The 144,179-nt window shown below is 42.3% G+C and overlaps 1 long non-coding RNA gene and 1 pseudogene across 1 annotated transcript; one reads left to right on the top strand and one right to left on the bottom strand.

Moving 5' to 3' along the window:
- Window positions 1-42,775: 42,775 nt before the first annotated feature.
- LOC113882822 lies at window positions 42,776-47,911 on the bottom strand (annotated as a pseudogene).
- A 5,700-nt stretch (window positions 47,912-53,611) lies between these two features.
- LOC113882951 lies at window positions 53,612-95,552 on the top strand. The gene is made up of 3 exons (XR_003508498.1): window positions 53,612-53,757; window positions 83,507-83,617; window positions 94,901-95,552. It is a non-coding gene; the product is annotated as an uncharacterized LOC113882951 (long non-coding RNA).
- Window positions 95,553-144,179: the final 48,627 nt, after the last annotated feature.

Raw genomic sequence — 144,179 nt, 5'->3', positions numbered from 1 at the left:
TTTCCTGATTTGGAACCAGTCTGCTATTTCATGTCCAGTTCTAACTGTTGTTTCCTGACCAGTATACAGATTTCTCAGGAGGCAGGTCAGGTGGACTGGTATTCCCGTCTCTTGAAGAATTTTCCATAGTTTGTTGTGATCCACACAAAGACTTTGGTATATTCAATAAAGCAGATGTAGATGTTTTTCTGGAACTCTTTCTTTTTCAATGACCCAATGGATGTTGGCAATTTTATCTCTGGTTCCTCAACCTTTTCTAAATCCAGCTTGAACATCTGGAAGTTCACAGTTCACGTACTGTTGAAGCCTGGCTTGGAGCATTTTGAGCATAACTTTGCTACCATGTGAGATGAGAGAAATTGTGTGGTAGTTTGAGCATTCTTCGGCATTGCCTTTCTTTGGGATTGGAATGAAAACTGACCTTTTCCAGTCCTGTGGCCACTGCTGAGTTTTCCAAATTTGCTGGCATATTAAGTGCAGCACTTTCACAGCATCATCTTCCAGGATTTGAAATAGCTCCACTGGAATTCCATCACCTCCACGAGCTTTGCTCGTAGTGATGTTTCCTAAAGCCCACTTGACTTCGCATTTTCCCATTCTATCGTTCTCCTATATTTCTTTGCATTGATCCCTGAGGAAGGCTTTCTTATCTCTCCTTACTATTCTTTGGAACTCTGCATTCAAATAGATATATCTTTCCTTTTCTCCTTTGCCTTTCACGTCTCTTCTTTTCTCAGGTATTTGTAAGGCCTCCTCAGACAACCATTTTGCCTTTTTGCATTTCTTTCTCTTGGGGATGGTCTTGATCACTGCCTCCTGTGCAATGTCACAAACCTCCGTCCATAGTTCTTCAGGCACTCTATCAGATCTAATCCCTTAAATCTGTTCGTTACTTCCATTCTATAATCATAAGGGATTTGATTTAGGTCATACTTGAATGGTCTAGTGGTTTTCCCTACTTTCTTCAATTTAAGTCTGAATTTGGCAATAAGGAATTCATGATCTGAGCCACAGTCAGCTCCCAGTCTTGCTTTTGCTGACTGTATAGAGCTTCTTCACCTTTGGCTACAAAGAATATAATCAATCTGAGTTCGGTATTGACTTTCCGGTGATGTCCATGTGTAGAGTCTTCTCTTATGCTGTTGGAAGAGGGTGTTTGCTATGACCAGTACCTTCTCTTGGCAAAACTGTCAGCCTTTGCCCTGCTTCATTCTGTACTCCAAGGCCAAATTTGCCTATTACTCCAGGTATTTCTTGACTTCCCACTTTTGCATTCCAGTCCTGTGGCTCAGCTGGTAAAGAATCCACCTGCAATGTGGGATACCTGGGTTTGATCCCTGGGTTGGGAGGATCCTCTGGAGAAGGGAAAGGCTACCCACTCCAGTATTTTGGCCTAGAGAATTCCATGGACTGTATAGTCCATGAGATCATAAAGAGTCAGACATGACTGAGCAACTTTCACTTTCAGCTATACCCCTATAACTATAACCCCTATAGCTATACCCCTATAACTAACACCTATGGGGGTGTTAGTTCTAGAAGGTCTTGTAGGTCTTCATAGAACCTACAAGTTCAACTTCAACTTCTTCAGCATTACTGGTCAGAGCATAGACTTGGATTACTGTGATGGTGTCCATTTCGGTTCACTGATTCCTATAATGTCAATGTTCACTCTTGCCATCTCCTATTTACCACTTTCAATTTGCTTTGATTCATGGGCGTAACATTCCAGGTTCCTATGCATATGGCTCTTTACAGCATTGGACTTTACTTTCATCACCAGTCACATCCACAACTGGATGTTGTTTTTGCTTTGGCTCCGTCTCTTCATTCTTTCTGGAGTTATTTCTCCACTGATCTCCAGTAGCATATTGGGCACCTACTGACCTGGGAGCTCATCTTTCAGAGTCCCATCTTTTTGCCTTTTCATACTGTTTATCAGATTTTCAAGGCAAGAACACTGAAGTGGTTTGCCATTCCCTTCTCCAGTGGGCCACATTTTGTCAGAACTCTCCACCATGACCCATCCGTCTTGGGTGGCCGTACATGACATGGTTCATAGATTCATTGAGTTAGACAAGGCTGCGGTCTATGTGATCAGATTGATTAGTCTTCTGTGATTGTGGCTTTCAGTCTGTCTGCCTTCTGATGGAGAAGGATAAGAGGCTCATGGAAGCTTCCTGATGGGAGAGACTGACTGAGGGGGAAACTGGGTCTTGCTCTGATGGGCGGGGCCATGCTCAGTAAATCTTTAGTCCTATTTTCTGTTGATGGGCAGGGCTGTGTTCCCTCCCTGTTATTTGACTGGGGCCAAACTATGGTGGAGGTAATGAAGATAATGGCGACCTCCTTCTAAAGGTCCCATGCAGGCACCGCTACACTCAGTGCCCCCGACCCTGCAGCAGGCCACTGCCAACCCACGCCTCTGCCAGAGACTCCTGGACACTCCTGGGCAAGTCTGGGTCAGTCTGCTGTGGGGTCACTGCTCCTTTCTCCTGGGTCCTGGTGCACAAGGTTCTGTTGTGCCCTCCAAGGGTCTGTTTCCCAGTCCTCTGCAAGTTCTGGCGGCTCTATGGTGGGTTAATGGCGACCTCCTCCAAGAGGGCTTGTGCCAGGCCCAGGTCTGCTGCACCCAGAGCCCCTGCCCCTGCGGGAGTCCACTGCCGACCCGGACCTCCGCAGGAGACACTCAGACACAGTTCTGTCTCAGTCTCTGTGGGTCCCTGGGTCCTGGTGCCCTTGTTTGAGGGCTCTGAGCGTCTCTGGCAGGAATGGGGTTTGATTCTAAAAGTGAATTCACCCCCCTACCATCTTGCAGGGGTTTCTCCTTTGCCCTTCGACATGGGGTATCTTCTCACAGTTGCTCCAGCGCTATGTAGCTGCCATATAAATGCCCAAGACAGTAAGAAATCATTAAATCTCCAGTATAGGCAGCACAGCAGAAACTGGAATTACTACTTGGCTAAGTTTGTTGTAATCCATTACCAGCCACCACAGTTCATCTGGTTTTTCAGAGGCAATACAAGTGAATTGAATGAAGATATGAAGTAAGCATCACTCAGCTATCCCAAGTCAAATAAAATGACAATATCAGCACCTTTGCCCCAGTTTGAAAAAGCAAGATAAGAGTTCCACTTTAAAAATGATATTTCCCATAATGCTATTTTGCAACATTTATTTTTTCTTACAAATCATGATATTGACTTGTAAATTTAAATATCATGCTTTACCAAAAAGGTTATCAACTCTTTGACAAAGATTACATCTCATTATGAATTCTGTGTACATACAAATGCTGTAAAATTGTTACAGAATCTCTGAGATATTCTAAATATATTTTGGAAACTGGGATTGCCTCTTCAAGTGGAATCTCTAAAAGGCATCCAAGCTAGAGACATTCTGGGCATTTCAAAACTAATAAATATTAATTGGGTATCTGGGTATTGTATACTGCTGCTGCTGCTGCTAAGTCACTTCAGTCGTGTCCAACTCTGTGCGACCCCATAGACGGCAGCCCACCAGGCTCCCCCGTCCCTGGGATTCTCCAGGCAAGAACACTGGAGTGGGCTGCCATTTCCTTCTCCAATGCATGAAAGTGAAAAGGGAAAGTGAAGTTGCTCAGTCATGTCCGACCCTCAGCAACCCCATGGACTGCAGCCTACCAGGTTCCTCCATCCATGGGATTCTCCAGGCAAGAGTACTGGAGTGGGCTGCCATCGCCTTCTCCAACTGTATACTAAGCAGCTCTTAAGAATCCAGTCCCTAAGGTAGCAGAGTTGGGAAGCAAAACTAATAGCCCTTGAAGAAAAAAAACAAAACAAAACACTGCTAAGAAAAGAGGCACCAGTTACTGATTTACAGTTAACTAAATTTTCCCTTTACTCCAAAGGAGGCCACAAGAGTAACAGAGACAGAGAATGACTCTGTTCCCAGAATCATGCTGGAGAAACCATCCAAGAAACAATGTGATTAGACCTGAAGTCCAGCGTTTAGAAAGGCTGACAGCTTTGACACTGAGGAAGTGCTGTGTATTATGACCTGAAGGTGCAAGGTTACACAGGAGCAAGTTCCAGGGAGCTTAACAGAAAAGCGGCTGGAACCTCTAAGGGCAACACCCTGGTCCCAAGAAATACCTGTCAACTGAAATAGCGTGAATTGAGGAAACGACACAGGTTTGGCACTTAATGGCTTTTTACTCTAGTTTTGCCTTACGGGGAAAGGTCCCTTCTTCTTCCTTCTGATCTCTGCTCCTTTTCTTTGCTTCTCTGTGGTTTCCTGCCTCTCCCATTCTGCCTTCTCTCTCTCCCTTGTCTGTCACTTGCCATCTCCTTTCCAATCGCCATCCTCTTATCTGAACAATCACAATACACAACTTTAAAGATTTTTAAATACAATAAATTAGTAGTTAAATTAAAAAGTTATACATAAATAAAACAGAGCTGTAATTGAATGAAGAATTGCAAATAACCAAAGTTGCACTCATTTAAGTTTTTTAACTTTTTATATAAAGAGCAGGTGAAATTAATATATATTAATTATTAATATATTTTCTACCACTGTAAAAAAATCTACAGCAATTTTCAAGTAAAGAATAATCCTTGTCTACTTCAATTTAGGTATGAAAGCTCTATTTTTCTTTGACAGATCTAAGAAAATTGATTTTTCTGCTTGCAGACTTCAGGGGAAATTGCTGTGACTTATTCTGTGTTTTAGTACATCTTGTATAACAAAGATGACCATTAATCAACACTGTTTCTGTCTTTCTTTGCTCTTTATTTCCAACATGATTGTCCTGTTTTCAGTTTGCATTTTCTCCTTCAATAGAGGGAATTAAGTCTTGAGTTATTAATCAATCAAAATTTTTAATTTATTTAAAATATATTAAGTTGAGCTGTTAGAGAGTTGATTCAAATTCAACTTAGGCGTTAACTAAACTGGAAAAGCAGCCAAAAAATTGCATAAAATATATGGGACGGTTGGCCTAACTTTCTCGTGCAGTACGTGAAGTTCAAAACCTAACTGTCATTCTTCATATACTTGTGTTCGTCAATGAGCTGGCCCATTTTAGAGTTACTATTTGCTGAACTGTTTAATAGGCACAAACACGAGCTTTCTGCTCCTTACTGCTGCTCCTAGTCTGTAAGGTATTCTGATGTGATGGCAATCCTGAAAATACACAATTCCATCCCCAAACTGGGAGAAAAGAAAATTGTACACTTTCTCTATCTATTTTTCCCCTTCCGCCTGGGGAATAGTGTAAATGGTGGTGAGAGAGGAAAGTAAGAATGTCAGAAAGTAAAAAATGAGGTGACCTCCTTCTCTGAAGGAAACAACAGCTCAGGTCATCTATGCTGTATGTGTGGTGTATCTATCATAGAAATGGGGCACACTTCAAACCTGAAAGTGTGAATTCTGGTATCCAAAATTTTTAAAAAATCAGAAAAGAGCATCTCTAGAGCTCCTAAAATATAAATAAAATGAAAGCAAGTGGTATGACAATTATGAAAACATACCAAAACAATAAGAAAAAAAAGAGATTTTAAAAAATAAAATAACTAGAAGAAAACTGAATGATATGCAAGACTGACTCCCAAAAGAAGAAAGAAAAAAAAAGAAAAAAGAATTGGAAACTTGATTTCCTTAAAATAGACAATTTGACAAATGTAAAAGAATGTACATATATTTGAGAACATGATACAAGAAGAAATATCTGAAATAAAATAAAATCTGCATTTAAAAATTAAAAGAGGGCATTGTGACCTACAAGGTTTAGTACAAAATGCTCCACATAACACATGTCCTACTTGTACCGACAAACGTGGAAGAGGAACGAAACACGCTTTAGGTACAAACATCAAACCTGTATGAGGAAAAAATCTTCCTTCTTGGGGAGGCTGCTTTTCCAAACACTACCTGAGGAAGACGATGGAAAGTAAATGTAGCTGTGGGCATGCAGAGAAACGGTTCAATAATTCACCTTGATTTTACAATTAGAGAAAATAATATGAAATAAAGTTTTGAAAATTTTTGATCTTTCACTAACAGAATTTAAAGTGGCATGAAAGCACAAATTGGGAGTCAATCCAGAATAATCCAAGCAATAGACTTATAATTAAAAGGTTTTCGTTTTTTTTTCCCACACTAAGAATAAAGTTGCCATATGCTTCAGCAACCCCACTCTTGGGCATATATCCAGCAAAACTATAATTCAAAAAGATACATTTACTGCTGTGCTCATAGCTGCATTATTGACAATAGCCAAGACACGGAAGCAACCTAAATGTCCATCAGTTGGTGAGTTAAAGATGCGGTCCACATATACAATGAAGTATTACTCAGCCTCTAAAAAAAATGAAATAATGCCATCGGCAGCAATATGGATGGGCCTAGAGACGATCGCATTAAGTGATGTTGGGGCTTCCGAGGTGGCGTTAGTGGTGAAGAATCCACCTGCCATTGCAGAGGACACAAGAGACGTGGGAGGGCTGGACTCCTGGGTCAGGAAGAGTCCCCGGAGTAGGAAACACAACCCGCTCCAGTATTCTTTCCTGGAAAATTGCATGGACTGAGGAGTCTGGCAGGGGCTACAGTGCATGGGGTCGCAAAGAGTCGGACACGACTAAGACACACACACACACAAGTGAAGATAAGTCATAAAAAGAAGCAAATACCGTGTGATGTCACTTACATGTGGAATCTAAAATATGACGCAACTGAGCTCACCTACAAAACAGAAGCAGACTCAGACACAGAGAACAGAGCTGTCGTTGCCAAGGGCGAGGGCATTGGGGGAAGGATGGAGTCGGAGTTTGGGACTGGAGAGGCAAACTACTGTGTAAGGAACAGATAAACAGCAAGGTCCTCCTGCCCAGCACAGGGAGCTACACGCAATGCCCTGTGGTAAACCGTAATGGAAGAGAACACGAAAAAGAATGTGTGTGTGTGTGTGTGTGTGTGTGTGTGTTGTTGTTGTTCATTTGCTAAGTCGTGTCTGACTCTTTGTGATGCCATGACCTGCAGCACACCAGGCTTCCCTGTCCTTCACCATCTCCGGCCGCTTGCTCAAACTCATGTCCATTGAGTCTGTAATGCTGTCCAACCATCTCATCTTCTGTCACCCACTTCTCCTCCTGCCCTCAATCTTTCCCAGCATCAAAGTCTTTTCCAATGAGTTGGCTCTTTGGATCAGGTGGCCAAATTATTGGAGCTTTAGCTTCAGCATCAGTCCTTCCAATAAATATTCAGGGTTGATTTCCTTTAGGATTGACTCATTTGATCTCCTTGCAGTCCAAGGGACTCTCAAGCGTCTTCTCCTGATATATACATGTGTGGGTGTATCAATCATTTTGCTATACAGCATAAATCAATACAGCATTGTAAATCAACTATACTTCAAAAAATAAAAAAATTTTAAAAGGCTTTTTAAAAGAATTTTTTAATTACACCATTATATTATAAAGAAGGCTTTGCTTTCAGGGGTGACACATGAGGGTGATGTGATCTGATCAATTGCACATAGCTAGCTGCTAATGTCAACAGCAGCCTGATTCATGAGCTATTCAGCACTAAAAATAATAGATGGGTCTTCCAGCCACATTTAAAAATTTAATATTCTTATAAAGTCTGTGCTACTAACCTCACGCCCAAGTAGAACATATTTCAGATATACAGTCAGAAATGGAAATTGGAAAGAAAAAGTCATCAAAAGCAAACACATATCAGTGATGGATCTTTACACAAATGAGCTATTACATCAACATTTACTTCATTTTCTAAAGATGCTGTCCTGAAAATTCTTTTGATAAATGACTTAGCAATCATTCTGTCTGTAAAATAAGATAGAATTGTCAGTATATAAGAGGGCAATATATTAATATTAGCGAAACTCTTCACCATTTTTAAAGAAACTAGTAAGCTTTTTACCTTGTCATTTTTCTTAAAAAAAAAAAATCAGTAAGTAAAATACCTTTGTTTCCTGAAATATGTAAAGATTTATATAATTATTTTCCATTTCATGTAAACTCAGGTATTCTTAGCTGACAGCCAAGGAGGGTATATTTACATTCTATAATTGACTTCTAGGATGTGTGCAGTAATTTGCTTGAGCAAGCATGATCATGGAATAACTGACAATGAAACTTTCTTTTCATCTCTCATTGTCTCTTAAGATTAATTTCATGCAGGTAGATTTTTCATGCTATCTCAATGAAATTTAATACAGGGTCCATGAATTCATTACTTTTAAGAAAAGTGATACATTTGCTTCTACTCTAAAAAGAGTTCAGTTCAATAATTTTTGCATCCAGTATAGTGTAAGAATCAAAATATTCCAAATTCATTTAGGTGATGGCATCTCCCTTCTGATTCTGGCCCGCCTGCCGTAAATGAGGAGGACGGAGTCGGTTTCTCTTGTCTCTTTCCCCTGGTAATTTTTCTCTCCTTTTCCATTTGCTGTTGCACTGTCTGCTACCTGTAGGGTCAGAGAAGGCAACGAAGGAAAAGAAGCAGAACAGTTGCTGCTTATAAGCGTGGCTGTGAAATGAAGTGAGTCCACGTCAGTCTTCACTAGAGTTTGTGTGTGAAGTCGCTTCAGTCATGTCTGACGCTTTGCGACCCCATGGACTGTAGCCTGCCGGCCCCTCTGTCCACGGGATTTTCAGGCAAGAATACTGGAGCGGGTTGTCATTCTCTGTTCCAGGGGATCCTCCCAACCCAGGGATCAAACACACGCCTCTTCTGTTTCCTGCATTGGCAGGAAAATTCTTGCGCCACCTGGTTAGTCTCTCAAATCTCATGCTCTATCGCCTGAGCTAGCCGGGCCTGGGTTAGAGCTTAAAGTAGTCTAATACAGCACTGTTTTAAGGTTTTCCCTCCCTTCCTGCTTTCCTGTGGTTCCTTTATGTCCAGTTTCTCAATGCAAGAAATTACCCCTTTCAAAATTCTGGTGAATTTTGCCTCTTATATCAACCATGGTAACCCTCTCCATGTATAGATAAAATTTATAACTGGAGAAAAATACTATGGGGCTTTTGACATGGTGGTGTTGAAAAATCTGCAGTTTATTTACACACATCTACTCTCCTGATATAGTAGATCATCAAAAGCAGGGTATTATCCCAATTATCTTTTCATTTATAGTCTCAAGAAAACATAAGATTGAATTATTTATGTGGTAAAGAATTTGCCTGCCTATTCTGGAGATGCAGGATAGATCCCTGGGTCTGGAAGGTCCTCTGGAGTGGGAAATGGCAACCCAGTATTCCTGCCAAGAGAATCCCATGGACAGAGGAGCCAGGCAAGCTACAGCCCATGGGGTTTCAAGAGTCAGACATGCTTAGTGACTAAACAACAACAACAGCAATGATCAAAATAAAAGAGGCAGGATAAAATGTACTGACAATGAGCTGTTTTCCTGGAAAACTGACTTATAACATTTACTTCACAAGAAATCCTCACTCTTCCTAGGAGTTCCCAAGAGAATAAAGACATCAAATTCTTAGGCCTGTGCTCTTCAAGTTGACTTCAAAAACTGGAACTCTTACTAGCTTCCAGTTTGTAAAGTCATATTCTAATAGACTCTTACTTATTCTAAGAAACACATGGAATTCTCCATCTATTGCTCTGTCTATGCATTGCTGGTGGGGTACCAAATGGTATAGCCATTTTGGAAGACTGTTTATTATAAAACTGAACATGCTCTTAACATACAGTCCTGCAATCTGGCTTCTTGGTATTTATCCAAGAAGAGAAAAACTTGTGTCTGCACAAAAACTGGTACATGGATATTCCTGAGTGCTCAGTTGTGTCCACCTCCTCTGTGACCCCATGGACTACAGCCCATGAGGTTCCTCTGTCCATGGGATTTTCTAGGTAAGAATACTGGAGTGGGTTGCCATTTCCTTCTCTAGGGGATCCTCCTGACTCAGGGATCAAACCCAGGTCCTGAATCTCCTGCATTAGCAGACAGAATTCTTGCCACTGAGCCACTTAGGAAGCCCACATGGATATTTATAGCAGCTTTATTCACAAACATCAAAAGTTGGAAGCAGTCACAGGGTCATTGGGTTGTTGTTGTTCAGTCGCTCAGTCGTGTCCAATTCTTTGGGACCCCATGGACTGCAGCATACCAGGCTTCCTTGTCCATCACCATTTCCCAGAGATTGCTCAGACTCATGTCCATTGAGTTGGTGATGCCATCCAACCATCTCATCCTCTGTCGTCCCCTTCTCTACCCACCTTCAAACTTTCCCAGCATCAGGGTCTTTTCAAATTAGTTGGCTCATCAGGTGGCCAAAGTATTGGAGTTTCAGCTTCAGCATCAGTCCTTCCAATTAATATTCAGGACTGATTTCCTGTTGAATGGACTGGTTGGATCTCCTTGCAGTCCAAGGGACTCTCAAGAGTCTTCTGCAACATTAGAGTTCAAAAGCATCAATTCTTTGGTGCTCAGCTTTCTTTATAATCCAACTCTCACAGCCATACATGACTACTGGAAAAACCATAGCTTTGACTAGATGGACTTTTGTTGGCAAAGTAATGTCTCTGCTTTTTAATGTGCTGTCTAGGTTGGTCATAGCTTTTCTTCCAAGGAGCAAGCATCTTTTAATTTCATGGCTGCAGTCACCATCTGCAGTAATTTTAGAGCCCAAGAAAATTAAATCTGTCACTGTTTCCTAAGTTTCCCCATCTATTTTCCATGAAGTGATGGCACCAGATGCCATGATCTTAGTTTTTTGAATGTTGAGTTTTAAGCCAACTTTCTCACTCTCCTCTTTCCCTTTCATGAAGAGGCTCTTTAGTTCTTCTTTGCTTTCTGCCATAAGAGTGGTGTCATCTGCATATCTGAGGTTGCTGACGTTTCTCCCACCTATGTTGATTCCAGTCTGTAACTCATCCAGCCCAGCCATCTCTCAAAATATGCTCAGCATATAGGTTAAACAAACAGAGTGACAGCACACAGCCCTGCCATACTCCTTTCTCAATCTTGAACCCATCAGTTGTTCAGGGTTCTAACTCTTGCTTCATGACCCACATACAGCTCTTTCAGGAGACAGGTAAGATGGTCTGGTATTCCCATCTCTTTAACAGCTTTCCACAGTTTGTTATGATCCACACCATCAAAGGCTTTAGCGCAGTCGATGAAACAGATGTAGATGTTTTTCTGGAATTCCCTTGCTTTCTCTATAACCCAGAAAATGTTGGCAATTTGATCTCTGGTTCCTCTGCCTTTTCTAAACCCAGCTTGGACATTTGAAAGTTCTTGTTTCACATGCTGCTGAAGCCTAGCATGCAAGATTTCAATCAGGACCTTACTAACGTGGGAGATGAGTGCAGTTGTCCAGTGGTTAGCACATTCTGTAGTACTATACTTCTTGGGAATTGGGATGAGGATTTACCTTTTCCAGATGAATATTATTCAGCACTGAAAAAGAGCTACTGAACCATAAAAGACACAGAGGAAACCTAAATGCATATTTCTAAATGAGAGAAGCCAATCTGAAAAGGCTTTGTGGTGTATGATTACCATTATATGACATTCTGGATAAAGCAAAACTACAGAGAGAGTGAAAAACAAAAAACAGAAATCAGTGGTCGGGCAGGAGGTGAGGATGGGAGCAGGAGAGGATGAACAGGCTGAGCACAGAGGATTTTTAGGATAGTGAAGACACTGTATGATTCTGTGAGGAGTATACGCCATTACACATTTGTTCAAACCCATGGAGAAGGCAATGGCACCCCACTCCAGTACTCTTGCCTGGAGAATCCCATGGATGGGGGAGCCTGGTGGGCTGCAGTCCATGGGGTCGCAAAGAGTCGGACACGACTGTGCGACTTCACTTTCACTTTTCACTCTCATGCACTGGAGAAGGAAATGGCAATCCACTCCAGTGTTCTTGCCTGGAGAATCCCAGGGACGGCGGAGCCTGGTGGCCTGCGGTCTATGGGGTCGCACAGAGCCAGACACGACTGAAGTGACTTAGCGGCAGTATAGAACGGACAACACTGAGAATGAACTCTAAGGGAAAGTATGGACTTCGTGTGGTTTGGATGTGTCAGTGCAGGCTCATCACTTGGAGGGAAGGTGCCGCTGTGTTAGGGGAGGCTGATGGGCGAGGCTGTGCGTGGCTGGGGGCGAGGGACAGGAAGGAAACAAGAAACCTCTGTGCTTCCTCTCAGTTTTACTGTGAATCTAAAACTTCTCTAAAAAAAAGTCTTTACAAATAGCTTGTCAGTTATAACACATAGAAATAAAAATGATAATAACTTTAGAGTAAAAGCTATAAAAACATTTGATAATGTTTACTTATATAGTTGAATAGCATTATTTACAAAATGATACTGATTGTACCCCCAGACTTTTATGATGATGCTTGAATTCAAAATGACAACTTTATTTTTGCTAATAATCACAAACTTGTAAAGTTTTATTTGATATAGGTAGGCAGGTTAATTTATTCATGAAAATTTTAAGGTGAAAAATCTTAGATGATGTAATGCATGTAATATTATAGCTGATATTTTCAGGCTGTGGAAAGCTACATCTACAAATAAAACCATTAATCAAGCTGTCCTTGAAAATGGCAACTTTCATAGCTATAACAGGATATTCACTCTATTAAATCAGTCAAATGTGATCTTTCTTAAAACTATCAAAATACATTGCAAGGAATACATTTGATTTAGTAACTGCTTTGTATCATTTTTCTGTTACCATTTTAGCAAGCCTATTTACCACAACATTTTAAAAGTTAACTTGAGTGAACAACACACTGGACCCAAAAGAAAAAAAAATTTTTTTTAATGGTAGGGTTTGTAATTTACATGTCATCTTTGAAGAAGGATCCATTAGGCTACAGTCTTTCCAAAAAACAAAGGAAAAGAAGGAAGGATGAAAGGGAAGAAGGGAAAGGGAAGAGGAAAGAAGGGAGGAAGGGAGGGGAGGAAGGGGTAAAGGGAAGGGGAGAGGGAGGAAAATGTAATAATCCCATGAAATAATCTCCATGTGATCATGTCCACATCACAAAGTACAAGGAAAGTCAGGCATGACCTGAAGACTCCCATCATTTTTGTTGTCTGTGGGGAAATTCACTCAGCGATTTAATGTAGAGAATATCTCAGTAACTAAAATGTTATTAAAATAAAAACCTTAACCTGGGAATTCACAAAGAGAAAAGGCAGTCACAAAGAGCTCCACAGTTGTCTCTTAGACGGCAGAGCTTTCCCAGTTGTATCAGTACCCTTGCTGAATCTTTGTATGCCACTCTCTACTCCTCGCCGACGAGAGCTAAAAGCACTCAGGAAAATAGAAGAAAGAAAAGAGGGAGAAAGCAGAAGGGATCTGGGACCTCCCTGGTGGCCCAGTGGCCAAGACTCTGCACTCCCAAGGAACGAGATGGGGTCATTGAACCCAAAGAATGGGTGTGATCCCTGGTCAGGAAACTAAATCCCACGTGCTGCAACAACAAGCCCAGGGCAACCTAAATAAATAAGAAAGTAGGAGGGATTTAAATGAAGAGGGTAGAGGGAGAATCTTAGGATAGGAAAGGAGAAAAGGAGTAAGGAAAGAAAGAAGGGAGGGAGGAAGGAAATGACTTTCAAGAAGGAAAGAAGAGGCATCCTTCTGGTGTATTTTTTATAACTCAGAACTTAACGAAAAACTTCATGGATTGCAAGAAAGGGAGAGAGGAAGGAAAGAAGGAAATACTAGAAAATCTCTCTATCTGGCAAGTTGTGTCTTACAGAGAATTTAAAACATAGCTAAAACTTTATGAAATATTTGAAAGGTCTTAGATTAAAACTAAAATAAAGTGGTAGCACAAGGGTTATAAATCAGAATTTTAAATCAATAGAAATTGCTGTTGGGAATGTTATCTGTTGCTCTAGAAAGTAATTATAGCTCTGCATCATCTTGTTTTATGAAGTACCTTGGAGGATGGAGTCTAAATAAACTGTTGTGTTTTTTTTTTAATAAAATATACTTAAAGGAAAATTTTATAAAATATGCTTAAAGGAAAATTTTAAAGTAGACTAAATTTTTACTTTATTCTAGAGCTCTTAGAAAAATTTTTATTCCCACAGCCAACATGCAATCAGCAAATACAAATGCAAACATGTACATAATTATTGACGATTCATTTCCTACCCATCTTCCCAGCATGCAAGCCATTCAAACACATTGAGAGGAGATCCTTTGCAGTTAAGCCAGACCATGGGCTCATCCTGCCAAATATCTATCTTCCCAACCCCAACAGCACAGACACTTAGAATTTAATTTCAGAAACTTAGTAAAAGAGAAATTAACCTAAGTGTTTGAGAGATAAGACATTGGTATTGATTGTGCGAGCAGGCTTAGAGTTATGTCTGACTCTTTGTGACCCCATGGACTGTAGCCTGCCAGGCTCCTCTGTCCATGGGATTCTCCAGGCAATACTGGAGTGGGTTGCCATGTCCTCCTCCAAGGGATCTTCCCGACCAGGGATGGAACCCACGTCTCTTATGTCTCCTGCAATGGCAGGGGGGTTCTTTACCACTAGCGCCACCTGGGAAGCCCATCGGTATTGATTACATTTTCCAAATAGCTTAGTAGTTACTCAGAAAGTCCTGTTTTCATCCAATTCTGTAACTGAAAATCTTCCAAATGTGATGCAGTATCAGGGAAGCACACTGCAAGATTTTGCTGTGGAAGTGAAGAGTGTTGGAAAATTTTATGAATCCTACTTAGGACACATTTGCTTTTATTCCCATCTCTATTAGTTTTTTACATTCTTTGCCCTGTCTATGCCATTGAGTCTGAGGGTAACTGAATCTTTACTGTATGCGTGGAAAGAAAGTACTCTACAGAAAGGGATTAGCAGAGTACAAACGGGGGGCTAGAACTGCATTTGCTTGTGATCACAGAGAACTGAATTGCTCCCCTTTATCAGATGTTATAATATAGTATGCATATAATTCAGCCCCCTTCTTACAAATGAAGAAATTGGGACGCACTGGGACGACCCAGAGGGATGGTATGGGGAGGGAGGAGGGAGGAGGGTTCAGGTTGGGGAACACATGTATACCTGTGGTGGATTCATTTTGATATTTGGCAAAACTAATACAATTATGTAAAGTTTAAAAATAAAATAAAATTAAAACAAAAAAAAACAAAAACAAAAAAAAACAAATGAAGAAATTGAGGAGCAAAGAGGAAGATGACTCTTCCAAGTCACTGCGAATGGAGAGCGTGGGGCTTTCCTTCCTGTTCTTTCTGCACTCACGTGCATCAGTCGTGTTCGCCTCTTTGCAGCCCCATGGACGGCAGCCCACCAGGGACCTCTGTCCTTGGAATTCCCCAGGCAAGAATACTGGAGGAGGTTGCCATTTCCTTCTCCAGGGGATCTTCCCTGTCTAGGGACTGAACCTGTGTCTCTTGCGTCTCCTGCATTCGCAGGCAAGGTCTTTGCCTCTGCACCGCTTGGGGAGCCCCCGCTGTTCTTTCTACGTGTTCAAAAAGTAAGCACTTTAGTCACAATTGAAATCAAAGACATAGCCTTTCAAAAAGTTTTTTAAGAGTAATGTTAATACCTCAAATTGTGTCTGTATTCATTCACTAAATTTATTCATCATTTTTTATTTTCATTATTTGCATAAAACATAGTTCCTGGATTTAAACTGTGTGGAGGGAAAGGTTTCCACCAGCAACAACAAGCAATGCTGTATAATCTAGTCTGTAGGCATCCTCCAACGAGGTGTCCTACAACTCAGTTCAACTCTTTCTGACACTGTCCACCCAGAGAAAATACCAGATCTCACAATTGATATTTCTTGTAAGGGTTCAACCCTACAAGGCTGCATGCCTCACTCAGGTGCCAACTGCAAGCCAGATTATTGCCTGTGCTTCTGACCAACTACTCATCAGAGGTTCCTACTACCTGTTCCTGTTCTTCAGACACAAGTCGCCAAATTCAGGTTACCTGTACTTCTGGTCAATGGCTATAAACCAAGGACTCCCTTGAGCTCTCCTTGGGTTTGATTAAGTTTCTCACAGAACTCAGAGAAACATTAAATTTTGCTAACTACACCCCTGGTTTATTATAAAGGTATATAACTCAAGTGATAACTTCGGTAATGGACAGGGAAGCCTGGTGTGCTGCAGTCCATGGGGTTGCAAAGAGTCTGACACGACTGAGTGACTGAACTGAACAACTGATGTGACTCAAGAACAGCCAGATAGAAAAGATGCATGGACCAAACTACAGGGAATGGGGCATGGAGCTTCTCTGCACGTAGGAGCTCCTTCCTACACCACTTTCCCAGGACTTCTGTGTGAACACCAGTCCAGAGGCTGACGAAGCTCCATCCTTTGGGGCTTTTATGGAGGCATAATTGATTAAATCACTGGCCATCTGCAGTTGCTGCAACCTCAGCCTCTCCCCTCCTGGGAAGTCATGGGGTGAGTCCAAAAGTTCCAGTCTAATTAGGAGATTAGTTCTCAAGGTAACCAATCTCTTCCTTAGGTAGGATCCAAAAGTGACCTCTTTAACATAACAAACTATGGTGCTCTCTTCTGAAATTCTGAAGGTTTCTGTAGCTCTGTGCCAGAAATGGGGGCAAAAACCAAATACATATTTCTTATAAATGACAATATCACAATGGTGAATATCATATCTTTTTTCCAGCAAGCACACCATAAACAATTAAAGAATTCAGAAGTAAAGTTTTTTCTTTTCTTGGAAGTTTCAAAAGTGTATAATTGATTACAAGTTTACTTGCTTCCATACAAGTTATTTAATGTGATCCATTGATATTGTGGTAAAGTATGCAGGGTACTCAGAGAGGGCAATGGCACCCCACTCCAGTATTCTTGCCTGGAGAATCGCATGGAGCCTGGTAGGCTGCAGTCCATGGGGTCGCTAAGAGTCGGACACGACTGAGCGACTTCACTTTCACTTTTCACTTTCATGCATTGGAGAAGGAAATGGCAACCCACTCCAGTGTTCTTGCCTGGAGAATCCCAGGGATGGGGGAGCCTGGTGGGCTCGCACACAGTCGGACACGACTGATGCGACTTAGCAGCGGCAGCGGCAGCAGCAGGCAGGGTCCTATTACTATTTTGTTCTACAGATAATGAGACTAAGGGTCATAGGGTTTCCATTTACTTCCCAAAGTCTCAGAAAATTAGGTTATGAAACCAAGACATAAAACCAGTCCTTCTGACTCCACATTCGGTGCTCATTCTAATCAATCTGATTTCCATGTAATTACTGTGACACTCATTTTCATGAGAATGAACGCTGAAACATTTTAAAAATATTTTAAATGCTTCAGGAACAAGGTAGAGCATAAAAGTTTCCTTAAGAAACTTTTCTTAAGATTTTATGCACATTTTATTTCAGTTTTAAGAGGCTAAATTTGAGGTTTAAGAGACTAGTTTTCTCCAAATATTTGCAAATAGTATCAATTTATTGGAAAAGATCAATAAACATACTGGGGCTAAAACATCAACAAAAGTGTAACATTCAACATTTATCCTTTTCAAAGTATTTGATTTGCCACTTGCCAATCCTTGTAAGTGAACAGTTCCTTTAAGTTAAGTGAGGTTTTATGATAGAAATGCACACAGATCTGTCTGAAGTCACAAGTCAAGCTCAATACCAAAGTAGGTACTCTCACTCTGCAAAATGGGGGCGAGAAATATAAAGCTAGTGATAAGCAGTCCAAAGCCATCAAATTCTGTAAATCCTATTGACAAGATGCAACACCTGGCATTAGAAATCCGGCAAAGCTTCAGAGAGAAAGAAATAGTAAAAACTCGATCTGCATTCATGCTCCAGTGGAATCCACCTCAGGCTAACTTGAGAACTTCAACACTCTTCATTGAGATCCAGAATTCCTCAAATCAGCTGAGGGCAGAGTAGAATGGCCTGAGCTCACCTCCCAGCATGACCACACCAAAATCACAACCATCTGCAGAACAACCGTGGAAGGAAAAAAAAAAAGAAACTGACACCCACCGGAAAAGATCTCGTACAGCTAAAGACATAAAAAACCAGGAGGTGGGGAGCACGGGTGCATGTGTTTGCCTGCTAAGTTGCTTAGTCGTGTCTGACTCTTTGTGGCCCCATGGACTGTAGCCCGCCAGGCTCCTCTGTCCATGGGATTCTCCAGGCAAAAAGACTGGGGTGGGTTGCTATGCCCTCACTCTCCATAAAATCAAATCCCATAACCCCAGGGTGGGCGACCCACACATTGGAGAATAATTATAGTGCAAAGTTTCTCCTGTAGAAGTGGGAGTTCCGAGCCCCAAGTCAGGTTTCCCAGCCCGGGGGTCCGGCACCAGGAAGACCGGCCCTCTGACCCTTTGCTTTTGAAGGCCAGCGGTGCCTTTCTGCAGGAGCCCACGGGACAGGGGAAATGGGGGCTTCACTCTTAAAGGGCGCCCTCAGAATCTCAGGCACGCCCAAGGTCAAAGGCAAGAGCAGTGATCTGATGCAAGACCTACCTGCTGGTCTTGGGGCGTCTCCTGGGAAGGTGGGGACGGCAGAGGGGTGAGGAGGAACGCCTGCTGCTGCTGCTCACCCTGGGGACGGAGACGCGGGAGTGGACATACTGAGGAAGATTCACTGTAAACAGTCCCGGCCGCTGAGCGATTGCCTCATTAGCATCAAGATCCGGCTCCACCAACAGCCTGCGAGCTCTGACGCGTGAGCTCCGGCACAGGAAGGCGTGCGAGCGTGCTCACTTGCTAGGTCCTGTGCAACTCTTTGCAACCCGTGGACTGACCGAACCCCACCAGGCTCCTCTGTCCACGGGATTCTCCAGGCAAGAATACTGGAGTGGGCTGCCATGCCCTCCTCCGGGGGATCTTCCTGACCCAGGAATCGAAGCTGTGTCTCCTGCACTGGCAGGTGGGTTCTTCACCACTGAGCCACCTGGGAAGCTTGCTGGGATGCCTCAGGACAAACACCTAGCTGGGAGGGGACACAGCCCCACCCATCAGGACACAGGCTGTCTATAGACTAGGACATGCCGCCTCCGGACACGCCCCTAGAGAGGGCCTGTGGCCAAGACCCAGCTCCACCTATGAGTGCAGGGGCACAGGCCCCTCCCACCAGGAGGACTGCACCAGCCTCTAGCAGAGCCTCACACACCAGGAGGCGCCACCAGAGTCATGGAATCAACAGGGCCCCGTCCCCGCCCACTAGCAGACCAATATCAGGACACACCAGCCCCCATACCCAAGAGTGTCAGGAACCTGCCCCCACCATCAGCAATCTGAAACAGGCTCTGGGATCCCTGAACCCTGCAAATCAGCCTCCAGGACCCAGCTCTGCTTACCAGTTTTGTTGTTGCTTTTTAGTTGCTCAGTTGTGTCCAACTCTTTGGGACCCCATGGACTGTAGCCCACCAGGCTCCTCTGTCCATGGGATTTGCCAGGCAAGAATACTGGAGTGAGTAGCCATTTCCTCCTCCAGGGGATCTTCCTAACCCAGGAATCGAACCTGTGTCTACTGAATTGCAGGGGAATTCTTTACTACCGAGCCACCTGGGAAGCACCCTGCCTGCCAGTAGCCCAGCACTAATTCCAGGATCTGGTTTCACCTGCCAGAGAGTGGGCAACAGAGTCTTCAGGAGAGTAACTCTGCCCACCAGTGAGCCAGTGCTAGTCCCTGGGTCCCCTAGGATTCTGCAACCAGCCACCCTGTGACCAGGTCCCGCTGAACAGCAGCCTCCGCACAAGGCGGAGTCTGCAAACCACCTAACTGGGGGCCACCCAGCTCACCCACACAGTCAACCCGGCCTGCCACAAAAGAAGGACCTCACATGAACTACATTTTAGTGTTACAAAGCCAGAGATTTAGCAAGGGGCAGATGAGACTTCATGACGTGCTCACCTCTTCAAAAAAGAACAAGAACGCTCTGTCACAAATGATTGAAACCTGTAACAAAACAGGTCAGTGCATTAGTAAAACCCTAGAACGTCTGTTTAGTTATACTAGATGTGTGGATACCCATCAGACTTTCATTCATTATATAATGCTGCTACTGCTAAGTCGCTTCAGTTGTGTCCGACTCTATGCGACCCCATAGACGGCAGGCAGCCCACCAGGCTCCCCTATCCCTGGGATTCTCCAGGCAAGAACACTGGAGTGGGTTGCCATTTCCTTCTCCAATATCATAATATAATATAGTGCCACAAATAACTTTGTAGACCTACTCTAAATATCTGTGCTGACAACAGTAATACAACAAAAATTATGAGGCAAAATACATATTTGTCATTATCTATCTCATTTTCTAATGTTATAACATTCCACAACTAACCCCCATCTTACAATTTAATATATAAGGAATTGTGAACCAGTAAATATTCTCTTAAAAATAGCATTGTTCAATATATTTCTTTAATCAAAGTAAATTTTATTTTCAATGCCTTAAAATTTAGATAAACCTAAGAAAACTTACATATCTTTAAATAAGCTTAAAATAAAAGAATGCTTTCTCAACAGAAAAGCTAAGTAATGTTTTAAGAAATAAAAAGCTATCAAATTTGCTTTGAATAAATTCTTGATTTATATTTGTATCTCTGTTTGGACATTTTTCAAAACTTTGGTTAACTTTTTGAGCTTAATTCTTATTTAGCAACTATCCCAGATAAAACTTTATATTCTGTAGAGTAGGCATTCTTATTAATCTGAGGATTCATAGACATAAAATACATACATATTTGTGTATGTTCACCTGTTCTTCTGACCAAATATATTTTTCTGGCAAAAAAGACTGCAGAGAGTTTAACAGACTCTTAAGAATTAACAAGTGTTAAAAACTCCAGGTGAAAATATTGGTATTTTGAAAATTTACTTTTGTCTCTAATGTAGGAGACCCTGGTTCGATTCTTGGATCATGAAGATCCCCTGGAGAAGGGATAGGCTACCCACTCCAGTGTTCTTGAGCTTCCCTTGTGGCTCAGCTGGTAAAGAATCTGCCTGCAATGAAGGAGACCTGGGTTCAATCCCTGGGTTTGGAAGATCTCCTGGAGAAGGGAAAGGCTACCCACTCCAGTATTCTGGCCTGGAGAGTTCCATGGACAGAACACGACTGAGCAACTTTCACTTTCACTTTCTTTTACTAGAAGTCTGTCTTCAACAGTGCCTTTACACTATAAAAATAAATTGGAATATGCTCCAATTTGAAGTAAAATGTAAAATATTTAAGTGCAATTGCCTGATAAATTTCTTTATGACAATGAATAATACCTAATATAAGCTAATTCGTGGCTAGATTTTATGGCTTTGCCAAAATAAAGAGGAGATAATGGCTTCCTATTTTTTTTTAATTGCAGATACTCTAACAAATCACATTTTAACTATCCCTTTAGTCTAATTGCTGATAATGATAAATACAAATTAAACTCATACATTCCAACTACATGGTATTATTACCTTATGTTGTATGTTAATAACATGTTGTATGTTAATTTGGGTAAAATTCCAATGGTGGAGTCAATGACATTTTTAATTAAAATGCCCCATCAACAAATAAAAGCACTGCATGCCTTTCACAGTGATATATATGCTGAAAAATCCATTTTCACTGATTGGAGATGATTTTAAATGGATTAAAATGGTTTCCTTTAGTAATTCTTTGGGGCATTTGAATTTTTTTCTTTTCAAAACTTTATCTTCCATTGATTGAGATGATGTGGCAGACAAATAATTTAGTTCCAAATGACACCATTTAAAACAGTAATATAACAAATCCTGGCTTATGAAAATTGCAGCCTAAGCCACCACAACAGAAAGGTGAGAAGAATCAGACGTTGTAACTTCAAGTAACTCTTCTGTCTCAGAGCCGTTCTTGGCCACAGCTTATCTTAATTTTATTTTGTTATTGTAAAAATGTGGCATTAAGTGGTTTTCAAATTATTCTGGAGACTGAAGCAATCTCAAGTGTTACTGACTGGTTAGTGTGACAGAAAACCTCTTATTCCAATTATCTGCAGATTCTAGCTAAAAGACATTGCTAATGAAATGCAATTGGAAATTTCTGAAAGCCACTTGTGTGTAGAGAAAGAACAGGGAAGGAAAGAGGATGCTGGATTGATCCTATTGAGCAAAAGCCTCCCAAACAGCATGACATGGGAGGCAGGTGGGAGAACAGTGAGGAGGCTCTGTGACCGTCAGGCTTCAGCGCCCCCTGTCCCTTCAGCTGGCGGTGTTCATAGAGGCGAGGAGACATAAGCAGCAGACACAGGTGAAATGCCAAGCGTATCAGCTGAATAAGATGTAAGCAATCTGGCATGATTGATACCAACCAGGGTAAAGCACAACCTTCAAAAGGAACTTCGTTTCTGGAAAAGCAGGTAGAAAAATCGAACTTGATTTTGAACACATAAGAATCCTTACTCCATCCAGAAAGCATAAAACGTACTTGCTCTGGGACTGGACTATTCATTTGAGCAGTTCATCTTTTCTGTTTTTTTTGTTGGTTTGTTTGTTTGTAAGTGGGGATAGAAGCACCAACCTAATTCAGATTTACTGTAGACAAAGATACGTACAGATACAGTGGTAAAACATTTTGAAAATAGGGGGAATATTCATGTCCTTTTCTGTATTTTCTGAGTATTAATAATCAAAAATTTTCCTTCTTCAAATATTTCCAATAAATATTAATCAGCCAACATTGGTAGTACCTCTTATAGGTTTTATGTTATGCTTGGTGAATGCTAAGGCACGCAAGTTGGAAAACGTAAAAATGTTCCTCTCTTTCTTTAAGGCTTGAAGTACATGGCAAAGTCCCTTACACGAATTAGTCACTCCATAAATATTTGCTGAATTTCTTCAATTTTAGTAGGAAAAGATTAAAGGGCAACTATAAGGCATCCTATTCGGAGAAGGCAATGGCACCCCACTCCAGTACTCTTGCCTGGAAAATCCCAGGGACGGAGGAGCCTGGTGGGCTGCAGTCCATGGGGTCGCACAGAATCGGACATGACCGAAGCGACTTAGCAGCAACAGCAGCATAAGGCATCCTATTGAGAAATAAGGGCAAAATCGTGTATTTCAAACTGAAAGCAAGGAAGCACTTCACTGATTTTTCCACGGAGAAGGTACAATAAAATAAAAGAAAGATTCAAAGAGTGTTTTTCCTATACCCCAAGGAACAAGACACTGACCAGGATAAAGCACAACCTTCACAAGGAACTTTGTTCCTGGAAAAGTAGGCAGAAAAATCAAACTTGATTTTCAACACCAAAAGAATCACAAAATTACAAATGAAATTGACCTTCAAGAGGAAAATATTTCCTATAAGAAATATTCCAGCAGGAATTAGAATCCAACTCTGCATGATTAAACAAACAAAATTAAATAGATTCTCCTTTGAAAATTAAATGTGCTTTATCATTTGGGAGCTATGACGCTCCACTTCTTCACTCAACTTGATAAATTGCCGATTAAAAAGTAATCACATAATGGGTCATAATTGAAGCCCCACGAGGTGATTCTTCATATTTATTACCATAGTACTGAGCACATTCTTCTACAGGGAGATAATTAACCATAAACTGCCTGAGTAGTAGGAGTAGTTGTCGCTCAGTTGTGTCCACATAGGATCTTTGTGACCCTATGGACTGTAGCCTGCCAAGCTCCTCTGTCCATGGGACTCTCCAGGCCAGAATACTGGAGTGGGTAGCCATTGCTTTCTCCAAGGGATCTTCCCGACACAGGGATTGAACCTGGGTCTCCCCCATCTTGCAGGCAGATTCTTTACTGTCTGAGCCACCAGGGAAGCCAGTAAACCACCTAAAGGGCCAGGGCTTTTATAAAGAGAAACGTTCCCACAATAGTTGACTGTGTGTTGTCGGGGCCTGGGTGTGTTGCTCTGTGCTGGGGTTGAGGGCATCCGGAGTATGTCAAAGAGTTAGTTGTACAACAAGTTGCTTGAGTGACTGGAGTATGGCCTTTTTACAAACAGAGCCTGACAACATAACTGTGAGATGAGATGCAGATAATAAATGGAGTCAAAGCCAGGTTATCGGTGAGAGAGGGTAAGCCTTGCCTGACCAGAAGGTGTCACAGGACAAGCTAGGAAAAACAGCAACCAAAAAAAGCTGGACCTGGGATTTAATAATCTAGGATAGTGTAGATGGCGCCAAGTCAGCTACTGATGAAGCAATCTATCAACTGCTTTAAGTGGAAGCTAGACTCTGTCAGGCGGGGAAAAGGCAATGGCACCCTACTCCAGTACTCTTGCCTGGAAAATCCCATGGACGGAGGAGCCTGGTAGGCTGCAGTCCATGGGGTCGCTGAGGGTCAGACGTGACTGAGCGACTTCACTTTCACTTTTCACTTTCATGCATTGGAGAAGGAAATGGCAACCCACTCCAGTGTTCTTGCCTAGAGAATCCCAGGGATGGGGGAGTATGGTGGGCTGCCGTCTATGGGGTTGCAGAGAGTCAGACACGACTGAAGTGACTCAGCAGCAGACTCTGTCAGGCGGAGAAGGCAATGGCACCCCACTCCAGTACTCTTGCCTGGAAAATCCCATGGATGGAGGAGCCTGGTAGGCTGCAGTCCATGGGGTCTCTAAGAGTCAGGCAGGACTGAGTGACTTCACTTTCACTTTTCACTTTCATGCATTGGAGAAGGAAATGGCAACCCACTCCAGTGTTCTTGCCTGGAGAATCCCAGGGATGGGGGAGCCTGGTGGGCTGCCGTCTATGGGGTCGCACAGAGTTGGACATGACTGAAGCAACTTAGCAGCAGCAGCAGCAGCAGCAGCACACTCTGTCAGGACCCAGCGGCCTTGTCCCAGGCTGTGACTGGGAGCTCGGCCACGTGGTGAGAAGGTGTAATTCTCCACATGGTCTGGGTGCATTGTTTCAACTCTTGGCATCTAATTTGCTCATCAGAAGCCCTGGCAGACCCAAGGACTACCTTCAGGACTTGAAAGACCCTGAAAGCTGGATATCTCCCCAGGAAATTGAATCTTCGCTTCTCACATCCCCTCACACTCCCAACAGACATCTCCTCACACTCCCAACAGACATCCCCATATGCCATCAAAGCAGGTTGACAACCTTATTATGTGTGGGTCTCAGTCAATTCAATCAGTTGTAGACCTGAATAGAACAATAGCAACAACAACAACAACAAAAATGCCAAGGGGAATGCTTCTTGCCTGAGCTGGTGGCATTAGCTTTTGCTGCCTTTGAACTTGAGCTGAAACATCAGCCCTTCTTGGGTTTGGAGTCTTTTGGCTTTCAGGCTAGAATTTACACCATCTGTTTGTTGGAGAAGGTAGTCAAGAGAATGTGACCACCGACTGCCTCTCAAGCTGAACTCGAGCCACTGAAGGCACTTCACCCCGTCCTGTCCTTGGAATGGCTGAATGGAAAGAGTTCAGCTTTGGATGGAATTTCAAGTTCAAAGTTTATCACCGATAAGCCTTCTGACATTGGTTAATTTGTGTTTTGTGTGTTTGTAACTGAGGTATAGCCGATTGACAGGACTGTGTTAATTTCTGCGGAAAAGTGATTGAATTGTATGTGCTGCCACTGCTCAGACCCTCAGTCATGTCCAGCGCTGTGACCCTATGGATTGTAGTCCACCAAGCTCCTCTGTCCATGGGGTTCTCTTGGGAAGAATGCTGGAGTGGGGAGCCATTTCCTGGGTGCATGTCAGGATCGAACGTCTCCTGCCTTGGGTACTGCCACCTGGGAAGCACTCAGTTAACATCTGTGTAAACAGATCACTTCAGGTCTTTATTTGTTTTCACTTGGAAAACTGTGATGGTGATGATGCAATAACTCTTGCTCCAAATATCACACTAGGCTCTTACAGAAATTAAATGGAACAAAGAATGTGAAATTGGATAGGCATTCTGGAAAGTTTAGCTCAGCTGCCATTTTCCACAATAAAACCTTTCTGATCCCTTTGTTTCCTTTTCCTGTCCCCCTTCTTTGCTCTCGCTTTTCTGATCCCTGAGTTGTTGTTGTTGTTGTTTTTTCTATCACTACTTTCTAATGGCAACTTTATTCCTTCCTGTTAAAATAATTAGATTGTAAATTTCTCAAGATAGAATTCCATGTGTAAGTCATCCTTTGGCGGTGCAAGATATTTCTAGAAAATTTCTTATGCGTCATAAATGTTCACAAAGACCAACTGAGGGATTAAGCAAACCTGATTCCTGATGAATTTAACAAATAAGCAATTCATTGATTCATTAGATTTTATTTCTTAATCAATAATAACCTATTTATAAAAAATTTTTGGATGACATGATTTCCACATTCTTTTTTGAAAAAGTGTGGACTTGGATAATGTGCATTTGGGGTTATCTGATGTTGTCAATGAAAAGACAAAGGGTAGCCTCTCAGGCTAGTTTGCTTTTTGAAGGAATCCTTGGAAATTTGGGCAATGTTGTGCATTGTGTTAGCTACTCAATCATGTCCAACTCTTTACAACTCCATGGACTGTAGCTTGCCAGACTCCTCTGTCCATGGGCTGTGCAATGTTGGGGTCTAGGGAAAGGATCCCTTGAAAGACTGAAATGGTGTTTCTCTACCTAAAGAAGTTGAAGCACTGGAGAGAATCCTAATTTTTTTTTTAGAAACTAAAGTTATAAGTGGTCTACTGGAGAAGAGAATGGCAAACCACTTCAGTATTCTTGCCTTGAGAACCCCATGAACAGTATGAAAAAGCAAAAAGACAGGACACTGAAAGATGAACTTCCCAGTTTGGTAGGTGCCCAATATGCTACTGGAGATCAGTGGAGAAATAACTCCATAAAGAATGAAGGGATGGAGCCAAAGCAAAAACAACACCCGGTTGTGGGTGTGACTGGTGATGGAAGTGAAGTCCGATGCTGTAAAGAGCAATATTGCATAGCAACATGGAATGTTAGGTCCATGAATCAAGGCAAATTGGAAGTGGCAAACAGGAGATGGCAAGAGTGAATATAGAAATTTTAGGAGTCAGGGAACTAAAATGGACTGGGATGGGTGAATTTAACTCAGAGGACCATTATATCTACTACTGTGGGCAAGAATCCCTTAGAAGAAGAGGAGTAATCATCATAGTCAACAAAAGAGTCTGAAATGCAGTACTTGGATACAATCTCAAAAACAACAGAATGATCTCTGTTCATTTCCAAGGGAAACCATTCAATATCACAGCAATCCAAGTCCATGCCCCAACCAGTAATGCTGAAGAAGCTGAAGTTGAATGGTTCTATGAAGACCTTCTAGAACTAACACCCAAAAAGATGTCCTTTTCATTATAGGGGACTGGAATGCAAATGTAGGAAGGCAAGAAATACCTGGACTAACAGGCAGATTTGGCCTTGGAACAAAACAAAGCAGGTCAAAGGCTGACAGAGTTTTTCCAAGAGAATGCACTGGTCATAGCAAATACCCTCTTCCAACAACACAAGAGAAGACTCTACACATGGACATCACCAGATGGTCAACACCAAAATCAGATTGATTATATTCTTTGCAGCCAAAAATGGAGAAGCTCTATACAGTCAGCAAAAAACAAGACTGGGAGCTGACTGTGGCTCAGATCATGACCTCCTTATTGCCAAATTCAGACTTAAATTGAAGAAAGTAGGGAAAACCACTAGACCATTCAAGTATGACCTAAATCAAATCCCTTATGACTATACAATGGAAGTAACAAACAGATTCAAGGGACTAGATCTGATAGACAGAGTGCCTAAAGAACTATGGACAGAGGTTCATGACATTGTACAGGAGGCAGGGATAAAGACCATCCCCAAGAAAAAGAAATGCAAAAAGGCAAAATGGTTGTCTAAGGAGGCCTTACAAATAGCTGAGAAAAGAAAAGAAACTAAAGGTAAAGGAGAAAAGGAAAGATATACCCATTTGAAAGCAGAGTTCCAAAGAATAGTAAGGAGAGATAAGAAAGCCTTCCTCGGTGATCAAGGCAAAGAAATAGAGGAAAACAGTAGAATGGGAAAGACTAGAGATCTCTTCAAGAAAACTAGAGATATCAAGGGAACATCTCATGCAAAGATGGGCTCAATAAAAGACAGAAATGGAAATGTATAGAACTACACAAAAAAAATCTTCATGACCCAGATAATCATGATAGTGTGATCACTCACCTAGAGCAAGACATCCTGAAATGTGAAGTCAAGTGGGCCTTAGGAAGCATCACTATGAACAAAGCTAGTGGAGGTGATGGAATCCCAGTTGAGGTATTTCAATCCTAAAAGATGATGCTGTGAAAGTGCTGCACTCAATACGCCAGCAAATTTGGAAAACTCAGCAGTGGCCACAGGACTGGAAAAGGTCAGTTTTCATTCCAATTCCAAAGAAAGGCAATGCCAAAGAATGTTCAAATAATTGCACTCGTCTCACATGCTAGCAAAGTAATGCTCAAAATGCTCCAAGCCAGGCTTCAACAGTACGTGAACCTTGAACTTCCAGATGTTCAAGCTGGATTTAGAAAAGGGAGAGGAACCAGAGATCAAATTGCCAACATTCATTGGATCATTGAAAAAGCAAGAGAGTTCCAGAAAAACATGTACTTCTGCTTTACTGACTATGCCAAAGCCTTGGACTGTGTAGATCACAATAAACCATGGAAAATTCTTCAAGAGATGGAAATACCAGACCACCTGACCTGCCTCCTGAGAAATCTGTATGCAGGTCAGGAAGCAACAGTTAAAACTGGACATATAACAGCAGACTGGTTCCAAATCAGGAAAGGAGTATGTTAAGGCTGTATATTGTCACCCTGCTTATTTAACTTATATGCAGTGTATGTCATGAGAAACGCTGAACTGGATGAAGCACAAGCTGGAATCACGTTTCCAGGAGAAATATCAATAACCTCGAATATGCAGATGACACCACCCTTGTGGCAGAAAGCAAAGAACTAAAGAGCCTGTTGATGAAAGTGAAAGAGAAGAGTAAAAAAGCTGGCTTAAAACTCAACATTCAGAAAACTAAGATCATGGCATCCAGTCCCATCACTTTATAGCAAATGGATGGGAAAACAGTGACAGACTTTATTTTGGGGGGCTCCAAACTGTGGAAAATTCTTCAAGAGATGGGAATACCAGACCACCTGACCTGTCTCTTGAGAAACCTATATGCAGGTCGGGAAGCAACAGTTAGAACTGGACATGGAACAACAGACTGGTTCCAAATAGGAAAAGGAGTATGTCAAGGCTGTACATTGTCACCCTGCTTATTTAACTTCTATGCAGAGTACATCATGAGAAATGCTGGGCTGGAAGAAGCACAAGCTGGAATCAAGATTGCTGGGAGAAATCTCAATAACCTCAGATATGCAGATGACACCACCCTTATGGCAGAAAGTGAAGAGAAACTAAAAAGCCTCTTGATGAAAGTGAAAGAGGAGAGTGAAAAATTTGGCTTAAAGCTCAACATTCAGAAGACGAAGATCATGGCATCTGGTCCCATCACTTCATGGGAAATAGATGGGGAAACAGTGGAAACAGTGTCAGACTTTATTTTTCTGGGCTCCAAAATCACTGCAGATGGTGACTGCAACCATGAAATTAAAAGACGCTTATTCCTTGGAAGGAAAGTTATGACCAACCTAGATAGCATATTCAAAAGCAGAGACATTACTTTGCCAACAAAGGTCCGTCTAGTCAAGGCTATGGTTTTTCCTGTGGTCATGTATGGATTTGAGAGTTGGACTGTGAAGAAGGCTGAGAGCCGAAGAATTGATGCCTTTGAATTATGGTGTTAGAGGAGACTCTTGAGAGTCCCTTGGACTGCAAGGAGATCCAACCAGTCAATCCTAAAGGAAATGAGTCCTGAATATTCCTTGGAAGGACTGATGTTGTTGCTGAAACTACAATAGTTTGGCCACCTCATGAGGACTGACTCATTGGAAAAGACCCTGATGCTGGGAAAGGTAGAAGACGGGAGGAGAAGGGGATGACAGAGGATGAGATGGTTGGATGGCATCACTGACTCTATGGACATGAGTTTGAGTAAACTCTGGGAGTTGGTGTGGCATGTTGCAGTCCATGGGGTCCCAAACTGAACTGAACTGAACTGAAAGTAATGAGACGTTTCTTGTTCTCATAAATTTCTTGGACGCTGGAGTTGTAAATTCACAGCTGCTGCTTATGGCGTTTAAGCCTTGGTAATCAAAGGACTGTGAACCTATCCATCAAGCTGACGTAGGGGCCGCCCTGTAAGCTCAGCTGCAGCACAGATGTCCCATCCAAGATGGTCACCCAGCCACTTGGACAACCCGTTCCAGGCTGCCTGACCGCAAAGGACACTGAACAGCCTGCAGGGCAATGGATTCCTGAAACAGCCAGAGCTGTGGTTTTGAAATTTTATGGCACATTAGAATCTCCGGGGGGACTTAAAAACTCTGGAGGCCCTTGGGATCACCACATACCAGTGAGATCAGAATGCTTGGGGGCATAGGAGCCAGGTGATTCCAATGTCCAGCAAAGCCCGGTGACTGTCCGTTGCCTTCGATCACGGCCCTGTTTCTGAGCCTCATTCCACTTGGTATGGTTTTTGTGTTCTTCCTCCAGTTACTGTGCATAGACCTCGTTTCAGCTTCCGGAATTGTTTGCTCTATAATCCCTCCTGCCAACTCTATTTCTTCATACCTATTTTCCTTGATACCTGATGAGCCAACCTAATGTCAATTCCTCCTGTAAATGATAACCTCCTTCCCTGAGGAGTGAAGATTGCCGACAAGCCCTGCCTGCTGCCATCAGCTAGACAAGGTGAAGTGTTGCTCCCGGACAGGATATTTTGCTGCAGAACTGTAAAACCCCCTGCCCAATAAACCCCTGATGTCTCTAAATAATAATAATAATAATTTCAGACCATGCTTCTTCTTGGGCTTCCCTGGGGGCTCACACCATAAAGAATCTGCCTGCAATGCAGAAGACCTGGGTTCAGTCCCTGGGTTGAGCAGATCTCCTAGGAAAGAAAATGGAAACTCACCCCAGAATTCTAGCCTGGAGAATTCCATGGACAAAGGAGCCTGGCAGACCACAGTCCACGGGGTCGCGATGAGTTGGGCACTAACAACAAAGCAACTAACACACAGACTTTCTGCTGCTTCTTAGGCCTCCTGCCCTGTTCGGACTTGCATTAACTAATCGATTAAAACTTAGTCATATGGAGACATTTTCTGAAATGTAGGACTTGAGGATGATTATACTTACTGAAGCAGGAAGTTTAAATTTTGGCCAAGGAACACCTGGTCCTCCATTATTTCACCAATGCAGTATTTTCTTTGAACAGTGGTTCCTAAACTCGTCTGTACTTCGGAATCACCTGGAGGGTTTAAAATACTACTGAAGCCATTGCTCTGTCCCCAGGCATTGTGATTTAGTTGGTCTAGGCTGTGGCCTGGACTTTGGGGTCTTATAAATCTCCTCAGGCAACTCTAATGTGCAGAGAAGTTGAGACCACTGACTTAAGAGGAATGACCTGGCTTTTCATTTTAGTTGCAAAAATGCACTGCAATGTAAAATCTTTTATGATATTCAAACAATGAAAAAAATGTAAATGCTACAAAAATGGAATTCTGTTACTCATACGATTTCTGTGTCTTTTATTTTTCATTCGGTATAGTTGACTTACTATATTAGTTTCAGGTATTTAATATGGTAATTAGATATTTTTATGGAATATACTCTATACAAAGTTATTATAAAATACTGACTGTGTTCCCTGTGGTATACATTATATCCTGTAACTTATTTTATACCTAGTAGATATTTAAGTCTCTATTACATCTTTAAACAGGACTGTGTTTTGGGAGCGGGGAGTGTTTTGCTTTCCCATTTTGTGTATCTGGTTTGACATATCTGGGTTTGTCTTTTGTCTTTGATATACTTATCTTTCCCATTCATTTTTATGTTCTTCCATTTCTCTGTCCTCACCTTTATTTTATAGGTCTCACATTTATGAATCTTCCCGCTTTAACTTTCTATGATATATAATTTAGCATCCTTTATTACTGGTTTTTATAAACATTAAACCTGGAGAAGGGAATGGCAACCCCCTCCAGTATTCTTTCCTGGGAAATCCCATGTACAGAGGAGCCTGGTGGGCTTACAGTCCTTGGGGTCACAAAGGGTCGGACACGACTGAGTGAGCACATGAACATTAAATGTTTAAAAAACATAATTTTAAAATGAAAAAATCAACCCCACGGGGTTGGGGACTTTTGGTTTCACACTGACATGTCTTTATGACAAAGAAACTGAAGATGAGTAATTCTTCTTAAACTAGTCAACAGTGTAAATGAGTTTATTAGGGTTGTTGTAACAAAGTACCACCAATTTAGTGCCTCAAGCAATAGAAACATATTGATTCACACAATTCTGAAGGCCAAAAACCCAAGACCACAATGTTGGCGAGACTCGCTCCTTCTGAGGGCTCTTCCAGAACAGAATCTATCTCATGCGTCCCCCGTGGCGACTGGTGGCTGCTGGCAATGTTAGAACTGTTCAGCACGTAGCAGCTTCACTGGCTCCTGCCTTCATCTCCACACGGCATTCTCCCTGCAGACATATCTGTCTCAGTCTGTTTGGACTGCTGTTAACAAAATGCCATAGACAGGGCAGCCTGTAAACAACAGGAATGTATTTCTCACAGTTGGGGAGGCTGCAAGTCCAAGACCACGGTGCCAGGCTGGTCAGGGTCTAGTTACAGATTGCTGACTTCTCGCTGTGTTCTCCCATGGTGGGAGGGGCTGGAGCTCTGCGGGGCTGCTTTTATTAAGGCCATAATCCCCTCCATGGGGGCTCTGCATGCCTCACCACCTCCCAGGGACCCCCTGCTACTAACCATCACCTCAGAGGCTAAGACGTCAACAGATGAATTTTCGGGGGACACAAACATTCAAACCATAGCAATGTCTGTGCCCACATGTCCCTTTTTTTAGCAAGGACTGGGGATATGGCCAAAGCCCCTGCTCCCGTAATTTTACGCTGCACAGCAGATGAGGAGGCAGATCATAAAGGAGGAATGCAGACATGTGCTAGGCAGCAGGGAGTAAATCCAGACAGGTAGGACGGATGATAACAATGGCAGAGGCTGCTGCTGTGCACAGGGCGGCCAGGGAGGCCTTCCTCTTAAAAGTGACAGGTTCTTACGGGAACTGAGAGAGCAGCTATACGATGTCTGTGCAGAGAGATTTCCAAGGACAACACATTGCAAGTGGAAAGGTCCTCAGATGTGCCTGTCTGGCGTGTGTCTGGAGTACTGGAGAAACAGCAAGAAGGCCTCCAGGACACACTGGAGGGCGTGGGAATGGACGGAGGGGCGTCCGTGGGGGCAGCATGGGGACACGATTTAGGGCCACTTGTTAAGGCTTTGGCTTTGACTCTGAGTAAGGAGGCAAGCCAATGACTGGATGGGAGGGGAGATGTGAGGTGATTTGCTGTTTTAAAGCGTTGCTCTGGGGCTCCCCAGGTGGTGCAAGTGGTAATGAACCTGCATGCCAAGGCGGGAGAAGCAAGTCTGATCCCTGGGTTGGGAAGATCCCCCGGAGGAGGGCATGGCAACCCACTCCAGTGTTCTTGTCTGGAGAATCCCATGGACAGGGGAGCCCAGCAGGCTACAATCCGTAGGATCACATAAAGTTGAACATGACTGAAGGGACTTAGCACACATCTCAAAGAGCTTCTCTAACATGGGGAGAACAGACTTTTTAAAATAACGAAGCCAAAAAATCTTGCTGGTAAAAATCTCACTTTTGTAATTTCCTATTTTCCTAAAATAAAAGCTTAAACTACACTTGACAGAAATTGATTTTCATCTTGCAGAGCAAATAAAACAATAAAATTTCATTTTAGAACCAATCAATTTTAATTTCCCTATCTGCATTACTTAACACCACATTTGAAATAATTTTCTTTTCTATCAAATGTGGTGCAGATACGTTAGCATTATGTTCAAGTGTACAGGTGTTGTTTTCAGCAGAATTCAAAGTTGCTCTTACTGGTGAAACTGTCATAAAACAGGACTTTAACAGACATATGTTGATTCATTAGAATAGAAGTTGACGGTGCAAAAAGGAAAGTAGCAGATAAAACAAGTAATTGCTTTTGTTTCTATGGCCACATGAATCATTTTTTATTAAACTAAAATGTTAGGGCTTTATTGCATTTATGTCAGCTATTAATGTACATCAGTTCAGTTTAGTTCAGTCACTCAGTCGTGTCCGACTCTTTGAGACCCCATGAGTCGCAGCACGCCAGGCCTCCCTGTCCATCACCAACTCCCGGAGTTCACTCAGACTCACGTCCATCAAGTCAGTGATGCCATCCAGCCGTCTCATCCTCTGTCATCCCCTTCTCCTCCTGCCCCCAATCCCTCCTAGCATCAGAGTCTTTTCTAATGAGTCAACTCTTCGCATGAGATGGCCAAGGTACTGGAGTTTAAGCTTTAGCATCATTACCTCCAAAGAACACCCAGGACTGATCTCCTTTAGAATGGACTGGTTGGATCTCCTTGCAGTCCAAGGGACTCTCAAGAGCCTTCTCCAACACCACAGTTCAAAAGCATCAATTCTTTGGCGCTCAGCCTTCTTCACAGCCCAACTCTCACATCCATACATGACCACTGGAAAAACCATAGTCTTAACTAGACGGATCTTTGTTGGCAAAGTAATGTCTCTGCTTTTCAATGTGCTATCTAGGTTGGTCATAACTTTTCTTCCAAGGAGTGAGCATCTTTTAATTTCATGGCTGCAGTCACCATGTACATATTCATACTTTTAATGTAAATAACAATACTAATTAATTAGTGCTGGTTATTTTGCAGGAGACATAGGAAAGAAGGATTTGATCCCTGGTGGAGAAGATCCCCTGGAGAAGGAAATGGCAACCCACTCCAGTTTTCTTGCCTAGAAAATTCCATGGACAGAGGAGACTGGTGGGCTACAGCCCATGGTGTTGCAAAAAGTCAACAGGACCGAGCACACACACACACACATTTTCTGCATGGCTACTAACAAGTCATATAGTATTCCGAAACTTTTGGCTCCTCACTTACAAATAGGGAACCAATAATTACAAATTTCTCAATGAATTAAAAGTAATGTTTGTTGATGTTTGATACAAGTTTAGCACACAAATGACATGATTTGTAACTGTTATTAACAGCCGGTTGATATAGGAATTGGTAACCACTGCTGATTAATTTTAGCATTTTAAATGTTCAAGACAAATACTTAAAAGTTGCCTTGTTTATAAAAGAAAAAAGTCAATTGTAAATAAATTCTCAAGATCTTCTCAGGTTAATGATTTTTCTTTGTGATTAACTAGAGTCTGAATTGGCTTCACTAATTAGCAAATATTTTCTAGTTTTATAAGCATAAATTATTACAAGTCCTTTTTTCTCTGAAGGAAATGTGTATGTAGATATTTTTTCTTGTGCATAGAGAGCACAGATTTGGGGAAACGTTTCTGAGAGGTAGTATTTTAGATTCGATGGTTTCTTAGATGTACTGTACATAAACAGCTTTCTTTCTCTATTGTGCATCCTGTATTGGGTTTCTGTGGGCAGCAGTCAGGCCGTCTGTATTTTATGGACTCAGTAACTGCACCCTTCAGTGTGCTATGGATTAAGAATTAGAAAGTCATACTGGAGGAGAGTATCTGTTGTTCTATCCACTCTGTAGTCCCCAATGAACACTTCTTGAAGGACTTTCAAATCTTCTGGTATAAGGCACCTCTGCATAGAATGGATTCACTCTGTTCCTCAAACCTTGGTAAATAGATGACCTCTCAAAGATTGCAGTTTTCTCATTTATATTTTTATTTGATAACAAGTTTATAAAATTTTCTCCTACTTGAAGTCTCATATTTAATTAAATCTGCTTTTCTATCATCTTTACTGACAGATACTAATTCTGCTGGGCTTCTCTGATAGCTTGGCTGATAAAGAATCCGCCTGCAATGCAGAAGACCCTGGTTCAATTCTAGGGTCGAGAAAGTCTGCTGAAGAAAGGATAGGCTACCCACTCCAATACTCACGGGCTTCCCTGGTGGCTCAGATGGTGAAGAATCCACCTGCAATGTGGGAGACCTGGGGTTCGATCCCTGGGTTGGGAAGATTCCCCTGGAGGAGGGCATGGCAACCCACTCCAGTATTCTTGCCTGGAGAATCCACTTGGTCAGAGGAGCCTGATGGGTAGTCCATGGGTCGCAAAGAGTCAGACATGACTGAGCAACTAAGTACAGCATTAATCCTGCTCCTCCATACTTAATTTGGTCCAATTTTGGTCCAATTATACACATAGTCTTTTTCAAACTAAACATCTCCATTTTCTTCAGTGTTTACCATAAGACTGGTAAAAATGATGAAGAATTTTGAAGATATCACTCACCAAAATTAACTCAAAATGGATTAAAGACTTAAATGCAAGATCTGAAACCATAAAACTCCCGAAAGAAAACAGAAAAAGCTCTTTGAAATGGATCTTGGCAATAGTCATTGAAATGAAGAAGCAACCTAAGGAGAAGGAGACAACATTTACAGATGACATAACTGTATAGGGTTGATATCCCAAATATATAAGGAATGCATATAATTCAGTATCAGAAGCAAAACAAAACAAAAACAAATAATCTAATTAAAAATAGGCAAAGCAACTTGGATGGACCCAAAGAGTGTCATACAGAGTGAAGTTAGTTGGACAGAGAAGAAGAAATGATGTATGACATCCTTTATATATGCAATCTAAAAAAAAATGATACAAATGAACTTTCAAAACAGAAGCAGACTCACAGACTTCAAGAAAAAGTTTATGGTGGTTGGGAGAAAGGATACAGGGAGGGATAATTAGGAAGTTTGGGATGGACATGTACACACGGCTATATTCAAAATGGATCACCAACAAGGCCTAACTGTAGCACCTGGAACTCTGCTCAATGTTACGTGGCAGCCTGGATGGGAGGGGAGTTTGGGGGAGAATGGGTACATGTATGTGTATGGCTGAGTCTCTTCCCTGTTCACCTGAAACTGTCACAATGTTGTTTGTTAATTACACCCTATACCCTAATACATAAAGACAAATTTTAGAGTTTTTTTTTAACTGAGCAAAAGAATTGAATAGACATTTTTATAAAGAGGATCTACAAATGACCAACAGATCTATAAAATGGTGTTGAATGTCACTGATCATCAGGGAGCTATAAATCAAAACCACAGGGATATCACCTCACACTAGACAGAATTATCAAAAAGATGACAGATAACACATACTGGCAAGGATGTGGAGAAAAGGGAATACTCATACACTATTGGTGGGATTATAAATTGGTGCAGTCACTAAGAAAAATAGTATAGAGGTTCTTCAAAAAATTATGAAATAGAGCTACTATATAATCCAGAAATCCCACTTCTAGTTATATACACAAAGGAAATGAAATTACTATCTTGAAGAGATACATCCTGTTCTGTTTAGGTGATATAGATGCTTGTCTTTTTGGTGTAATTTGAGCTGGGAAAAAACAGAGGCTACTTGCTTCCACACATTTATCCCACTTCAGGTTATCCAGCCCCTAAAATTCTCAATCTTGATCATTTCTTTACTTTCAATCATTTCAGCCAGAGGTTCTCTTTTGCAATGAGTAACCTACAACCACAGCATTAGAGCCAGTAGCATCCATGTACAAAGACTCAAGCAAATTGCATGCATGCTCAGTTGCTAAGTCATGTCTGACTCTTTGTGTTCCCAAGGATCATACCCCAACAGGCTCCTCTGTCCATGGGATTTCCCAGGAGAGAATACTGGAGTGGGTTGCTATTTTCTTCTTCAGAGGATCTTCCCAACCCTGGGATTGGACCCAAGTTTCCTGCATCTCTTGCATTGCTGGCAGATTCTTTACCCACTGAGCCATCAGGGAAGCCTCATGAAACAGATTTATCAGCAACTAATAATGATAACTATGGTGATTGAATATTCATTATGTTTCAGGCACCTAGCTAAGTGGTTTTCATTTCATTTATTCCTCATAAAAATTGAAGAGTTGCTAGCACATTACACATATGAGGAACTGAGATGCATGAATGTAAGCAACCTGACCAGACTTCACTGACTCTATTAAATGGTGGAGAAATCACTAAAATTCACGTTGGCTGACTCTAAAACCCAGGGCCATCATCATTTTCTGATTGTGCTGTCCTGGCTGTGAGAAAAAGCTTGACAGACAGAAGGCAAGTCAGGATAGGTATTTTGAGGCCAGAAGGATATTGAACGGTTTAGGATGCAGGATTCTAGCCAAGACCTTCTGAGGTAGACAATGATGAGAATCCTGTAAGGTCAGGATCCAGCAGGAACAAGCCCAAATCACACAAGTAGTCAGAACTCCAAGAAACAGGCCTCTGGATACTTCGATGGTTTCTCTGAGGAGTAAACAATTAATTTCAAAATTAAGCATTAAGGGCACTTCTCTGATAGTCCAGTGGTTAGGAGTCCAGCTTCTAGTGTGAGGGACACAGTTTGGTCCTTGGTCAGGGGACTAGGGTCCCACTTGCTACAGGGAAGCCGGGCATGCGTGCCACAACTACTCAGCCCGTGTGCCGCAACTGAGACCCAATGCAACAAGATAAATAATTGTTTTAAATTAAGCATTAGGGGCATTAATATTTCAGTGCTGTAAAGCTTGATATTGTGTTTAGCTGTTCATTTTCTACAGCTAAGAAGGAAGACCGTTTGACAACATTTTGGTTTTAATGATACGGATGACATGATTAACAGCGCTAATATGTGCTAGGTAATTACAGTGTTACTGTGAGAGAGTAGTGAATTTTAATGCACTGAAGAATAAAGAAGCCTAAAGGACACTGCCTAGGCAATTAATTATAATCAGTTTTATGCAAGATATGTAACTGCATTAATAGGGTGTGGTTTACAAGTCAAGGTTCATCCAAGAGTGTCTGAAAGATACAGCGAGGGAGCAAATCCTGTTTATTAGTCTGTTTGGGCTGTTGTAACAAGATACCATAGGCTGGGTGGCTTAAACAACAGACACGTATTTTCTCACAGTCTGGAGCCTGTTGACACGGCCTCGGCTCTCTGCACAGGGAGGGAGAGCGCTCTGAACTCTCCTCCTCTTTTCTTTTTTTTTGGCTGCCTAGCCTGCAGGATCTTAGTTCCCCAGGCAGGAATCGAACCCTTGCACCCTGTAGCGGAAGCACAGAGTCTTAGCCACTGGACCACCAGGGAAGTCCCTTCTTCTCCTCTTTTCATAAGGACACCAGTCCTACTGGATTAAGGCCCCGTCCTTACAATCTCATTTACACTTAATTACCTCCCTAAAGGGCTATCTCCAAAAAGAGTCATGGGAGGCATCAAGCTTTCACAATACTAATTTCAGGGGGAAGACAATTTAGTCCATAACACACCAATGCCCACACTGAAATCAAGACTTGCCCTGGGACTGGTGTGTCAGGAACCAGTGCCCTAGTGGTGTTTTAGTCACTAAATCGTGTCCGACTCCTGTGACCCCATGAACTGTAGCCCACCAGGCTCCTCTATCCTCTGCCCATGGGATTTCCCAAGCAAGAATACTGACGTGGGTTGCCATTTCTTTCTCCAGGTGATTTTTCCTGACCCAGGGATCAAACCCAGGTCTCCTGCATTGCAGGTGGATTCTTTACCAACTGAGCCACCGGGGAAGCCCACTGAGCTTAATTCCTGGTTCCCAGGAGAGAGAGCTCCTGACCATTCCCTTCTTAAAACACTCTTCTTGTGGCTTCTAGAGGGAGTGCTAACGACCAGCACCTTTCTCACAGGATTGTTAGGAAGAGTAAATGAGACAAAAGATAAGCAGCACAGAGCGCAGTGCCCGGCTGGCCGAGAAAAGTTAGTTATTACTGTTGTTGCTCTTGATAGCTTTTGGCAAACATGAAGTTTGAGCTACATACTAGAATTTGAAAAAAAATCACATAGTGTTACAAGAAAGTAGAATTGATGTTAGAGATATCAGAAAGATCTTATGGGACAAAGAACTTATTTAAAACATAAGGCCAACTTGTTTACTTCTGTGTTCCCCAAAAGTAAGAACAAATTGTTTAAAAAAATAATGTAAGAAAAAATTTATTTTGCTAATAGCTACTTGTTTGAGAAATGCCAACTTTATAAAAAATTTGCAAGAATACAGTGACAATGCATTAATTATATCATGAAAAATGCAAATAGAGGTCAATATTTAAAGGTGTGAAATTCTAGATGAAATGAACATTTCTCTTGAAAGTGGCAAATTGTTAGTTATCATTTTTCAAGAAAGCTATAAAAATACAAGATGTAAAAGCAAAGCCTTAGAAAAACTAAAGGCATGGTATGATAAAATGACTTCTGGCTTTGTTCAGATCACAGTAGTGTTCTGCAATAAGCTAACCCCCTGTAAATGAAGTAGCTCATAAGGATGCCACTGGGAATGAGTTAAATGGTTTACTGAAAAGAATAGTAATCATCAGAGTTCAGGATTCAGACTACAAGAAACACACTATTTTATATACATGAGTATATAGCAATATAGAGAATAACAGATTGTCCCCAACATTTAGCAACTGTAAACAATGATATATATTTATTATCTCACACACGTGGGTCAGGAAGCTGGTTATGGATTAGTTGGGCGGTTCTGTCTTGAAAAGTTTCACGAAGTTTCAGGCAACAGGCAGTCATCTGAAGCTTTGGCTAGGCCTGGGGGATTTCCAAGACAGCTCACTCCCAGGACTCTGCCCAGGAGCTCTCAGTTGCTGGCTAGTTGCAGGAGGCCTCAGTTCTCTGCCTCATGGACCCAACCCAGGGATGCTTGAGCATCCCTATGATATAGCAGTTACATGCCCAGATTGACTAGAATAAGGTGGGAGCTGCACTGTATTCATGACCTTACCTTGAAGGTCATATGCCATTACTGCCTCTATGCTCAATCAGTCCATATACTGTTTGCATAGGAAGTAGATTCCAGGAAGAAGGAAGCTGGTGAAACCAGAATTCCTAGAGTTCAACAAGAAAAGTTTGTGTGGGGTCGCAGGAGGCAGGTTTGGAGTAGTGGGGAAGGGCCTTTGGTGGGAATTGCATGAAGTTAATAAATAAACCACCAAGACTGCATGCCCCGCTGTCTTCCTAATCACCTTACTCTTAATTACCAAATCAGATCAGATCAGATCAGTCGCTCAGTCATGTCCGACTCTTCTCGACCCCATGAATCGCAGCACGCCAGGCCTCCCTGTCCATCACCAACTCCCGGAGTTCACTCAGACTCACATCCATCGAGTCAGTGATGCCATCCAGCCATCTCATCCTCTATCATCCCCTTCTCCTGCCCCCAGTCCCTCCCAGCATCAGAGTCTTTTCCAATGAGTCAACTCTTCACATGAGGTGGCCAAAGTACTGGAGTTTCAGCTTTAGCATCATTCCTTCCAAAGAAATCCCAGGGCTGATCTCCTTCAGAATGGATTGGTTGGATCTCCTTGCAGTCCAAGGGACTCTCAAGAGTCTTCTCCAACACCACAGTTCAAAAGCATCAATTCTTCGGCGCTCAGCCTTCTTCACAGTCCAACTCTCACATCCATACATGACCACAGGAAAAACCATAGCCTTGACTAGACGAACCTTTGTTGGCAAAGTAATGTCTCTGCTTTTGAATATGCTATCTAGGTTGGTCATAACTTTCCTTCCAAGGAATAAGCGTCTTTTAATTTCATGGCTGCAGTCACCATCTGCAGTGATTTTGGAGCCCCCCAAAATAAAGTCTGACACTGTGTCCACTGTTTCCCCATCTATTTCCCATGAAGTGGTGGGACTGGATGCCATGATCTTCGTTTTCTGAATATTGAGCTTTAAGCCAACTTTTTCACTCTCCACTTTCACTTTCATCAAGAGGCTTTTGAGTTCCTCTTCACTTTCTAACATAAGAGTGGTGTCATCTGCATATCTGAGGTTATTGATATTTCTCCTGGCAATCTTGATTCCAGCTTGTGTTTCTTCCAGTCCAGCTTTTCTCATGATATACTCTGCATATAAGTTAAATAAACAGGGTGACAATATACAGCCTTGACGTACTCCTTTTCCTATTTGGAACCAGTCTATTGTTCCATGTCCAGTTCTAACTGTTGCTTCCTGACCTGCATACAAATTTCTCAAGAGGCAGATCAGGTGGTCTGGTATTCCCATCTCCTTCAGAATTTTCCACAGTTTATTGTGATCCACACAGTCAAAGGCTTTGGCATAGTCAATAAAGCAGAAATAGATGTTTTTCTGGAACTCTCTTGCTTTTTCTATGATCCAGCGGATGTTGGCAATTTGATCTCTGGTTCCTCTGCCTTTTCTAAAACCAGCTTTTTTTTTTTTCCCCTAAAAACTGCCTTTTCTAATTACCAAATCAGCTCAGAGTTAAATCCTCTGAGTTTTAGGGTCTTAACTCTTTTTAGTTTTGCACCAGGCCCACAGTAAACAAAACCTTCATTCCATACAGGCCCTGACTTACGGCTGAAATATACTCCCAGCTAAAATCTATGCTGCTAAGTCACTTCAGTCATGTCCGACTCTATGCGACCCCATAGATGGCAGCCCACCAGGCTCCCCCATCCCTGGGATTCTCCAGGCAAGAACACTGGAGTGGCTTGCCATTTCCTTCTCCAATGTGTGAAAGTGAAAAGTGAAAGTGAAGTCGCTCAGTCGTGCCCAACTCTTAGCGACCCCAGGGATTGCAGCCCACCAGGCTCCTCTGTCCTCGGGATTTTCCAGGCAAGAGTACTGGAGTGGAGTGCCATTGCTTCAGGTTACATGTGCTTTAATTTGCTTCCTGGGGGTCCCAGAGGCTGCTCTCCAGGCAGAGGCGCTAGGCTGGGCTCTCCTGCAGCGGGTCCCCCACACCAACCCTGAAGACCCTCAGGAAGGGCCGTGTCCTCCTCCAGGCCACCCGTGCCCTCCACGAGCTCCTCATAGGTGATTTTCTCGGCGAACAGCCGAGGCCCGAGCAGCTCCACCATGTCGGCCCACTCCAGCATCTCCTTCTCCAGCAGCCCCCTGCCCACCTTGTCCACCTGCTCGCGGCAGCGCGTAAGCAGGTCCAGGGTGCGCGCATACACGGAGCCAATGGGCCGCTGCACCTCCTCATCTATAAGCTGGGCCGTGGCCTCACTGAACGGTTTCTCCACCAGCGCCTCGCCTGGCCGCGGGAGATCGAAGGACACCTGGCCCAGCTTCTCGCTCATCCCGAAGTGCATAATCTGGGCATAGGCGCTCTGGATGACCTTTCTCAAGCTGTCCTGGGCCCCCGTGGTGACCCGCCTGAAGAACAGCTGCTCAGCCACGCAGCCGCCCAGCATGGCGCACATGCAGTCAAAGAGCTGCTCCCGTGTGTACAGGTACTGCTCCCTGGGCAGGCACTGGGCATAGCCGAGCCCCTTGCCCTGGGGGACGATGGACACCTTGAGCAGGGGGTCTGCATGTTCCAGGAACCAGCCCACCACCGCATGGCCAGCCTCATGGTAGGCCACCGTCATCTTCTCGCCGGGCTGCAGGCCTGTGTCTTCTTCTCAAGGCCTCCAATGACCCTCTCGATGGCCTGCTCGAAGTGCTTCTCCCCGACAGAGGGGTTTAGGTGGCGGGTGGCAATCAGGGTGGCTTCGTTGCAAACATTAGAAATATCAGCACCTGTGAAGCCTGGAGTGAGGGCCGCAAGCTTCCTCGCCAGGGCGTCCTTGCTGAGGCTCTCATCCAACTTGAGTGGACGCAGGTGGACCTTGAAGATAGACGACCTTGCTTTGATGTCCGGGGGCCCAATGTAAATCTGACGGTCGAAGCGGCCCAGCCACATCAGAGCTGGCTCAAGGACGTCAGGGCGGTTGGTGCCGGCCAGCGTGAGGACGTTCGTGGTAGAGTTGAATCCGTCCATCTCCACGAGCAGCTGGTTCAGGGTGTTCTCCTGCTCACTCTGGCCTCCAAAGTACCCTCGGCCATGCTTCCGGCCAATTTGTTGGGTCAGAGAAGAAAAAGAATGAAAATTCCATTTAGTAACAGAAGGGTAAAAATGTGCTTCTGTTTGTGAAATAGCCGTTTTTTTGAGAAAAAAGTAACTTTGGGGGAAGGTTAGTTAGCACTCTCAAGTCAGACATGCATTTTTATTGTGTTGTAAGGCTTGTGTGTGTGCTCAGTGGCTCAGCTGTGTCCGACTCTTTGCAACCCCATGGACTGTAGCCCACCAGGCTCCTCTGTCCTTGGGATTCTCTAGACAAGAATACTGGAGTGGGTTGCCATTTCCCCCTTGAGGGGATCTTCCCAACCCAGGGATCGAACTGCTGTCTCCTGTATCTCCTGCATTGACAGGTTTCTTTTACCAATGAGCCACCTGTAAAGCTTGTTGTTGTTAGTCAGTCACTAAGTTATGTCTGACTCTCTGTGATCCCATGGACTGCAGCATGCCTGCCCTCCCTGTCCTTTACTAGGCAGGGCAAAAAAAAGGGCTTAGATTGTCATGGGCAGTTATGAACTCAAATTTTCTCTCTTGCCGTCAGGAGCTCAACTGAGCTGGAGCAAGACAATCTCCTAGGTGATGGAGTAGTGGTTTAGAAAAGAAGCCAAAATGATTTTATGAATAACAGTCAAGACTTTGATCACTTACTGCAATGGCATAAACAAGAGGCTAAACCAGAGACAACGTCGGTGCCCTTGTTCCATTTCCCAAAACCTGAGAAGAGTCAGGTGGATCAGCCTAGTTGTCGGGGAAGAGTGGGGAGATTTGCCACATAAAGCCTTGGTAAGGGCTTGCAGTCTGCCCTGAAATATCAAACAGGCCTAAGCCAAGAGCTGTATTCCTCCATTGTTCTTAGTTAACAAACCTATCAGATATTATTTGTCTACTTTTGATTTGGAAAGTACAGTCCCTGCAAATCTGGCTTTCTAATTGGGTTCGTTTTATTGCATCTCTGCAAATTTTTAGCTTACTTGTTGTTCAGTCACTAAGTCATGTCTGACTTCTTGCGACCCCGTGGACCGCATCACAGCAGTGCTTCACTGTCCTTCCTGGCCTTCACTGTCTCCTGGGGTTTGCTCAAACTCATGTTCATTGAGTCGGTGATGCCATCCCACTGTCTCATCCTCTGTTGTCCCCTTCTCCTCCTGCCTTCATAATATAAAATTGTTAAAGGCTTTCCAATGAAGCATATATAATGAAAAAACATATTAATTAAGGCTTTATTAACAAATATAAAAAATAAATACTTGAAATGGCAACCCACTCCAGTGTTCTTGCCTGGAGAATCCCAGGGATGAGGGAGCCTGGTGGGCTGCCGTCTATGGGGTCGCACAGAGTCAGACACGACTGAAGCAACTTAGCAGCATCAGTAGCAAAATGTACTGAGCTTACTTTCCTGGTGGCTGAGATGGTAGAGACTCCATCCGCAATGCAGGAAACCTGGGTTCAGGTAGATCCCCTGGAGAAGGAAATGGCAGCCCACTCCAGTGTTCTTGCCTGGAGAATCCCATGGACAAAGGAGCCTGGTGGGCTACAATCCATGGAGTTGCAAAGAGTCAGACACGACTGAGCGACTAACACACACTGAATTTATGCTGATGTCTGCTCTTCTGGAGCAGTATTTCCTCACGGGCATGGTGTAACAGCACACGCCCCTGGCAACATCTGTTAGCATTTTGACTCCATGTTTATTTTCTTGCGTCTCTGCATCTTCCCTGACCTTCTAGAATCGCAGTGACCTCATCCTGCCCTCTAGACTTTCAAACCTCACGTATCATTTTTCCCCATCAAACTGCATATTACCTAAGTACCACAGGATCTCGAATGTTTCTTTTTAGTCTATCACCTGGGCATCATCACCTCCTTCAACATGAACTTATAGGTTGATGTGAGAAGGAAAACAACTTGGCTAGATCAATTCATACCACGATATATATGACTAACAGTCTGTCGAGTCTCATCAGTGCATTCGCAGCAACAAAACAAGTTGACCCCAAGTAATCTCTAGACAATAGAGTGCAGACTTTCAGGGAAAACAATAAAGAAAAATAACAGGAGTCACAGAGAAGAAACGGTTAGGGTGAAAGGGGCCAAGCAGAAAGAATTTGTACATTTCTAGGTTCCTTAGCTTAGATTCATGCCTGCTCTATTCAGTTGACTGACCTATTCTTTTTCTCAAAGACAGACTGAAAAGACAGAACGAGAGAAATGGAGTAAATGGTCCCATCATTTACCTAACTGCTCAGGTCAGAATCCTCGACGACCCATCTTTGATTCCTCACTTCGTCTCACCACGCACGCCTAATGCATCACCAGTCCCGGCAGACACTTCCTTCACAGAGTGTCCAGATAAGACCCCCGCTTCTCCTCCTCACGCCCACACTCCGTGTCCAGGGCTCCATCTGCGTCAGCACGATACAGCCCGAGGCTTCTGGGCTCGCCAGCAGTGTCTCAACAGGGGCCAGCACGTTCCTCTCCAAATGACCATCATGTCAACAGCATCATTCTCCTCTGCCCGTGCCCCAATGGGTTCCCATCACACCAAGAGGAAAACCCGAAGGCCCTCCTGTGCCGTGGCCTCGGCCACCTCTTAGACCTCATCTCCTACCACCCTCTCTTTTGCTCATCACGTTCCAACCTCGTCAGCCTGCCTGCTGGGCCTCGAACAAGCCAGTCATTTCCTGTGTCAAGATGCTTTGTTTTGCTGTCTCCTCCTTCCTCTTCCTTTTGCAGGAAACGTCTCTGGGATCTGTATATAATTCTTATCCCAGTGGAGTCAGGTCTTTCTTCAAATCTCAGCTTGTCAGAGACTCTATCCTCAACACTTTATCTAGTAAAGCTTTCTCTTTAGTCTCTGTTTTCTTACCCCGACTTAGTTTTTCATATCAATATATATGCAGTATTAGTCAGTATTAGTCTCTACAGAAACAGAACCAGTAAACCTATCCATGGGCTTCCCTGATGGCTCAGCAGTTACAAATCCATCTGCCAGTGCAGGAGATGCAGGTTTGGTTCCCGGGTCCGGAAGATGCCCTGGAGAAGGAAGTAGCAACCCACTCCTATATTTTTGCCTGGGAAATCCTCTGGACAGTGCAGACCACAGTCCATAGGCTTGCTAAAAGCTGGACACAGTTGAGCGACCGAGCACATATGCAGGCAAACACACATGCACAAACCTGTCCTCCTTTCTGCCTATTCTCTCTCCCATGATCTGACATCTGCACGCTGAAACCTATGGTGTTGTTCAGCCTGAGTCCAAAGGCCTGAGAACCAGGAGTTCCAAGGCAGAAGACTGACCTCTCAGCTGAGGCGATCACGGAGGAAGGGCTGCATTCTATTCAGGCATTCAAGGCACTGGATGATGTTCATACACGTTGTGGAGGGCAAAGCAGTTTGCTGAGTCTATCAATCAAATGCTAACTTCATTTGGAAACACTCCCAGACACATAATAATATTTGCCCAGTATCTTGGCACCCTGTGATCTAGTCAAATTGACAGAATCAATACATATAGATATATTTACATATACATATTTGGGGCTTCCAGTGTGTATCTAGGCACATATATACATATCTGGGGCTTCCCAGGTAGCTCAGCTGGTAAAGAATGCAGGAGACCTGTAATGGAGACCCAGTTCAATTCCTGGAGAAGGGATAGGCTCCCCACTCCAGTATTCTTGGGCTTTCCTTGTGGCTCAGATGGTAAAGAATCCACCTGCAATGCAGGAGACCTGAGTTCCATTCCTGGGTTGGGAAGATCCCCTGGACGAGGGCATGGAAACCCACTCCAGTATTCTTGCCTGGAGAATCCCTGTGGACAGAAGAGCCTGGTGAGCTACAGTCCATGGGGTCACACAGAGTCAGACAAGATTGAGCGACTAAGCACAGCACAGCACACACCTACTTCACTGTTGACCTCACTAGGGTACATGCTCCGCATGGCCAAAGAGGTGTTTTGTTCATTACTGTATCTCTAGGGCCTAGAACTGGAGAAGGCAATGGCACCCCACTCCAGTACTCTTGCCTGGAAAATCCTATGGACGGAGGAGCCTGGTGGGCTGCAGTCCATGGGGTTGCTAGGAGTCAGATATGGCTGAGCGCCTTGACTTTCACTTTTCACTTTCATGCATTGGAGAAGGAAATGGCAACCCACTCCAGTGTTCTTGCCTGGAGAATCCCATGGACAGAGGAGCCTGGAGGGCTACAGTCCATGGGGTCATGAAGAGTCGGACATGACTGAACCGACTTAGCACACAAAGAGAATGGCAGCCCACTCCAGTATTCTTGTCTGGAGAATTCCATAGACAGAGGATCCTGGAAGGCTACAGTCCATGGGGTCACAAAAAATCAGACATGACTGAGCGACTTTACACTTATTCTGACCCATGGGAGATTGTACCTCATTATAGTTTTGATTTGCATTTCTCTGATAATTAGTGATGTTAAGCATCTTTTCATGTGCTTCTGGGTCATCTGTATGTCTTCTTGGAGAACCGTCCACTTAGATCACCGCCCATTTTTTGATTGGGTCATTTTTTTGACATAGAGCTGCATGAACTGTTTGTATATTTGGAAGATTAATCACGTGTCGGTTGCATTCACAGACATTTTTCCCCATTCTGTGGGTTGTCTTTTTGTTTTGTTGACGGCTTTCATTGCTGCACGTAAGCTTTTAATTAGATCTCATTTGTTTGTTTTTATTTTCATTGTTCTTGGAGGTGCCAATGCCTTTTTAAAACATTAAAATCTAGGACTCTCACACCATAGACTAACTTTTTAAAAAAGTAATATAAGGCCAAAGAAACTAATGAAAAACAACAGTGATTGGATACAGCTGCTGCTGCTGCTGCTAAGTCGCTTCAGTCGTGTCCGACTCTGTGCGACCCCATAGACGGCAGCCCACCAGGCTCCCCCGTCCCTGGGATTCTCCAGGCAAGAACACTGGAGTGGGTTGCCATTTCCTTCTCCAATGCATGAGAGTGAAAAGTGAAAGTGAAGTCGCTCAGTCGTGTCCGACTCCCAGCGACCCCATGGACTGCAGCCCACCAGCTCCTCCATCCATGGGATTTCCCAGGCAAGAGTACTGGAGTGGGGTGCCATTGCCTTCTCCTTGGATACAGCATTCCAATTTTATTCAGAGTTCTTTAATTGATATTTTAAACTCATGTAACCATTTTTTGTCTGGGTAGAAAATGTAGTGCCAAATTTATTGAAACGTTATCTCACCACGGTTTCACTCATTTTTCTTAGCACAGTACTTACTTTTCTCAGCACATAGAATTATTTTCCTCCTTGGGCTGTATTATTTCTCCCTGCAGCGCTGTACCTCTTGCGGTCTGGCTGTTAGAAATGCTAGTGGAGCATGACCATGTTGAATATTTTAGGTTGGGGAGCCCATTAAAGCTGTCCTCAGAAGGTTGATCACTGTAAAGTAACAAATGAAGGCAATGGCTAATTTCCTAGGAATCCAAGAAGAGGGCGGAGCCAGGAGAGAAGAGGTTCCTGACATGGAGCCCTCCAGGAAGCCGCATTTCCCCTGAGCATGAGTGATTTTAAGAGGGAACCACGCAGTCCTTAAACACAGGACCCATTATTTCACTGGGCTGAGGCTCCAGGCTACAGGTAGAAATACTTTCTTATAATCATAGCTATTGAGAGGCCCAGAAAAATCTGTTCCATTCTGGATGAAGCTCTTAAGAGGATCCTGGAGCCGCTTCAGAAAGAATTCCTCTTCCCATAAAATTCCCCCATTTTAGTAGAAAAAAATTGTTTAATTAAAAACATATTTTACCTACTTTTACCCAGTCAATACTTATGACAAAAATCATATCATTGCACTGCTGATGACATTTATGTTTTCTGTTTGAATGATTTCAAAGTTATTTCAAAGTGCCAGCAGTCTTGTACATATTTGTTCAAGTCTCTGCCACTTCTTTGTTATTTCAACAAAGAGCAGATGGAACATCAAAACCAGCCTTGAAAATGATATTATATTTGTTCCTTTATTTATCTCAGCTTCTCTCTGTTTGAATTTTCAGCATCTCTGTTTTATTATCATTAAATTCAAAAGTAGAATTTCATATTCCATTGCTATTTCATGAGTATTTGAATGTCTATTCTTTGTCTAGGATTTCTGTCATTATAAAGGGAGTCTAGGTACCATTTTCCTGGGTAGTCTAGAATATTACATGCTTATAAGAAAGGATCAGAGGAAAAATAAGAAAGTAGGTAGATTTAAGACAAAATAACCACCATGATTAACAGATTTCATCATGTAAGACAAGACTGTGAGATAAATATGGACTGACATAGTGCAGTAATGTTTATTAAAATTTTGGAACATAAGAAAGACATTGAAATACAGCTCAAAAGTTAGTAAAGAATCCGCCTGCAATGCAGGGGACCTCAGTTCAATTCCTGGGTTGGGAAGATCCCCTGGAGAAGGGACAGGCTACCCAATCCTGTATTCTTGGGCTTCCCTTGTGCCTCAGCTGGTAAAGAGTCCGCCTACAATGTGGGAGACCTGGGTTCGATCCCTGGGTTGGGAAGATTCCCCTGGAGAAGGGAAAGGCTCCCCACTCCAGTATTCTGGCCTGGAGAATCCCATGTACTATAGTATACAGAGTCGGACACAACTGAGCAACTTTCACTTACGATTTTATATACATTATCTCATTTGATCCTCACTAATTCTTAAGTGATGATTAAAGATAGTCATAGTTATTTTTAATATGGTCTTTCAAGAAAGTTAAGTAATTTGCCCAAGTTAGTAAATAACAGAACTGGAATTCAAACCTTGCCCCTTTATATCCAAATGCTGAATTCTTTCCATTGTACCAAAGTGAAAAGTAGAGAGAAGTTCAGTGCTGCATGTTAGAGAGCCAGCAGGGAGAAATGATCATCACAAACCCACTGCAAAGTGACTATATCAGAGTACTAAGCTGGCACTAGGGAATAATGATATCAGTAATGACGGCATCAATGATATTTTTAAAATGATTATTCAAAACACTCTGTAATAAATGACCATTTATCCAGAATGAGCTGCTTTATATTGGCAGTATTTCCAGAATTAGGCTGGGGTGTTGTCTGCATAGATGATTTAAGTCCAATGCTTAAAATTCTTCTTGATTTTCAAACTACTACTATCCCCGAAATTATGCATTAATAGCAAAACCATGTTGATGTTTTTGCAAAACCATGTTGATGTTTTTGCAAAACCATGTTGATGCCTAGTGATTTTCCCCTGGCCCATCATCTTCATTTACTCTAAAATGTGGGTTACCATGTACTTTTCCATTTCTTTGCAGAAAGAGCTGAGAATAATCATTTAAAGCATCACCTGCCTTTTCATGCTCTACTCCTCACTACCTGCCTCTTTCTAAGTCCTTGCCTACCTCATCTGCTGTTGCTGTAAGTCAGGATAAAGGCTGCAAAAGAAAATGCTTAATTAAAAGCAAGAATATGAATACAAACAAATAAACCTAGGTCTTTCGTGTGTGTGTGTGTGTGTGTGTGTGTGCGCGTGCACACTCAGTTGTGTTCAACTCTTTGTGATCCCATGGACTGCAGCCCACCAGGCTCCTCTGTCCATGGAACTTTTCAGACAAGAAAACTGGAATGGGTTGCCATTTCCTCCTTCAGGGGATTGTCCCAACCCAGGGATATAACCTGGGTCTCTTGCATCTCCTGCATTGGCAGACAGATTCTTTACCACTGCGCCACCTGGGAAGCCCTTCGAGTCTTCTGAATTGTCCTTATAACTCCTTTTCAGTTGTTTCCTCTTACTAGTTATTGCTTTTTTTCTTGCCCTAGGTATGTTGGGGTTTACTAGTTCGTCTGAAGTTAGTATTTTGAAATTCTAATGGTAGCTTCAGGCTAGCATCCATGTTTTTCTTGGCTAAGTGTGAACTTTCCATGGTGTCCACTGAGCTGTTACAGCAGGTCAGGCGGGACCCTTCTTAAGGGAGAGGATATTCTGTTAGAAGTGTCACCTTCTGCTGGATTTCTCTGATGCTAGTTTGGGGGGGTGCCATGTTGCAAGCTGGTATCCTAGCTGTGGTTCTAGGCTGTGCCTGAAATAGGTGAGGAGGCACAGGGGAGAGGGAGGTCATGGGAGCTTGGCCAGGGAGGGAGTGTGGAAAGTCTGGCCCATAACATACATTATAGAATTGAACTCATTATATGTCTATTTAATATGGATAATACTGTCTACATTTGAACAATAAAGAAACTGTGTCTTGTGGGTTAGTTAACAGAGGTCACACACTGGATTCACGTTCAGGCTTGTCCAACTCCAGAATCCTTCACCACCAGGCTAGATAATTAAGGGCTTCCTTGGTGGCTCAGTGGGTAAGAAATCTGCCTGCAGTGCAGGGACCTGGGTTCCATCCATGGGTCAGGAGGATTCCCTGGAGAAGGAAGTGGCAACCAACTCCAGGCGGACACAGGCCCACGGGGTCACAATGAGTTGGACATGACTTAGCAACTAAGACACCAAACCAGTCAGTTCAGTCAGTTCAGTCACTCAGTCGTGTCCATCTCTTTGCGACCCCATGAATCACAGGACGCCAGGCCTCCCTGTCCATCACCAACTCCCAGAGTTCACTCAGACTCACGTCCATCAAGTCAGTGATGCCATCCAGCCATCTCATCCCCTGTCGTCCCCTTCTCCTCCTGCCCCCAATCCCTCCCAGCATCAGAGTCTTTTCCAATGAGTCAACTCTTCGCATGAGATGGCCAAAGTACTGGAGTTTCAGCTTTAGCATCATTCCTTCCAAAGAAATCCCAGGGCTGATCTCCTTTAAGATGGACTGGTTGGATCTCCTTGCAGTCCAAGGGACTCTCAAGAGTCTTCTCCAACACCACAGTTCAAAAGCATCAATTCTTCGGCGCTCAGCCTTCTTCACAGTCCAACTCTCACATCCATACATGACCACAGGAAAAACCATAGCCTTGACTAGACGAACCTTTGTTGGCAAAGTAATGTCTCTGCTTTTGAATATGCTATCTAGGTTGGTCATAACTTTCCTTCCAAGGAGTAAGCTCTTTTAATTTCATGGCTGCAGTCACCATCTGCATGAAGCTACAAAATGATAGCTTCTGTTAATGACTGTCCTGTCTGCCCTTGACCAAACTGCTCACTAGAGAGGGAGCGCCTGCCTTATATTTACACAAACACACGAAAGAGGTCAGCGACAGCCCAGATGACCGCTCAGTTGTACTGGCACTAAGGTGTGTCTTTCTCACTTCATAATGAATTAGGGCCAGGGATTTCCAAGTGGAAACAGAAATGAAAAGCTGCTCCCCCTAAAGGTCCTCTTCTGCCTTCATCATGCGATGAAAACATCCCAGGGAGAACAGTTCACCTGGAAAAGATCACTGAAACAGTGGTTTCAGTAATTAGGGACTGAGATTGCCTAAACGTATTCCCAGGACCAGGCTTGTCCTCTGGATCTAACACGGGGTTGCAGCGCTGCAACCCCAGGCCTTGCTGAGTCATTAGCCTGGGGGCCGGGCCTCCGGCTAGCGCTTAGTTGAGGGCGGGGCCTCGGGCTAGCGCTTAGTTGAGGGCGGGGCCTCGGGCTAGCGCTTAATTGAGGGCGGGGCCTCGGGCTAGCGCTTAACAAGCCCCCCAGGTGATGCCAATGGTGTCAAGCAGGAGCCCGCCGAGTTTCTAAAGCTCAGTTTAGTTTAACGTTGGCCGGGACGCGAGTGTTTCCTGGAGCAGTTCTGTCTACAGGAACAGCGTTAAGAAATTTGAAATCATCTTTGCCATCAGGCCAGGTAAGTGACCATCTCTGGATGCCTTATCCTTATTGACGTTGCTGGAAAAGAAATGTTTCTTTGTGCTTTGGGGAAAGTCAGATTCAGTGTTAGTTCCCGCCAGGCCTGCTCCCAAACTTTGGCCTCCCCTGGTAGTGGCTTCCTCGAGCTGTTGTAATGAAGTCACAAACTGGGCGACTTCAAATAGAAAACTTATTATCTCAGAGTTCTGGAGACTGGAAGTTTAAGGTCAGGGTGTTGGCAGGGTTGTTTGCTGCTTAGGGCTTGAGGAAAAACTCTGTTCCACGTTCCTGTGTTGGCTCCTGCTCGTTTGCCGGCCGTTTTCTGCTTTCCAAGGCCTGTGGGTGTTCCACCCTGATTTTTGCACCTTCACACAGCATTCTTCCTCGTGTGTGTATGCCTGTGTCCGAATTTCCCCTTTTTTGTGAAGACACTGGTCTTATTGAATTATAGGTCACCCTAGTAACTTCATTTTAATTTGACTGACTCTATGAAAATATTATTTCCCAAGAAGGCCATATTTTGAGGTATATGGGGTTAGGACTTCATATTAATAGCTTTATGGGAGAACATTCAACTCAAAATGCCTGCCCAGCTGAATAAAGGGAGAGGATTTTGTGAGCTTTGATTCATGGTGTCCACAGAGAAGCTAAAGGATGCTAAAGGCATTTCCTTAAAGAGGTGATCCTAGAATTGTACTTGCTGTGCTTAGTCACTCAGTTGTGTCCAACTCTGTGCGACCCCAGGGACTGTAGCCCGCCAGGCTCCTCTGTCCATGGAATTCTCCAGGCAAGAGCACTGGAGTGGGTTGCCATGCCCTCCTCCAGGGGATCTTCTCAACCCAGGAATCGCACCCGGGCCTCCCACACTGCAGGCAGATTCTTTAGCACCGAGCTATCTAGGAAGCCCTGATCCTAGAATTAGACAACAATAATTAGGAATCACGATGCACTAATAAGTAGAACCAGGTGATAACCAGCGTGCCATCGCCCAGCGGTAAGAGGCAAGATTGAGAAAGTCTTTGAGAAACGCACCTGGGAGTCCTGCTCTGCATTTTCCGGCAACATTTGCAGGTGAGGAGTCCTGTGTGGGAACACGGGTTCCATGTGGGGCCTGCGCCCATCTCTTGGCAGCGGATTGCTAGAGTCCAGTCTCGGAGAATGTCTAGGACTCCTCCCAAGCTCCAGGGGTAAGACCGCTGAGAAACGGTAGTGTAGCTGAGGCAGGTGAGAGGGCCCCGGGTCACAGACTCCCCCACCCCGTGTAAGAATGGGCGTGGTTCTCCATACGCACAGTCTGAGTCAGAGATCCTTTCTGTGGCCCCTGGAGAAATCCTGACAGTGGCCATTCAGGTTAATAAACGTTTGTCTGCAAGGTCCTCTGAGAGGCCGTTGTGAATGCCCGGTCTCTTCAGTGGCTTTTTCTGGTTGCATTTTCTTAGTTGGCGAGCTTAACTTGCGACAAAGCCGCCTTCTCCCATCAGGAGAGCCCCGTCTCAGTCCTCACAGGATGGCCCTTGCCCGGGGTTTGTTCTCAGTACCCTGTTTCTTCTCGAATTGGAACCTGAGCCCTGCTCAGGAGACGCTGGGCCTCGAGCTCCGGGGTCGGTCTCTGGGACCTCCTGCCGCTGTCCCTCCATGCCCCTCTCGCCTTTTTCTGAGAGCCCGCCCGCCAGGCAGCCCTGGCTGTGATGCGGGTCTCCTGTCCGTTGAACCTCCTCATTTTGCTTGTTCAGGCAGCCTCCTCGGCCTTTCTGCCTACGTCCAGTAGTTCTGCTTCTCTTGCCCCGATAGTTCATTTTTTTTGCCAAGCCTACTCCCAGATAAACCCCTGCTCTCACACCTGACCATTAGAGAAACTGGAGGCTAAACGTTCCCGACTTTCTTCAGCAAGATTAGATTGCAGTTGCTCCCAGCCTCACATCAAATGCTGCGGTAAGTCCTGACCTAACAGAGATCTTGTGGAGTAAGGGTAAAGGGCCTGGAGAGAATCTGTGGAGAAAAAAGTCCAAGGGAATTATGTCAGGAGAACAGATGAGGGCAGAAGGCCTTGGCAGAGTTTGCAGGCTGTCAGTCTGTAGGAGGCCCATTAGACAAGCAAGCGAATTTTGAGAAGTAGACCTTATAGCAGTTGTGAGTCATACAGAATCTGTGAGGTTCCTATGTGAGTTTTTTAACACTTACACTAGCTCTAGAACTTTCAGTTTATACGAATGAAAGTTAACTTCCTGTTCTGATACACTGTCCACCATCTCTCTAGCATACTGAATATTGCATATTCGTTCCTCTGTTTCTATGCTGAAAGAAAAATGGGATGTTTTTCTACTGTGCTCTAGTCAGTATTGGCAGCAGCATAAAGAACTTACTAAAAATTGTAAAATGCTGTATTGCATCAATGCAGGGTCTTAAATAGAACTTTTTTTTTTTTTCTGGTATCTTAGCCACATTTTACTGCCAGGTATTTCAGGATAAAGATTCGCTATTTACTCTTATAGGATTACTGTGTTTAGATCATTAAAAGTGAGTGTATACATGGATAAATAAAGTAATATCTTAATGTTTGAACTATATTCTTCTTATTGGGCAGCATGGTGTTTTTAATAGTTTCTAAGATGTAGTAATGAACAAGTGACTGAATGTTCTCCTCAGAAACTATCCAAAAGGCTGTAATTCTAGGCGTCTGTTGAAGATATGCTTAGTGTATCCCGGCTATTTGGGACCATAAGTGGAATATAAAAACATAGACTTGGTTTCAGAAAGTTGGATATAATAGAACAAGCCTAATGAACCATCATATGAGAAATTCAGGGATTTTGTATCTTAGAAAAAAATCTTCTCTAAAGGAAAAACAGAACAGATTCTCAGTTTGTCAAGTGCCTAAGTGTGTAAAAATGAAGCCAAAACAATCTCAAAGAAGCCTACATCCATAAGAGGGGCTATTTAGTTTCCATTAGAATGGCTCTAAAGTGGGAGTAATTTTTTTAAAGCTTAGTTTAAACTCAGGGTTTGATCTATATATTTTGCTTGTAATCAGTTTTAATAGCAAGTATAATTTAAAATAAATAATTTCTTGCATGTATTCTTTGGCATTTTGAATTGAAAAATATTTTGTTATTTTCCCTCCATAACAAAATGTTGATGTATGAGAAGCATAATTATTTCCATTATAAAAACAAACAGACTAGACTGTTCTAGGGCTTCCTTGGCGGCTCAGGCAGTAAAGAATCTGCCCACGATGCAGGAGACCTGGATTTGATCCCCTGGAGAAGGGAATGGCAACCCACTCAAGTACTCTTTCCTGGAGACTCCCATGGACAGAGGAGCCTGGTGGGCCACAGTCCCTGAGGCAGATAAACAAGGCAGACACGACTGAGCGACTGACCCACACGCAGACTGTTCTGGCTTGTCTTTATCGGTATTTTATGGGTCTCTGCTCCACCATCTGGTCTTGGCTTTTCCTGAGTGACCCAGGCTGGGAAAGCCACCTGAGGACAATAAAGAGGGTGTGATTAACAAAATCCATTAAGAAGTCACAAAACGCAGCTTGATTAAAATTGGCTTCTAGCAAGTAGGCCCAATGCACAGCTGATTGGAGATTAGAGCCCTGCGTAGACGAGCAAGGCTGTGCTCTTGAGCCAGTGTCCTTATTTCAGAGACAGGGCAAGGGGTCTGCTTCCAGTTTCTGACTAAAGTGATGCCAAAAGGCATTTTACCAAAAAGTCAGTACTGTCTTTTCTAGCATATTTTATTCTTGATATTACTCATTCGTTTCATTCATTCCCCTGAGGTCTAATGTCAAAATAACCTTCCAGGGGTGACAGATGAAACACTAACCTGGCATCAACTGCAATGCCTTGGCTTGAATTACCTTCAACCTCAGGAGCAAATTAGTTGATCTCATTATTCAATCACTGATAGAGAATGGGACATGAGGCAAGTACACGTGGGAAAGGAACAGGAAGAAAGCCAAAACTTGGGAGAAAGGGACATGAGAGTCCCTTGGGGGGTTTAGGCAGCTTCTGGCATGTCAATTAGAAAGTGCTAAGAAAATTATCTGAAATCTCATTTTTAAAAATCCAACAAAAATTTCCATGGTTCTGCCCAGAATCTCTAATTCCATTTCTGCTTTTCTCAAAAGCTATCATCTTCTTCCATGTGCTGGGCAAGATAAAAAGGAAATAAGTTTATAGTGAAGTGAAGTCGCTCAATCATGTCTGATTCTTTGCAACCCTGTGGACTGTAGCCTACCAGGTTCCTCCATCCATGGGATTCTCCAGGCAAGAGTACTGAAGTGGGTTGCCATTTCCTTCTCCAGGAGATCTTCCCAACCCAGGGATTGAAGCCAGGTCTCCTGCATTTTAGGGAGACACTTTACCATCTGAGCCACCAGGGAAGTTCTGTATCAGTAGGTAAAGTCTAAAACTCACTTGACAATTTTCAGGAGAATGTTTGGTGGTGGTGTACTTGTGACATTGAAATAACTTGTTTAATTATAACCATGTGTAATTAAATAATCAAAGATTTAGAAGTATAAACACTTATGAAGGGTAAAGTATTACTTTGGCATTTAATGATTACATTGCTTATTAAATTATTTGTTTGATCAAACTTTAAATAATATCACAAAAAAGCAACCATATAACACCACATGGTATTATACATTTGTTAAAATGTCCCACCAGCAAATTTAAAATTAGTGTATGGACCATTGAAAGAGCAATTTAATTTTGTTACTATAGAATTAAAGTATTTCTGAGATGTTAGAGTGCCTTCCTATGCTTGGATCATTACATGATTCCAGAAAGGTATTGATTTTTAAAAAATTTTTTAAGTTTTATTGAAGTATAGTTGACTTATAAGGCTGTGTTACTTTCTGCTGTACAGCAAAGTGACTCAGTTATACATCTATTCTTTTATTATACTTTTGCATATGGTTTATCATAGCGGAAATGTCTTCATTATGGAGAAGGCACTTTCCATTTGTGTCAATAAACAGAAATTGAGTCTATGATTTCCAGAATTCCTCCTTCGCTCTAATTGCAGGGCAGAGAACACCCACAGTGTGAAAGCCACGAATCTCTGTCTGGACCAATGGAAGTGTTTCTCACCAGTTGTTAGGGCTGATTCTACCTATGTGAATTCTGGCTCAGAGTTAGCACTTAGACTGAATCAAACTGAGTCTCTGATCCTTGGCAGCTGGCGGTGAAACCCTTTGATGGGCTCCTGCTGCTACTCCCTCCCTTGACGCCCCTCTGAGGTCCGCCTCATGCCTGGACTGTGCGTTTCGCTTGTCGTTTTCAAGCACGTGGTCTCCGTTGTCAGACTGCTTTCAAGCTCATGGTTTCCTGCCTGAGATGCCACTGTTTCTATTCCTTTGTTCATTTCATTTCCTTCCACTTAGGAAAGCTCTAGAACCTTATTTTTGAATTCTATAAGAAATTATTTACCAAATAGTTAATCATTTTGATTAAAGCCATTCATTCGCTAGCAACAAGGAAATTAAACCTACTCTTTAATGTCGACGCTTGTCATCCGGCTTCAGCCTTACTCGACGGCTTTGTCCTTTGTGTAGGCTCATTTTGCTTCAAGATCCGTCGTCATCCCTGAGAATATATGTATGTACAATGATCACATCTTATTTGCTCCTGATTTCTGGTGCCTAGGACAATTCCTGGGAAATAAGAAGGAAATAGATCTTGGTGGATAAGAGCTGTTGGAGTAAAATATTTTTTTTTGCCTCTCACTCAGCATCTGCTTTTCCTTGTCTAAGCCGCACCCCAGTATTTCCATATGGGAACTGCTGTTGCCCCAGCTGGACATGACCCAGGAGGATTGTCATTCATGGTGCCAAGAGTGTGGGTATATGACCCTAACTAGGTCAATCATACCCTACTTCTCTGTATTTCAGAGATTAAAAAAAAAAATACGCTGAAATTTGTTAGTGGGGATTGGTGACAAAGGCAGCATCCTTACAGAGACAGATGTCTATCAGTTATTTAAAAAAAAGAAATTGAGGTGAAATTTACAAACTAACCACTTTACAGTGCGTGCGTCTGTGGCACCTGGTGCACTCAGAATGCCGCACAAGCACGGCCCCTGTCTAGTGTTGAAGCTCCTCATCGCCCAAACCCCGTCAGTCACTCGCCGTTATTCCACCAGTTCCAGTCTCCAAGATGCCTGTTGCTTCAAGTCTGTTGTGCTCCATCTAAGTGTGTGTGTTGGTCGCTCAGGTGTGTCTGACTCTTTGCAACCCCATGGACTATAGTCCGCCAGGCTCCTCTGTCCATGGGATTCTCCAGGCAAGAATACCGGTGTGGGTTGCCATGCCCTCCTCCAGGTGGAATAATGGTGAGCGATTAATGGGTTTAGGGTTATCTTCCAGGTGCTGAAAAAGCTTTGACACTAACTAGAGGTGGTGGTTGCACAGCATTGTGAGTTTACCAGATGTCACTGATGTGTACACTTTAAAGTGGTTAATTAAATATTATGTAAATTTTATCTTGATAATTTTCTTTAAAAAGGAAAATACATAATACACAGAAAAGTATCGGAGAATGTAGGACGTTTTTCCCCTTTATTCCCAGATGTATTTTTCCAAGTTAAGGAATATCAGTTACTATACCCCTGCTGGCTTCTCTTCACCCCCTCATTATTTGATGGATGAATTTAGGAACAGAAGGTTCCTAAATTGGCGTGTGACTCTCTGCCTCTTACTCTTTTTCTTGGAAGTGAGATTCCTGCAGGAAGTAAGGCAAAGGCCCTGCTCTGATGTGAAGAGTGAGATTTAGGGGTGTAGGAAGGCCTACCATGGTCCAGAGCTGTGTCGATTGGTGGGTGATTTCCTTACTCATTCCTGGATTCCTTCGGATTTCTTATGGTGTGACTTTTTGCATTCTTGTCCCTTGGGAGAAAAAATGATCTGTGTCTTAATCAATAACAAAGAAAACACTAGTAAGACAGAGTAGAGATTGCAAAATTGGGAGATGAGATGAATAGGAGTGGACGACGAGGATGCTAGCTTTTGTCAAATTGTTGGGTGTTTGTGTGTTTATTTACTGGAGGATTGATGTGAAAGGCACACCCAGGTGAACCAGAGAAAAACATGCCTTTCTATAATTGAGAGGAGCTAGGTGAAGGAGCAATTCACTTGCTTTGTTTGAAATTACTTGAGTTAATAATGAAGCTATTGTTAACTAGAGTGTGAAGCTTAACTCTTTTTTGAAAGCTTGATTTAAAGCCCTAGGTTTAATTCTTCTGCATAATTAAATAAAGCCAGCATAGCTCTGGGCTGTGATTTCTCAAGCTATTCTATTTTCTTAGCTGAGACAATCATTTGTTAAGCTAATGGAAAATAATTGCCCAAGTACATTAAAAGAGACGTGATTTCTTCCAGAATTAATACTTTGCCCAGGATTAAGTTTTCTTTGGCAAACCCAACTCTCAAGAACTAAGTAGGGGAAAGGTCAGAAGAGGATGCAATTCACTAGAAACAGTGGATTTTGCAAAATAGAAATTTTGCAATACAGTTATGATAACAGTATCAGTGTAATGATACTTGGCAGATTCACCAAACCTTCTCCAAAAAGAATTATTTGGCTTGGGTTATGCTCCAAGTAGAAAACAAACATTCTTTTTGGAAAGGAGTCTCCTTAGATTTATTTTTAATTGGAGGATAATTGCTTTACAGTGTTGTCTTGGTTTCTGCTGCACCATGAATCGGCTATAAGTAAACGTACACCCCTTCCCTCTTCCACCTGCCTCCCGCCACCCCCCTCCCACCCCACGGTCATCGCAGAGCAGGGGGCTGAGCTCTGCTGTGCAGCGAGCTCCCACTAGCTGTCTGGTTCGCTGTGGTGGCATGTAGATGTCAAGGCTCCTCTCTGTTTGTCCCACACTCTCCTTCCCCTGCTGGGTCCACAGTTCTTTCTCTGGCTGTGTCTTTTTGTAACCCAACACATATGCAGGTTAGAGTAGGTGGGTGGGCAAGGGCTGGAGAAAGAAGATCGTAAGTTACTCAGGTAACACAGTTGACATATGGTATGAAAATGGACATGTGACTCAGCCAATCAATGCACTCTTCTGTTGGGTCAATAAGTACTTAAAATATGACTGTGTATTGAATAATATGTTGACTATGCTTTAGACTAAAGTCATAAATATGGCTTTTTTCCCCCATAACTAATGACCAGGTACTCTTTCCACTAATTCTATGTAGATAAAAAGTATGTCATGGTTGCACAAAGAGAAAATTGGTCCTTACAAGAACAGTATGAAGTTTATTTATATTTTTTGGTGTATCTCCAGACTATATTCCATTCCATTGATCTATTTGTCTATCTTGACAAATAGTCAATGAAATAGTACACTATCTTGTTTACGGTAACTTTATAATAAGTCTTAAAGTCAAGTAGTTTTAAGTCCTCCAGCTCTGATCTTCTCTTTAAAAACTGGGCTATTCTTAAAAAGAAAAAAAAAGGGAATGTAATTGCTTACAATGTTGTGTTAGTTTCTGCTGTGCAATGAAGTGTGTCCACTGTTGTTGTTCAGCCGCCCAGTCGTGTCCGACTCTTTGCAACCCCATGGACTACAGCACGCAAGGCCTCCCTGTCCCTCACCATCTCCCAGAGTTTGCCCAAGTATGTGTTCATTCCATCAGTGATGCCATCCGGCCATCTCATCCTCTGGTGCCCTCTTCTCCTTCTGCCCTCAATCTTTCCCAGCACTGGGGACTTTTCCAATGAGCTGTCTGTTCGCATCAGATGACCAAAGTACTGGAGCCTCAGCATCAGTCCTTCCAGCAAATATTCAGGGTTGATCTCTCTTAAGATTGACTGGTTTTATCTCCTTGCTGTCCAAGGGACTTTTGAGAGTCTTTTCCAGCACCACAGTTCGAAGGTATCAATTCTTTGGTGTTCTGCCTTCTCGACGGTCCAGCTCTCGCTACGTATGTGACCACTGGGAAGACCAGAGCCTTAACCATAAGGACCTTTGTTGGCAGAGTAATGTCTGTGCTTCTCAGCTCACTGTCTAGGTTGTCACTGCTTTCCTCCCAAGAAGTAATCGTCTTCTGATTTCATGGCTGCCGTCACCGTCCATAGTGATTTTAGAACCCAAGGAGGGGAAATCTGTCACTGCTTCCACCTTTTGTAAATATATATTTCCTCCTCCTCAGACCTCACCCCCACCACCCCATCACCTAGGTCATCACAGAGCCCTGAGCTGAGCCCCCTGTGCTATACAGCAGGTTCCCACTTGCTATCTAGTTTACCCATGGTAATGTATAGATGTCAATCTAATTTTAAAGTATGTATGCATTTTAGTGAAGCAGAAGAAATGAATGATGTAGTTTGAGTGGGATAGGACCACACAAAAGGGAGTCAGACTCTCAGGTTGATCTTCCAGAGCTTTCTTGGATCCGGGAAGCCTCAGATCAGTCTTTAACACATTCCAGCTCCAGGCTTGCCGTTGCACACACACATTGTTTGCCTTTCCCACACTTTCAGTTTATGATCTTCGCTATGCCTGGGAGATTCTGATCACTCAGTTGGTTAAAAATCCAGGCCCGCTTTTACAAAAGGGATTAAAGGCTGCTTTTTTTCACATCTCCCTTGAGTACCATGGAAGTACTCGAGCAAAATAATGCTCAGAATTCTCCAAAACAGGTTTCAACAGTACGTGAACTGTGAACTTCCAGATGTTCAAGCTGGATTTAGAAAAGGCAGAGGAACCAGAGATCAAATTGCCAACATCCGTTGGATCGTCAAAAAAGCAAGAGAGTTCCAGAAAAACATCTACTTCTGCTTTATTGACTATGCCAAAGCCTTTGACTGTGTGGATCACAATAAACTGTGGAAATTTCTGAAAGAGATAGAATACCAGACCACCTGACCTGACTCCTGAGAAATCTGTATGCAGGTCAAGAAGCAACAGTTAGAACTGGACATGGAACAACAGACTAGTTCCAAATCAGGAAAGGAGTATATCAAGGCTGTATTTTGTCACCCTGCTTATTTAACTTATACGCAGAGTACATCTGAAATGCTGGGCTGGATGAAGCACAAGCTGGAATCAAGATTGCTGGGAGAACTATCCATAACCTCAGATATGCAGATGACAGGACCCTTATGGCAGAAAGCAAAGAAGAACTAAAGAGCCTCTTGATGAAAGTTAAAAGAGGAGAGTGAAAAAGCTGGCTTAAAACTCAACATTCAGAAAACTGAGATCATGGTATCTGGTCCTATCACTTCATGGCAAATAGATGGGGAAACAATGGAAACAATGACAGACTTCGTTTTGGGGCTTCAAAATCACTGCAGATGGTGACTGCAGCCATGAAATTAAAAGACACTTGCTCCTTGGAAGAAAAGTTATGACCAACCTAGACAACATATTAAAAAGCAGAGACATAACTTTGCCAACTAAGGTCTGTCTAGTCAAAGCTATGGTTTTTCCAGTAGTCATGTATGGATGTAAGGGTTGGACTATAAAGAAAGCTGAGTGCCAAAGAATTGATGCTTTTGAACTGTGGTGTTGGAAAAGACTCTTGAGAGTCCCTTGGACTGCAAGGAGATCCAACCAGTCCATCTTACAGGAAATCAGTCCTGAATATTCATTGGAAGGACTGATGCTGAAGCTGAAACTCCAATACTTTGGCCACCTGATGTTAAGAGCTGACTCACTTGAAAAGACCCTGATGCTGGGAATGATTGAAGGCGGGAGCAGAAGGGCATGACAGAGGATAAGATGGTTGGATGGCATCACAGACTCAATGGACATGGGTTTGAGCAAGCTCCAGGAGTTGGTGAAGAACAGCAAAGTGTGTGCTGCAGTCCATGGGGTTGCAAAGAGTCAAACATGACTGAGTGACTGAACTTAACTGAGTACCATGGCCAGAAGAATAAGGTTCTGGCCTGAGTGGTTAGCCTCATTTATAAGAGAATAAGAACTTGTCTTTGTGAATTAAAAAATAAGTTGATATTACTCAGTGTTGGAAAAGATATGGAGGACCATACACACTCCTAGGATGTTGGTGGTAACTTACTGCCTCCTTTCCGAAAAGTGATTTTGCCTTAGTCATCGAAGTTTTAGCATGTATCCACTTTGATCCAGAATCTTAGCTTGTTATGTATAAGAAGTGCAATGGCTATCAGAACATGCACGCACATGAGACCGTTTCTTCCTATAGTGTTTGTAAATAACAAAGCCCAACTAACCAACAAACAAAGACTCAAGGAACCAAGCCTCGTTAGGATGCATGAATAGGACTTGAACTTCCTATGTGTATTTTGTGCAATTTCTTTTCTTTCTTCTTTTTTTGTTTTTAAATAATGAACATGTATTTTCCTCAAATAATTCCTGTTCTCCTTTGGAAAGTGTTATACCTGAGCAGGGGTGCATCTGCTTCCTGTTTTATCTCCTCACTCTGTTTTGACAGAGAGGGTAAGAATAATCTCAGAATCTGGTTTGACATGTTTTCCTGAGTACTCTTATCCATTTATATATTTTGCAACAGTTACTCTGAATCTTGGAAGTTGTTAATGGCTCCTTATTTCCAACAGGATAAGATCTGTACAAAGACCCTCGTGGTCGTTTCCCAGTTACCCTTCCCTCTCTGCTCCCAGCCCTTCTCTCGAGCTGCTCTACTTCTGAAAGTCACCTTCAGGGTCGGGTTTTCTTATCTTGGCTCTCCACTCCCTTCTTTTACAATGCCACTGCCCATATGGGAGCCTTCTGCTTCCCTTCTGTGAAGTCTCTGCTCACGTGTTCCGTTCTGTGATCATCTCTCATCAGGTCTAAGGAAATCCTTCATTCATGGCACTCAGTCCCCTTCATCTCACCCCAAGGCCATCACATGTAGGTGTGCCTTCCCTACCTGAAGAATGCCCACTGGGGACAGATCCAAACATCTTTGTAGATGTTCGCTTGAGTTTTATGGATGGAGAGATGGTATTAGTGGAAATTACATTTCACTTCAAAATTACTAGAAACTGATGATCATGGGTTATGGTCTTATTAAAGAACGTTTTTGCTCTGCCATGACTTTGACCACGTGCTACCAAGGCAGAGGCTCCTTTCTCCCTTTTCTTACAAAGTTGATTCTTTGTATTTAGCTATGTGTGCTGCGCTTTTTCTTTGAATTTCATGCTTTCCTCATCCAATGAGTTCAAGACATGTAGCGAATCCTATTCTAGCTCTGTTCCATGAGGATTTTTTCTGGCCAGTCTCTAGACAATCTCTTCTTTCATGCTCTCACAGATCGTTTATTTCCACTTGTTCCTCCCCCAGGCAGGTCCTTTATAAAGTTCCAGCCTCAACCAGCCCCATGGTATTCAGGACTGCATTAAAATCTTTACAACCTGAAACCTGAAAAGATGGTGGTACCTCTATCATTATGTCAGCTCCAAAGTTACTACATGGTGAAACACAAACTTATGTATATGCTACAATTAAATATACTTCTCCAGAATTTTCTCATTCTAAATTCCTCAAAGAGACCGGGGTTCGATCTCTGGATCAAGAAAATTCCCTGGATAAAGGAATGGCAACCCACTCCAGTATTCTTGCCTGAAGAATCCCATGGACAGAGGAGCCTTGCAGGCTACAGTGCATGGGATCGCAGAGTCGAACACAACTGAGCGACTAACACTTTCACTACTAACTTTTCTTCCAGCCTTTGTTTTGCTGTGTCTGAACTCACATTTTGGTCTCCCCATGTGCTGGTCTTTTGTTCTGGTACCCTATTGCAGCAAAGGATTTCGTGAGATATGCTTTCGTGTTGCATATCCAAATACTTGGAGTTCCCACATTGCACTGGTGCTCAAGAACCTGCATGCCACTGCGAGAAATGGAAGAGACACCGGTTCAGTCCCTAGGTCGGGAAGCTCCGCTGGAGTAGGGCATGTCAACCCACTCCGGGATTCTTGTCTGGAGAATCCCATGGACAGAGGAGCCTGGAGGGCAATAGTCCATGGGGTTGCAAGAGTCAGACACGACTGAAGCAACTTAGCATGCGTGCACGCATCCAAATATTTATTTTCATGATTCTAGGAAATGAAGGGGTTTCTTAATATTCAGTGGTTTTCATAGGAATATGTTATTTTGGTCATGAAGGAGATTTTTAATCATCATTTTGGCACACGGGTTTCAAAGATGCACTGAAGCTAAAACCTTTTCGCAAGCTGTCCACAGTGTATGGAGCAGCTGGGGTTAGAGTTTTCTCAAATATTGGGCTGGTTTTATTTCTATCATAAGGGTAAGGTTGCCAGATTTAGCAAATAAAAATATATGCAACATTTGAGATTTACTTATACTAGGAAATAACTTGTTTAACTGAAATTCAAATTTTACTGGACATCTTGTGTTTTTATTTGACAGCCCTATCTGGAAATAAAGAAAAAACTCCCAATGTTTAACAGTTGGGATGCTCAACTAGTTGCTTTTATTTATCTCACTGAGTTGTCTTAACAGCAGTTACGCAGTTTAAAAAACTTTTAGAAAATATTTTTCTATAAATATTGGTGTCATTTTATTTATTTATGGGTGAAGACATGGAAGCTTGGAGAGTTCATACTCTCAGTGCCAAGACTGGAGCCCAGAAATTAAACTCGAGAGCAGGGGATGGATGAATAAAAATGTTTGTGACTTTCTTTTTAATACTTGTGGGCTCCTTTGGGTTCCTTTGGTTGATGCTGTTTTATTTCCTCATCTTGAGAGGGCGGGGGAACACTGCCTTTTGTGTATGCTTCTGTATCTTAAAGAAAACTCTGGACTTTAAGCAAAAACTCTAGGTGGAAGATAAAACTCCTATACTGAAACAGTAGAATTTGCAAAATGTTGGAGTAAGGTGAGCAGGATGGCCCGGAAGGAGATAACTTCTCAGCATTTGAGCAGACGGGATGCTGAGTCCAATCACGTGGTGTCTTCTTTAATTTCCTCCCTGCCACTGGCAAGTCTTTCCTGATTTTAGTAAGTATTCTTAGTAAGTATTCTTTAGTAAGAATACGTAAAGTATTCTTAAAGTATTCTTAGTATTAAGAATTCTTAGTATTCTTCAAGTATTCTTAGTTAAGTATTCTTTAGTAAGAATACTAAAGTATTCTTTAGTAAGGATTCTTCAATTCCCACCAGCCTGAGCCAACAAAAGCTAAGTCATGTTGGCCAGAATGGTAGGAAAAAAATTGTTCTCACATCTTTATTTCCGGACATTTTTTGGAGTGGATATCGCCTCTTCTTTCGTTTTCTTCTTTTCCCTGCTTTTCAGGTGGTGAAGAGTCCTCCTTGTGGTTCTTTGTACCATACTTTCTTTTTCTGATTGCCCACTGCTCGGGTGACCTCCAAGAACTTCATCTCATCCCCCTCTAACAATTTGGTGAAGTATTTGTCTGGAATGTCATTTCTGCCCTTTGCAGACACTGAGACTAGGCTTTGCCTTCAGACTTCTCCAGGTCTCTCTTTCTCTGTGTTGACTTGAACCATGGACGGAAGGACTTCCTCCCTAGGAAACCTGCTTCTGACCCCACAGCATCCGTTTACAGCTCCCACCATAGTGCTGTCCATGTTTGGGATGCTTTCAGGGCGTAATCAATTCTGTCCCCTGTGATTTGGTTTTCAGGGACTGTTCTTCCTCTAAAAGTCACAGGAGCTTAGGCTGAAACCCTTAACTTGGTACCCAGTCCTGTGGAAAACAGTACCTTCTGCTCCGTTTTAATCAAAGTTAAACTCTTAAGCATGCATCTTTGCAGAAGGACATTGCCTATGCCTTTGAAGTGTGCGTTCTCCTAGAGCAGGCTCACTGGAGATGGCCCTGATGCTGGGAAAGATTGAAGGCAAAAGGAGAAGGAGGCGGCAGAGGAAGAGGAGGTTAGATAGCATCACCGACTCAGTGGATGTGAGCTTAAGCAAACTCCGGGAGTTGGTGATGGACAGGGAAGCCTGGCGTGCTACAGTCCATGGGGTAGTGGAGAGTCAGACAAGACTTAGCGACTGAACAACAGCAGTTCTCCTAGTTCTCATGAGACTCTCAATCCCAGAGTTTTCAGTCTTGGAGCTTCTTGAGGATCATCCTACCTTTGGCATAAAGTACTAGTTTTCCACTTTCCTTTTATCCTACAGGGAAGGCAAATTCTGATTCCTAAGGCCTTAAAACATTGTTCTCCAAAGGCCCTGCAATCAGAGAGTATAGAATTTGGAAAACAGCCCTTTTTTTTTTTTTTTAAATTTTAGAGGGCATTAAAGTGTAAAGCAGGAGAGTAGAGTGTTATGCAAGTGATTGATTTCAAGTGTGTACCCAATCAATTACGTTTTTATTTCCTCTCCCACAAAGCATTTTCATTTGAATTGAGTTTTTCAGCTAAATCGTCACTTCATGGACTGGCAATTAGGATTAGTTTCTTCTTTTCTAATCAAGTCCTCCCAACTACAGAAGATATTGTGCATACTGTCTAAATTATAGATTTCTCTCATTGTTACATTTGGAGTAGAATGGTCCATTCACCAAATGTTTACTCAGTACCCACTGAGCACTCTGCTTGATCTGGGGTGTTTGACAAATGGGAAAGCTCTTTGAGCTTTTTGAAATGATTTAGAAGTGATGTGCAGAATAAAACTTTAAGTGAGAGCAAGCTGAGTTTGTCCCGGGTCTGGAGATGCTCACCATCAGATTAAAGCAACCTAGCATGCCGTCACCCATCACAGGAGACTGCGTGGGCAGAACCAGACCTGACTCTGATACCAATGGAAACACTCGGGACCACTCAGATTCACGGAGTCGTTAGACTTCACTTGGAGGAGATTTAAAATCGCTTTATCAGAACTGCACTCTCGGGAAGCGGGGAACAGAACTTCACAGGCCGGCATGAGCTGGAGGGGAAGTCAGAGCCAGATTGAGGTTTCGTGCCGGAACTTGAAGTGTTTTCTGGTTATTGATTTCTCCAGTACTTTTCTGTTCAAATGCTTAGTAACCACACTTGCTGCTTCCTTGTGTCTGTGCCTGACTTTGGACTCACAGGGATGCAGAAACCCAAGCCTTGCCTTTTCCCTCCCCGCTCAATGGTTCGATTTTGGTTTTGTAATTAGATTGGTTGTATTAAAGAGATAGGCAAGGAACTTTTGGTCAAGTAAGATGACCAAAGTACGTACTTACAAATAAAATAAGTATTTGATTTTCAAAATAATTTCTTTGAAACTGTTTATCTCACATCTACTTTTAATACAGTAATTATTCCCATTAATACTAATACCTCAGGTTAATTTATTCATGATCACCTATAGTTTCAAGTCATTTTTTTTTAAGTGTGCTTAATGTCTGGGTTATTTTGAATAATCCTAAAAAATTCTTTTGAACTTCAACAGAGCTGATTTGACTGCTTGAAACATACTGGAAAATAGATAGTTTCTGAACATGGGACATATGTTTAATTTGTACAATGTGCAATTAAAATTACAATTTAAAAAAAGTGATTACAAATAAAATAGCCAAATGAAGGTGCACTTTGGAGTAACTGCATGTCTGTAACACTTAGTGCAATATTTACCAAGCATTTATTGAATTTTTCCAAATGATAAATGAGATAAAGCCCTCGTAAGGAAAAGCCATGAGATAAGAGAACATTTCCCAAAGTTCATTTCTTACTTTCATTCTGCCAGGTGTCAATAAATCTTGCTGGTTAAGTACGCTTGAACGATGCTGAGATTAACAGATGTGTGGTTTTCCTGTGAGGAGCCTTCGTGTGTTTTAAAATAGTCTCATCCGTGTGTGTGTTGGTATATCTCTCTGGACCAGGATTCTGTAGCACACACTAACGCAAACATGAAAAAGATGATGGAGTCACTGGGAGAGGGAAAGGGGGCGACGGGCAGAGGAAGAAGCAGAGTCACACTGATGGTGGAGCCGTCGAATGATGGTCTGTGGGGGCTGGGACCATACGGTCATCCAGTCCCGCTGCCTGTGAAACAAGCCCCATTATTTGCTAGTATAGGGCCCGGGCTGCCTACTGTCATAGTATATATGTATTATATGATTATCTATTATACGTAATTAAATAGAATTCCCCTTGTCTCGTTCCCCTTCCCAACCACGGATACACATGCCTTGCTCTCGTCTTTGTTCAGTCGCTGAGTCATGTCCTAGTCTTTGCAACCCCGTGGACTACAGCCTGCCAGGGTCCTTCATGCATGGCATTCTCCAGGCAAGAATACTGGAGTGGGTTGCCATTTCCTTCTCTAGGGGATCTTCCCGACCCAGGGATCAAACTCCTGTCTCTCCTGCATTGACAGGCGAATTCTTTACCACTGAGCCACCAGGGAAGCCTGTCTTGCTCTACCCTACTGTTATCAGGGCTAGCCAGGTGGGAATTGTTTCCTCGGATCCAGTGTACTTAATACTGAATAATAATAAATTACATCACTTAAATGATTTATTATTGAAATGTTCTAATTTGTTACTATTTTCAAATTCATTCATGTATCCAATAACATCATCTTTTATTTCTCCCAACAGTCCCTACAATTAAGTAGGTATTGTTTTTATTATCCTGTTACTGATGAAGATAGTATGTTTCTTATTCTCTTGAGGGAAATGATTGACATTTTAGGCAGAACAAGTCTTCATTTTGAGGATATTGCAACTGGTTAGAAGCTCTGGTCCCTCGGCACTAAATGTCCGAGTTCAATCAAAACCACTTTTATTGCGTTTTTTCCTTCTCAAGTGCTCCCAAGAGGGGTGAATACAGGCCCCAGTTGAGAGGGCAGGATCTGCAGATAGTATGTAACTGAGCTGGAATTCCAATCTGTGTTCTGACTACATAGCCCATTGCTTTTCTACGAGCATGGTAATGTGCTTCTTCCTACCAGACAGTCTCATAAAGATAACAACTGGAGCTGAACTGTGCCTGAAGCTTACTGTTGAATGAATGAATGAATGGATGGTTGAATAAGCATAAATAAGCAGCCATAAGGGCCAGGTACCAATTTAAATAAACAAAATTGAAAGAGTATTAGTTAAAATTCCTTTTATAAATGCCATTTAAAGTTGATTTTGGGTTCAGGATACCCTTTTAAAAATCTTATCTATCGCAGAGACTGTACTTTGAGTTAAAAACTACAGATTCCACTCATTTAATATTAATGTCTTACTCTTTTAAACTTTTTTATTTTATATTGGAGTATAGCTGACTAACAATGCTGTGATCATTTCAGGTGAACGACACAGCCGTGCATGTACATGTACCCATTCTCCCCCAACCCCCTCCCATCCAGGCTGCCATGTAACACTGAGTTCCCTGTGCCGTACCGTAAGGTCCTGTTATCCATTTTAAATACAGCAGTGTGTACATCTTCCTCCCAACTCCCTAACTATCCCTTCCCCCATTCTTCCCTCCTGGGAACCATGAGTTTTTCTCTTAAGTCTGTGAGTCTGTTTGTGTTTTGTAAATAAATTCATCTGTGTCATGTCTTTTTAGATTCTTAAAAGGGATTACCCTAAGATATTTCTCCTTTTCTGTCTGACTTCACTCGGTATGACAATACTTTTGTATGAATAGATGGGAAAGTATAGAAATCAGATCTGTTATTTTCTCCTTTCTCTCTCTCTCTTCAAATAACATCTGTCTTGTGTTTTCTATGTATTAGTTATTGAGAAGCATGAAAATACGTTAAGGAGAGTGAAATGTAGTTGAGAACTATTAAAGATTCTGAAAAATTATCCTGAGTCACATTAAAGATTTAGAAACAGTCATGAGCATCGTTTTAAAATCTTCCATTTTCTAGTTGTTTCATTTCTATGAGTTGTTTGAAAAATCAAAAACGTACCATTTGAATTTATGTAAATTACAGCACACTTCTCTCCTTCAGTAGCACCGCAGAAAGCTTTGTATGTACTGTGAGCGGTCCTGCCGCCCCCCATCCTCCTACCCATCTAAAGACATCGGCTGTCCTGCATATCTTTGGTATGTGTAGCTATTGAAGACAGCTCTCCTGGCCAAGAATACAGATCATTTGCAGACTAGGAGCAAATTGATACATGATATCATGGCATAGGAGCAGATTTCACACACACACAAAAACAAACCTGCCAACAGGGAAAGAAATTTTATGGAGGAAAGCTAGTAGACAGAGCTGGAGCAAAGCAGCTGGGGGTACGTCTGTACACAGCATCATAATGTTGGCTTTTTATTTCCAGGACAGTTACTGTAATACAGACTTGTCAGGTATAAAGTTCTGTTTCATCTTACAATTCAAATTACATTTTAAATTCTAGTTCCTCATGAAATGGTTCTTTTTGGCATTAATCTCAGTCATGGATTTGAACAGTGTTGACTCAGCAACCTTTAGAGAACATTGAGTTTGCAATGCATCTTGTTTTTTCCCTTTTTTTATTGAGGTAATATTGATTGGTAACATTACGTAAGTTCCACGTGTACAGCGTTCTGTTTCCGCTTCTGTCATGTAGAAGGCTGCGCACACCCCACCTGAGTCTCCATCACCATGCAGTTGATCCCTTTGCCCTTTCTCCTCTGGTAACCCCTACTCTGTTCTCTGTGTATTTGTCTGGTTTGGTTTGTTCATGTATTTTGGTTTATTGCTTCTTTCCTATATTCTACATATGAGTAAAATCACATGGTATTTGTCTGTCTCTGACTGACAGCATAACACCCTCAAGTTCTACCCATGTTGTTGCAAATGGCAAGACTTAATCACTTTTATGACTAGGCCGTATTCCTGTGTGTGTGTGTGTGTGGTGTGTATCTTCTTGATCTCAAAGTTTTGCATACTTTTGCCGGAAGAGCTCCTGTCTCTTGTGAGGCAGGCCTGGTGTTCATGTGACGGCTCAGCTTCTGCTCGTCCGGGAGGGTCTGATTCTCCTTGTATCTGAGCGACAACTGCGCTGGACGGTATATTCCTGGGTGACGGTGTTTATCTTTCAGTATTTTCAGAATGTCATTTCACATCCTCCTGGCCTGTAGAGTTTCAGGTGAGAAATCTGCTGATAGTCTAATGGGCTTCCTTTGTAGATAACTGACCTTTTTCCCAGGATGCCTTTCAGATGATGTCTTTGTCATTGACTTTTGAGCATTTTAATATGTGTGTTGGAGAAGGTCTTCTTGAATTGAGGTAATTAGCTGTTCTTTTAGCTCCATGGTCTTATATGTCCGGTTTCTAATTCTCAGCTATTATTCCTTTAATTCTCTGCTTCCTCCTCTCACTCTTCTTTTGGAATACCCATTACCTTATGGACCACTCCGTTTCCAGTGCTTTCTAATGCATTTTTCACCTCATTTATTGAGTTCTTCAGCTCCGGACATTACTTTGCCAACAAAGGTTCGTCTAGTCAAGGCTATGGTTTTTCCTGTGGTCATGTATGGATGTGAGAGTTGGACTGTGAAGAAGGCTGAGTGCTGAAGAATTGATGCTTTTGAACTGTGGTGTTGGAGAAGACTCTTGAGAGTCCCTTGGACTGCAGGGAGATCCAACCAGTCCATTCTGAAGGAGATCAGCCCTGGGATTTCTTTGGAAGGAATGATGCTAAAGCTGAGACTCCAGTACTTTGGCCACCTCATGTGAAGAGTTGACTCATTGGAAAAGACTCTGATGCTGGGAGGGATTGGGGGCAGGAGGAGAAGGGGACGACAGAGGATGAGATGGCTGGATGGCATCACTGACTCGATGGACGTGAGTCTCAGTGAACTCCAGGAGATGGTGATGGACAGGGAGGCCTGGCGTGCTGTGATTCATGGGGTTGCAAAGAGTCGGACACTACTGAGCGACTGATCTGATCTGATCAGCTCCGGAATTTCTGTTTGCTTCTTTCTTAGAACTTCTTTCTCTTTGGTAAGGTATTTCTTTTATTCATCAGTTTTACCCCTGAGCTTGTTAAGCTGCCTTACTGAGTTTTCTTGTAGCTCATTGAATTTCTTCATGATGGCTACTTTTGAATTCTCTGTCAATTAGGTCACCATATTCCATGACTTCAAGTTTGGTTTCTGGAGACTTGTTGTTGTCTTCTGCGGTGGTGTTACTGTGGTTCTTCAGGGTTCTTGATGGCCTGTCCCCCTGTGGGTGCAGAAGTCTCGATAGGCTGGACATTAGAGGCCTTTCTTTTGTTTTCCAGTAGGTGGTGGCACAGCACCTTTTGGGTTTGTTTTGTTTTCCTACTTGCCTTCCCTCTGGTTGTGTTTGCAGTAGACACTTCATTCTCTACCTTCTTGGTAAGAGGTATGGCTTGGACAGCAAGGAGATCCAACCAGTCCATCCTAAAGGAAATCAGTCCTGAATATTCATTGGAAGGACTGATGCTGAAGCTGAAACTCCAATACTTTGACCACCTGATGCGAAGAACTGACTCATTGGAAAAGACGCTGATGCTGGGAAAGATTGAAGGCGGGAGGAGAAGGGGACAACCGAGGATAAGATGGTTGGATGGCATCACCGACTCAATGGACATGAGTTTGAGCAAGCTCTGGGAGTTGGTGATGGACAGGGAGGCCTGGTGTGCTGCAGTCCATGGGGTCGCAAGGAGTCAGACACGACTGAGCGACTGAACTGAACTGATGGGCAGACGTACAGGGTCTTAATGCATAAAAGTTTAACCTAATTTTTATTCTCTTATTGTCTCAGCCAAAGTTATTGACATAAGAATTCTGAGACTGAGATAGTAGACTAAACAATACTTATTAACTACCAGCTTGCTTTGCATTGAAACAGTGTGTTTAAATCCTGATTAGAAGTCTAAGATTCAGTAATAACATAATCCTCAGACACCACAATGCAGACTGGATTTTCAGCCTGTTGTGCTGTGAAAGTTGAGTGTCATTTCTAATATTCTCCCGAGTTCTTCAGGGCTCAGTAATCTGAAAAAACAGAAGCAAGATTACAACATGAACTGTGCAAATTCAGAGATACTTAAAGTATTCTGTCCAGAGTATTCTCTACCAGTAATTTCTATTCTAAAAATTCAGAATTCAAAAATGTAAATTTTATTGCATGCTCTGCATCTGAATTCATAGTTGAAAAAAAATGACTTAGTGATATCTATCCATGTTGCAAATTAAAATGCTGTGACTGGGGATTGTCATTAAACCCAGTTTGCAAAGTAGAACCTAGGGTATAATGTGACAAATTAGGATAGGATCACAGAACCAGCATACAGGTGAAAAAAAAAAGGAAAGTGGTACCTGGAAGACCAAGGTACCAGAGAAGAGCTTGGAGAGTCCTGAGGAGATGCAGTTCTCCATGCAGCTGGGTGAGAGTCCACACTCTGATGACTCAGCAGGCTGCCGGGTTCCCTCTCCACGCCAGCGTCTGACACTGCCTCGTCCCCCACGCTGGGCAGCAGGAGCAGGTTTTCTCCTCGGCTCGGAGGCCCTCGGCCTTTCATCCTTGCTGTCTCCATTTCCTGGAATGCTCGCCTCAGATCTTCGATGACCAGCTCTTCCCCGCAGTTCACTGTCGGCACTGTTTAGTCGCTAAGTCATGTCCGACTCTTGTGACCCCCATGGACTGTAGCCCGCCAGGCTCCTCTGTCCGTGAGATTTGGCAGGCAAGAGTACTAGAGTGGGTTGCCATTTCCATATTTCAATTCAAGCATCACTTGCTCAGGGACACCTGCCCTGATCCCCTGTGTAAACTGGTCACACTCCCATCTGTTGTGTCATTTTCTGGACTGTACCTGTTTGATTACCTTATGGCACCTACTGGTTTCCTAATCACGCTCACTCATTAGTTTAGTTTTTTTTCTTTTAATCAAGCCTGGGTTGGTCAAAACATAATCTCCATGAAGGCAGAGATTTGTCTTGTGTATAAGGTATCCTCCGTGTCTAGACAGTGAAGGTACTTAATAAATACCTGTTAAATAAATAAATGTTCTAACATGAAAAATATTAGTGATAAAAGTATTAGCAAGAGGATGTGCTTTGTATTTCCATCATTTAAAAAACAGCCGACATAAGCTTTCAAAGATGTCTCTTAATGTTTGCATAGGAAAAAGTCAGGAGTAAAATAAACATGCCAAAATATTTATAGGTTTTTTCTTATAGAATGGAAATTTTATTATAGTCTATACATTTATAGGATCAATAATAATTAGCCAGTTATATAACATGCATTAATTATATGGTAAAATGAAAATTAAAGAGAATATAGATGTTCTAAAGAGTCTTTGGTAGAAATTGTACAAATACCTGCCCAGCTGAAGTAAATATGGTTAGTAAACTGCTCTTCCTTTGATTGTGATTCAGAGTCTGAGAGTAAGTTTTTCTTTGTGATTTGATTAAGTGGAGAAAACAAAAGAACAGCACCTAGCATATGGAACCAGAAAACTGTCTGGCTAATAAGTAGTCTTGAACACCAATAGCGAAAGAGAAAACTTGTATTTGTCCTGCTGTTTAACTAGGGAGAGTAGTTTACAGGGGATAATGGAGCATGCATTTCCAAAAGTCAGAAGAGTGAGGCCGAGAAACGCCTGAAAGAGCATTCGGCTGTGACCTTGCCTGCTGTCCCTCAGGACACTCAGGGGCAGTACAAGGCTCAGCAGGTGCTCAGGGCCTTTGGATCAGGCCTGTCTTGGGGCCTTTGTTCTTTCATCCCAGACGTGGCTCCCGCCCCTTCCTCTTCCTCTGTTTGCCGCACTCTGGTGACACCTCTTGTTCCTGTGGTTTCTCCTGACGGGCGTCTTTGAGGGCTGTTTGTGCGACACACTTCTGCAGACCCCACCACACCAGTGCAATGCTTGCCCTACGATAGACATCACATGCATATTCATTACCTAAGTGAATTTTTCATCAGGTATGCAGATTTGAGCCAAATGGCACTGACTGTGCATGATGAACGATGAGTGTGTATTAGTAATAAAAATGCCTCGTCACATGTAAGTAGTTCTCGAGACCTGCATTTTTTATTAACTTTTATTGGAATGTAGAGTTAATTCACAGTGTTGTGTTCATTTCTGCTTTACAGAAAAGTGAATCCATATTTTTCATTTTACACTGTCAGTTTTAATAAAAACAATATATTCCAAACATTTTCCAGTTTTTCTTCTTGAGAAAAAACCACCTCAATTCCTTTTAAATCCTTGATTTTTCTAATTCTTAGACCAATGACCATAGAATTCTCTGTCACTGAGGATTTTCAGGTCAGTGAAAAATTGAGACATAGGTAATGAGCATACAGATTTTTTTTGAAAGATTTTTTTTGGGGAAATGTATGTGAATACTTAAATGGAAAGACTTTGGCATACCTATAATATAGGTTTCCTAAGCTCAGCAGGTAGCAAGTTATAGAACTTTTTAACGTCAAAACCCTATTGTGTAGGGTTCTGTAATTTAATAGGCGTGGTCATATCAAAGAAACATAAAATAAGAGTGGCCAGGTTCACTTGCATTCCTAGGTCATTATTCTCAGACATTATTATTAATAGTAGATCTGATAAAACTTCAGAAAGGAAAATATAAAAAATCAAAATTTTATTAAGAGCCTAATTCATGGGCATCTAAGTTCTGTGGTCTATTGTCTATACATAGATAAGTTAGAGGAGGGTATAAAAATTCTGTATAGTAACTCAGAAGACTTCCTTAAAGAAAAATGAAGAAACATTGAAAAGCTTAAATTGCATAATTGCTACAGTAGACTTTCTTAGAGTTTTTGATTTTATGGTCTAATATAGCCTTTTCCTGAATCTTAGTTTAGTTATGATCAATATATTGTTCTCAGTGAATGTTTTGATCTTTAAGTTATAAAATGCTAAAACATGAGAAGTTATAGGCAACTATATCATCTGTAAATAACAAATTATTTTATCACTATTTAAACAATACTTATATTTCTTCCTGCTGTTTCTTGAATCATATAAATTGGCTGAAACTGCAGGTATAATGTTGAGTAGATGGGGTAGAAGTAGGCATTTTTTTTCCTGTTTTTTTTTTTTTTTTTTTTCTTTTAAGGCAATTGTTTCTAATGCTTTAACAACAGTTTGGCTTTAGAAGTTTATTTCAATTCCCAGTTTTCTAGGACACTGAGTCATAAATGATTATTTAATTTTATCACATTTTTCTTCATCTATTGAAAAATCATTTGGGCTTTGCTACTTTATTCTGTTAATGTGGTAAATTAAACTAACAGTCATTAAAATCTCTTTGTTTTTAAGATAAATCCTACCCTCTGTAACTGTGTTTTCTGTGTATTGTTAAATTTGGTTTGTAAATATTTTGCATCAGTATTTATAAGGTTAATGGGCCTGTAAATTTTCTTTCTAGTGTCTCAGAAAAGAAACCCCTGGCTCTACGCATAAGCTCCCAGTGAGGACAGGGTGATGGCCATGCACAGCCCTCTTCTTGTAGGTCTCTTTCCTTAAGGAAAGGAATCCCCACCCCAGCACCAGATCCTTCTTGCTGCTTCCTGGGCGGCACACAGAGGGGAGGGTGAAGCATGACTCAGTGCCCAGGACATTCCGCCATCCAGGCCGAACCAGGGCGGGCTCATCGCAGGGGAAACCTGCGCTCGTTCACACGCCGAGGGCACGTCCTCTGGCCGAGCTGTCAGTGTCTATCACACGCATTTCCCCAGGAAGGAGGAGCAGCAGTTAATACTCACAGGACTCAATACGTATCAATATTCATGCTAAGTGATTTAGATACATTAACTCACTTTAGTCCTCATAATAATCAAGTACAAATCTAGAAAATGAAATACCTGGGTATCTGGCTAGCAGTTGGATTTTTAAATTGAAGATGAACTTGAGGTGAGCAAGACCAACCTCCGAAGTGGTAGCGCGACAGTGTCCCAGAGAAGTCAAGCCCCGAGCAAGCGGTGGCCCTCTCTCCAAGGTCTGGGGAAGAACGCCGTCCGTCAGGCGGCTTCCCAGGGATCAAGCCTGTGGTCCCTGGACAGTGACTCATCCATTTAAAGACACGGAGATGGACGTCTTGCCCTTGTATAATTTTGAACTCAAGAGGAATAAACGGAATAATCTCACCTTTGGTAAGTGAGACGGGCACTAGTGTAGCTGGTGAGCGGTAGCCAGGGTTTATGTACACCCTGCATTTCATGTGTGCATACCTGATTAGCAGCGAGCAGAAAGGGGACATGGAAATGGAGCTGCTACAACAATCTCAATCAGTCTCATCCGATCTTCCTGCTATCTCAGAGCCAAAATGTCCCCTTTCTGCACGCTGCTAATCAGGTATGCACACATGAAATGCAGGGTATAGATAAACCCAGGCCACCGCTCACCAGCTACACTAGTACAAAACTTGTACTTCACTCTTACTAAAGGTGAGATTATTCCATTTACTCCTCTTGAGTTCAAAATTATACTTCACGAGGCAAGGCATTAGCTGAAGCTGATGATTCCTAAGTAGGGTTTTTAAGATACAACATAAAAAGCATAAAATAATGCCATAATGGAGCCTCTTCTAATCCTATCTCAAGTTTTCCCTTGGATTCTTAGCCTAATTCAAGAGTTAAAAATGCTACAGTTGTGTGTAAATCAAGTCGAGGAACAATTTAATTTCCTGCCTTCCTGAAAAAAAAAAAAAATTATAAAATATTACATGAGAGGTTGGTCTTCCTCACCTCAAGTTTATCTTCCAAGTCAAAAATCTGATTTTCAGTTTTATATACAGTTATTTCATCTTCTAGAATTCGTTCCTAATTGTTACAAGGATTAAATAAGCCAATATATATAAATCACTTGGACTGAATATTGACACTTATTGAGTCCTATTAAAGTATTCAGTTCAGTTGCTCAGTCATGCCTGACTCTTTTTAAGACCCCATGAACCACAGCACGCCAGGCCTCCCTGTCCATCACCAACTCCCAGAGTCCACCCAACCCATGTCCATTGTGTCGGTGATGCCATCCAACCTTCTCATCCTCTGTTGTCCCCTTCTCCTCCTGCCCTCAATCATTCTGAGCATCAGGGACTTTTCAAATGAGTCAGCTCTCCGCATCAGGTGGCCAAAGTATTGGAGTTTCAGCCTCAACATCAGTCCTTCCAATGAACACCCAGGACTGATCTCCTTTAGGGTGGACTGGTTGGATCTCCTTGCAGTCCAAGGGACTCTCAAGAGTCTTCTCCAACACCACAATTCAAAAGCATCAATTCTTCGGTGCTCAGCTTTCTTTATAGTCCAACTCTTACATCCATACCTGACTACTGGAAAAACCATCAGATCAGATCAGTTGCTCAGTAGTGCCCGAGTCTTTGCGACCCCATGAATCGCAGCACACCAGGCCTCCCTGTCCATCACCAACTCCCGGAGTTCATTCAGACTCATGTCCATCGAGTCAGTGATGCCATCCAGTCATCTCATCCTATGTCATCCCCTTCTCCTCCTGCTCCCAATCCCTCCCAGCATCAGAGTCTTTTCCAATGAGTCAACTCTTCATATGAAGTGGCCAAAGTACTGGAGTTTCAGCTTTAGCATCATTCCTTCCAAAGAAATCCCAGGGCTGATCTCCTTCAGAATGGACTGGTTGGATCTCCTTGCAGTCCAAGGGACTCTCAAGAGTCCTCTCCATTGCCTTGACTAAACAGACCTTTGTTGGCAAAGCAATGTCTCTGCTTTTTAATATGCTATCTAGGTTGGTCATAACCTTCCTTCCAAGGAACAAGCGTTTTTTAACTTCATGGCTACAATCACCATCTGCAGTGATTTTGGAGCCCAGAAAAATAAAGCCAGCCACTGTTTCCCCATCTATCTGCCATGAACTGATGGGGCTGGATGCCATGATCTTAGTTTTCTGAATGTTGAGCTTTAAGCCAACTTTTTCACTTTCCTCTCTCACTTTCATCAAGAGGCTCTTTAGTTCTTCACTTTCTGCCATAAGTGTCTACACATGGACATCACCAGATGGTCAACACTGAAATCAGACTGATTATATTCTTTGCAGCCAAAGATGGAGAAGCTCTATACAGTCAGCAAAAACAAAACCGGGAGCTGACTGTGGCTCAGATCATGAACTCCTTATTGCCAAATTCAGACTTAAATGGAAGAAAGTAGGGAAAACCACTAGACCATTCAGGTATGACCTAAATCAAATCCCTTATGATTATACAGTGGAAGTGAGAAATAGATTTAAGGGACTAGATCTGATAGATAGAGTGCCTGATGAACTATGGACTGAGGTTCATGACATTGTACAGGAGACAGGGATCAAGACCATCCCCAAGAAAAAGAAATGCAAAAAGCAAAATGGCTGTCTGGGGAGACCTTACAAATAGCTGTGAAAAGAAGAGAAGTGAAAAGCAAAGGAGAAAAGAAAAGATATAAGCATCTGAATGCAGAGTTCCAAAGAATAGCAAGGAGAGATAAGAAAGCCTTCTTCAGCGATCAATGCAAAGAAATAGAGGAAAACAACAGAATGGGAAAGACTAGAGATCTCTTCAAGAAAATTAAAGATACCAAGGGAACATTTCATGCAAAGATGGGCTCGATAAAGGACAGAAATGGTATGGACCTAAGAAGCAGAAGATATTAAGAAGAGGTGGCAAGAATACACAGAAGAATTGTACAAAAAAGATCTTCATGACCCAGATAATCACAATGGTGTGATCACTCACACTCACCTAGAGCCAGACTGAAATGTGAAGTTAAGTGGGCCTTAGAAAGCATCACTACGAACAAAGCTAGTGAAGGTGATGGAATTCCAGTTGAGCTATTTCAAATTCTGAAAGATGATGCTGTGAAAGTGCTGCACTCAATATGCCAGCAAATTTGGAAAACTCAGCAGTGGCCACAGAACTGGAAAAGGACAGTTTTCATTCCAATCCCAAAGAAAGGCAATGCCAAAGAATGCTCAAACTATCACACAATTGCACTCATCTCACACGCTAGTAACGTAATGCTCAAAATTCTCCAAGCCAGGCTTCACCAATATGTGAACTGTGAACTTCCAAATGTTCAAGCTTGTTTTAGAAAAGGCAGAGGAACCAGAGATCAAATTGCCAACATCCGCTGGATCATGGAAAATGCAAGAGAGTTCCAGAAAAACATCTATTTCTGCTTTATTGACTATGCCAAAGCCTTTGTGTGGATCACAATAAACTGTGGAAAACTCTGAAAGAGATGGGAATCCCAGACCACCTGACCTGCCTCTTGAGAAACCTATATGCAGGTCAGGAAGCAACAGTTAGAACTGGACATGGAACAACAGACTGGTTCCAAATAGGAAAAGGAGTATGTCAAGGCTGTATATTGTCACCCTGCTTATTTAACTTATATTAAAGTATTACTCTTGTTATTATCCAGAGGATGTGGGGGAAAAACTAAGGTGGTATTTTTGGAGGTCAGCAAATCAATATAGTGACTGCACTGGACACAGTGTGGTCAAAACTCTTTGCAAGTGTTTAGTGTTGGGGAGATGATGCATCGTTAGTGTCTGTAATTGGTTTCATCTTTTACTTCAGAGGGTGAGTATACTAATGCTTTGATTCATAAAAGAGTTTCCTCATTTGGGCTCTAAACAGAACTACACATTGGAGTCTATCAATTTTTCTTTTTTTCTTTTTCTATATGGTCATGACTTCCTTCCTCCTTTCTTGGGACTTTTAGGATCATGTGAGCGTTTTTCCCTCTTTTAGATGGCACATTTATAAAAGTGTGAAGAAAGCAGGAATCATAAAATCTCCAGCCTGAAAGAAAGGATTTCTTAACTTTTGAGACAAATTTTTGTAGTTTGAAAGTGTAAGAAATGCTTTGCAAAGAAGCATCCAAGATTTTATAACTGATTTCATCTTCTTTACTTACTATAACAACAGTCAGGAAAAAACAAATGCAAGACTCGCCAAGCAGGATCATCAGAACTCGGTCCTCTGCCTTCAGTGAATCTTAAGCCCCAGCAGCACAGCTTCGTTACTGCCACCGAGCAGGTGAGTCCTCTGCTCAATGAGATGATAAACAAAGAATGAAAATGAATCAGTCTTATTCTTGACATCAGCATTTTCCATGGAAAAAAATTAGCAGTTTCTGATACAGTGTTCCAATGCTTTCGAAGTCAGCAGCTTCTAGATTTTGGTGAAATGAACCATCTTGGGAAATTACTTAATAATTATGTAAACTTGGACACCTATAAAAATTGAAATTTGTAAATCTGAACTTGGGGGCTGGGCTGTAGATTAGAAATGCTGGCAAAGTATATGGTTGTTGCTATATTTGTTTTCTGCCTTTTCCTAGGTATTTCGTACTGTGTTGTTGTAATAAGAGCCAAGTCAGGTGTTAACCACTAGGCTGTGCCAGTCACTTTGTCTTTGATTTAAGTGAAAATGACTCAGCTCACATTTTACCAAAAAACCAGAAGCCAGAGTCTCTTTCAGAAGTCTTGGATATTTTGAAACTGTTGACCTTTTTTTTTTTCTTTCTCCTTTTTTAATTGAAATATATTTGATCTACAATGTTGTATACATTTCTGGCACAGCTAAGCGATTCACGTGTAGTTCAGTTCAGTCACTCAGTCGTGTCTGACTCTTTGTGACCCCAGAATTGCAGCACACCCGGCCTCCCTGTCCATCACGAACTCCCAGAGTTCACTCAGACTCATGACAGAAACATAGATGTATTCTTTTTCAGACTCTTTTCCATTATAGGTTATTACCACAAGATGAGGAGCACAGTTCCTTGTGCCACACAGTCCTTGCTGTTTATCTGCGTATATATGGCAGTGTGTGTCGTTAAACCCAAGCTCCACCTTTTCTCCTCATCACCTTGGCCATGCCTTCTCTTTGCCTGAGGTCTTGTGTATTGTAGAAGCTCCCTCTTTAGTCCCACCCATCACTCAGATTCTCCCACCATCTAAAGGAGAACACATGCTAAACTCTGCCGTGGTTTTTAGTAACATTCAGGGCTGAGGTGGGTGATGCAGACACAGAACATCATGCAACAAACAAGTCACCGTCGGGTAGGAGACGCACAGCTAGTGAGGTCGTCTGGCCACCTCCCCAGATCGTCTCGGTAGGCAGGGCCCCGGTTTCTGCCAGTCTTGCTAGGTTCTCCCTTTTTTTCTCCCCCTTCCCTCCATCCCTTCGTACCTTCCTCTGAAGCTCCTGGAGGAAGCTCGTTATCGTCCCTCAGTTTTCCTTGTGTTTGTTTCCCTTCTGGAGGGCTCACTTTTACCTTTCTTTTTCAAACTCGAAAACCATTCATAGTTTCATTTAAGTAAAGAGCCATTCATCTTAGAGATAAGTAACACCCTAGTTGGTTTCAGCTCTGACTGACAGTTTAATTCTCTGCCACGGAAAATTCAGAGTAGAAATTTACATTCATTCAAAATGACGAATTTTACACCCAGCAGTCTGCGTTTCAGCAGCCCTGACCAATGTGAGGCCTGTTTGGGTGATAAAGTCTTCCCAGTTTTAAAGACGAGAAGATTTAGGGACGTGGACGCTGCCATTTGTGCAGAATCGCAAGGCCACGAGTGAAGGAACCGGACTTCCGTCTCGGGCCTTTGGCTTCATAACTTCACACCCATTGACACTGATATACAGTAATAGGAAGGCTGTGTGTAGAAACTCCAAGATAATAATTGGAAATTGTAGACTTGTTATAAAGTCTGAAGTATTGGCTTTAAGTAGGGCAAAGGGAAATTTTATGGAAAGGTCAAAGAAAAACCAGACAACTATTAAGCCACTGGATATTGGAACCCGTAGAAACCAGAAGATGTGATCAGATTAATAAGTGGCTAAGCTATGATTATGCTTCTGACAGCAGCTGCAAGGCACCTTTGTACAAGGTGTACCATGGCATTAACTTTGACAGGTTATGATTGTACTGAAAAAAATTACAGCTCCCCATGGTTCATTTGTGGAACCACCCGTTAATTCAACTAAACTCTCAAAGGACCTGTTTTTGTCTTTTTTTTTTGTCTGCAATACCTTTAGGTTTCACAACTATGTAAAAATATTGCTTCATATAATGTGGCTCCTAAAAATACTCTTTAAAAATTTAGTGTTGGGATGAAAATACCCTGTCATTGTGATTATTTAGCGCCAACTTAATACATACATGTTGAGTCAAAATTTACACAGTATAGTCAGGCAGGAAATATGTACTGTCTGTCTGATCTCATTGCTGCTTAGGAGTTTTCATTTATACAGAAGCAGGAGTGGGCGCGTCCAGCAGTGGAGAGAAACTCGCGAGTAAAGGAAGCTCAGTTCTTCCGCTTGAGGTCTCTTTCAGAGCGCGCTGGCGTGCGTGCTCAGTCACATCCAGCTCTTTGCATCCATTCTCATGAACTGCAGCCCGGCGGGCTTCTCTGTCCGTGGGACCTTCTAGGCAGGAATACTGGAGTGGGTTAGCATTTCCTTCTCGACTCTTTCACATTAATTCAGTGCTACTTGAATAAACAGGTCATTCAGATTCTCGTTCAGGTCAGTTTCTTCCCTCTCTTCTCCTTCCTTCCCAGGGAGGTCATGCGTCTCCTCATGGCACTGCTGGGAATGAGGGCGCTCCTCCAGGGGAGCGGTCTTACCCTGCTTGTCTCTGCTCAGGCCTCGGACCTCACCGTCGGAGGTGGCTGGTCCCGGGCTCTGCTCTCAGAGCCTGGGTGGAGCGTGACTGTTGTTCTGGGGATTCAAACCAGGCCCACCTCGGCTCTCAGCAACAGTGCAGAGCCGCTCGGGCTGTAGGAGACCCCCAGAGGACTCCTGGATTGACTGACCATCACCACTTCACCGGGCTGGGGGCTCACTCCACCCTGTTGGGAGATCATTCTCCATGGGCGTCTGGCATTTCTGTGTGTCTTGGAGCATGGCACTGATGCTCTGGGTGCTGCAAGAGCATTTCCAGCGCGTCTGTGAACTGACCTGCCTCAGCCAGCACAGCTACTGCCAGCCTTGGGGCAAAGGGCAGCCGGCCGACCCCCAGTTATGAAAGGCTCGGCTCCCCTACGTTGTGTGTAGCTGTTGTTAGGTTTGCTCTGTGTTGCCCTGTGGGACTGGGGCTTGGAGAATAAGAAATACTGAAATTTGTGTTACTGCTGTAACTGTGACTCAGAAACTGTCCTTCAGCCCTGTCCCAGGAGTCTGGGGTATTCTTCTGGTGTCTGGGAAGCAGTGGGCATTGAACTTACTGGCTCTCAAGTAAGGAAGAATCTCGGCACCTTTTGAGTTCTGAGCACACCCCTCATGGAGGAGATCCCTTGGCAGACACAGCCAGGACCTTCAACTTCCTTCTGAATTTAACCTGGGAAGGGACACCGGGGATGTTGGTTACCCTTTCTACACCACCAGGCTTGGAGGAACTGCCTCCAGCTCCCTCCTTGCCTGAAGATGCCACACGATCATTTCCAGTCCACCATGAGTGGCTTCCCCGGGTTGGCACGGGGCACCAGTGAGAGTCTCACCTGAAGATCCACTGAGAAGAGGAGTTTCTGGCTCATTCATTAATCTCGATTCTTGATTTATTAAAAGGGAAGCTTTTGTCACTTGGAAACACCCTTTTTCCTTTCCATAAAGTCTTATTTTATCAAGATGGCAGCGTAACTTTGCCTCCTGATGCCATGTTGTAAGTCAGAATCTATAGCTGACTTGTGCTCTGTGCATTCTTGTTCAAAGGATTCCAGTTCTCCTTGAGGCTGTGAGTAACCCTTGCTGGCTAGGGAAAAGAAACCTTGATAATATTTCAAAAATATTTTTCCTGTAGCATGTATACTGTTTGCAAAGACAGATTAAACACATGCAGGCTTTCTTAACAAGGCTTGGCCCATGAGAAAGAGTAACCAACAAATCAAAAGTGCACATTTATTACAAACCCTTCAAGCTGTCGTGACTTTAGTTGTGCTGATATAAATAAGTTATATATAGGTTAATGGACTCAGAAAACCTATTAGTTCACTGGTATTGAAAATAAATATCACTAATCTTATCATTAAAATCAACAAAACCAAACAGAACCATTGTGGAACAAGAATTGCCATTATTTCCCCAGAAAAGAAAAATCTTGGTAGTGAGCTATTATATTATTTCATGTAGAGGTTCACTTTAAGAGGAAACAGATGTAACTGTGGTCTAACCGCAGCATACGTACGGTGGGTTTGTCTCAGAGCAGCTTGAAATCAGAGATTAACCCTCGTGGTGTTCTCAGCATCTGGAGCGGTTAGTACAAGGAGGGCCTCAAGAAGTGAAGAAAAGCGTCTCCGCAGTTTGGACATTGAAACCTACTTAAAGGACCTTGCGGAAAGTTTCGCCTGGGAATCTCTCTGTCTGTGTTTATGTCTGTTTATCTGTATTATTCACTAGGCTGATACATTAAACATTTTACAGTTTACCTTGAAATTAGATAATCATTTTGATTTGAGTGAAGATAATAGATTAAAAATCACTTTATTTTTTTACATTTTTAATTGAAGTACAGTTGATTTACAACGTGTTAATTTCAACCATTTGGCAAAGTGATTCTGTTATACATGTATATATATATGTGTATATATCATTTAGGGTTTTTTTGGTATTAGCTATCGTAAGATATTGAATGTAGTTACTTGTTTTATGCTGTAAGTAGGTCCTTATTGTTTATTTTATATACATTAGTGAGTATCTGTTAATCCCTAGCTCCTAATTTAGCCCTTCCTCCCCACTTCCCTCTTTGGTAATGATTAGTTTGTTTTCAGTGTTTGTGAATTTATTTCTGTGTCATAAAGTGTATCATTTTCATAGATTCCGCATATGAGCAATATCATGATATTTGTCTTTGTCTGACTTAGTGTGATAGACTCTAGGTCCGTCCACGTTGCTGCAGATGGCACTGTTTCATTCTTCTGTGGCCAAGTAATATTCCATTGTGTGTGTGTGTGTGTGTGTACACATGTATGTGTGTACATATATATAACACACGCACAAACACATATATACGCCACATCTGTATCCATCCCTCTGCCAGTGGTCATTTAGGTTACTATAAATAGTGCTGCTGTGTAAATCAGGGTGCATGTATCCTTCCAAATTAGACTTTTCATCTATTCCAGAAAAAGTCAATAATTTTAAACAATAAGGTTTACCCTTCTATGTATACTCTAATATAATCTTAATACTTAAGTAAACAAGAATTATCTTAAAATGATCTTAAAGCATTATTTTTAGTAAGTTAAAATCTAACAAGTGTATAAACATAGTAAATGAGTGGGTTGAGGCAATTTCAGTTTTCCTCAAGCTCTGATAAGCTATGAATTCATGGCACTGCAGAATAGAAACAATTTTTGTATCTTCCCTGTTGGATAAAATTAGTTTTAAGTGCCACTGGTAATTAATTTTATCTAGAACTTGGTGCCCCTTCTTTTAGAATTTTGTCCAAATATTTGGACTAAAGATCCTTTTGGAATTTTTTCTTATTATGTAGATACTGTTAAATTCATTTTGAAATAGCATATTGACCTGAAATTTGAAAGGTTCTAAATATCTATGATTTACATAGAGTGCACCTTTCAACCCAAGAATAGAACTCTTGGTCCGTCCGTCATGAAAGCCGAGGTCTAATGTTGGGAAACTTTGCCTTTTTCTCGATTGTTCACCTCATGTCCTGGCCTTTCTCTATCTTTTCCATTTCCTGTTCTCGGAAGCTAGAGACGTGTTTGTGTTTTCTGGGTTCCCAGGGTTTCCCACTGGATTAGTCTGCTTGCCTTCACAAGATGCCCCAGGCTGCGGTTTGGACAGCAGCTGTTCCTTTTCTCAGGTTCTGGATGCTGCTGATCCCGGACCCAGGTGCCGCAGGCTGCTTTCTAGTGAGAACGCCTCCTGGCTTGCAGATGGCCACCTTCTCCCTGTTTTCTCACGTGGCCTTTCCTCACGTCTCCCCTTCCCGGAAGAGAAAGAGAGCACGTGTGAGCAAACACTCTGGCATCTTCTCCTCTTCTCATAAGAACCAGTCCTATTATATTAGGGCCTCACCCTTAGGACCTCATTTAATCTTCAGTTCAGTCGCTCAGTCGTGTCCGACTCTTTGTGACCCCATGGACTGCAGCACGCCAGGCCTCCCTATCCATCACCAACTCCCAGAGCTTGCTCAAACTCACAGCCATCAAGTCAGTGATGCCATCCAACCATCTCATCTTCTGTCGTACCCTTCTCCTCCCACCTTCAATCTTTCCCAGCATCAAGGTCTTTTCCAATGAGTCAGTTCCTTGCATCAGGTGACTAAAGTATTGGAGTTTCAGCTTCAACATCAGTCCTTCCAATGAATACTCAGGACTGATTTACTTTAGGATTGACTAGTTGGATCTTCTTGCAGGCCAAGTGACTCTCAAGAGTCTTCTCCAACACCACAGTTCAAAAGCATCAATTCTTCAGTTCTCAGCTTTCTTTATAGTCTACCTCTCACATCCATACATGACTACTGGAAAAACCATAGGTTTGACTAGACGGACCTTTATTGGCAAAGTAATGTCTCTGCTCTTTAATGTGCTGTCTAGGTTGGTCATAACTTTTCTTCCAAGGAGCAAGGTTCTTTTAATTTCATGGCTGCAAACACCATCTGCAGTGATTTTGGAGCCCCTCAAAATAAATTCTCTCACTGTTTCCCATCTATTTGCCATGAAGTGATGGGAATGGATGCCATGATCTTAGTTTTCTGAATGTTTAGCTTTAAGCCAACTTTTTCACTCTCCTCTTTCACTTTCATCAAGAGGATCTTTAGTTCCTCTTCACTTTCTGCCAGAAGGGTGGTCTCATCTGCATATCTGAGGTTATTGATGTTTCCCCTGGCAATCTTGATTCCAGCTTGTGCTTCATCCAGCGCAGCAGTTTGCAAGATATACTCTGTATTTAATCTTAATTATCCCCAAAATGCCCCATCTCCAAACACAGTCACACTGAGGAGCAGGGCTTCAACTTAGGAATCCTGTGGAACACGATTCAAGCCTGAACATCTGTCATTCACCCTGCTCGTGCTCTAATCCACCCCTTTGGCCTTCATCCCGCCTCAAAACCTGGCTGTCATCTGCCGGGGTCCAGCCCCGGTGGATCCAGGGAATTCAAAGCGGGGACGGCGTCAGCGAGGATCAGGAAACAACTGCTTAATTAAACATTTATTAAGGATATAAAGAGTGGTGAAATAAGGATAGCTCAGCGAAGAGATTCAGTGAAGAAAAGAGGCTGAATAAAATTCCAAAGCAGGGAATTTACGTCACCTACGAAGGCCGCAGGCGTCCTCCCATTCTCCCGAAGGAGAGGAGACACTAAGGCCTCCCCGGTCAGATCTTAGAAGCCCAGGCAAAATTAGTAGGCTTGACGAGCTTCCCTGCCTCAGAGGAAAAGTTCAGCTAGAAGGTGAGAGAAAGAACGACATAGGGAGACCAAATTTCGGTGAACAAAAGGGCATACTTTATTTTCCAAAGTAGTTTTATACCTTAAGTTGTGCATAGAGGATAATGGGGGAAGGGGTAGAGTCATGTAAGGACAGCAGTTCCTGGTCCGTATCGAAGCCAGGCTTTCAAACTTATCATATGCAAAAGTTTAGGTGATTTACAGCATCTTCTGGCCAGGAAGCCTGTTAACATTTTAAGAAACTTATTTTTCTCTAAAGGTGATTATTCTAAAGTCAGGTGCCAGCCTCCAAAAAGCATTGGATAAAGCTGCATTCCTATAGGGCAAAGGTGAGGTGGGCTCAATCAAGAAAAGAATTAACTCAAGGGTCCAAGGTTACAAACATTGAGGCCACTACTTACATTTCTATACACCCATTATATCAATCAATACACCGCCAAGGACACAGTAGGTAAGGGATACGGAGACTTAGCAGCAAACATTGGCCCAACAAGTGAAAAACCCTTCACCAATACAATTTCTAATCAATCTTTTAACTACTCAAAGGAATCTGTGTTTACACAGTTTAGAACATCTCCTGAGGCTCTGAACAATCACATGTTGCCGGAAAAAACCTATTCAGGCAGGCTAGAGGATTTCCAAAGGAGTTTGTAGGTTGAAACACTGTCACACCCAGGAATTATTAACTGGAGCTGTAAGCTAACTCTTTTTTCAGAGAGAGGTAGTGGGGGACAGCCCCCCGTAAAGTCAGAGGTGTAGGTGAGAGCACAAAGCAGAAAGTAGGCAGACTCTGGTTTTGGGGGTAGATGCTCGAGAATTTCCAGGGGGACTCCTGAGGCTTGATCCCGCCTTTGCGTATGCCGAGCCTCCTTCCTCATGACCTTTGCCAGGGGCGGAGCTCGCTCCCCGCAGTCATCCTTCTCAGGACTCTTCTTTTTGCTCATGGAATGAGACGGTTTTAGTGACAACTAGCGGGTCAAAACACCGCAGCCTGAGATCATATATTTGTATTTAAAAAGGAGTTTCTGCAAACACTTTATTCCAAGTAAGGTAAGTATTGCTATCGGTGGTGGTTTTAGCCACACCTAGTGAAACATACGCTTTCAGTACCGCACCGTCTGTGTCAGTGTCATTCTCTTAGAGCCTGCCTAAGAGGGGTTGACTGCCAGCAAGTCAGTATGCCCACATTCAAAAGAGGAATTACAAACAGAACATCTCCAGTTAATCAATCCTTAATGAAAAGCAGACAGTACCTCAATTATTCTAATACGGCCTCAAGAAATTTCCAAAGATGCTGTCAAGATAGTGGAATCAGAAGATCTAAACATAAAGCTTCAAAGCCACTCGAAGGAAGATGTTTCTTGACCCAGTGACCTGGATGAGGGGAACTTGAAAAGTTGCTCCCATTGGACTAAGAATCGGTTTTCATTGAAATGGAGGATCTTGGAATTTTCTGGCAACTGACATCAAAGGATGCTTTGAACCTTTGTTCTTCTCACTACTGATTCGAAGAGATCATCTTTGAAATGGCAGTGTCCTGGTTTCCTTGAAATTGTACAACACCAATACTACTGTTAGGGAGAAAAAATTTTCTCTATCCATCTAGGTTTTTCTGGCTGATCTAACAATTTTTAAACTGACACGAGCCAGTTTAACAGGAGAAAATCAAACTTTTATTTTGTGTGTTTGGGAAACCCAAAGTGATGGGGCTCAGAGAAGTGACCAAAGCAGGCAGCTTTTACCTTTTAGACAAAAAAAAGAATATATTTTTGAAGAACTGACAAGACAAAGAAGTTAGGGTTTATGGTAATAAATCAGGGAAGAAGTACCAAGATTTGTTTATACAGTCTTTGGGACACTAGGTTTTCTGTGTCTGTGATAAGGATACCTTCTACCGCCTTGATACAGGCAGGGTGCCTTTCCCGTGGGAGATTTGCTTCCTGCTTTCAGAGACAAAGAACAGTCAGCGTGTCCTTCTTGTGCGGCTGTTACTTCAGGAGCTTTAATTAAAAATAAACAATATGCTACCTTGGTGTATTTAGGGGCGGCCTGCCCTGAGCCCCAACACTACTAATTCTCTGATTAGGCTTTGTTAAAAGTTAATCATCAGCTCTCGACTCTGCCCGTGGATTGATGCAGAACTGTCAGCTTTGCCCTTGGGAAAGTATTGTATTAAGCTTAGAATTATGAAGTCCCACATTTGTCAAAAGGGCTCCCTTTTCCCTCAGAATCCAGAAACACATTGACCACAGAGGAATCTTTTTGTTCAATTTACAAACAATTTGGCTAGCAGGTAGCAATACCTGTGATTTGAGACGCAGCGTATTTCTTACAATCAAAGCCAACAGGGAACGTCTTACTTGGAAGAAGAACATGGTGACTGTTACTTGCCAGCGTCGGAGGGTCTGTCTGTGCCCCTGTGTGTCCACGCACCGGAATCACATTGCTGTCTCCTGTGCAGACCCCATCCTTGTCCCAGGAGCCCTGCGGTTACTGTTGCACTTTATGAATCCCAGGAACCAAATGGAAACAGATAATTCCAAAACAAAAGGAAAATTTCCGTGTAATCCATACATTACCTGAGACACTCGGGAAGAACTTGATGACTTGGCTTAGGTCACTGGGGAGAGTTTAAGGAGACAGTATTTACCTAGGGACTTTGAGAGCTGGATTATGTTGGGGTCAAAGGAGAGCAAGGGAAGGTTCTCTGTGACTTAGAACACTTGGGAGACTCTGTCCTATGCCACGTCTATAGGGGACCATCCTTGCTGCTTTAGAAAAGTCACATCAGGCATCACAAGAATATATTCAGGTTAAGTCTGTATCTCTGATATGGAAAAAAAGCTCAAGTTAACAGCTTCGATGAGAACTTTCTTGTTTATTGAGATAAAGGTCAGTATCACTCATTTGCTGAGATAAGTATCACTAATATCTACCAACTCTTTCTGCACCCACAGGTCACTCTTTGCTAATCTTGTAGATCAGAGGAATAAAGGGAATTTGGGGGAATGAAAAGCAACGTCCCTAGGCACCCTTGCAAATGGCAGACTCCTCCCATTGCTCCAGCAGAGTCTTAACAGTGTGGCAAGATACCTGTTCCAGGCAGTGTTTACCTGGAGGACTCCTGCCTGAGAAAGGCTTCGGCTCTAATAACCTTCTGCTGGAGTTCTCTCTATGTTCACTTTAATCCTGACCCAATGGTTTCATTTGCTGCGGTCTGCAAGGGCATTCATGTAGAGGGCCATGCTGCTAATCAGTGCAAGGCGCTGCATCTGGACATTTTAAAAACACAAAAACCTGGCTTCCAACCTCAGCTGGGACACCGATGGGTTGTGTGCGGGGTGAGGGGTTTGTTTGCACATCTTAATCTGTTCTCCTGACACGATGGTCTCCTCCTGGGTTGAAACTCAACCACAGATACGGCGCAGAGCTTATTTATTTGTTGACTTGCATCCCAGCTCTTTCCCAGATTTTCCTGGAACTGTTCATCTTAAGTTTCTACAGGCGTGATGGGTACTCCAGGCTGTATGCTTCAGCTGCCTTTGTCAAAATAGGCATTTCCATTGTAGTAGGAAAATATATTAAAAGATCATACATGTTGGACAGTTTTTGACACAGTAATAATTTTTTTCAAAGGTAACTTTACATCGTTCCTGTTCAGAGAAAGGAGATTTATTCCATTTATGTCTAAATAACATCATCTGAGCCCTTGAGTATATAGGGTATATCAGTTAGGATGCTCTTGGCTATAATTCACAGAATATCTGACTGCATTGACTTAGACTGTGTGGGTTGATGATTTTCTCACATAACAAGTCCAGAGGTGAGTGATTTTTAGTGTTTTTTATTGTTGTTCGGTGGCCAAGTTGTGTCTGACTGTTTTTCGTGTCTGGTCTGTTCTAGGCATTCAGTAATGTCATCTAGGACCCGGTTTCCTTCGGTCTGGACGCTCTGTCGTCCCCCGTAAGTCAGGCTGAAGGACAAGGGTTCAAAGGCCAGAGTGGGAAGTCACATCAAGGAGGGACTCACAGGCGTGCCTTTTCCTCTCTGCACAGAGGGAAGTCTCTTGGGAAAGCCCCCTTTCATCACGTCCCGTACGTTTTGTTGACCACACTGGATCATCGTCTATCGCTTGCTGAAGACAAGGGCAGGTATTCTCACCTCTGGTTCTGACCCTGGCGCTGGGGGGCGCCTGCTCTGGCTCCTGGCGGCCCGTCTCTCGCTGATGGCGCGTCCTCCTCCGCCTGGCGCTTTGCGCAGTGAGACCCGGGCTGCGGTCCGCCGTCCAGAGGAAAGAAGGGCATTCTTTGGAGCTACCCTGTTTACGAAAAGCAAGATCATCCACACAAGACTCATATTCTCTGTGTGTCCAGTCCTCTTCGGGAAGACGATCTAATTCTTTGTATCTCTGAAAATGCCGTGGGATTCACCACTGTTGATTGATTACCCCTTTGTTCCAGGAAGTCAAGAGGGAAAGAGCTTCTTGGCAACGTACGCGTTGGGTTTCCTTCTGATTTCTTGTGCTGTTTGTTCATTAAAGTTTCTCAGCCCCTTCTTTCCTGTCTGTACTTTAAATATGACTGGCCTGTGGGCTTCTTTGTCCTGTGACATAACTTCTGACGTTGCTCATCGACCCTGTGCGATCTCATCTGGTCGCTTGGCTACAGTCATAGCCTCAATGAATTGATGACTTCCAAATCTTGCTGTCAAGTTTTCACTCCTCTACTGAGCTCCAAATCCATATATCCAGTTATATGCTGGCTGGGCTTTGTTGTTGTTGTTGTTAGAAAGGAAAGTTGCTTTTAATCAAATGCTAGTGAACGGGGGCGATGGTGGACTCACTGCCCCCACAAAGTCGCTTCCCAGGATTCTGCTCTGGCTGAGCATTTTTATTGGTGGTCTGGTGGATTTTTCAAACTCAGATGTTCAAAGACGGAACTAATCTTTTCTCCTCCTCACACCAACCTTCCCCTAGTTGGCTTCGTTTCCTTTGTTTCTCTTTAGTCTTCTAATTTATTTGTTTTTGGCCATGCTAGGACTCTGTTGCAGCATGCAGGCTTGCTCGAGTTGTGAGGAGCTGGGGCTACTCTCCCTCAGAGTGTGCAGGCTTCCTTCTCGTGTGTGGCTTCTCTTGCTGCGGAGCACAGGCTCTAGGCAGGCAGGGCTTCGGTGGTTGTAGTGTGTGGGCTCAGTAGTGGGGCTCGAGGGCTCTAGAGCACAGGCTCAGTAGCTGTGTTACCTGGGCTCAGCTGGTCCAGGGCACAAGGGCTCCTCCCAGACCAGGGATCTTACCCGCGTTCCTGCATTGGCAGGCAGACTCTTATCCACAGAACTACTAGGGGAGTCCCTCCTTTCCTTTACTTCTGAACCTCAAATCTATCCGTCTGTGCAGGTCTTCTTTTTCATCTTTCAGGTCTAATCCGCGCGCCACCGCCCCCCCCCCCCCCCCGCCCATGTCCTCACTGTGCCTCCTGGATATTTCTGTAACCACCCTCTTTCTATCTATTCCTCTGACACTGCCTACGTTCAGCCATTCCTCACATTTTGTCTTGACTGTTCATTGCCGATTCCTCTTAAAAGACTTCAAGCTGCCGACATCCTCCCTTCTGACCACATTCTTCCCTGCTGTAGCCCAAAGGCAAACTAACTGTTCAGTTCAGTTGAAACTCATGTCCGATTAATAGGTTTCCCATCTTTAAAATTCTCACACAGCATCCCATAACCTTCAAGATAAAAATCCAAACTCTTGGCAGGTTAGCATGAGACCTTCGGGGGGGTTACCTTTTTCTGGTTCCAGAACCCCCTTAAGTCTCTGAGGAGAGCTGTGGAAACTTTCTGCTGGCTTGTACCTCTAATGTTATATGCTGATTTTCTGTGCACGGGCCTCTTTTTACATTTTTTTTGTAAGAACTTTGAAGACATGGTTTAATCCTCTGCAGCTGCAGTACATAATATGTCTGATACATAATAATCATTTAAAAAGTGTTTGCGGAATTACTAATAATGTCTTTCTTCTTCTGATGTCTGTGTTTTGGGCCAATATAGTATGTGATCTTAATATATGGGTTACTTTAGAGACCATATCTGTATCTGTACTTCAGTGGTACCCCATTGTGACCATACAGTGGGGGTCTCAGGATCTATTTCCCTTTCAGTTAAAGTGTTCCTCTGACGGGATTGCCTCCTGACCTCAGTACCCAGAGTTTCCAAAACTGAATAATAATTACAAGTCATTGGCATACACTAAGTATATGCCAATCCCAGTTCTTTCTTGATAATGCTGCATAAAAGGGAACAAGTTTGCCTCCATCCCAGTTCTTTTTTTTTTAAGATATTGAAGTGTGAAAGCACCGTAGGTTATGTATTATCTCCAGTAGTCCCTCTTCCTCTTGACAACGCAGTCATTGAGTATACATTTCACTTTGTGAAAGCAAATCCGTGGTTTAAATCATGTTAAGCTATCAGGAAAATTGCACTAAGAAATTTTCTTAACATTCAGTGTCAAGCTGAGCTAGATACTTAGATAAAAGGAATCTGAATTACATTCAGAGAACATCCTTTGTAAACAATCAAATGGCAGATACAAATTTAAAGAAGATCTTAAGTCCACTGTATTTAAATAATTACATGGAAATATGTGTGTACCGAATACAACAGAATAAAACATGACTGGATAGATATTCATAAGAAAAAGGCAGATGCAGAGACCTTTTCTAAAATTGAGTCCTTTCATTTCCTTTGTATAAGTCACAGTTCTAATTTCCTTAGAATCTTACCATGCATATTGATTTAAGCTAACGGTGCAGGTATATTTCTTCTGCATATGAGAGAGTGATCTGATTTTAACAATGCCACATGAATGGCTAACGTGAAATTACACAGAGCTTGCATTCTTGAGCTTGATTACCTAGATCCAGATTCCAGTTCTGCAATTAGCTGAGCCTGGGCAAGTCGCACAGTCTTTCTGTGCCCCAGTTTCTTCTGTGTAGATGGAGTATAATACACATATTTACTTGAAAGGAGTGGTATGAGGAGTCAATGAGTCAAGTTTGTTGCGTGTGTAGAACTGTCCCTGGCACAAGGCAAGTGGCCGGAGGTGGTCATTGTTTTCAGGAACAGCTAAAGCTCACTGGACACATTCAGGATGCCAGCACCTATTGTATGTGCGTTGTATTATTTAATCCCCAAATACCTCTTCAAAAAGTAGCTTTGTTCTTAACCTGCATTTGACAGATGCGAAAACTGAGGTTTAATGGTTAAATGACTTGCTGCAGCTTACAAAATGGCCAGGCTAGAATCCAACCCACTCTCCTGGTATATTTGGCTTCCCTTGTGGCTCAGCTGGTAAAGAATCTGCCCACAGTGCGGGAGACATGCGTTCATTCCCTGGGTGGGGAAGATCCCCTGGAGAAGGGCTAGGCTACCCACTCCAGTACTCTGGCTTAGAGAATTCCACAGACTGTTATTGGAACTCTGAGGGATTTGCACAAGAAAACAACCCAGTTTCAGCCTCTGAAACTTTTATTTTGAGAAATAAAATCATCCATGTGATCATACAATAACTTCGCTGTGAGGTATTTTCAGAAATCGTGGTAAGAGGAGGTATGTACTTGTATCCACATGCCTTTCTTCTGTTGTCACCCGTCCTGATTCATGAAACCGTCTATATGACAGAAAAGGTGCATGTCAGAATTTAATTACAAAGTGCCCTTTCACTTTGCAACCAGCTCATACAGTTTTCTGAGTCTAATAAAAGGGACTAGAAAGGTTTATTGTGAGGCAACACGGCAGTGACCTTTAACAGATGCTACAGTACAATAGAAGAATGAGTCATTATTCCTGAACTTAAACAGTGAGAGATAAACATAGCTTAAAGTTTAACCTCTTAGAGAAATTCTGTACTAGATATATTTTTAACATCTGTTTCATATTTTAACATATATGAAAGTCCTTCACAGTGAAAATATGCCTCTAATTGGAGTTGATAATTCCATGACAAGCACTGTTGATGGGTTGGTTCTGTCTTCCCATTTTAGAAGTTATGTTCATAGCACCAGTGGTTTATGCTTGATTCCTGTATTTATCCAGCCACCATGCGTGAAGGCCTACTGTGTGCTGGTCCCTGTGATGTGTGGGCTGAAGGGACCATCGAGAGTCAGACACCTTAGCGCTCACCTATGTAGGATTTACAGCGTAATGAAGAAGAACTACTAAACGAGTAGAGGAATACGTGCTCCCCCTTCCTCCCCCTTGGTTGAGGGGAGAGGATGGGAATTGGGAGATTGGGATTGACATCCATACGCTGTCAGCACTGTGTGTGAATTTGATAACTAATAGGAACCTACTCTGCTCAGGGAACTCTGCTCAGTGCTGCAGCCATGGACTGCAGCCCGCCAGGCTCCTCCATGCATGGGATTCTCCAGGCAAGAATACTGGAGTGGGTTGCCATGCCCTTCTCCAGGGGATCTTCCCGACCCAGAGATCCAACCCAGCTCTCCTGCACTGCAGGTGGATTCTTTACCATCTGAGCCACCAGGGAGGCCTTTACTCAGTGTTCTCTGGTGACCTAAATGGGAAGGAAATCCAAAAAAGAGGATATATTTATATTATAGCTGATTCACCTTGCTGTACAGTACATAACACAACACCATAAAGCAACTATATGACAATAAAAATTAATTTGAAAAATAGACAAACTTGTAAACTAAATATATTATCTTTGGGGAAAATGTAGCATCAATACTTCAGTCAATAAATAATGATCATTAATACGTTAACAAAAAAACACGTGTTCACTTGAATCATCTGCTTTTTGGTTAATGATGACCTCACAGTTTCCCCCTGGAGTGTGTTAATACTGACTTTGTTCCCCTAAATAATTTACTTGGGTTATAGTTCTTAATTCTGAGAATATCTGTCTCAAAGGTAAACTTAGTTCTTTCTCTGAAAACAACTACATTCTACTTTCAAGACAGAATTTCTTCAAACTCCCCTCCTAGCTCTGAGGTCTAGCGTAAGTAACCTGTTCCATAAGGATATGGGTTTGTTTTGCTCTGTAATGTCATGGTCTTCGACTTCCCAGGTGACTCAGTGGTAAAGAATCCACCTACCAATGCAGGAGATGCGGGTTTGAGCCCAGGGTCAGAAAGATCCCCTGGAGAAGGAAGTGGCAGCCCACTCCAATACTCTTGGGGAATCCCATGGACAGAGGAGCCTGGTGGATTACAGCGCACCGGGTCGCAGAGAGCCAGACATGACTGGGCACGCACGCAGCATCTTATTAACCTACATCACAGGTTTCTGCAGTTCCTCGGTGGACTCCGTTTCTTTGTAAGAACTTGAATTTTTAACTTGCTTACATTTGTATGCAGGTTGCATCCCCGTTCTCATCAGTTCTGCCCTCCCTTAAGGCACCATTATGCTTCCCTGTTTTCCACCCGAGCTGACTTGTGGCTCAGGGGGATGGCAGCTGGAGCGGTTTTGCATACTGACTCACCCTCTGCTGCCTTGACTGCTTCACCCCTAATGAGGAGGGAGGTGGGTGCTAGAGGTAGCTGAGCGGAGACAGCGGGCGTGAACGGAGGCAGGGGCAGGTAGCGATGCAGTGACCCCAGCGGCCTGACGCTATGCGCATGGCCGCATCTCGTTTCCTGGATACGAGGCGGCTGCACACAGGTCTTGGAGATGTCGCTCCCTTTACACTGCTTATCAGGGCACTTAGCGCACCTCTATATGTGCTGGTTGTACCAGTCTCCGTTTCTTCCTCTTCCTCCAAGCTGGCAGGATCACTTAGGACATTCCCCCAAGCTTTTTTATCAGGGAGCTTTTTATTTCTTTTACAATTTATTTATTTGGGGCTGTACTGGGCCTTTGCTCCTGGGCGGACTTTTCTCTAGTTGCAAACAGCGAGAGCGACTTGTGGCGCACGGGCTTCTCGCTGCGTCGGCTCCCGGGGTGGCAGGGCGTGGGCTGCAGGGTAGGCACCCTGTGCTCAGTAGTCGCAGCTCCGGGGCTCTGCGGCACAGGCTGGATAGTTGTTGGACACGGGCCTAGCTGCTCCGCAGCATGCGGAATCCTCCCGGGCGGGGATCGGACTCGGGTCTCCTGCATTGGTAGCAGATTTATCACTGAGCCTCCAGGGAAGTCCTGACCAGAGAGCATTTTGTAAGTTATAACAAGTCAAGAAGACACCAGTTGTAGCTGCAGAGCTACCATGCACGCTTGCGGTGCGGTTAAGGGCAAGAAACATCAAGTAATATTAAAACTATACATTGTAATTTGAAAGAAAAAAAAGCACATTCACCAAAAGTAATCATGCAGATGTCTTGCTCTTTAATGGATTCTTGGTTAGTAGTGTTGTTTAAGAATTAATATTCAGATCAAACATCTTAAGTTTGTGCAATTTTCAGGCATTTGGTTAGATGCCATACCATTTCCAGAAGGCAGTTTGTCATTAAAAAAATAAAAACCATTGAATACAGGAGTGACATAATTGTTCTACAGATACATACATGGTTAGTATTTTTGACATATACATTCACATGCACTTACAAATATAAAATATGTGTTTAGTATTTATAAATGATTGCAGCATTATTTTTTCAAGAAATTCCCATTAGCCTGTAGTACAGCACATGTTTTTCATGAGACACACTTTGAACTATGTTAATATAAGGAAATGGGCATTGTGTTTATGATATTTTCTTTAAGATATTAGCTTACTTAATAGTTGAATGAAAATTTCATTTTTGATGTAATTTTGGAAAATTTCCTGGTTTAAGATGGCCTGAGTTCTAGACATGATCCTTTCAGAGATCAGCAACAACATTCGAAGGGTCATGTCCATGAACTGACCTCTCTTCCCCACTCTTCTTGGTGTAAATTTCCCCAGCAGCGTTCCCTGCTCAGAGAGGTGGTCCCAGGCTGTTCTTTGCCTAGGAATGGCTTACTACGTGGACTTGATGTGGCCTCATGACCTGAGAATGGACCGTAACATGTGGTCTCATACAGAAGGGATGAGGCATTCATCAACCCATCAACTCTTAAGCTTGATAAGGCAAATTAGAATTTCAGGAAGATTCTCCATTGGTCATAGATCAGAAAACATTTGACATGCAGAATGTATCCATGCCTGATAATAAGGTTTACTTGGAGTGAATTTTTACTGCGTTCCTTTTAGGAATATCATCTTTGAATTAAAATTTTAACATAAATTAAATGCTCCTCCAGTAAAGAATCTGCTTGCAATGAGGGAGACCCAGGTTCGATACCTGAGTCAGGAAGATGCCCTGGAGAAGGGAATGGCAGCCCACTCCAGCATTCTTGTCTGGAGAATCCCATGGACAGAGAAGCCTGGCAGGCTCCAGTCCATGGGGTCGCAAAATAGTCTGACTTGTCTGAGGGACTAAGCAACACCAAGCCTTAATGACTTCCTAATCACCTCCAGATAACAGTCACCCTGGGGTTAGGGCTTCAGCAGGTGAATGTGGGCAAGGAGACACACCATTCAGTCCATAGCATCTACCGACTTTTCTCTTGATTCCAGAAATGTTTCAAGAAGTTATTTTGTAGACCAGCTTTTTTTTTTTTATTGCCATTTAAAAGAAATGGAGACCATCCATCAACCACCCATCTCTCCCACTGACCCTTTAAAGAGGCCTTTCTGTTGTCATGTAATTCCCTTGAGGGAGGAAAAATCCAGAGGAGGGTGAGAGAAAAATAAAGCAGCAGGTCAGGCAGGCATTTAAGAGAAGAGCTATCCAGCAGCTGCTTTTTCTCCCTTTTTTCTTTTTCTTCCTTTTTTTTTTTTTCTTAAATACAAAAATGATTGATTCACAGTTAGCCTGCCCTAATGCTGTTTTATTGAGTTTCCAACTGCCAAGTTCTATCTGAGCTGACAATCTGAGTTTCAGACTTTTAGAGAAAGAACTGCTCCATGTTGAGCCATTCATACTTGTTTGACTTCATATAAAGAATCTGCCTTAACAGTTCTGGGGCAAGAAGGTACCTGAGTTTGAGGGTCCAGACCCCTTGACTTAATTTCCTACTGTGTTGTCCATCGAAATATCTGAGTGGGGAAAAATAATTTCACAAGGGCATCAGAAACTTCTAAAGAACTGAGCAGATGTGGGGTTCAGATAGGACTTTTATGACCAGCAATGCAGAAAACAGGGAAATAAGAGACGGCATCAGCCGGTCTGCTGAAGCTCTGGTCCCTGGAGGGACGTGGCCAGCTTGGATGCTCTGTGTGTGTCTCTGCTGCAGGACTTTAAAAGTCTGGAAAACCCTTAATATCTTTCATAGCTTAAACCTTGGCATGCATCTGAATCACCTGGAGGGCATTTGTGGTTTTTATTTATTTTTTATTGAAGTGTAGTTGATTTAAATGTTGTGTTAGTTTCTGATATATAGCAAATTTGTTCAGATATATATGTATGTGTATGCTTTTTCATCTCATTTATCATATGGTGTGTTACAAGATAATACAGTTCCCTGTGCTAAAGGGTAGGACCTTTTTTATCTTTTACATATAGTAATTTGTATCTGCTCATTGCAAATGGAAGGCATTTAAGACACATATGTTTGAGTCCTACTCCCTGTGTTTCTGATGTCTTGGGGTGAGGTCTCAAAATTAGCTTCTAACAAGTTCCCCGAAAAACGCTTGTGGTACTGGTTTGGGAACTAAATTTTACTGCATTACAGGGTTCTCCTACTCCATGGCAGCTGAGTTGAAATTAAACAAAAGTGGGGAGCAACCCAAGGTCAATGTTCTCAACCTTGGCTATTTGCCTCCCCTGAGGAACACTGAAAAATAGCAATCTCAGAATCTCTGGGCTTGCCGGCTGGGACCAAGGTGTCAGTCTTTTGTTTTTTAAAGCTCTGCAGGAGTCTCCACTGTGCACGCAGGTTTAAGATTCTTTGTCCTTTTCTGATTAGATGTCAAGGATGGTGAGTTGCTCCAAATGGCTAGAGATGATAGTGCCTGAACCAACCTCTGAAAGGCAGAGAGGAGGCTGAGTGTAATCCTTTCAATGCAGCGTCTAATCAGGGCTTGAGTAGACATAGCCCTGATAAATCATGTGGCTCTGACATAACACCTTTGTCCTCTGAATTGGACACCAGTGAAAGATATTTTTCACCCTATGGGACATCCTTGGGAATCTTTTCCTACCTAGAGTGTGGTTGTGGGACCACGTACCTCAGAGAAAATAAAATTTTTCTAAGGTCTTCTATTTTTGTGGGGAAGGTGCAGGGCATTTTAAGTTACAGAATATGCTGAGCATGGAGCAGCCAAGTGCACGTCTCTGTGAGCAGGCTAATTTGTGAACTCTTGCTGTTATCCTAACGCTAAGCCTGGCTAAATTGCATTCTTCTCACGGGTGAGTCAATGGGGAAAATCAGATCAAAGCTCATAAAACTGTCTGCAACCCAAGAGAACGTTTCTCTAAGTGTTCAATAGAACATCAGGCCCTCCAAATAGGATTACTACATGGCAAGGGAAAAAAAAAAAAAACATTTAAAATACCTGCCTGAGAACCCAGTTTGTTTTAGAACATCTCAATGTGTAATGACAAATGGGTTGAGAAGAGTAGGGACCAGTTTATGTTAAGAAAAAATCGGAAAGAATCTAATGGTCCCAGGCGCAATAAAAGGGAAGACATGGTAAACAGGAGATGGGATCATCAACACTATATTTTAATCTCAATTTTTAAAATTGGCACAATTAAAGCAATGCAAATAAGTTAGGTGAAGTTTTTTTTTTCTTCTAGGGAAAGAGGATCCGTTTTTTAAGGATCCATTTCTTCATGAATAAAAATAGGAATCGATGTTCTATGTAATGCAGTGATAGTTTGTCCCAGCAAATGTTCTGAAGAGGATGCGCTGTTATCTGTGGTCTGTAAATATTGTACGCAGCGTATCTCCACAGTCACACTCTACAGTGCTGCGCACGGATGCTGGGAGCTTAATGGGCAACGCAATGGTCAGGGTGCTTCTTTCAGTCCCTACCTTCCTGTCTACCCTGTTGGCGGGATAAACGTGCATCCCTGTTGGCGGGATAAAAGATTCGGATGGGCGGGGCCTGTGGGGCTGCTTAGGGGTGGGGAATACCTAGGGTGTGGGTGGCCTTTTCCCTGTCACTTTGATTTTTCAGTTCCACGGCATGGCACAAGTTCTTTAAAATGCACTGAATGGCTGTTTGTTACAACGTTAAATATTAACTTTAGTGATTACTATCAAAGGGATAATTTCCACAAAATTGTTACATGAAACAGTATAATTCATGAGATCATTGCCAGGAGTAAGGGCTCTTAGCTCATGAAACAGTCGTTCTGTTCTTTAACTTAGAGCCTAAGCTCAGGCTAATTTTTTGCAGGGACAGAGGAGTCAGTAAAGTTTCAACATACCTGCTGCTGTTCGAGCACATGCTTGAACCTCTCAAACGTGTTTGCCTGATTTAAGATCTAGTTTTGTGCATGTACACAATTCACTTTCTACTGGAGGAAAGGGATTTCAGAATATGGAGATGGTAGCCTAATAAAAGCTGTATTATTGTCAGTTAGAGTATATTGTAATAAGACAAATGCATGCGATCGGTGACCTGGTTCTAGTGTTTCCACCACGACTTCTCCCTTTGATAGTTTGACTAGTGTAATATGTGACTAGAAAATAACAACAGTATCTTCCCTGCTGAAAAGATTTTTTGAATCTCTCCAAGCCCTTTCAGCTCTGTGATCACATTGTCATGGTAACTGGGAAGAAATTCTTAAATAATAGTGAATGTTCTGCTCAAAATTCCATATCTAATATGATCACTTTTGTTCAAAAAGGTATGTAGCAGGCAGTTAATTTTGAGATCAACAAGTGAATCACCAGTGTGGTATGAAGTCTGAAAAGAAAATTAATATCTTCACCAAAGAAGCATGTTATCCAAATTCTAAAAATCGTTTGTGTTAAAAAAAAATTCTTCACACAGCAGATAAACAAGGTCACTGTGACTTCTTTTACACAGAAGCGTTTCATAGCTAAAATTTATTATTCCATTAAACTAAATGCCCGTGAATTGTCTGAGTCACATCTATGTATGACTTCAGTGTGACTGTCCTGTGTGAATCTCAGTGTGGCAGATGGAAGTAAGAGTCACATATTTGCTTATAAATTCTCCTTGCACTTACTCATATTATGAAAATTGTGGAGGCCCAGTGTGGACTTAATTTATATATTCCATTCCCTGGATATTCCAACTTGTCTCATACTTCCAATGAACTACTGGGAGATACCTTACAACAAACATAATATGCATAAGATAGAGCACACGTTGATATGTGCTGCCTTTATCAGTCCATATTTCAACTGGCTGGGTACCTACTTGCAAAATAATGAATTGCATCCTTACCTCATACCATATGTAAAAATTAACTCAGTGGATCAGAGACCTGATATTAGAGCTAAAACTATATAAAACTCTTAGAAGAAAATATGTAGGAGTGAATCTTTACAACCTTGGATGTGGCAGTGGTTCAGAAGCACAAGAAACGGAAATAAAAACGGACTCCATCAAAATTTAAAACTTGTATGTCCAAAGACACTATCAAGAAATGGAAAATAATTCACAGACTGGGAGAAAATATTTTCAAATCATGTATCTGATAAAGATCTGGTATCTAGACTATACAAAGAACCTGCACAACTCAACAACAGAAACACAGCCTAGTCCAAAAACGGACCAAGGGCTTGAATAGACACTTCCCCGAAGAACATATTCAAGTGGCCGACAAGTACAGGAAAAGACACTCAACATCACTCATCACTAGGCGAATTAGAACCACAGTGAGGATGAGGTGGCTGGATTCATTCATCATTAGGCGAATTAGAACCACAGTGAGGATGAGGTGGCTGGATTCATTCATCATTAGGCGAATTAGAACCACAGGGAGGATGAGGTGGCTGCATGGCATCGCTGACTCGATGGACGTGAGTCTGAGTGAACTGCGGGAGTTGGTGATGGACAGGGAGGCCTGGCGTGCTGCAATTCATGGGGTTGCAAAGAGTCGGACACGACTGAGCGACTGATCTGATCTGATCTGAGATACCGCTTCATGCCAGTAGGAGAGCTGTAACCAAAAAAGGAAAAGTAAGTGTTGACGAGGATATGGAGAAATTGAAATCTCTGTGCATTAATGGTAGGAATATAAAATAGTGCAGTCACTATGGAAAATGGTTCGGTAGTTCTTCAGAAGGCTAAACAGAGAATTTCATAAGACCCAGCAACCCTGCCTCTAGGTAATGTTTACCCCCAAAGAATTGAAAACAGGTGTTCAAACAAAAAATTGTGCGTGAACCTAGTAGCAATGGAATATCATTCAGCCATCAGAGGAATGAAATACTGATATATTTTACAACATGGATGAACCTTAAAAACATTATGCTAAGTGAAAGAAGCCAGGCACGAGAGCCCACAGCCATATGAATATTTATATACAATATCCATGAAAGGCAAACCCATAGATATATACAGCACATTGGCAGGTAACAGGTTGGGAGGACGGGGATTAGTGTTGACTGCTAGTGGGTGTAATTGTTTTTGAGAACATTTTGAAAATGTTCTGGAAATTAGTGGTGATTGCACATAACATTTCGAAATACACTAAAACCTACTAAATTATATAGTTTAAAATGATTTATGAAATATACAGAATAGGCAAATACATAGAGATAAAATACACATTGCTTGGTGTCAAGGGGTAGGGGTGGGGGAAAGAAGGAATGGGGAATGGTTGTTTAATGACTCCTTTGCGGCAACTAAAAGGTTCCAGAACCAGGTAGTGGTACAGGATGGAAAATGTACTAAATGCAGGACAATTTGGTACTTTAAGAGGGTTAAAGTGGTAAGTTTTATGTTATGTGAATAAAACTAAAATAAAATTTAAAAGTAAGGGAAGAACTGTTCTAAATAGTAAAGTTGAGTAGTAAAGTTGAATACATTTTTTAAATGACCAAGTTAAAACTCTGAAATTTGAGTTGCAGCTTTTAAAAAAATCTTGAATCTTATTTTGTGCAAAATTTGCACATAAATCTCATTTATCCAATTTTTGCTTATTTGAGTTTTTTGGTTAGCTCAGATTTTAAGCAATTAAAAAGGATCCGAGATCCATTGGCTGTATATGAAGAAGGAACTAAATCTTTTAATTGCACCCAGGAGGTTCAGATACGATGTTCCACTATGTAAAAATACCCTCTTGCTGAATTATAAATAGTCAAGCTCTCAGCTGCATTTTTTACAACTTTTTAAAATTAAAGTATTGTTGATTTACAATTTTATGTTAAGTTAAACAGCATGGTGATTCACTACTTTTGCAGATTACATTGCATTGTGGGTTATTGTCAGATAATGGGTGTAATTCCCTGTGCTGTACAGTATATTCTAGTTGCTTATCTATTTTATATATAGTAGTTTGTATCTACTAATCAGTTCAGTTCAGTTGCTCAGTTGTGTCTGACTCTTTGGGACCCTGTGGACTGCAGCACGCCAGGCCTCCCTGTCCATCACTAACTCCCAGAGCTTGCTCAAACTCATGTCCATCGAGTTGGTGATTCCATCCAACCACCTCATCCTCTGTTGTCCCCTTCTCCTCCTGCCCTCAGCATCAGGGTCTTTTCAAATGAGTCAGCTCTTCGCATCAGGTGGCCAAAGTGTTGGAGTTTCAGCTTCAGCATCAGTCCTTCCAATGAATATTCAGGACTGATTTCCTTTAGGATGGACTGGTTGGATTTCCTTGCAGTCCAAGGGACTCTCAGGAGTCTTCTCCAATGCCACAGTTCAAAAGCATCAATTCTTCAGCACCAGCTTTCTTTATGGTCCAACTCTCACATCCATACTTGACTACTGGAAAAACTATAGCTTTGACTAGATGGACCTTTGTTGGCAAAGTAATGTCTCTGCTTTTTAATATGCTGTCTAGGTTGGTCATAGCTTTTCTTCCAAGGAGCAAGCATCTTTTAATTTTATGGCTGCAGTCACCATCTGCAGTGATTTTGGAGGCCCCCAAAAATAAAGTCTCTCACTGTTTTCATTGTTTCCCCATCTGTTTGCCATGAAGTGATGAGACTGGATGCCATGATCTTCATTTTTTGACTGTTGAGTTTTAAGCCAGCTTTTTCATTCTCCTCTTTTCACTTTCATCAAGAGGCTCTTTAGTTCTTCTTCGCTTTCTGCCATAAGGGTGGTGTCATCTCCACATCTGAGGTTATTGATATTTTCTAGTAATCTGTTATTCCCATACCTTTAATTTGTCCCTCCCTGCTTCCCTCTCCCCTTTGGCAGTCCACTGCATGACTTTTCTTGTGAATTTCAGGAGAAGAATTTCAGAAGCTTAGAATTTATTTTGTTTGTTTAGAAGAGTTTTCCTCTGTCTATGTAAGGAACCTGGAACTTTGCCTAACTATTTGTACATAAAAGAGTAGAAAGAATGAAGCTATTTCCCATGTTGTTCGAATGATCAAGATGACCTTGGTGCCCTGAATATAATTTGGAAATTATCTTACTTCATTTAACCTTTGATTAGTTTAATAGGGCACATTGTAGAAATACAAAAGTTCCAGAAAGCATCCTATAATAGACATTCTTTCTCCCCACACTGGCGCTCAGTGGCTCAGTTCTCTTCCTCAGGTTGTTGGGAATCCCCGGAGATTTCAGTGCACATCTGAGCAAATAAGTTACCTTTTACGTTAATAGTATACATTATGTAGCACTTATGCACTTGAGAAACTTTTATTACATACTTCTACAGATTGTTACATACCTGATTTTATTGGCTTGCCTCACCAAAAAAGGCAGGGGTCGGGGGCTTGGGGCGGGTGGGGTGGTCGGGGAGGGCGGGTGGACAACATTGTATTTGATTATTTAAATTTCAGCTCACTTGAATTGATTTCAAATGTGGCTTCTGCCTCGGAATTGCCCAAGATGAATAACACTGCCCTATCCCGGTAAAGTTATCTGACATTTTGGGTACCTTTTGTTCTCAGACTAGCTGTTTGAGTTTCTGAATAATTTAGTGACAATTTATGATAGCTGTTTCCTCTAACTCATGTTGATTATATTGTCTTTGCATAAAGATTATGCAACTCTGGCTTGAGACTCAAGCTCTGTCTATATGAAGTCAAAATAAGCACTCAGTTGACAAATTCTTTTGTTTCGATGGTACTTGCTAACCAACAGACTTTTGTTGTTGTTGTTAAAATTTATTTGTTTATTTGGCTGAACTGGGTCTTAGTTTGAGAAGGAAATGGCACCCCACTCCAGTACTCTTGCCTGGAAAATCCCATGAACGGAGGAGCCTGGAAGGCTGCAGTCCATGGGGTCTCTGAGGGTCAGACACGACTGAGCGACTTCACTTTCACTTTTTCCTTTCATGCATTGGAGAAGGAAATGGCAACCCACTCCAGTGTTCTTGCCTGGAGAATCCCAGGGACGGGAGCCTGGTGGGCTGCCATCTATGGGGTCGCACAGAGTCGGACACGACTGAAGCGACTTAGTGGCAGCAGCAGGGTCTGAGTTGAGCACATGGGATCTCATTCCCTCCCCAGGGATCAAGCCCAGGCCCCCGCACTGGGAACACAGGCTTAACCACTGGGCCACCAGGGGAGTCACTGCCCAGCTGCCTTTTACCTTAAATGACGGGCTTCGGCGGCATGTCGCTCTAGCCGTCTTACAAATTCACAGAGACCGAAACAGGACGGCAACAGCAAGAGGAGAAGAACAGAAATGTTTTTAAACTTTTTAGTCAGATTTTTTAAAACAAGGTTAGAAGCCTTTTTCAAAATGTGTATGATTCAAACACATTTTTTAAAGCTTTCATCCCTCAAAGTAAACATTATTCTGTACTAAACAAATAATCATTTCTTAATTTTTGAAAGTTTCATTATAAATGGCTTGATCATCTAGAATGCTAATACTTTGATCCAAGTATTTAATTTTACTGTTTGAAATATTAGCTAATAGCCAAAACCTGCGAAATAAAAAAGTAACAAAACCCTAAGCCATTTTTCTGTAAAGAAACAATGCTCTAAAGTCAAGGATAACTGCACTTCCTCATAAAACTCAACACACCGTGGCTTTATTTGCATGTACAGAGGAAAAGAATCAGAATTATATTTGTAAAAAATAAATAGAATGCCTGAGATAAATATAATAAAGTGATGTATATTAGTATACAAGGGTTTGCAGTGCTTCAGGGCGTAAGTTGATTTCCATAAATGAGATCTTAAGAGTTGTCTTGAGGCTCTTTTGTTGGTTTTCACATTAATCATCTTATAACTGAATGCGTTTTAGTTTATCATGCTTTTCATTTAAAAATATATGTAAGAAAATGGTATAATTTATAACTGAATGATAATTTGATGAAATGTTTTATAGCCATTGATATAATTCCATGACAGTTCTTAAATGTAGAAATCATTTCATCTTGGTAAAATGTGCCACCTTCCTAATTACAGTTTAGTTTTTCCCATTTATTGTAGTTCCTGGTGCTGTATGTGTGTGTCCGTGGGCACTTAGTGTGTCCAACTCTTTGCAACCCCATGGACTGTAGCCAGCCAGGCTCCTCTGTCCATGGAATTTTCCAAGCAAGTGCTGCATGCTGCTGCTGCTGCTAAGTCGCTCAGTCGTGTCTGACTCTGTGTGACCCTATGGACAGCAGCCCACCAGGCTCCTCTGGCCACGGGATTCTCTAGGCAAGAAGATTGGAGTGGGTAAGTGCTGCATAGAATTATGCAAATAAAAACACAAATGAAAGAGTTCTAATTTTACAGAACAGTTGGTAACTTCTTTTACTGAACACTTGGCATGTGCAAGATACAGCTCGCCGTGCTTTCCAGATCATGACTCTTAATACTTGAATTATGTGCCAGGACTTCCATGTAATGAAGCACCGCAAGCTGGGTGAAGAAATTCATTGTCGCACAGTCTTGGAGGCTGGAAGTCCAAGACCAGGGTGTCAGCAGGGTAGGTGCCTTCTGAGTGCATTGAGGAAGAATCTGTTCCATGCCTCTCCCAGCCTCCTGTGATTTGCTGGCCATCTTTGGCACTCCTTGGCTTGCAGAAGCATCCTCCTAATCTCTGCCTTCATCTCCGCATGATGTTCCCTTTTTGTGTATCTGTCTGCCAACTTCTCCTTTTATAACCACACCAGCCGTACTGGAGCAGGGCAGGGCATCTGAATTAATTGCATTTGCACCAACCCTATTTCCAAATAAGATACATTCTGAGGTTCTAAGGGTTAGGACCCGACATTTGAATATGGATGGGGACGCGATTCACAGCAGTAGTCACCCAGCCCTACGAGGCAGGCACCCTTGCTCTCTCCAGTAGCTGTATGAGAAACTGAGACAGAGAGCTTCACTTACCTGCCCGGTCTGGCACAGAGAGGAAGTAACAGCTGGGATTTCAGTGCAGGCATCTGAGCTTCAGAGTCTACAGACATTTTTTTTTTTTAGCTTAATTTTCCTTTAATGGGCTTCAGGACATATTTTATTGGTATTTTATATTTTATGTCAATATTTAAATGTGTGTGTGTTCTATCTAAGGCCAGTTTTTCCACTTGAGCACTGGATTTTCTACTTCAGTGACTTTCAGAGTCTATTCGTTACTACTAACCACCATCATCTCTCTCAACATTATCAATTCCTGGCAGGCTGATTTTCCTTATGATCTGGGTAATAATTTAGGGCCCTATTTAGATGCCTAATCTACTAAACTACCTAACATACGTATAATGGAGTTAATAAAATATATTCAAGTTTATGAAGCTATATCTAATCCATATTCTGGTCGTGTCATACTTGTGTTGTCCCTGAATAACAAGTTTGAAAAGAAACAAAGGAGAAATACTTTACCCCTTCTGCTGCTCCTTTTACCATGATCTGTGAGGGAGAATTCACAGTATTTTTCCACAAAGGAGAAAACTGCTGAGTCAGAGGCAAGCAGGTAAGCCTCCCATATACCCTTAGAGACAGGAGACTTCTGTGGTGTGTATTTCAACTTAAAATTTGTCAGAAGTACAGAGAGGCAATCACTGAAGGAGCCGCTGTTTCAAACACCAGGGAAATGCTCTTAGTGATGAGTGATTTCAGCGGGAAAAGATGCTCCTCCTGCCCGCTCTGTCCACATGGTCCTTACTGGCTCACCACAATGTCTGCATCCCATCCCTCCTTCAGGAGGATGGAAGGGCCAGGTCCAACCCAGAAGTTGCACAGGTCACGTCTGCCTGCATTTTTAGTAGCAAAATCTTGTCATGTGGCCAGATGCAAGGGAAGCTAGGAGAACTCTAAGCTGAAAGTTTTATGACTAAGAAGAGAAAACGAATATTAAGGGATGCATAGTAGTCTCTGCCACAAACAGGTAAATAGGCTCTGTGTTAAATTGCTCTGCAGTGCAACTTGACAGTAAAGGAGTATTTTACATTGAATAGTAGGAAACTGAAGCAGTCAATCTGTCATTTATAATAAAGAACAAGACATAGTAAAAGTTTCAAGTACGCATGAATATGCAGAAAATGGTTTAATAAACCTATGTCTCCATCACCTAATACAAATGGAAATAAGGATTCTGCACTGACAACTCAGAGAGGAATAAACCAAGTGTCCCAAGGACAAGAAAAATGCTGCGAATGGCATTATTTCATTTTTATGGCTGAGTAATATTCCATTGCATGTGTGTGTACACCACATCTTCTTCATCCATTCATCCCTTGGTGGATGTGTCCGTGCTTCCATGTCTTGGCTGTTGTAAACAATGCTGCTATGAACATAGAGGCGCAAGTTTCTAATTATTTTTCATCTTTTCCAGATACCCGCTGAGAAGTGTGATTGTTGGGTCATTTGGCAACTCTCAGTCTAGTTTTTGAAGGAAATTTATACTGTTTTCCTTAGTAGCTGCACAATGTAGGAGGTTCCTTTTTCTCCACACCCTCTCCAGCACTTATTATTTGTAGACTTTTTGATGGCCGTTCTAATTGGTGTCAAGTGATACTTCATTATAGTTCTGATCTGCTTTTCTCTAATAAGTAGCGATGTTGAGCATCTTTTCCTGTCCCTGTTGGTGGCCATCTCTTGTCTTCTTCGGAGATATGTCTGTTTAGGTCTTCTGCCTGTTTTTCCATTGGGTTGTTTCTGGGTTATTTTTTTTTATGTTGAGCTATATATAAGTCATTTGTATAGTTTGGAAATTCATCTCTTGATCAGTCACATAGTTTGCACAAACATTTTTTGCCATTCTGTAGGTTATCTTTTTGTTTAAGCAAAATTTACATATTTTGCACAATTTTTTAATACATATTGCCGAATTGTTTTTCCAGAATATTATATTAATTTGCATTTCAACCACTGTTTTAGTCTATTTTCTTGCAATATATGGATGATATTTGTTTAAAAGTTGTAGCAAATTTGATAGATTAAAATGTTTATTCCTTTTATTACTAATAAAAATGGATACACTTTTATAGGTTTTTGAGTGTTTGATTTATTCTTCTCTGAGTTGTCAGTGCATAACCTTTGCTTCCATTTATACTGTGTTATTCTGTTCTATAATTTTATAGAAGCCCTTAACATGTTAACTCGTGCTCAGTATTATAGTTTGTTAACAGTTTTCTGTTTCTCATTTGACTTATTTTTCATAGTTTGTGATCCAAATAGTTTTAAATATTGATATTCATATTATCAGTTTTTACTTTCGTTGTTTTTGCCTTTTACTTCCAGCTTAAAAAGACCTTCTTAGCCTAGCTCAATTCTTGATAAACGAAACACTTCCTTCAAACTGATATACTTTCAGTGGCCTTTACCTTACATTGTTAATGCTTGAAAGCAATGGTGTTATTTTTCCTTTATCCAGTATACCACAAATACAGGGTCTTTTACTACAATTCAGAGTAATCACCACTTAGTATTGATATGTTACTCAGGTATTTTATGAATAGAAAAGGAAAGTTTTCTACCCATAAAGAAAAAAGTTACTTAAAGTGTACTAAGCAAACTTTCAAGGCATGGAAAATCACAGAGTGTCAGTTTCCCTTACTTTTTTTTTTCTCCTGGAATATTCCTGAGGGCAGAGGACAGTGATTAATTTTCCCCAGGATAAGTGGCAGCAGAGCCTAAGGCAGTTATAACATCAAGAGATTCTTTGCAATTTTATTTAAAAGCTTAACATTTATGCAGAATTTCCCTTCCACTGCCAAAGATATCCATTTGGTCTTCTTCATGTGCTCAGTCGCACAGTTGGGTCCAGGTCTTTGCAATAGCCAGGCGCCTCTGGCTCGGTTGTGTGCCCCTCTTTGCAACCCTATGGACTGTACCCTGCCAGGCTCCTCTGTCCATGGGATTTTCCAGGCAAGAATCCCAGAGTGGGTTACCATTTCCTACTCCAGGAGATCTTCCCAACCCAGGGACTGAACCTGAGTCTCTTGTATCTCCTGCGTTGGCAGGCTGATTCTTTACCATTGCACCAGTTGGGAAACTCTGGTTTTCTTTCAGCCAGATTTATTGAGGTGTAATTTATATACAGGACAAATTACTATTTCAAGTTGTATCAGTTCAGTTCAGTCGCTCAGTCGTGTCTGACTCTTTGCAACCCATGAATCGAAGCATGCCAGGCCTCCCTGTCCATCACCAACTCCCGGAGTTCACTAGGACTCACATCCATCAAGTCGGTGATGCCATCCAGCCATCTCATCCTCTGTCGTCCCCTTCTCCTCTTGCCCCCAATCCCTCCCAGCATCAGTCTTTTCCAAGAGTCAACTCTTCGCATGAGGTGGCCAAAATATTGGAGTTTCAGCTTTAGCATCATTCCTTCCAAAGAAATCCCAGGGCTGATCTTCAGAATGGACTGGTTGGATCTCCTTGCAGTTCAAGGGACTCTCAAGAGTCTTCTCCAACACCACAGTTCAAAAGCATCAATTCTTCAGCACTCAGCCTTCTTCACAGTCCAACTCTCACATCCATACATGACCACAGGAAAAACCATAGCCTTGACTAGATGAACCTTTGTTGGCAAAGTAATGTCTCTGCTTTTGAATATGCTATCTAGGTTGGTCATAACTTTTCTTCCAAGGAGTAAGCATCTTTTAATTTCATGGCTGCAGTCACCATCTGCAGTGATTTTGGAGCCCCCAAAAATAAAGTCTGACACTGTTTCCACTGTTTCCCCATCTATTTCCCATGAAGTGATGGGACCAGATGCCATGATCTTCGTTTTCTGAATGTTGAGCTTTAAGCCAACTTTTTCACTCTCCTCTTTTACTTTGATCAAGAGGCTTTTGAGTTCCTCTTCACTTTCTGCCATAAGGGTGGTGTCATCTGCATATCTGAGGTTATTGATATTTCTCCTGGCAATCTTGATTCCAGCTAGTGCTTCTTCCAGCCCAGCGTTTCTCATGATGTACTCTGCATATAAGTTAAATAAGCAGGGTGACAATATACAGCTTAACGTACTCCTTTTCCTATTTGGAACCAGTCTGTTGTTCCATGTCCAGTTCTAACTGTTGCTTCCTGACCTGCATACAAATTTCTCAAGAGGCAGGTCAGGTCGTCTGGGATTCCCATCTCTCTCAGAATTTTCCACAGTTTATTGTGATCCACACAGTCAAAGGCTTTGGTATAGTCAATAAAGCAGAAATAGATGTTTTTCTGGAACTCTCTTGCTTTTTCTGTGATCCAGCAGATGTTGGCAATTTGATCTCTGGTTCCTCTGCCTTTTCTAAAACAAGCTTGAACATCAGGAAGTTCACGGTTCACATATTGGTGAAGCCTGGCTTGGAGAACTTTGAGCATTACTTTACTAGCGTGTGAGATGAGTGCAGTTGAGTGGTAGTTTGAGCATTCTTTGGCATTGCCTTTCTTTGGGATTGGAATGAAAACTGACCTTTTCCAGTCCTGTGGCCACTGCTGAGTTTTCCAAATTTGCTGGCATATTGAGTGCAGCACTTTCACAGCATCATCTTTCAGGATTTGAAATAGCTCAACTGGAATTCCATCACCTCCACTAGCTTTGTTCGTAGTGATGCTTTCTAAGGCCCACTTGACTTCACATTCCAGGATGTCTGGCTCTAGGTCAGTGATCACACCATTGTGATTATCTGGGTCGTGAAGATCTTTTTTGTACAGTTCCTCTGTGTATTCTTGCCACCTCTTCTTAATGTCTTCTGCTTCTGTCAGGTCCATACCATTTCTGTCCTTTATCGAGCCCATCTTTGCATGAAATGTTCCCTTGGTATCTCTAATTTTCTTGAAGAGATCTCTAGTCTTTCCCATTCTGTTGTTTTCCTCTATTTCTTTGCATTGATCACTGAGGAAGGCTTTCTTATCTCTTCTTGCTATTCTTTGGAACTGTGCATTCAGATGCTTATATCTTTCCTTTTCTCCTTTGCTTTTCGCTTCTCTTCTTTTCACAGCTATTTGTAAGGTCTCCCCAGACAGCCGTTTTGCTTTTTTGCATTTCTTTTCCATGGGGATGGTCTTGATCCCTGTCTCCTGTACAATGTCACGAACCTCATTCCATAGTTCATCAGGTCAAGTTGTATAGTTATGTCAGTTTTGATAAATGTATATAGCTGTGACTCATAACCACATCAAGATACAGAATGTTTCCATCATCCCAACAATTTCCTTTGTATCCACTGCAAATGACACCCTGTCCTCACCTGCAGCCCTTGGGAACCACTGCCCTGACCTCTGTCCCTGTAGCATTGCCTTTTGGTAAATGTCATATAAATGACACTGTAGGTTTTGTATTAGATTTTTTCATCAGCAGAAATGATTTTGAGATTCATCATTGTTGATTTGTCAGTAGTTTACTCATGTTGATTGCTGATAGTGCCCCATTATGTAATTTTATATGTGTTCATTCTTCGTTAACACTTGAATTGTTTCCTGTTTTGGCTGTTAAGAATAAGTGAAGTGAAAGTCGCTCAGTCGTGTCCCACTTTGCGACCCCATGGACTGTAGCCCGACAGGCTCCTCTGTCCATGGGATTCTCCAGGCAAGAACACTGGAGTGGGTGACCTTTCCCTTCTCCAGGGGATCTTCCCAGTCCAGCGATCAAACCCAGGTCTCCCACATTGCAGGCAGACTCTTTACTGTCTGAGACACCAGGGAAGCAAAGATACCGTGAAATCTTGTGTATAGGTCTCTGGAGATAGAGTTTCATTTGTCTTGTTCAAATACTGACGGATGAGATTGTGACTAGTATGATCACTGTATGTTTAACTTTAAAAAAAATTGCCAACTTGTTTTGCAAATAGTCGTACTCTTTTGCATCCTTTGAGCACTCTGAAAGTTCCAGTCGTTCCAGATCCTTGCCTGTCAGGTTTTAAAGTTTCAGCTGTTCTGCTAGGTGTATAGTGCCTTTATACCTAGCAGTGGTTTTAATTTGTATTTTCCCAATAACTATTGATATGAGTACTGGTTTTTAGTGCTATGTCATCTGTATCTCTTCTTTGTTAAAATATCTTGTCTTTTAAAAAAATTTTTTTTGGCCAGCCAAGAAGCTTGTGGGATCCTATCAGTAGCTGCCTGACCAGGAACTGAATGAGGGCTCGTGGTGGTGAAAGCACAGGCCTAACACTGGACCAGCAGGGAATCCCCCTGTCCATTTTTATTGAGTTGCTTTTCCTATTATTGACTTGTGAGTTACTTAAATTTTAGATATAAACCCTTTATTATATATGTTTTGCAAATAATTATTCCATTCTTTGACTTGTATTTTTATTCCCTTAATAATATCATTCAAAGGTCAAATGTTTCTCTTTTTTTTTTTCAGTAAATGTTTAATTTTAGAATAGGTTCAGATTTACAGAAACAGTTGCAAAGGTTAATGCAGGAAGTTCCTGTATACTCCTCCTGCAGCTTCTCCTGCTTTAACATCCACTATCGTGATATGGTTGTCAAACTAGGAAAGCAGCCTTGGACGTTATGACTAACTGAACTCCAGGCTGGGTTTGGATCTCTTTTTGCCTCAACAACTGCTTTCAGTTTGTGCAGGCAACTGGCAACAAACGCTCTCAGAACTCATTTTGCTGAAAATCGTGTATTTTACCTTTGATTTGGAAATTGCTTTTCTATTTGAGTATAGAGTTGCCACGAACATTTTCTTTCAGATGTCGTTCCATTGTCTTCTGGCTGGAATAGTCTCTAAAGATGTTTCTAATAATGCTTAGCTTTGTTCTTCTAGGTAAGGTAACCTCTTTTCTTAGGCTGCCTCTTGGAAGACTTTCTTTTTCTCAGAAGTTCTCAGCAATTTGATTTAGTTTGGCATGGTTTTCATTAGATTCATTCTGTTTGGGGTTATTTGAAGTTTCTTGAACCCATGAATTTATATTTTTCAGAAGATTTATAAATTTGAGGGTCATTTTTTTCTCTAAGTATTTTCTGTATCCCTTTCATCTCTTCTCCTTTTGAGACTTCAATTACATGATGTCACTATCACTTAAATTCTCTTCATTTATTTCTGTCAATTTTCTCTGAGTTTCACTTTGGATAATTTATATTGTTATGTCTTTAGGTTTACAGATCTTTTCCTGTGCCATATCTAATCTGCTCTTAGTCAACTGATACTTTGAATTAGATGTTATGCTTTCTATCTCTAAAGATTCCATTTCATGATGTTTTTAAATCTTGAATCTCTCTTCATGTAATTAAAACTTTCTGCATGCCGAACACATTGACAACAGCTGCTTGAAACTTGTGAGATAATTACAAATTATCTGTCATTTCCAGCTTCTTTTATTGATTCTTTTTCTGATAATTGTCCTACTCCTTTACATAGCTAGGGCTTCCCTGGTGGCTTAGAAGATAAAGCGCCTGCCTGCAATGCAGGAGACCTGGGTTTGATCCCTGGCTCAGGAAGATCCCCTGGAGAAGGAAATGGCACCCCACTCCAGTACTCTTGCCTGGAGAATCCCATGGACGGAAGAGCCTGGTAGGCTTCAGTCCACGGGGTTACAAAGAGTCGGACATGACTGAGCGACTTCACTTTCTTTCTTTCTTTTACATAGCTAATAAATTTTAATTGGATCCTAGATAATGAATTTATGCTTTAATTTCTGTGTTTTGTTGCATTCTTTTAAGAAATGTTGGATTTTTATTTTGTAGGCAGTTAACTTACTTATAGGTTGATTCTCCAGTGCTTTTATTAGGACTTGAAGTTTTTTTTCAGTTTAGTCGCTCCATCATGTCCGACTCTTTGCAAACCCATAGACTGCAGCATGCCAGGCCTCCCTGTCCATCACCAACTCCTGGAGCTTGCTCAGACTCATGTCCATTGAGTCGGTGGTGCCATCCAACCATCTCATCCTCTGTCATCTCCTTCTCCTCCTGCCTTCAATCTTTCCCAGCATCAGGGTCTTTTCAAATGACAGTTCTTCACATCAGGTGGCCAAAGTATTGGAGTTTCAGCTTCAGCATCAGTCCTTCCAATGAATATTCAGGACTGATCTGCTTTAGGATGGACTGGTTGGATCTCCTTGCAGTCCAAGGGACTCTCAAGAGTCTTCTCCAACACTACAGTTCAAAAACATCAATTCTTTGGCACTCAGGTTTCTTTATGGTCCAACTCTCACATCCATACATGATTATAGGAAAAACCATCACTTTGACTAGACAGACAGGGCAGGTATAAAGGATACTTTACTTCAGGGATAGTTTAGCCCTGCTACTAAAGTGTGACCCTCTCAAATGCTCTATTAAACTTGTCATGTATTCAAGGATATGAATTTCTTTGCCTTTAACCCTCGTGGCTCAGCTGGTAAAGCATCTGCCTGCAATGCAGGAGACCTGGGTTCGATCCCTGGGTTGGGAAGATCCCCTGGAGAAAGGAAAGGCTACCCACTCCAGTATTCTGGCCTGGAGAATTCCATGGACCGTATATAGTCCACGGGGTCGCAGAGTCGGACACAACAGAGCGACTGTCACTCCCTCAATCACTCCCCACTCTGGCTTTTGAAAGCTCAGTAGCTCAGTCTGTCCATAGCCCATTTTCCTCCCTACAGGTCTCCCTCCAGTAATTGCTGTTTCCTGGGATTTGCACTTCCCCAGTCTTGTGAGGTTTTACTCTATACGTACTCAGATTGGTATTTAGCTGAAAACTCAGGGGACTCCTGTATAGATTTTTGGGACTCTTGCATGTCATAATTGCTTCTTCTCTAGAACTCTGTCCCACAGAGTCTGGCTTTAGGCGGCCTTGAACTCCTTATTCTGGAGTTGTCGAGTGGTTTTAGTTATCATCAGTTCAGCTCATCAAGACCTTGCTGGGCGCTGCTTGGGTTTCTCCTTCATGCCTTAGGAATTATCTCAGTGCAAAAAAACAAGAGTACCGTAGGGTCCATCTGGCTCACTTACCTTATCCCAGGGACCATGGCCCCACGCTGTCTGTTGTCTAACTTTAGAAACCAATTACTTCATGTATTCTTTCCTGTTTTCTCGTGGTTTAGGACGGGAAATATGTTGTTACTCTTTCGAGGCCAGAAGCACCATATCCACTTTTCTTTTAAAGTCAGTTTTTTTTAATGAAATCAACAAACCTCACTAATTCAAATTAAATTGTTTTGAATGGTTTCTCAATTATATTTAAACATATTTAAAACCACTTCACTAAACTGGCGGGCTTGATTAGCTGGCCTTCATTACCATTGTATCATGATTTTTATTTATAAGGTCATTTGTTTATTTGGGGTTTTTTTTTTCCAGTCACTAAACGAATATTTATTCAGATTGTATTTGTATAGAAATTCTGGCCTAGTTATGGAGAATGCAGAAGAAAGTCACAACTAAATGAATTGTTTAGTACTGAAAATACTTTCATTTTTATTATAAAGATCATGCATAAATAAACATTTAGAAACAACTTTCCCTTCTTTTCAAATGGTACTTACTCATTCACTATATACATATCAACTGCTTGTTTTCAAAATTCAGTTTCTCAGTTGTGTGATATCTTCTAGTATATCTTTCAAGTCAACAGATTTGAGTTTTCTATAGTTAAGATTTAATTTCAAAAGTGATATGGATTTACTTGAAATAAATTTCGATGATAGTAACTTTTCTCTAGATTAAAAAAAATTTTTTTTAACTGTTCTAGATTTGTCACTTAGATTTTTAAGTTTTGAATATATATATATATATATATTTTTTTTTTTTTTTTGCAGGAGAAAAAAGGGGTCTTTTAACAATATTTATCCAGGAAAGCATATTTATTCTTTTTACTAATATTTCTTTTATGAAGAATTTCCAATTAAAAATGAAGAAAAATTGTTTTGATTTCACATCTTTTTCAAACATCCATTTGACTTTGGGATTTAAAGAGAAATTTATCCGAGTACAAGTGGTGAGAATGAAAAGCATCTATAGAATGTGTAGGAATTTGATCCGTAGGAAGTGAAATGGAAATGGTGCAACCAAATTTACATTTTTTAGTTTTCACTTCCCAGTGAGTAGATGTCGTTAGAGATTGTTTGTTGCTTATAAGGTCAAAACAGCCATGTTTTCAAGTTTATTCGAGAACATAAGAAAAACTGATGGCCAGAGCCCTTCTTGGAAGGAATAACAGTGACACAGCAGCTCAGATGTAAATTTCAAGTCTCTCATTTGCAGTGTAAGCAAGGATCTTGCCAAGAACAATTATGATTTGGCTGTTACAGGAAAAGATGAATAGAGAGGGTCCTAAAGAAGCTCAATTCATTCTACTAAGAACAACAGTTTTTCTTCAAACATGTTTTGTTTGGCTCTTTAAGGAAGAATAGGGGAAAATTGTATTTTATTCATTGTTCTGAGGGGGCCATTTGTAATTAATAAAAAATAACACAGGTAGCTCAGTGGTAGAGAATCTGCCTGCCAGTGCAGGAGACACAGGAGACGTGGGTTCAACTCCTGGGTCAGGAAGGTCCCCTGGAGAAGGAAGTGGCAACCCACTCCAGTATTTTTGAGAATCCCATGGACAGAGGAGCTGGGCGGGCTACAGTCCAGCAGGCCACAAAGAGCTGGACACGACTGAAGCGACAGAGCGTGCACACACGTGACAGAAGAAACAGAGAGAACACTTTGGCATAGAGCAGTAGGCTGCCCATGACTCACAAGGAAACGAAAACCAGAAACTGAAAGAAGATACTTTTAAAATCTTAGTTTTTTTTTTTTTACCTTGGCTTGAGATGATATCCATTAAATGTTATCTTAAAATAGCCACCTGCCTAAAGGCATAGGAAGCACTCTCATACTTTGGTAAAGAAACATGTGCATGTATGTGTCCACGAACTTGCCAGGAAAGGAGTCCGGAGCTATTACGGTATTACTCTTGGTCACTCTGGGTTATTCAGACAAGCGGGACTGCGGTGACTGGGGGATATCCTACAGATGTATTTCTCCACTGTTGCAAAACTAACAAGGGCTTTTAAAGCATCGCTTAGCACAACTGACATCTTATCGTTACAGCTTCATTTCTTTTGAAATCCTGCCACTTGGGGGTTTTTTTGGCGGTTATGGTTCATCCTTCCCCAGTTTCCTGAATTACTCAAGGCTCAAAAATTGTCAAGAGCAGTCTTTTGAAATTAGGAAACATCGAAAATCCGTAGCTATGTCTGTTTTATGTCTTGAGCCCACAAAGCCCACCTGTATCTGGACAGCATCGCGTGGGGTTTTGTCCCTAATTATTTCCTGTTGCGCCATGTGTGCGGTGAGTGGAGGTCACCCTTCGCTGCGGTGCACGGGCTCCTCTTGTCGGGGACCACGAGCTCAGTGCAGGTGGCTCTCAGTACTGGTGTCGTGGTGACTGTTGCCCTGGGGTGCCCGGGATCTTCCCCGACCAGGGTCGAATCCGTGTCCCCTGTTTTGGCAGACACATTCTTATCCACAGTACCGCCAGGGAAGTCCTTTTTTTTTTTGTCCCATGTTTTGGGTCATCAAGCACCTCACCTCAACCTCATAAGTAGAGGCAGCTCTTCTGAACGCTCTGGATGACGTGGGTGGCCACGTCCGTGTCGCTCCGTAATTCCTCTCTTTCTTCCGAATTTGCTGTTTCATTTTTCTGCTGGACACAAACAGGACTGGCAGGAGAGGCAGACCCTGCTTCTGAGGAGGCTTCACTGTATAAGACACCCATCTTCGGGAGTTGGCCAGGGTAGAACAGATGAGGCTAGAGTAAAGAGTGTTTTCGTGCTGTTCCCTCAAACCATCACGAACAGCTTCCAGATGAAGCTGAATAGATGCCAACAGACGATTGGTTGAAGATGAAGAGGTCATCTGCCAGGTGCAAAAAGTGGCTACTTAAGTGAAGTGACATGTAATACCCCCATGTTGACTTCAAATGCTTTGGCGTGACCAGCTAACTCACGGGAACCAGATAAGAGGAATCTATAATGATATGTATTTGTAGAGGATGACATCTGATCTTTTTTTTATTAATTTCAGTAGCACTAGAAGTGGTCTCCTATTTGTTGCAAGTTATAGAGTACTAAAAGTTTGAGTTTAGTAACTGAAGGAAAAATCATTTCCAAGTAATGATTGTCAGAGGCAACATCAATCTATTATAGAAAATTAAATGTAGTGGCTCTGGGATTACTAAACTGTGGGTAGCAAATTATTGTTGTCCAATTTGTGTCCATTCTGTAAGTTTTACCCTTAACATGGGGCTTTCCTGGTGGCTCAGATGGTAAAGCGTCTTCCTGCAATGTGGGAGACCCAGGTTCAATGCCTAGGTCGGGAAGATGCCCTAGAGAAGGAAATGGCACTCCACTGCAGTACTCTTGTCTGGAAAATTCCATGGACGGAGGAGCCTGGTAGGCTACAGCCTTTAACGTGAGGACCTTTTGTCTTTCTGAGGGCTGTTAATGAGACAGACTTAAGTTAAAGCAGGTATTTTAGCTTTTGGCCTTAAGCTATTCTGTGATTTTCCACAGGTTTGGTTTTAATTGAGTTGTTCAATAAAAGAAAAAAACTTAGCTGATGCATGACATTCATCACTAAAATTTTATTTTTGTGATAAAATAATCAAGTTAGGTTTGATTTAGCCATTTATGTTATTTACCAGAAGCTCCATGTTAATTTGTAAATCTGATGTTTGAATCATACTCACAAAAACGCTGGTGAATTTTGTCATATTCGTGTTTTAAACTCATTTTGTTGATGTACACTTTGGAGGCTGTCACAGATTTTTCCTTTAGGGAGCATTTCTTCTGTTCATTAGGAGTTACTTAAGCGTGGCTTTTCCTTGATTGCTTTTCTGCATGCTAGGAGTGTAACAATCCTAGCAAGGTTGTCTCAGTAAGGTTCAGTTCAATGGGTGACTTCAGCAGCTATTTTTAAATGGAAATCATGGCAGCTCATAGTTATAGGGCATTAGTTACAACAACTCAAGAAATGAAGAAAACACTATGTAGAGTTTTAATTCCCCATAATTTTGTTGTCTGAGTAATAATAGGTAGCTATAAGTGAGAACAATAATGTCTTTACTACATATTTATTCATTCACTAATTTCTACCGTTTTGATGTGCTCACCACAATGAGAAATAATAAGACACACATAAGATAATACCACTGCCTTTCAAAGTGCTTATAGTCTTGTTTTTACTTACTTTTTATTGGCGTATAGTTGATTTACAGTGTGTTAGTTTCAGGTTTACGGCAGAGTGAGCCACTTACACATGCACCACTCTTTTGTAGATTATTTTCCCGTATAGGTCATCGCAGAGCACTGAGTAGAGCTCCTGTGCGGTACAGTGGGCCTTATTATCTATTTTACTAATTCATGTAGTGATGTATGTGTGGGCTTGCCAGGTGGCTCAGTAGTAAGGAATCCGCCTGCCGACGCAGGAGACAGAGGAGTTGTGGTTTCCATCCCTGAGTCAAGAAGATCCCCTGGAGAAGGCAATGGCACTCCACTCCAGTGCTCTTGCCTGGAAAGTTCCATGGACAGAGGAGCTGGCGGGTAAGTCGATGGGGCCGCAGAGTCAGACCCGACCGAGCGACTGAGCGCCGCGCGGCAGTGCGTGTGCCAGCCCAGTCTCTGCCCCTCCGCTCCTTCCCCCCTTGGTAACCGTCAGTTTATTTTCTGCGTCTGTGACTCCGTTCCGTTCCATAAGTTCATCTGTAGCGCTGTTTTAGACTCCACGTATAAGCGATGTCACGGATTTGTCTCTGACTTGCTTTGCTCGGTGTGAGAATATCTAGTTCCATTCCTGTCACTGCAAATGGCGATATTTCATTATTTTATGGCTGAGAATATTCCATTGTGTATAGGTACCGCATCTTTTTTATTGGAGTATAGTTGATTTACAATGTTGTATTAGTTTCTACTGTTAAAAAACAAAACAAAAACCCTCAAAATTCTTTTATTCTCTCTCTTTCTGTCTCAGTAGCTCTAAAAGCATAGAAACCTCTTCCAGAATGTCCCTGACCCTGCCTCATCAAACTCAACCCCAGTTCTCCCCAGACTGCTTCCCCACTGGTCTGGTCATTCCACACTCCCTTTTAGAATGCCATTTTCTTTTCCTGACCCTTTCTCCCTTTACTCGTCTAGAGAAATCTAGCCTTTCTGGGCTTGTTCCAATTCTCCTGCCTATTGATTCTCCAGACAAATGTACCCAAAATGCCAAGCCCAGTAGCCTCCAAAGCAACAAATGCACGTTCCTTTTTGAAGATGAGGAGGAGAGAAGGCTATGAATATGCACACATTGATATCTTTGCCTACTTAGCACAATATCATGGATGTGACTACACTGTTTTCACAGAAACCTGCTTCTTAGAGCTGGATAGAGTCTCAGGTCATTATCTGGTCCTGTTTCCTGCTTCAAGTCATTGAGCTATTTATACTCTGTATTACTCTGAGACTTGACAAATTGGTTTGATACGCTACGGGGCGTGGATTTATGGAAAAGAACATGAATAACCCCCAGTCATTGACATTTTGATAGTGCTTTTCCAACCACACTATACTACTTGAATTTTTTTCATTTTGGCTATTCTGTATAGTTAATCTCTAAGAGTTCAATTTCAGTATATTTCAATTTAATATCTAAATGTTGAACAATCCACCAAATTTTGAAACCTCTACTCAGTGCTGGAGATTTTAAAAGTTACTTTTTACATTGCCCCAGCTTCCAGGTGTTCACAGTCCAGTGGAGAGGCAAATGCTCACACTTCTACAATCTAGGCAGTGGCAGACAGGCAGAATGAACACAGTGGAATGAGATGGAATGGAGCGTAGAGGACAAAATGCTGTCTGAACATTGAGTAGTGGCCACAAAGGTGATCTTTAGTACTTTTGATATGTACAAACAGAACTCCTGGCATAGCAATTAGAAGATATAGTTTTAATGCACAATAAATATTGAATCTTGTTTTATAAATGCTCTCTCCCTTTCTCTTCCTGTTACTATAAATGTTGTTGTTCAGTCGTACCCAACTTTTTGCGACCCCATGGACTGCAGTACGGCAGGCTTCCCTGCCCTTTACCATCTCCCAGAGTTCACCCAAACTCATGTCCATCGAGTCAGTGATGCCATCCAACCATCTCATCCTCTGTCGTCCCCTTCTCCTGCCCTCAGTTTTTCCCAGCATCAGGGTCTTTTCCAAAGAGTCAGTTCATGGCATAAGGTGGCCAAAGTATTGGAGCTTCAGCATCAGTCATTCCAATGACTTTTCAGGGTTGGTTTCCTTTAGGATTGACTGGTCTGATCTCCTTGCAGTCCCAGGGACTCTTCAGAGTCTTCTCCAGCACCACAATTCAAAAGCATCAATAAATAAATATAAATGGGTCATCTCTAATTTGTCACCGAGCCATTTCCATTCCTCTGGTCTGCCTTATTTCTAGCCCGTTTTCTCAGAAGGTAAGCAGATTACTCAGCTAAACAGTCACTGGGGGAACAACTTGAAATTGTTTTCTTGGAAATGGGAAGGCTGGTTTGGGAAAAAGGTCGTCTCTGGGAATCATCCAGCCCTCCTACCTTTCTCCTTATCTCCTCTTGCTTCCCTGCTCCTCCTCTCTTCCTCTCCTCCCCCTCCAAGCTGCTGGTGGCTTAGCCGTCTTTGACTTCCTGAGGGCGCCCCAGCTGCCTGGAGTAAGGACCTACTGAGTGCTCTCTTTTCTGAGCCCATGGGAGAATCCTTAAATTTCTCCTTGTAATGCTCTCATATTGGAACTAGGGGATAAGAAAGACACAAATGCATGTTAACCTGTGGAAGGGAAATTCCACAGTTTGTCGTATTTGGCAATGAATAGTGTGGGTTTAGGTATCAACCAGACTTTATTTTAAATGGAAAACAAATGAGAAATGATACTATGCTGGCCAGCAAGTCTGGGTTCCAAGAAGACTTTTGATTTCTAAATGTTCTGCTTCTCTTTAAGATAAAATGTTTGAACTACTGGCCATTGGAACTTCACTTCTCTGACCGTGTCTTCGGAACCAAAGGTAGATCTCAGTTCTGCATTGAGGAAGAGACGCGGCTAGGGGCTGGCCCTGTTCCCTGGGGTGGGAGCTACAGGAGAAGGGGGGGCAGCAGGGGTAGGGTGGGTGCGGGGCTCTGAAAGCTCTGAGATCCTTTAGACATGCTGGTGGGGGAGGCGGTCGCATTGATAGAACACCCCCTCTCAGACGCTGGCCTGAATATTCTTCCTCATTGCCTCTGAAGAGCAGCACTGATGGGGAAGCCTGGTGGTCTCAAAGGAGCGTTCCCATCACATTTACAGAGAGCTGCATCCATCTCAAGGGAAAGAACGCCAGGACTCTCGAACAGCTGTGCTCTGGCCACATTCCTTCTGTGTTCACCACACAAGTAGAAAGGACTCATTTCCTCTTTCAAGTGCCTCATGTGGAAAGTGCTCAATTTGGTATTTAGATATAGTGGAGTTTTGTTTGGTCGCTCAGTCGTGTCTGACTCTTGAGCCCCGTGAACTGTAGCCCACCAGGCTCCTCAGGATTTTCCAGGCAAGAATACTAGAGTGGGTTGCCAGTTCCTCCTCCAGGGAATCTTCCCAACCCCAGGATCTAACCCATGTCTCCTGCATTGGCAGGTGGGTTCTTTACCACTGAGCCACCAGTGAAGCTGGTGAGTTATAAAGTAAAACTTTGGCAAAACTAAAGTTATTGAGCTATTTAGCAAAGCTGTATTTAACTTATAATTGAGTTAAAAAGCAAAACAAACCCTTTGGCCGTGTCGTTATTTAAGATAGTCTGTTTTCCGTTTAGTTTAGTGCTTACGTTCTTCAGTACTGAACAGCAGTCAAGCCTCACCCGGCACACACCTCTCTCTCTCGTTCTGAAGCTTCTGAAAGAAAATCACAGAGACCAGGAGAAGCCGGCCCTTGGGGGCCACACGCACCAGCACTGAGGGGGAGGCTGCGTGGCTCACGTGCTGAGTTTGCGACTCTGAAGTCACATGAAGTTCTCCAGCCTTCTGAGTTAATGGGGGAAATCAGTGTCCATTTGTTTCAAACATGCACCAAAACCACCCCCCTTTCCCCAGCACTGTGTGTCTCAGGGAACTAACGGCACCAGGAAACAGAGGAAGCCGTGTTGGTATTGAAATAAAATTGGATGACAAAAACTTGACCTAAGCTCTAAAGCCTTTGAAGGTGCCCTAAGCTTTCTTGAAGTGTCTTCACCCATAATCTCTATCAGCTCTGTCTCCTCTAACTGGGTAGCGTTTGAATTTTAAAAGAGAGTCATTCGATCGTATGGTCCTGTTCAGGTTTGCCTTAGGTATGGCACTATAGCAAGGATCCGAACATTTTCTGTTAAAGGTCACGTTTGTGTTCATTTGAGAAGTATCACAGTAGGCAAGGATCCCAGCTGTTTTCTCCTTGATGGGTTAGGTAGGTCTGTGTGATGGTCACAGACTCACCTGTAACACAGACTGTCATTTCTGTAGGATTGTGAGTCATGTTTCTAATGTTGACCTCCTGGAAAACTTAAGACACCAAATAAATACTGACTGCTGAAGGATGAGCGTTTTCATTTTTCTCTTTCCTCCCTCCCCCCGTCTCTTTTTCTCTCCCTCCCTGCCCCCACCCCATATTGCTACCTAGCTATCATCATCTATTAAGTATTTTCCCAGAGTTCTCTCTTTCCCCTGTATTCTAAGTATTCTTCCCTATTTTCTGAGGCAGATTGTTTCCATGTATCTTTTTTAAACATCTGACAAAAGACTGTGACCTGAAAAAAATAGACATTTCTCCAATAAAGATGGATTTATTTGAGATCATCATTAAATTGCAGTTTGGGGTCTGCTATTATAACGAGCAAATCCCTACAGGGCAAGGGAAGGGCACAGTTTTTACACAAGGAAAAGGGAAGCTGGGAGAGTTAGAGGAGACAGAATTTCTGCTTTCATTGGCTGAGTTCTTAGGAGGGAAGAGTCCTCTTCCATTGATCTCTGCTTTCTTTCTTTGCAGGGCGAAAGAGCTCCCCCTGACCGTCTCCCAGCTCTGTTTAATTGAGGTTTCTGTTTTTTGGTTGTTCAGTCGCTAAGTCATGTCTGACTTTTTGTGACCCCATGGACTATAGCCCACCAGGCTCCTCTGTCCATGGGATTTCCCAGGCGAGAATACTGAAGTGGGTTGTCATTTCCTTCTCCAGGGGATCTTCCTGACCCAGGGATTGAACCGAGGTCTCCAGAATTGCAGGCCGATTCTTTACTTCTACACCACCATAATTTCTTTTGTATCTTTTAAATCTGAATTTCTAAACCACTGCCTTCTTTATTTTTCTTGCCATTCCTGCCTTCAATAACTTTAGGGAAAAAGGCCATCTCCCATTATTCTTTACATTTATTTGATATACAATATTTATCACTTCCTTCTTACTTCTTTAAGGATTAACTTTTCTGTCCACTTCTTTTGGAAATTTAAAACATTATCCAATATATTTTCTTGTCTCTGGTGATAGTCTTTCCTTGGTGACTCTTCTGATTCCTCTTTTTCTCCCCATCCCTTAACTCTGGCTGTAAACCAAGTGCCTTCGTTTATAAGATAAGGCAGGCCGCGCAGTAGCGTCATAGTAAAAACCACAGGCTGTAGTATCAAAAAGGCTGATGTTGGAATCCTGGATATTTGACCTTGGGCGAGTTATTTAACCTCTGCAGTCTTAGTTTTCCTCTCTGTGAAAAGGACACAGTAATATTTATATGAGAAAGTAGTTGTAAGGCTTAAAACAGATCTTTTATATTTAAATGCTGGGCACAGGGCCTGACGTGCAGTGAGCACTCGATGACTGAGATATTAGTGACCTTTGAGACATTTCTTCTTTGTTTCAAATATCATCATCTCAGTTAATAATTCCCAGAACTGTTCCCAGATATCAGCCCTGAAGTGTCTCTCTCAGCTCAGTCCTGGATCTTCCATACCCACAGCAACATCCATACAGATGATATCCAAAATTGGCATGCCCCAAACTGGTTGGACTAAGAACATCCTGGAGAACACTGATATGTTGTCTTAGTAAGAATTCCTGTGACAGTGTCCTTTTGGGAGCTGACACTGTCAAGCAAACAACACTCTACAGTAAGATGGTTTTTCTTTGGTCTTTGGCGTGTCCACACATGCTCAGTCACGTCCAATTCTTTGTGACCCTATGGACTGCAGCCCACCAGGCTTTTCAGTCCATGAGATTTTCCTGGCAAATATTCTGGAGTGGGTTACCATTTCCTTCTCCAGCTTTGGTCTTTGGACTGTTCCCTAAATACATGGAAACCTGTATGCCTTAAATACAAAGCCGACTGTTGGAACTTGAATATAATGTAGTGGTCTGAGTAGGTGTCTAGGCTACATTTGAAAATTAAATGTAGCCATTTTATCATTTTAAAGGACTTTGGGGTTGTTTATGCTTGATTGCGCTCCCATCTCCACCCACACACACGTATCTCCTATTTATTTCAGGGAATTGGCTCATGTCATATGTGATTGTGGGAGCTGACAGGTTTCAAATGTGTAGGGTAGGCTGGAAATTCTGATAGAAATTGCTGCTGCAACATTGAGGCAGAACGTTTTCCTCCTCTGGGCAACTGTAGTTTGGCTTTTAAGGCCTTCCGACTGAGTGAATGAGGCCTGTTCACATTACTGAGAATAATCTTACAAGTCAGCTGATTACAGATGTTACCACATGTACAAAATACCTTCACAGCAACACCTCGATTAAGGCTTGATTGAATCAATGCATATGGTCAACTTGGCTCATTGATGAGCCAAGTTAACCATTAAAACTGACCATTACAGACACTAACAAATTATCCCCAGGAACCACCTCTAACCTTCTAATTTTTACATTTCAAAACTTTGATGTAAGATTCTATGTTAAGTAAGCCATTGAATGCTCTAAGGCTCTTGTTTTTTGCCCCATGTCTCTGGATTTTATTCACTATAATAGGCAGTATTGTCCATAATGTACTAGGCACTGGCCAGGTACGTGTGTGCTCAGTCACGTCTGACTCTTTGCAGCCTCATAGACTGTAGCCAGCCAGGCTCCTCCATCCATGGGAATCTCCAGGCACAAATACTGGAGTGGGGTGCTGTTTCCTGCCCCAGGGACTCTTCCCGACCAGGGGTGGAACCTGCGTCTCCTGCATGGGCAGGCAGGTTCTTTACCACCAGGCCACCTGGGGAGCCCAGCCAGGTGTGGGGGTGCGTGTGTGCCTGCATCTGCCCCCGGGGCTCTCTGCCATCACCTGTGCAGGTCTCAGCACACAATACTAGAATCACTGCAATAAAACCATTCAATTTGATATTACCTCTCTCTTGCTCTCTTCCTGTTATTGTTCTGGGAATTGACCGCATACTTTAATAGGCTGTCAAGGCTCAGCATTAGTTTGTATATGATTGATCTGAACCCTCATTCCTGTTTCAGCATGACAGATTATTCTGTGTGAATGGCTGAAGTGCACATACATAGGTATACATGTGCTCACATCACTTAGCTGTTTAATGCATTCATATTCAAAGCGTTTATCCAACTGGATTTGCGCTCCATTTGTATCCAAGTGTGTCAACGTATTATTGAAACAAAAAGCGAATTTGCTTAAACCCATTTAACAGTAAGCATAAATTTCCATTGTCATGTTGCTGTCCTAGCTCTCCTTCAGCTCCAAAGGATCTACCAGATCAAAAGATCTACCACGAAGCCATACCCCTGAATGTGAAGGAACTGATCTTTAAATGAATGGATGTGATTCCCCATCTGGATATCTTCTCAGTCGTAGTTTTCCACTGGGTAGTTTTCCACTGTCATTTTTAAGTCCAGACAGCACTTTCTTCCTGAGGGGCTAATTTGTGAGGGGATGAATGAGGAACAGCGGGACTATTACCAATTGCCAAGGCAATTTACTGACCTAACTATTGCTAAGGACAGGAGGAGAGCCCAGCCAAAACTGTGTGTGCTTTGGCATAGCAACATGTCAATTAGAACGTGGGCCTGACACCCCAATCTAAAACCTGAGGAAGAAATGACATGGTAAAAAGACAAGTAAAGGAGACACTGAAATGTAGTAAGCATCTTTAAGACAAGACCAGGATAGAATAGCTCTTGACTCGGCAAGTTGCTATTCCGTTCCTTGCTTTTCATTTTTTTTTTTTCTTCGCCTTTTATTTATTTTTTTTAATTTTATTTTATTTGTAAACTTTACATAATTGTATTAGTTTTGCCAAATATCAAAATGAATCCGCCACAGGAAAGCAACTTTGCTGCTGTGATTAAGTAACGTAACATTTTCCCCTCTCTTTAATTCCTAGCTCCTTGGTAATATAGACTGTCTTAAGTGGAAGTGTTAATTAAAAATAAATTCTTATATAGCAGGTGCTGTTCCTTTTTTGTCCATTTTTCTGCTAAAGGATGTTAATTCCACTAATCTGACATCTAGGAATGGTATAATTAAGAGTATTTGTGGGGGAAATGGCAACCCACTCCAGTGTTCTTGCCTGGAGAATCCCATGGACGGAGAAGCCTGGTAGGCTGCAGTCCATGGGGTTGCACACAGTCGAACACGACTGAAGTGACTTGGCGGCAGCAGCAGCAGCAGTGAGGGCTTGCACACACAAATCTAGTATTTATTGATGTAATACTCTTCATCTTATATGACTATCAAGTGTTTATTATCTACATATCGTGGGAAACAACCCGACATTAACTTCTCCTTTGAGTTAGTTACAATAATTTTTTCATAATAAATAATCCTGGGCAATAAATTCTTTTTCTAGGCACTGTGCATATAGCAGCTATAGACTGTTTATTATTATTCGAGTTCGTGGCAACCTTAATCAAGATGGAACATCTCACAGCTGTTTGTTTATGTCTTACTCTAAGCGACAAGGTTTAAATTTCTTAACCCTTCATTTCAGATAACTCAACCATCCATCAAAGCTGCATTGTTATTAACATAAAAATCAACGCTTCATCGAAGAAAGAGGATAGAAATCATATGTAAAAGACAGGCTTTGGCTCTCTACTGGCAAGTTTACATATCCACATTGTTACTATTATTTTGCTAACTTTAAAGTTCTGCCTCAGCTTCTAAGTTCTTTCAGCTGGGCGTATATTTTTTTTTTAATATACTCATCACTATAAAATTAGACTTAAGAAAAGTTATTCAGAGGCCATAATGATAGAGTTGCAGTGAGTACAAGCCTCAGTCCACAAGCTCAGCTGGAAGAAGCGTTAGTCAGTCATATCCGACTCCTTGTGACCCCAAGGACTGTAGCCCGTCCATGGGATTCTCTAAGCCAGAATACTGGAGTGGGTTGCCATTCCCTTCTCCAGGGGAATCTTCCCAACCCAGGAATCGAACCCGGGTCTCCTGCATGGCAAGCCGATTCTTCACCATCTGAGCCACCAGGGAAGCCCTCAGTTGGAACAGCACACTTTAAAAATCTCCTTTGAATGATCCCTGTTCTGCCTCTGGGCCCTCACTGGCAGAGGTTCCTTTTGGTAGGGTCTCCCTAAGGTCCTGGGGCTTGGGAAGGGCCGTAACTTCAAAGAGGGGTCTCAAGGCCCTCCTGATCATGGATGAGACACCCCATTTTCTTGCCTGTTGGGTCTCTGAGTTTTGTGGTCATCTTTGGTATGTCTCTGAACCTAGGGGTTTTATGCCAATTCTCAAATAGGTGCCCCACGGGCCCTCAGCACAGAGGTGCTAGCACGTGGGGTGTGCAGGGGCCGACAGCACTGGGTCACTTCCGCCCCCTCTGGAGCCTCAGACCTGATTCATCTGGGGCCTCCAGGAGCCTCTCCTGATGTCTCCTGTTGCTTCAGAGGTGCCATTCTCTGCAAAGGACTGCAATTTTAAAAAGAACTTTACAAAGGACTTATGCTTAAAAAAAAAACCTGTGCATTCCAAAACCCTGAATATAAGAAATTAAAGACTTGAGCTACCCTGAGATGGGTGAGGATGCAAGGGAAAACTAATTTATTAACAAGAAATGAATTGGCATTTAGGTATTAGTGTTAGTCGCTCAGTCGTGTCCAACTCTTTGCAACCCCATGGCCTGTAGCCTGCCAGGCTCCTCTGTCCCTGGATTCTCCCGGCAAGCATACCAGAGTGGGTAGCCGTTCCCTTCTCCAGGGGATCTTCAGAGCCCATTTAGGTATTAATACACCATCAGATTAGTAAGTCAGCAACTTATCCTGCCACAAGATTTTTTTCTCTGTACATAAAAAGTGCAGAGTGAGATTTGTAAGTTTTCAGCACTTCTAATGCCTCTCTCCTCCGGTTCCAGTTTTTTTCTTTTCCTTCATGGGTCCAGTCACGTGAACTTGAATTGACGGTAAAACAAGAGGAAGCACCTTTCAGTACGTTGAACAGATGATTCTATTCAAATTAAGGATCAAGGAAAAGCAAGCGCGAATAAACAAATGCAGTAGATGTAGACACTATAGAGCTTACTTGGTAAGGATTGTTAAGATCCTTGAGCCATAGATCGCAGAGAAGATAAAATGTATTGATTGTCCTGACGCTGAGCCAGAAGAGTCCCTGGAATAGGATAACATATATGACAGCTGAGTGTGGAGGACGTGCTTGGTTCTAGACTGTACTTAATGGTTGGTTCCATGGCTTGAAACGTTCATACTTCTGTATCTTACCTACTCTTATCCATTCTTTTCATTGATTCATACACCTGTCACTTGGTACATCCTTATGTATTTTTCAGTGATGAGAGGCACTGTCCATATATTTTCTTTCACATTTTGCTTTTCAGGGAAACTCAAGAGTATCAGCATTTAGTGAGCTTTGCTCTATCAGGGGCGTTTGCTAGTAACTTCAAATAAGTTGTGTTATCTTCCCAACCACCTTGTGTGAATATTTCCATGTTACAAGAATGGTACCCACGGCTAAGGTGGGTTTAATAGCTTGCTGAGCTGGTACTGATTTGTACTCCACTCTTCTTTGATGCTCAGAATCAAAACATTTTGACTTCATTGTATAAGTTTGAAGTTACACAGGCCTTCAATTCTGTTGATTCATTTGCGAAGTGAAAATTTTACTCTTAAGAGAGTGTTCTGTATTTTATTTAGATGTTCCCCATACTTTACTGACGTACAATCCTAGGACTAGACCAGTATTCCCAGTACCTACCCAGTTGTCAATATCAATCGGCAAAAACACAGATATTTGGGGAAGACCTCCTGAATGAGGATCCCCAGGTGACTCTGTGACTGCGGTGGTCAGACTAGTTTGCAGATGCTGTTGGCCAGGCTTAGTGGTGCCAGGCAAGGGCCATGTGTGTCTGTCTGGTCACCTCAGCAGTGACCCCTGTCATGCCCCTCTGGTCACTCCACATTCGTCCTGGGCCAGGAAGAAGCCTCGGAGTCTGTCTTAACTCACTGAGTCTGCTAAGCTTTGACTGTGCCGTGTGTTGCTCTGCTCAGTCGCGTCTGACTCTGCAACCCCGTGGACTGCAGCCTTCCAGGCTCCTGTGCCCATGGGATTCTCCAGGCAAGAACACTGGAGCGGGTCGCCCTGCCCTCCTCCAGGGGATCTGCCCGACCCAGGGATCAAACTCGAATCTCCTGCCCTGGCAGGCGAGTTCTTCACCACTAGCCCCACCTGGACTGTGAGGAATCACAAGCTCTCTAGCCCCTGCTGTTTAGTGTGAGAGAGAAGCTCTAGGTACGCACAGCTTGGTGCTTAACTTCCCTTCGGGTTCGTTTATTTCGGTGACCTCTGATCTTCCTGCATGGCGCTGTTGCTGCTGGCGCTCCAGACCGTCGCGTGGAGACCGTGGCTGCCAGAGCCGCAGTCCCTGACGCTTGTGTCCCCTTTTAGGATGAAGCCAGAGCTCTTTTTCTGCTAGTCAGAGGCCTTCCTAACCTGGCCCCTCTCTAGACCACTTCTCTGTCTCATGCCGATGTTTGAGCCCTCGCAACCTCTTTTTAATTCTCCCCACACACCAGGCACATGTTCTTCCCTTTTCCCAGAGTGCACATCTCTCTCCTGTCTGTTTGGAAAATCTCTGCTGATCATTAAAGCACTGCACAGGCATTAACTTTCACATGAAATGCTCTGTATCCTCCGTACTGTGTTACTTGCTTTTTCTGTGGTACCTCCTACGTTCTTATATAGAATTAGCTTTTTTGTGCATTACATAGCACAGTTTTATTTGTGGACAAGTTTGTCGTCACCAGACTTCATCTGTGAACATGTCAGCAAGGTGGAGCCTGGTGCTGGGCAGACAGTAGGCCCTGAAGCCAACCTCAGTACCTGGGGTGGGCTGAGTCAGATTCTCAAGCAGAGAGCCGTGGGCACTGGACAAGACTCTTCTCCACTGTGACCTCAAGACCTGACCTACCCCACAATCAGACCTGTGGGGTATTGACTGGCATTCTTTTATATCTGGCTGTGCTGGGTCTTAGATGTGGCACTCAGAATCTTTAGTTGCAGCATGTAGGATCCAGTTCCCTGACCAGGGATTGAACCCAGGCCCCTGCATCGAGAGCACAGAGTCTTAGCCACTGGACCACCCGGGAAGTCCCTTTGATGGACACTTCTAATCCTAATCCACCGCCTCCCCTCTTGCCAGTGATACGCTGGCAGAGGACAGGGATTGACCATCTCTCCTCAAAATTCCTTGGATGCTGGGCACTCAAGCTGTTAGAAAATCCGATGCTTCTGCCCTTCCCTTATTTGCTGATGATGCCCTAAAAGGTGGCGCTAGTGGTTAAGAACCCGCCTGCCAATGCAGGAGACGTCAGAGATGCGGGCTTGATCCCTGGGTTGGAAAGATCCCCTGGACGGGAGCATGGCAGCCCACTCCAGTTTTCTTGCCTGGAGAATCCTGTGGAGGGAGGAGCCTGGTGGGCTACAGCCCATGGGGTCGCACAGAGTCGGACACGACTGAACGACTTACCACACTCAGTGCTCTAAAGTGACTGACAACACTTCAGAGAAACTTCGGGCACTGTCTTCACCCCAGCTATTGTCAAAAGTTATTATTTTCATGGAGATTCTAGCCTGCTTTGTATATAAAATGTCTCTGGCAGGTTTTGGGCAGAGACAGCGGGCTTCAGAAGGTGGCTTGTGCTGTAAATCTAGTGCTCAGTTATGAGAAGTGTCTGGGAGCTGGCCGCAGGCTCAGCGGGCTTCAGAAGGCGGCTTGTGCTGTAGTCTAGCGCTCAGTTATGAGAAGAGTCTGGGAGAGCTGGCCGCAGGCTCAGGTGTGCCACCCGAGCATGCCTCCCCGGGCCCGAGGACCACATCCGCTCAGGATGGGAGACCAGCTGTGACCCACGGTGACTATCCCTTTCTTCCTCTGGGGAGTGTTCTTCCCAGCCTGTGTCCTATCTGTACCTTTCACTCCAAACTCCCAGAAACTCTATCAGGCTGCCCTTTGATCTGCCAAAGCACCCCATTTGTTCATTTTTTTATATCCTCTAGAGCATCGTGGACTTCTGGTCTTACCTTTTAGCCATCGTTTTATCTTCTAATTTCCCAGCATGTTTATAGAAGTCTGTTTGATATACCCAAGAAACTGGCATAACTACTCAGAGTGTAAGCACTTCTAGATAATACAAGTAATCTCAAAACAGCCTTCATACCTAACCCAGAAGAGTGTCGCAATGGGAATATCTGGTGGGATAAGTAGATGTTGGGTAGCAGGTTTTGCCCTCTTCATAGGAAGTGAACTTGTAATTATTTTAATAGCATGTGAAATAAACCGCTTTCCCCCAAACATGTTTATATCATGGCACCAACAGGAAAGGATGATATTTGCACATCACAAAGGGTACAAACTGCCCGTGGACAGAGCCAAACAGCCCGGGGCTCTGACTGTGTAGCCCTCCTCGGATGTATGGTGGTAAAGGAGAAGACCCAATGTCTTAGCTCACCAGTAACCACACCATTAGAAGGCTCTGTATCAATAACTAGCTACCCAACTATGTCTAGGCCTCTCATTATCTGAACAATTAATGTTGCTTATTTTTAAGTAATAGGGAGAAAGCTATAATATTTGCCATTATTGGAAATTGTGCTGTGACGCAAAGCTGAAAATGGCCTCATGTGCTTTAAGGAAGTTAATCTGGTCCTGTGATCAAAGTCTTCTTTATCAATTCCACTGTCTACTTTTCATAGCTTTGTAATTTGGGGTTTTGGCCATTTTAAGTATATTCATTTTCTTTGAAATGTGGGTTTCCATGATATTCCATTTGTGTATTTTCAGGAAAAAGTTGTTAAAATATGTCTTATGGGAAGTACCTAAATATGGCCAACCTCAAAAAGAGAAAAGTCTGGAGCAAGGTTTTATTATGGAGCAAGACTATCTCTGAAAGGCTGTATGTAGTTGGGGCACCACATTTTTATGACTTGTTTCAGAAAGCTGAGTTTGGACCAATAGTATGAAGCTATGGAGAGAAATAATTTAGGCTCAATATTTTTTTAAAAGGACAGAAAACAGTTGGGAAGTAAAGTAGGCTTTCTTAAAAGAAGTGGGCATTCCTTTGTCTGGAGGATAACAGTGGCTGAAAGGTGATTAAGGATTCTGAAGATGAGCCTGCCCAGAGCATGTGTTTTGTTAGTGTATATGATGTTTGATTCCACCACTGGTCATCTTAGTATCAGTTCAGTTCAGTTGCTCTGTCATGTCCAACTCTTTGCAACCCTATGGACTGCAGCACGCCAGGCTTCCCTGTCCTTCACTATCTCCCAGAGCTTGCTCATACTCATGTCCATTGATTGAATCAATGATGCCATCCAACCATCTCATCCTCTGTCGTCCCCTTCTCCTCCCACCGTCAATCTTTCCCAGCATCAGGGTCTTTTCCAGTGAGTCAGTTATTTGCCTCAGGTGGCCAAAGTACTGGAGCTTCAGCATCATTCCTCCAATGAATATTCAGGGTTGATTTCCTTTAGGATGGACTGGTTTGATCTCCTTGCTGAGCCGCTAGGGAAGCCTAACATGTTTTACTGGCTGCTGATTAATAGCGAGTTGTCTTTGGTTCTATTTCCTGAAGTGTTTAAGATATTTAGGAAGTCTGTTAGTGTCCCTGAAGTTCAAGGGCTTGGTATGACAAGATTTATTGAGAGGAAGAGGCTAACTGGTGGTGACCAGATGCTGGTGATCTGAGAAGAATGAGCCACAGCAAAGATACTTTTATTTATTTATTTATTTTAATTTTATTTTATTTTTAAACTTTACATAATTGTATTAGTTTTGCCAAATATCAAAATGAATCCACCACAGGTATACATGTGTTCCCCATCCTGAACCCTCCTCCCTCCTCCCTCCCCATACCATCCCTCTGGGTCGTCCCAGTACACTAGCCCCAAGCATCCAGTATCGTGCATCGAACCTGGACTGGCGTCTCATTTCATACATGATATTTTACATGTTTCAAGATACTTTTAAAAATGAGCAAAAAGCAATGTTTTGCTCATTATATATTGGCCAGAGGGAATGATGAGAAGGAAAACATTTTTATTGCAAAATTATATTTGCACTAATTTTTCAGATGTCAGAAAATGTCAGATGTCATCTTTAGCAGGATTGCTACTCTCTGTTCAGCAATATGAGTCTGTACTGTTATCACAAAGTATGCATAAAGGGACCTCAGTTAGATAACCCACCACATACATACCAAGTAAAGGGGAAAGTCAGAATCTGTAAACAGATTTCTCTTTCTCTCTTCTCTTTTCAATTCTGTGATTTTTCTCTCTGAAAAAGAATGCTCATTTGGTTGAGAAGTTCGGTCCACATTTTCTTTTAAATGTGGATTTTCAAAATATCTTTTTACTGGACATTTTACTATGAGCAACACTTGAATGAGTCCCTAAATTTGGACTAAATACTAGATTGTATAAGAGATTTTACCCCTTTAAGTGTGTTAATTAATTTGATCCTTTTCTTCTGGGAACTAGATATACCATTTCAAGGACAAATCTGCAATATCATCAGAATTTGATTAAACTAATTATGTACTCTTTAATTCATGCTATTTTTTACTGAGCCATTGTAAATAATATCGGGATAAAAGAAAGTATACTTAAGAAGTGGGAAAGTAAACTGATAATGACATGAGAGAGGGGTTGCTGCTTCTGAATTTGGGCGAGTGTTCACTGAAGTTTGAATATTAAGGCTGAGCTGATTAGAAGATCTGCTAATAAATTTTATAGTGGGATTTCCTGTGCAGCTTAGGAGCAGAAAGCTCCCTGATACATCCCTCTGTTGTTTCTCTGTTTATCTTAACCACTTCATTTTAATGTTTTTAACCCCAAATTAACAAAATTTTCAAGAATGTTCTTTAAAAAATAAAACCTCACCAAAGAAAATAGACAGATGGGTATAAGCATGTGAAAAGATGCCCCACATTCTATGTGGGGCACATTAGAATATCCACACTCTATGTGGATATTCTATCCACATTAGGGTCACGCAAATTAAAACAAGGAGATACCTCTACACACCTATTAGAACGGCCCAAATCTGGAACACCCAGCACCAGATGCTGGGGAGAACGTGGAGCGACAGGAGCTCTCATCACTGCCGGTGGGAACGTGAAAGGGAACAGCCACTTTGGAAGCCAGCGCGGCAGTTTTCTGCAAAACTAAATGCAGTGTTAACCACGTGATCCATTAATCATGCTCCTTGGTATTTATTCAAAGGAGTTGAAAAATGTATGTCCACACAAAAACCTGCATATGAATATTTACTGCATCTTCATTCATAATTAATAAAACTTGGAAGCAACCAAAATATTCTTTAAGAGGTGAATGGATAAATAATCTGTGGTACATCCAGACACTGGGATATTTCTCAGCACTAAAAACGAATGAGCTCTCAAGCTATGAAAACATGCAGGAATCTTAAATGCACATCACTTAAGTGAAAGAAGCCAGTCGGAAAAGCCTCCACACTATAGGATTCCAGCCATGTGACATTCTGGAAAAGGCAAAGTTATGATGACAGTAGAAAGCTCAGTAGATGCCAAGGGTTGAGGGGAGGGAGGGATAAAAGGCAGAGTCCAGAGGATGGTTAGGGTAGTAAAATGGCTCTGTTCAACACTGTAGAGCTAGACACAGGCCGTTATAGATTTGTCCAAACCTGCAAAATACACAAAGCAAAGAATGAACCATAATGTAACTGTGGACTTTGGCTGATTATAATCTGTCAACACGGTTTCATCAGTTGAACATGCCCCCCCACTCTGATGGGGGATGTTGATAATGGGGGAGATAAAGCATGCGTGCAAGTCAGGGGCATATGAGAAATTCTGTCCCTTCTGCTCAGTGTTGTTGTGCACCTAAAACAGATCTAAAACATAGAATATTTTTTAAAAGTAATGAGTATATTCAAAGAACATGATATACTAAAAAAAAATACAGTATTCAAAACAGAAACATAAAACCCATCTAACATAGAAGAATTTCAGTTTGCTAATTATTTTGAAAATACTTTAAGCTGTGCAGAAATTAACAAACATAAAAATGGTTTCATTGATTACCACTGTCAAAGACACTGACAACACCTATTTTCAACTTTGACCTAGCTATACCAGCCTAAAAATGAAATATGGATAAATCATGATACATAAAAGTGTAGTTGTGTTATCTCCTTTTGGTATCTGGTGCTGGTTTATTTTTTCAATTTGTTAATCAGATGTATAAACACAACCTATTTGAGTCAGTTGGGGAGTGTTGCATGGAAATATCACCACGTGGCTTCATGGTTATGTATGTTTAATATCTGTAATTTGGGAAAATAATGAACACAGACGAGATTGTTTCTTTGGCCCGGAGGTATTCATCTGGTAGAAATAGCCATTGGAATAAATCGGCATAAAATTCAAGTCTCAGACCTGAGAGACTTGACTGATAGAAATATAATCATTAAGAGTTTAGAATACAAATTATCTGGTTTATTTTTCAACTATCTGTAAATATAAACTATTGTACAAAAAGGTATTCTTTGAAAAGTAAATCTAAATGCCCCAGAGGCTAACCAGTCTTTCAGAGTCCTGAAATGACTGAGCATTCATAAGTAAACCACCATTTTCTAAATAAAATGATTATTATACACACACAGACATACACAAATATATTTTTATATGTACGTGATATGTATATTCCTTATCAGCTGATGTTGTAAGACCTACCATAGCTATCTATTTTAGTGTGTATATATAATATGCATGTACATATTATACGTATATCCACAATTATAAATTTGTACATGTTCTAATACAGTTTTTAAAACATACACAGATATTGACATTTTAAAAGTATAAGAGAAAAAAATTTAAACCTAATATATAACTTCTTTTTTGTTCATTTATGGTATTGGTATAGAATCATTTTTCTCCCACTATAATCTTATTAATGGTGTTCTAGTGGCTTACTTTTTAAATATCATGCTCATCGTGACAACCTCATGCTACCATAGAATGTTGGTTGAAGGTCGAATATGTATTTATTGTGAAGCTTATCATTAGTTATACCAGATGCAAATTCATGCTTTAAATAGTCTTGTTGATGTTAGTTTTGGGCTCTTGTCTGATCTCATCAGATTATTATTACTTTAACCCTCAAGTGGAGGGAGAAGAGCTTGCTTTAGCAGGAGGCAAAGGTTCAGTCTGGCATTTTCTCCTTCTTCTCATGTACCTTCATTATAAATATTATCGATCACATATGGTTTCCACGTGGGCATATTTTTTCACCTTTTTATTTTGTATTGGGATATAG

This window comes from Bos indicus x Bos taurus, chromosome 24 (assembly GCF_003369695.1).
Source record: "Bos indicus x Bos taurus breed Angus x Brahman F1 hybrid chromosome 24, Bos_hybrid_MaternalHap_v2.0, whole genome shotgun sequence".
Lineage (NCBI taxonomy): Eukaryota > Metazoa > Chordata > Mammalia > Artiodactyla > Bovidae > Bos > Bos indicus x Bos taurus.
This window is presented reverse-complemented; position numbering and strand designations above follow the sequence as displayed.